Source organism: Eptesicus fuscus, chromosome 3 (assembly GCF_027574615.1).
Source record: "Eptesicus fuscus isolate TK198812 chromosome 3, DD_ASM_mEF_20220401, whole genome shotgun sequence".
In the NCBI taxonomy this organism is placed as follows: Eukaryota; Metazoa; Chordata; class Mammalia; order Chiroptera; family Vespertilionidae; genus Eptesicus; species Eptesicus fuscus.
Window position 1 is genome coordinate 71,130,622 of NC_072475.1, and position 136,969 is coordinate 71,267,590.

At 41.2% G+C, this 136,969-nt stretch overlaps 1 protein-coding gene and 1 pseudogene across 1 annotated transcript; one reads left to right on the forward strand and one right to left on the reverse strand.

Annotated features, from left to right (window-relative positions):
- The first annotated feature begins 9,071 nt into the window (after window positions 1-9,071).
- IFT57 (intraflagellar transport 57) lies at window positions 9,072-82,784 on the forward strand. The gene is made up of 11 exons (XM_008146585.3): window positions 9,072-9,394; window positions 11,896-12,058; window positions 12,916-13,034; window positions 18,135-18,225; window positions 27,133-27,201; window positions 45,368-45,490; window positions 73,674-73,745; window positions 77,228-77,359; window positions 78,887-78,949; window positions 81,458-81,524; window positions 82,589-82,784. The coding sequence occupies exons 1-11, from the start codon at window positions 9,183-9,185 to the stop codon at window positions 82,765-82,767; spliced, it is 1,290 nt and encodes a 429-aa protein (XP_008144807.1). The 5' UTR covers window positions 9,072-9,182; the 3' UTR covers window positions 82,768-82,784.
- An 8,026-nt stretch (window positions 82,785-90,810) lies between these two features.
- On the reverse strand, window positions 90,811-94,267 carry LOC114233408 (receptor-type tyrosine-protein phosphatase zeta-like; annotated as a pseudogene).
- Between the last annotated feature and the right edge of the window lie 42,702 nt (window positions 94,268-136,969).

Genomic DNA, 136,969 nt, shown 5'->3' on the forward strand with positions numbered 1-136,969 from the left:
TTCAAAGACCCTATAGTTGATTTTGAATTCAAAATTTTGCATTTATTCTTATTAAAAAGGACCCCCCCCCCATCGCATAAGCCTCAGGTCCCCCAAAGCCTGGATCTGTCCCTGGAGGCCTGTATAGCAGGATAGAAAATTTGGATGTTTTCCCAAAATGGGGTTCCATGTATGAATGTCAGATAAGTCGATGACGTGTCCACATTTGCATTTTAGAAAGATTACTCTGGGAACAACGTAGACAAAAGTATAAAAGGGGACCAGATCTGCAGGGAAAACTGTAAGGAAGCTGTCATTGTATTTCAAGCAAGAATAAAGGCCATTTTCATTTTATTTCATAAAAGGACTTGGTAGTTTCCTTTGAAAGAGCAAGATCTTCTGGGGCAGTTCTAATTTTACTTACAAAAGCTTCAGCCTACCATTTCAGAAGTATTATTCTTCCTCCAAGAAGCTGAGGAGATTCAAATCTTTTGCAGTGCAACAATTTGTCCTTGCCTTCAGAAAATAAAATATGGAGTTTTCATACTCAATAGTGCTAAGTTACTAGCATAAGAAAAATAGCAAGAATTTCTGTTTAAAAATTGACTGTCAGATTGAAAATGGAAAAGTTTTTCAGAGATATTTTTAACCCAATAAGAGATTCAAGTAGAGTATATGCTATATCCCTAAGGTAAATTCAGTATTACAACACGTATTCTAAGAATACATATTTTAACAATAAATAAACTTAGAGTTCATCTGGAGGAACAATTATATGATAACAAAGAAGATTGAGAGGATTAGAGAGATGGCTTATTCTACCAGAGTAAATCTTATTTTAAAGCCACACAAACAAAAACAATTTAACAGGCATGAGTATAAGGAAAGAGATGAATGTTCAAAGTTTAAAGTCTGGAAATGGACCAAATAAGTATAAGCATTTCACATCAATAGGAAAAGAACGGGCTGGTAGATGGTTAGTCATTTTTTCACAGCACCATGGGGTGAAAGGAAAACCATTAATTCCTAGTCTCTGGGGGAACAGTGAGGAAGATCTTTCCTTCTTCCTCGGGGCTTAGACCACCACACAGTCTACGTTCCAACAATAGTCTACTCTTCCTCAGAAAGTAACTATGACAAATCCACACTATGCCTTGGGGCACTGGGGAGAAGGAAGAAAAGTTTTACACAGAGTTTATGAGTATTCCTTTGAACTCTAAAGCTAACATTTTAAAAAATGTATACAAGGCATATAGATCAAGCACAAAGACTTACTGAAAATGATAAGCTGTTAAAAGGTAATAAAAATAATGTTTAGGCTATGCTCTTGATTTAGGGCTATTTTAGGTTGAGTCCTTTGTAATGAACTTAAACACATTCCAATTTGAATTCTTAGCAGATGGGCCCTAGATACATATTCTTCTTCAGATTCGGGAAATATCTGACTATATATGCAGACCCCTTGCGAATGATCCTAGGCAGAAAGTTAGCTTAGGCTTCCTGCACACTAAAAAAGCTAAAGGGCATCAGCCCCCACATTAGATACAAAGGAGAGAAGCCATCATCTTCACTCTGAAGCTTGGCTCTCCAGGTAAGAGATCTACCTTAATAATGTGTGATGCCCCTCACTAATTCTTCCTACCCCTTCAGAGCCCAGGAGAAACACGGGACTCGAGAAAGAGAAGGTATAATAGACTATGGGGATACAGAAGAGGCCCAACCAACTGGGGGAGGGTAGGAAGAAAAGTATGGAGAGCCTTCCTACAAAACATATGTATATCCCGCATTAGAGTCTGAGGTATTTAAGCACAGACACCAGGCTCACAAGTCTTTGTAGCACCAGGCCTGAGAATACTGCCTAACACATTATATGGACTCAAATATTTGCTGTGCAAAAAACTAGAAAATACTCTCTGTGGTTGTCAAAAGCAAAACACCAATCTCTGGATCTAATAGCTTGGGCTTTCACATTGACACTTTCAGAAAGAAAAAAAGTTTTCTCATTGTCAAAATCTCACTAGATGCAAACAAAGGCAGAATGGGTTCCTTGTTCTATTCATGAAGCAAAATATGTAGGTATGGAGTATGAAAGCATCTCTACTAAATAGTGGGAATAAAAATAAGGCATTTGGATTTAATGTTTTATTACCATGTAATAGTCTGGGCAACAAGTTCCAAAGCCTCACGACAAGGTTCCAATAAACATTTGGGAAACAGGCCATCAGAAAGCCTGGTGTACTGCGCACTGAGATGCAGAATTATATCATAAAAGTGGAGCATCTAGCAGATTTGGCTTTTATTAGGCTCAAGCCCCATTAAGAAATCTTTTTCTTATAACATTTATTGTTTAGTTTCCATCTTGAATCTAATTTTTCCTTGGGGGAAAAATGCCATCCCAGACTGTAAAATAAATTGAATTTTTGTAATCTAGCCCTTGAAGAATAAACCCATTTCTATTTAATCTTCAAAACTCTGACAAATAAGATCAATTCTTTTTGTTAGTACCAAATATTTATCAAACCAAAGTGTTACTAACATATATGATGGAATAGAACTCTTATCAAGAAATTAGACGAAATGTTTCAATGTTTGCAGTTACTTATCTGCTATTTCCCCATAAGACACTGTACTGTAACTGATCAATGGTTTATACTTTTACCAACCTTTCTTTCTTTCTTTCTTTCTTTCTTTCTTTCTTTCTTTCTTTCTTCTTTCTTTCTTTCTTTCTTTCTTTCTTTCGTGCTTTCTTGCTTTCTTTTTTTTTTTTTTTTTAGCTTAGTTTATGGCCATCTTCATTATTCCAGTACACATCCCACATAATGAAACTCAGAAGTGTAGCAGTTTAATGTCAAATATTGTAGTAAAACAGCTGGTGTCTACCTAGATCCGCTTTTACCAGGCTGATGTACCAGTTCCCCAGTTGCTATAAGTACTGGCTGCTCAGTATTCACAGCTGTATCCATCTCCAAAAAATTATCTGGGGCCAACAGAAGCAACCTCACCCAGAGGTGCCTGATGCAGCCCACAGCCAATGACTGAGTGGGATGGGACATCAATGCCCCAGAGACCATCTCATGGTGCCCATTACTAAGATCTGTTGAATTCCCTTCCTAATATCTACCATTTTTTCACCATTCTAATTGCTACCTCCTAGTTAAGGAGCTATCACCTAACTTCAAATTGCCTTCTGAATCAGTTTTCACCTTACTATCTAGTCCTTTCTCTACAATACTGCCAGAACACGCTAAGATGAGAATTTAATAATCTTCTAACTTCAAACCCTACACACACACACACACACACACACACACACACGCACGCGCGCACACACACACACACACACACACACACACACACACTTGAAACCTTTCAATAACCATCCTGAATCATTTGCTAGAGGCAGTAAGCTAAACTCAGTTCACACATGCACTTTGCTTCTCTACTCTCCCCTCAAAAATGAGGCCGTGAAGCAAAGCAAAGCCTTGAAATATATACAGTATAATTAGATAGCATTCATCTCCCATGAGAGCCAGTTAGCTGAAGCAGTTAACTGCAATTTTAGTGGAGTTAGAAGACTTTGATTAGTAGAGAAGAGCTACAAAACAAAGTAAACCCAGGAGAATGGGTTACAAAACCACGTCCCTTTCTAATTTAGGAGGTTTGTTACAGCAAATTAGGGCTTAGTGAGTCCCTTTGATATTTCCAGCAAAAATCTCTTCTACCTCTGGCCCAGGAATCTCTTGGTATACTGGATGGCAAACTTCACAGGCTCAGGTTGGAATGATGAATAGTTCCAGGTGGGTGACTACATTTTAATCCTGGAAAATTGCAACACTAAGTACAGTAATGATAAAGCCAAACCCATGGTAGTAATAATTATGTTAAATAATAATTTGTGCATATTTAATACTTAAGTATCTAATTTTTGAAAACTTGGCTTATTAGACTAACTTCTGATTCTAATTTATAATATGTAACTGAATAACTAATTTAGACAGATTTGGTTTTACATTCATATCTATGTTTACAAACAGTATTTGAATACTTAATAGATCTTATTTCTTTCTCTTCCTACTTTAAAAAAAATACAAACTTTTAGCTTCAGGAGATTTAATTATCCGGAATGGTTTGTCAACAATATTAAAACAAATATAGTAAGTTTATGAACAGTTTTAAACCTCTACAGGAATTTAACTTGTAAATTCCCATGTTCCCTTAAACTTGACTCTAACAAACTTACAACATTTACAAATTGAATACGATTTTAATATAAAAAGAAAAGTGAAGAACAAGGCTTCTCAATTTTGAACTTCAGTGTATTAATAAATCAAATATCTTTAACAACTAAAGTAGCCTCTGAAATAATATTTTCTGTGTAGAAAGGTCACTCTCAAGAATATTAGCATCTTATCTGACATGCAAATCTAGGTTCAGATCCTTATAAAATCATAACATATGACAACATTGGCCTAATTCTTGCATGGCAGAAATGTTGCCTCTTTGAAATGGTGCATTAATTTGCTAGGTCACCATAGTCATTCCTTCCTCCCCAGCTACCACTTTGTCCCTCAGTCACCCATTTATCTTTACATTCCTGGTCTTTATAAAGGCATTTGCATTTCAACTCAGGCATCTAAAGCAGTGATTCTCTACCAAGGGTGATATGTCCTCCAGGGGCCAGTTGGCAATGTCTGAAGATATTTTGGGTTGTTACAACTATGGATGGGTGCTGCTGGCATCTAGTGGGTAAAGGCCAGGAATGCTGTTAAACATCCTACAATGCACAGAACAGGCTCTAACAATAGAAAATTATCCAGTCTAAAATGTCAATAGTGCTAAGGCTGAGCAATGCTCACCTAGAAAAACTTCTAAAATCCTGTGTATCCTGGAGACTAATCCACTGACATTATATGGGTCACAAATGGACTTTTTTCTTCACTTTTTATGAGGGGGAATATAAGACAATTTGGGGGCGGGGGGAGGCTAGCAATCTGAATCTATGCCAGTAACCAGTATTCTGACACACATTCTTGCTAGCATAATTAAGCCCCATTCTTGTATGTAAAGCTTGTCCAGACTTGCAGAACCTGTTTCCCAGAATACTCCATTTACAGAGGCCATAAACCATGAACCATATACAACCCCCGGAGTGTGTTGGCAGTGCTTGTGTCAGTCAGGCCAGGCTTTTGGGTGTAATCTCACTTCCCCCATCTCAACCCATGGGGGGCTGCAAAGCCTACAAAAAGTTTGGAAGTCTGGTCCATATTTGGGGGACAAAGAAACTAAGGAGATAAAAGGAAAGCTTCCTCCATATTCATCATTCAGGCTTTGGAGAATGACTCCCCTGAGTCACTGCACTAGTGCATCTGCAAATAAAGAGTTTTACCTGAGTCTTCCGAGTACCCTTTGTGTGTTTTCCAGTCGCCGGGTAATTTCTGCAACATTTATAGAGTCTTCTTTTGTATTTAAGTTCTTAAATTTTGATGAGTTTCTCTGTTCTTTAAAATTTGTTCTTTCTTTTCTTCAAGAAATCCTTCCCTACGTTTAGGTTTAAGATACTCTACTTTGTTTCCATCTACACATCCTACCAGTATTTCACATTTATGTCTTTATTCCATCTGGAATTTGTGTGCTGGCATTTAGAGATATAATTTGGTTTCCACATGAATAGTCTATAGCTTCAATAGCATTTATTGAGTAGTTCATCTTTCTTTACTAATTGATAACACTAACTTTGTTGTATACTGTATTTTAAAATAAACTTTCACCTATTTCCAGGCTATTTTCTACTTATTCCTGTGATGTCATTTTAAATTACACTTTTATTAGAAAACTTATTAGCATCATAATTCCTTCCTCATGCTTCTTTAAATTTACTTTTATGCACAAATTTCAGTATCAGCCCTCTTGGAATTTTAGTTGAAATTGTACTGAGTTTATAGATTGGATAAATATAACTGATTTTTCTCACTCATGAACATTGTATCCTTATTTGGATTTTTCCATGACTTTCAGGAAAGTTTAACAATTTCTCCCTAATGATGACAGACTTATTTCTGGGTGCTATATTTGGTTTGTTTTTGTGTTTCTAGGGGCTTTTCTTTAATTTGGGTCTCATATATGGCACACTTGCTGAGGTATCTTAAGAGCTTGTCTATAGATTCTCTTGGATTTTTACTTAATTTTATCACCTATGATAGTTGCTTCTGTAATACTTACTACTAATTTTTGTCTCAGTGTACGGGCTCTGATGTCTAGCTCCGTTTCAAAGAGTGCATGCCTTTGCCTTGTGGCTTTACAAGGCACTGCTTCTATGCTTCACATTTAAATATGGCTTTTTTCTTTCTATATTATTGGCAAATACTTTTTATTAGGTTAAGGAAGTTTTATTCAATTCGTGGTTTTCTAAGTTTTTAACATACCGACTGAATGGTATACTAAGTCATTTGTAACAAAAAGCAGCTTTGTTTGTTAGCCTGCCCAGTCTCCTCGGAGGACTTGTTCTTATGTTTGGAGACGCAACTGGAAAGCCTTCCTCCATCATTGAACCTGCTTCCTTTTCCTCCTCAGCTTTGCTCAGCATCTCTCAGGGAAAGCCCTTTACCTCAAATCACCTTTGATTGGGATGCTGTTCAGTTTTCAGAGATTAGCCCAATCACAGAAAGATCTTAAGGGCCTTAAAAATTACCTCCAATTATTTCACAGACAGTTTACAAGAGATAAAAATCAAAATCAGAAGCCAGGCTATAATTGTGGTCAACACACAGAGCAAGGGATAAAGCTCTCTCAAGAGTCTTAAAAAGAAGTGTGAAATTCCATTCTCTTCAAGCTCTTATCTATCTCCTTAGTCAACAAATGAGCTCATCCTGCAAAAATACTAACAAATGTACCCTAACGCTTCCAAGTGGCTGAGACAGACTGAAGAGAATTTGGGTGTGCATTCTTACACTTTTGAAGAAAACTTATTTCCATCAGGGAAAAGGCCTCTTAAAGTGTTAACTATTGTGGACTTATGAACAAAGATTAAGAAAAAGTAATCCCTGGGGCCTTATAAAAATAAAATGACATTTCAGTGTTCTTTCTGTGTGAAACACAGTGCTGAACAGCTGGCTTTTCCTTCATTATTTCTGTGCCACAGCGACTGGGGGGTGGGCACTTTATATTTTAGTCTTTTTCTTCTTCTTTACAGCAATTAAGGGGGAAAATAGTTCTTCAGACTGCTTTCAAGACACGTTACATCACTAGTGTACCTGGGAAAGAAATGGCTAGGTTGTGGGAGAGTTGTCCCTTCCCTCCACCGCCCAAGAGAAAGTACATATGTTGTTGGAGGGTTTCTCTCAGCCAAAAGACAATGCTTGACTATTTCATCCTGAGTGCTTTATATAATTTCTGAAATGTCAGAACGTCTTATGTAGGCAGCATCTCTCTGTGTGTAACCAATTAACCTGTCAAGTCCAACACCTTTTTGAGAGTCATTTTAAAGCATGATTTAGAACTTGAATCTTTTTCGATCCTAAAAAGTTATACATCATCTTGTACTCTGAAAGTTATACAGGCATGCCACAACGTGGGGGTTGGAGTGGGGATGTACGGGGAAGAAACACTGTTCTAAGGAGGCAAAGAAAAAGACCAATTCGGCGACAGGGTAAAGTCAAATGCAATTTCCCCACTCATCTTTATTAAAAGCAGCTGGTTAATGACTTGTAGTAGGCAAACAAACAATGTCATTTATTTAAAAAGTAATTCTCAATGGCCTTCCCCTTTTGGTTGTTTTCTACACAAATTAGTTATTTTACATATTTCCTTTCTTTCATAAATAGAAAGGTATTTGCCTTTCTGATTTTTCACTTTGATACCTTTATTAGTATCAGAAACAAGGTAGGTCTAGACTGATATTAAAAATGAAAAGTGCTCATCTGCCCATTTTTCTAACAAAATCCAAAAGATATTACAGATAAATTTCAAACTTAGGCTACGTCCAAAACTGTGACTCTTCTATATTCCCTAGTAGCAGATATAAGAGATCAGAGATCCCTCAAAAACCACATTATAAACACAAACACATGCTCAACTTCTTGCCATAAGTTTTCTTCTCCCAGGAAACCTCCAAGTATCTACTACTTACCTCACTTTGTATGTAGCTGTTAGGAAAACTTCTTCATACACAGGATTTCTTTGAGAACTATAAAGCTGTGGTTAGATTTGTCCCCTATCTTGTATTTTCTAGGTAAATAGCTGCAAAGTACAGTAATAATACTGTCTTTAGCCACATTTAGAGCTATAGCGCAGGGAAATACATTCAAGATTATCTCCTCTATTTTAACAAGGAACACCAAAACGTTATACTGCATTGTAATGGGCTTGAAACACATTAGGAGCAGAAGGATGTGAGTTTAGAACTCTTGTTTCTGAGGTAGAACAAATCCTTCCCAATCGCTCCTTTTTTGCTCATCCTCTGCCATTCTTTCCCCCCCATCGCCTCCCAACCAACAACCCCTTTCCTAGCCCTGGAGTAACTAGCAGGGGATGATAATACTTTCAGTCCTGTAATAGACTGTTAAATCAAACACAGCATTCCCTAGTGAAATACTAAGTTTAAGGGGGGGCGGGGGGGAGACCCTCCTTTGGAAAGTTGCTGTGTGGTAAAGGGAAGCATCAGGATATCGACTATCTTTACAACTGTGAAAACTTTCAACTTTGAGAAGAAAAAGAAAACAGAAAACAGTGCGCTGGAACAGCCTTCAATACTGCTGGTCTTCCTTGTTCTTTAATCTTTTAAGCTGCTACTAGTTGACTCAGCTGCCCGCTCAGCTGCCCTTGGTCACCACTAGGTCTAACCAGCCTCAAGCCAACTAAGGGCCAGCGGACCCTCCTCCACTGTCCAGCAGCAGCAGGAGGCGGCGAGGCACAACGTGGGTTGCTGGACGCCACGCCCCCACGAGGGGCGGGGCTGCCTCCGAGCCACTTCCTCCGCAGAAGCAGGGGAAGGGGCGGGCCTTACGTGACGTCATCCAGAAAGCCCGCTCTGGTTGGAGAAAATTTAGAAGCGATCTGGGCGGGAAGGAGGCGGAGTCCAGTTTCCCTGGGGGCGGGTTGCTTGGCGGTCGCCTAGTAACCGGTCGCGGCAGTCCTGGCCGCTGCAGCGCAGGCCGCGCAAGTCTGTGTGCCGGAGCCCGCGCTGGGCTCTTTCGGTCTGTGGTGCGATGGCGGCCGCCGCGGCAGTGGTCACGCCGTCGGGTTTAGAGGATGCGGTGTCTCGGTCCCATGGCGAAGGGGCTGGGGAGGCGGTCGTGGAGCGGGGACCCGGCGCGGCCTACCACATGTTCGTGGTGATGGAGGACCTGGTGGAGAAGCTGAAGTTGCTCCGCTATGAGGAGGAACTCCTCCGGAAGAACAACCTGAAGCCCCCATCCAGGTGGGTGCCCTCGTAACCTGGCACCTGGGTGCCGCCCGGGAAGGTGCCTCCCTCCGGCCTTTTGGGGAGCGCCTAGCGCGGGTTAGCAAGCACTTGCCTCCATCTTCCTGTCCTGGAAGGAGCACTTCACCCCAAACTTGGTGACGGAGGGCCGCCGTGGAGCCCAAGGAGTTTTGACTTGCTTTTTAGTAGAAAGAATAAAGTTTTGAAACAGCAGAAAGGATTGGGAGACAGCTTGCCTGGTCTTTAAAGCACAAACGCACCTCCACAAAATAACAAACTTTTGTTTTCTTCTGGTTATAACAGTAGTAAAATACATTGTAGAGAACGCAGGAAAAAAAAAAACACAAGAAAATTTGTGGAAAAATATCAAAATCACCCATAATCTCATTCCCAGAGAGGACTGCCGTTACCGTTTTAGATCTCTCTCTAGTTTTTATTTTCCTCTGGAAGAACCTGCCCCTACAGCTGGTAACCATGGGCACCCAGGACCTTGCTGAGCACTTTATGGGCAGTGGAGTGAACTTGTTGACTAATTGTGGCGGTCTACAGGACGGCTGCCTCTGCAGTAACAGTACTCTCAGAAACTGAGGAGTGGAAAGACACATGAAATGGCAACGGCTGGAATTGTCTCTTTATCCTAGAACCTGAAGTTCTGTCGTTCTGGTGCCCTTGGTTGCTGAGGAAAATGGGCAGCTAGCACCTTCTCCTCCCATCAGTGTAGCTTAGCGATTGACAGATAAATCAGTTTTATCTTCACATTAATACATGCTTACATTTGTTTGTATAATAGACACTTTAGGTTAAAATCTGTAGTACTTTCTCTTAAAGGCCATAGGGAGGGTCAAATAGTTTCCCTTAACAGTTTTGATCTCATTCCCTGCTCTCTTTCCATAACTTGAATTATAAGATGTGCAGGCTTTAGGTAAACTGTCCATATTGCTAAGTCTGTCCATAATAGAAGAAAGGTTAGAGGGAGAGGTAGTATTGTTTGATCCATGATAGAAATTGTAGAATTGGGAGTTATTACTTAAATGAATTGATCTGGATAATATAAACAATCAACATTTTATGTTAAATATGCATATTTTCCGGAGTATGTTTTTTAAACTAAGGTTCTGTTGATAGAACCTCTGTGCTATTTCCTCAGGAGTGCCCTGTGATACTTTGAATCATGGATTTGCATGGAGATATCTTAGTTTAATGATTCTCAACATGTGGTCTTCAGGGCAGCAGCAGCAGCATCACCTGGGAATTTATTAGAAATGCAATCCCACAGGCCCCTTCCGGGGTCTCCTGTATCAGAAATTCTAGGGATGGCACCTATAAGTCTGTGTTTTGACAAATCTTCCAAGTGATTCTGAGCGTGCTAAAGTTTAAGAACCACAGCCATAGGTCTACAGAATGTGTCAGAATCCATTTCTCTTTTCTGGGATTATCAGTCAATAAGGAAAAGATGAGTTGTTACCAGTAGTTGCTTCAAAAGGATTGTAAACGTATACCTGCCAAGGCTCCCTGGGGTTACCTGCACAGATTTTATGACCTTTATTTCTTCACAACTTTCTGTTATCTTCCAGGACATTTATACTTATCCTGCAGGGAAAAAAAATGGGAAACATGAAGTAGACTTCTGATTCTTAGGAAAAATAGCTATAAATACAATGAGAAACATAATAGTAATAGCTACACATACAAAAGCAAAATAAGGTCTTTAATTAAACTGAATTGAATATTGTTGCTAGCAAATTTTATTCCTAACATGTTTAGGTATAAATCATTTTGATCCTCATAATACTGTTTTTAGTTGGCTAGATGATGTGGCAAAAGTCAACAAATGTTCTTAGATTGGGGATGTGATATTCAGTTGGTCTTCATCCTGGCTATATCTTAGATCTACCTAGGAAGGTTTTGAAGTATACAAATATTGGGGCTTCACTCCCAGAAGTCTTGATTTAATTCATGAGAAAATAACTGTTTGGTCAGGTAGCAATAATTTGAGGAGTTTCTTGGATGATTCAAATATGTAACCAAGATGAGAACAACTGTTGAATGGACCTGATAGAGTAGAAACAGTAAGTAAAGTTACCAGTGACATTGTAAAAAATGTAAAAATGCATAGTGAATAATCATTAAGGTCTTGTTTTAAAATTCTGAGATTCTCTTAATTTCAAATTACCATTTTCAGTAAGTACTCATTAATTATTCCTGACATAAATTATTTTGGCAAACGTTCTATATGCTATGTTTTATAACATGCCCTGCATTTTCTGGTGTAAGGTATTTGATCTAATATTTTTTTTGTACAGTAGTTATTGCCCTAATCCTGTTGATTAAAAACTTCAATGTGAGTACTGTGGATTCCCAGAAACTTCAGAGTGTCTTTTGATTTTAAAGCCATTTGAAAAAAAAAAAAGTCTTTTGGCAATTTTGGACTCCACTCTTTTAGTTATTATAGATTTTGCAACATTTCATATTCCACCCACCCCTCTTGTTTTGAACAGACACTATTTTGCACTGCCTACCAACCCTGGTGAACAGTTCTACATGTTTTGCACTCTTGCTGCTTGGTTGATTAACAAAGCAGGACGCCACTTTGAGCAGCCTCAGGAATATGATGACCCTAATGCAACAATATCTAACATATTATCTGAGCTTCGATCATTTGTAAGTGTAAACAACTCTCTTCTTTCTGCATGCTCTCAAGTTATGAATTTTAATGTTGATAATTCAACAACATAAATGCTAGCCTTTTAGATGAACTCTCTGTGAAAAACTGTCTATCTATACACGCACATTTATATGCATACATAAATCCATACATATAACATTATATCTGGATTTATTTTCTGGTAAAACCTAAGAATAGTTGATATTATCACATTAATGCCACTTCTAAAAATGCTCAGCGTATACCCTTTATAGCCCAATGTAATAATATTTTTCTTAATCTTGATAAGTCTCAGAGATAAATTTGTGGATACTTAATTCTCCTTAAAAATGATTTAAAAAACTACAACTAGGAGGCTGAAACACTATTTTGAAAGAGAACTTTGATTTAATAGACCATGATATCAGTTGTACTTCCATTTCTGACTTTTCCTGGGTACTCTTCATTTCTAATTTTTCTGGGGATGGGCAATAAGAATTTTTGTCAAGCATGTTATGTGTTTTTGACAAGTGAATCACTCTGCCCTTCATATGGCTGTTTGATGATAGGATATCACGCTAGTAGTTTTACTAGTTTTTACCCTAACAATATCAATGATTTGTTCTGCCGTCATGAGGTCTTATTGCCTTTTAACTTGATACTTTTGACAATAAAAAGTCTTCATTTTTCTTTAGTGTTTTATGCATCAATGGCTATAGAGATGGATTTTTAAGAAACAATATAATTACAGTTATTTTAATCATATTTGTAAAATAGAGAAATGATTAATTTATTCAGCAGTACTTTGCTTAAAATATTTTGACATTTGCAATATAAATAACAACTAATATCCTGTTTATCTTTTGTATTTCAGGGGAGATCTGCAGATTTTCCTCCTTCAAAATTAAAGTCTGGTTATGGAGAACATGTATGCTATGTTCTTGACTGTTTAGCTGAAGAAGCATTAAAATATATTGGTTTCACCTGGAAAAGGTAAAAATTAACCAACTTGGCAATCGTAGTTTTATGTGTATAGCTTTTTCCTATAAGGGTACATAGTTATTTTATAGAACAGATAAGAAGTATTTACTCTTAATATTTCTAAACTGAAAATGCCACGGGTGATTAGAAAAATCAGTATAGACAAAAATTGGAATATCTGGTGTCTTCAAAGCCAATTCTGATATTATGGCATCCCTCCCCTGTTCAAATATACAGTATAATTATTAAAGGTTTAACTGTTAACTGTTTATCTTTGTCAATTTAGGAGTTTTTTTTTAATCCTCACCTAAGGGTATATTTTTTATTGATTTGAGAGAGAGAGGGAAAAATATCAATGTGAGAGGGGAACATTAATAGGTTGCCTCCCATACTAGCCCTGTCTGGGGATCAAACCCCCAACCTAGGTATGTGTCTCGACCAGGAATCGAACCTGCAACCTTCTGGTGTATGGGATGATACTCGAACCAGCTGAACCACCCACTTAGGACAATTTAGGAAATTTTTTAGAAGTCATTTGCATATATTTATTTCTATAACTAAACATGGTATATGCATGCAGATAACTGATAGCTGCAGATTTAAGAAAAAAAAATGGAAATCAATATAGTACTTTAAATGGGATTTTTTTTTTACCTTTGCTTAAAGTGACTAGGCAAGAATAATACTGAAGAAGCCAACTGATACTCTTCTTAGACATTGTTCATTGCTTCTTTCTGTGACCTGACAATATTTTGTTTATATATCTATTAGAGGCCCGGTGCATGAAATTCGTGCATGGGGGGGGGGAGCGGTGTCCCTCAGCCCAGCCTGCACCCTCTCCAATCTGGGACATCCCTCTCACAATCCAGGACTGCTGGCTCCCAACCGCTCGCTTGCCTGCCTGCCTGATTACCCCTAACCGCTTCTGCCTGCCAGCCTGATCACCCACTAACCACTCCTCTGCCAGCCTGATTGATGCCTAACTGCTCCCCTGCTGGCCCGATTGCCCCTAAGTGCCCTCCCCTGCTGGCCTGGTTGCCCCTAACTGTCCTCCCCTGCACGCCTGGTTGCCCCAAACTGCCCTCCCCTGCTGGCCCAGTAACCCCTAACTGCCCTCCTCTGCAGGCATGGTCCTCCCCCATCTGCCCTGCCCTGCAGGCCTGGGTCCCCCCCAACTGCCCTCCCTTGCAGGCCTGGGTCCCCCAAACTGTCCTCTCTTGAAGGCCCGGTCACTCCTAACTGCCCTCCCCTGCAGGCCTGATCGCCCCTAATTGCCCTCCCTTGCAGGCCTGGTCCCTCCCCTGCTGGCCTGATCGCCCACAACTGCCCTCCCCTGCCAGCCATCTTGTGGCAGCCATTTTGTGTCCACATGGGGGTGGCCATCTTTGACCATGTGGGAGCGGCCATCTTGTGTGTTGGAGTGACTATCAATTTGCATATTATTCTTTTATTAGATAGGATTATTGTAGTTATCAGATAGTATTAAAGTCAATTGTTTATAGGTTTGGCTTTATTGCTAGAAATGATTATATATTCATGTGTACTCTATGGCTGGTAGCATAGCACTTGGTATATTATAGATGCTCAATAAATGGATGAAAAAATAAAATATTCTGAAACTGTCAATTTATATAGTTGTAACTAGTAAATATAAATTTATTCTGATGAAGATTGAGATTATTGATAGGTAGAGATTATGGGAGGCATTACTCAGGTAAAACATGAGCAAGCAGTGATTTTGATTAGAATTAACTTCTGCATAAAGGTGTATATTTTGTTTCCTGTTAATAGTTTAATGTGTTTTCAATTACATTCTTTTGGGTAGATAATCTATCCCATTAATAGATACTTTTAAAAACTTACTCAACTTGGGTTATCATCTGGTTGAAGCATATGAAATTACTGATACTCATTTATTTTGAACTAAAAAGTGGCTGTTTCAATTCTCAACCCAAACATTTCCACATAGTACAACATAATGAATGACTACATGATCCACATTACTTTTTTTGCATTCTCACCCAAGGATATGTTTCCATTGATTTTTAGAGAGAGAGAGAGGAAGGGAGGGAGCGAAAGAGAGAGAGAAACATTGATATGAAAGATAAACATCAATTGGTTACTTCTTTTATGTGCCTCAACTAGGGATCGAACTTACAACCTAGGTATATGCCCTGACTGGATATCAAACCTGCAACCTTTTGGTGTACAGGACGATGCTCCAACCAATTGAGCACCTAGCCAGGGCCACATTACTTCTTTATTAGAATCCAAGAAGTTGTAAGTTGTCTTGCTCCATTTAACATTTAAAAAATTATTAAATCTATTGCTCAATGTATTCTAAATTCAACAGAAGCTATTGATTTCTCATCCACCATTCAATTTTGTACTTCCTTTGCTTTTGGGCTTATCTTATTCATGGCCATGTATTGTGATTTGGAATATATATGTGCATATATATATATATATATATATATATATATATATATGAAAGAAAAAGGGGAAATATTGAAGATAGGAAGTAGAGAATATATTAGCTATGTAATATGTAAATTACATAGAATTTACATATTTATAGGTGATTATTTTATGTATCTAAATATACCAAAATGAATCCTACAAGAATATTGCTTATGAGATTTCTATAAAAAATAGGAAATTTATTTTTTAGAAGATTGATTTGGTTTTCAGTAGTTTCCTTTCTTAATATTAAATATTGATTTTTATATTTTGTTAACCTGTTCAGGTATGAACTTATTTTAAAATAAGTTTCCAGTATTTTTAATGTGGTAAATACATGTTGTTAATCTTGATGGAGAAATAATTGTCCAATACTTAGTGTTAGGAGCACTGATTAGATTTTGGAAATAAGAATAAAGCTGGAGCCCTAGCTGGTTTGGCTCAGTGGATAGAGTGTTGGCTTATGGACTGAAGGGTCCCGGGTTCAATTCCAGTCAAGGGCACATCCCAGGTTGTGGGCTCAATCCCCAGTAGGGGGCGAGCAGGAGGCAGCTGATCAATGATTCTCCCTCATCATTGATGTTTCTAACTCTCTCTCCCTCTCCCTTCCTCTCTGAAATCAATAAAAAAATATATTTTAAAAAAAGAATAAAGGTGGAGCTCTTCTTATTCTACAGAAATAAATTTCAGATTGATCAAAGATGTAAATATGAAAAATGAAACTATAAATGGTAGTATTAAAAGACCAAAGGGTTGTGGCATGTGTTGTGTGATTTTAAAGCTAGGATCCATGCACAAAAAGGTTGCAAAGTCAATGTAATAAGAATTGTAACAGTTGTAAATAGCCAAGATTATCGTATACTGGAGGCCTGGTGCATGAAAATTCATGCACGGGATGGTGGGGGGGTTCCCTCAGCTTGGCCTGCTCCCTCTCACAGTCTGGGAGCCCTCAGGGGTGGGAGGTGACCCAGCAATCAGGGGAAGGCAACACCCCCATCATACCTCTTCTGTTGCCATTGCTGGCAGCGCAAGCCTTGGCTGGCCCTGGTTACCTGAGCCTCAGGCGGCCCTGAGCGGCTGGGCAGCTGACATCTGAGGCTTGCCTGTGCCTTGGGCTAGCCCTAGGTGGCTGGGCAGCTGACATCCGAGGCTTGCCTGCGCCTCGGGCCTGCCCTGGGCGGCTGGGGTCTGAGGGTGGGTCTGGCCGCACTGTGCGCCTGCCACCCCCCTTCAGTGGGGCTGAAAGGACTGGGGGACTCCCGCAGGGCTGAGGCCACTGGGCACCACCATCTTGTGGCTATGGGCGCCACCATCTTTGTGGTGGTGTGACAGTCAATTTGCATAGTCCCTCTTTATTAGATAGGATACTAAAATGTAATATGCAAATTGACCCTAATGGAAGAATGATCCAGAACAGCCCGTCACTATGACGTGCACTGAACACCAGGGGGCAGATGCTCATCGCAGGAGCTGCCCCCTGATGGTCAGTGCGCTCCCACAGGGGGAGCACCGCTCAGCCATAAGCTGGGCTGACGGCTGCAAGCACAGAGGTGGTGGCGGGAGCCTCTCCTGCCTCCTCTGCAGTGCTAAGGATGTCTGACTGTGGCCTACTCCCCTCAGGCCAAAACTGTAGTCTGACATCCCCTGAGGGCTCCCAGGCTGCCAGAGGGATGTCTGACTGCCAGCTTAGGCCCAATCTCCCGGGGAGTGGGCCTAAGTCGGAAGGTGGACATCCCCCAAGGGGTCCCAGACTGTGAAAGGGCGCAGGCCAGGCTGAGGGAACCCCCCCCCCACCCCCGAGTGCACAAATTTTCATGCACTGGGCCTCTAGTATATAATAAACTAGGAAAACATTTTTAATACAGGTTAGGCTATGCATTAATTTTCTTCATATATAAAAGATCAAAGGACATAATAGGCCTTTCCCTGAAAAAGAAACACATATAATCAATTAAAACATTAAAAGGTATTCAACCACTTCAATGTAAAAAAATACAATTAAAGTAAAAATGAGATATTTCACTTAAATGATTGGCAAATGTTAAAGTTTGTTTACCATATTGGTGAACATATGGAAATCGAGTCACTGTTGTTGGAAGTGCAACATTGTAGCAATAGATTTTGGCAATATTTAACAAAACAATAAAATGTACAAAGTTGTTGATCCAGCCATTCTACTTGTACAATTTATTCTAATGAAATATACAATGAAAAATATACAATGATGACCTTTGCAATATTATTTAGTTAGGAAACTGGAAACAAAATCAATGTTCAGCCATAGGTTGTTAGTTAAATTAATATTATGGTACTGCTGTTAAGTGGAATACATGCAGAGAGAGGGAAAGATATATGTATAGGTACTTACATGTAAATGTAGTAAATGAAGAAAGTACATTGGGTAACAGTATGCATGGTATTAGCCTATTTGTGTAAATTTATTCTTTAAATTTGGAAATAAGTATTTTGCTTCTTTACACAGAAAGTTTCAGGAAGAATACATGAATCATTTAACAGTGATTATGTAAGTGGGGTGGAAAAGGACAAAATCTGTTGTAGAGGAGATTCCTAATATTTACATTGTATATACCTTTTTGTCTTGCTGGAGTGTTTGTTTTCAATGCTCAACTCATATTAGCTTTATTATTTTAGACCAACATACCCAGTGGAAGAATTAGAAGAAGAAACTGTTCCAGAAGATGATGCAGAATTAACATTAAATAAAATGGATGAAGAATTTGTGGTATGAGTGTTACTGAACTTATTGTTCATTTTCACCTTTGAATTCTTTTTCCTTCTTTTAATTCTCCCAGGTTTCCATTTTCTGACATATTTTATTTCATTTTTTCTAGAGACAAGAAGCTTATACAGTACCATGTTCAGTTGTTGAGATGTTTGCTTAAGTTAATGCTCATGTTCTCTAGTGATTGAGATCTGGATTTTAACAGAGTTTCTTAAATTATAGACAGGAAATAGTAGACCCCTAGTTATATGAGCAAACACTTTATTAACAAGTGTTCATGATCTCTAATAGGTCATAAATAATAAACAATTTAAAACAGAACAATAGAATTTAAGATTAATACATTCTTCTTAATAAGAACACCATTTATTTCTTAGAAACTCCATTATGCTTCTAAAATAAGGATAAATACTAATATTAGAACTTTAAAATTTTAAATGCAGGAACTTTAAAAAATACTCATAAATATCAACATTATTTAAATTGTTGGCAGCATCTGGGCTTTTTTCCAGTCAACATCCTATCCATAGTGTGAAGCTAAATGATCAAGTCTTTACAACAGACTAGACTAGTAAAATGATAGAAGCAAAGGGCTCTTAGAATCAGAGTTGGATTAACCCTGGTTTTTAGGAAGTATAGATATGATATAAAATTAAAATGCCCGTGTATTTTACTCTCATAAACCAGTTGAATTTTCCAGGTGATTGTAAAAATCTATATGTATAAAAGCCTAAGCGACTGAACGACTGGTCAACTGGTCGCTATGATGCGCACTGACCACCAGGGGGCAGATGCTCAACATAGAAGCTGCCCCCTGGTGGTCAGTGCGTTCCCACAGCCAACCTCCTGCAGTCCCTCCCTGCAGCTGGCCAACCTCCCGTGATCCCTCCCCTTGGTGACCCGGCCTGATGAACCTGATGGGGGCCACCAGCCAACCTCCTGCGCCCCCTACCCCGACCAACCTCCCATGGCCCCAATCGGCCTCAATTGCCGGTGAGGCTAAAGGACTCCACTCATGCACAAATTCATGCATCGGGCCTCTAGTTAATATATAATAAGTATATTTTATATTTAAGCTTAAAGTAATTTATTTAGCTAGTATATGATACAAAGATATTAGTTACTGCATTGTTTTATAACAAGTGCTGGAAATTACTATAAAAGAACTTAGGTTATATCTAAATAGTAGAATATAATGTCTCCATGAAAATTTTTTTTAAAATATATTTTTATGGATTTTAGAGAGAGAGGGAGAGAGAGATAAAAACATCAATGATGAGAGAGAATCATTGGTCAACTGCTTCCTGCACGCCCCACTGGAAGTCGAACAGTGACCTCCTGGTTCATAGGTTGAAGCTCAACCACTGAGCCACACTGGCTGGGCTAAAATTTTAACACTTGTTTATAAGAAGTGCAAACTTCTAGTTACAAAATAAGTTATAAGGATATATTGTACAGCATAGGGAATCCTATCTAATAAAAGGGTAATATGCAAATTGACCATCACTCCAACATACAGGATGACTGCCCCCATGTGGTCAAAGATGGCCATCCCCATGTGGACACAAGATGGCCGCCACAAGATGGCCAGCAGGAGAGGGCAGTTGTGGGTGATCAGGCCAGCAGGGGAGGGAAGTTGGGGGGGACCCAGGCCTGCAGGGAAGGCAGTTGGGGGCAACCAGCCCTGCAGGGGAGGAAAGTTAGGGGTGACTGGGCCAGCAGGGGAGGGCAGTTGGGGGCGATCAGGCCAGCAGGGGAGGGCAGTTGGGAGGGACCCAGGCCTGCAGGGAGAGCAGTTGAGGGGGACAAGGCCTGCAGGGAGTGCAGTTGGTGGGGACCAGGCCTGCAGGGGAGGGCAGTTGGGGGTGAGCAGGCCTGCAGTGGAGGGCAGTTGGGGGCAACCAGGCTTGCAGGGGACAGCAGTTAGGGGCAATTGGGCTGGCAGGGGAGGGCAGTAAGGGGCGACCAGGCCAGCAGGGGAGGGCAGTTAGGGGCGACTAGGCCTGCAGGGGAGGGTAGTAAGGGGCAACCAGGACAGCAGGGGAGGGCAGTTAGGGGCGACCAGGCCTGCAGGGGAGGGCAGTTAGGGGCAACCAGGCCTGCAGGGAAGGACAGTTAGGGGTAACCAGGCCTGCAGGGGAGGGTAGTTGGGGGTGACCAGGTTGGTAGGGGAGGGCAGTTAGCAGCGACCAGGCTTGCAAGGAAGGGAAGTTTGGGGTGACCGGGCCAGCAGGGGAGGGCAGTTGGGGGCAACCATGCCTGCAGAGGAGGGCAGTTAGGGGTGACAAGGCTGGCAGGGGAGGGAAGTTAGGGGCAATCGGGCCGGTAGGGGAGCAATTACGTGTTGATCAGGCTGGCAGGGGAGTGGTTAGTGGGTGATCAGGCTGTCAGGCAGAAGAAGTTAGGAGCAATCAGCCAGGCAGGCAGGTGAGCGTTTGGGAGCCAGCAGTCCTGGATTGTGAGAGGGATGTCCAACTGCCTGTTTAGGCCCGATCCCACCGGGACATCCCTCTAGGTGTCCCAGATAGGAGAGGGTGCAGGCTGGGCTGAGGGACAAACCCCCCCATGCACGAATTTCTTGCACCGGGCCTCTAGTCCTATATAATAAAAGGGTAATATGCAAATTGACACTAATGGTGGAACAACTGGGAACGACCAGTTGCTATGACATGCACCGACCACCAGGGGGCAGATGTTCAATGCAGGAGCTGCCCCCTGGTGGTCAATGCACTTCCACAGGGGGAGCACTGCTCAGCCAGAAGCTGGCTCTTGGCTGGCCCACGCAGCAGCGGTGGCAGGAGCCTCTCCAGCCTCCATGACAGTGCTAAAGATGTCTGACTAATGGCTAAAATTTTAGCCATTGGACAACCCCCAAGGGCTCCTCGGCTGCCAGAGGGATGTCTGCCTGCCAGCTTAGGCCCAATCCCCTGTGGAGCGGGCCTAAGCTGGCAGGTGGACATCCCCTGAGGGGTCCTGGACTGCGAGAGGGTGCAGGCCGGGCTGAGGGACCCCCCCCTGAGTGCACAAATTTTTGTGTACTGGGCCTCTAGTATAGTTAATGGTATCATAAGTATGTATAGTGACAGATGATTCCTAGACTTACTAAGGTGATCTCCTCCTAAGGTATGTATATGTTAAATCACTATGTTGTACACCTGAAACTAGTATAATATTGTATCTATATATATAAAAGCCCAGTGAATGGAACAGTGGAACGACCAGAATGACCAGAATGACCGATGGCTATGAAGCGCACTGCGGCAGCCAACCAGCCTGATCTGGGCCTAATTGTCTCCACCCCTGGTGGGCCTGGTCCCCGATTGGCCCCCAACTGCCTGAGGCCCCTCCCCCTGGCCAGCCTCAGCCCTTCCCCCTGGCCAGTCCTGCCCCCGATAGGCTCCCAACACCCCGATTGGGGGCGGGGCTGGCTGGCCAACCACCCACTGCCCTTCCCCCTGTCGGCCTGGCCTGATGGGCCCCCATTGGGGCAGGCCGGTGGGATCTCACCCATGCACGAATTCGTGCACTGGGCCTCTAGTGTCAACTGTAAAACCACTAGGTACATATAGTCAAATTGCTGGGTTTAAAAGTCATGTGAAATGAAATACTTCTTCACTGTGTGACTATTTCACAAGCTGAATATACATTTTAAAATAAATAAATACTATTGAACTGAAAAAAATTTGTTTACAAAGAATTGTTACTTACATGTGCATGATATTACAATATACATAAACTCAGCTATGAAAAATGTGCAAATAAAGAAAAATAATATCAATAGGTTAACATTAGTTATATATGAGTAGCAGTATTATGAGTAATTTTATTTTCTATGTTTTGTATTTTCAGAATATTTAACATGTTTTATAGAAGGAAAAAGACCATTGTAAAACTAACCAATTTAAAAGATTATTTTTTCACAAGAATTCTTATATTTTAAAAGTTAAGGTAAAAATATATTCATTCATTCTACATGTGTTTATTGAGCACCTGTTGTGTGGCAGGCACTGGGCGAGACCCTAGTTGTACTGCATGTACAAAAGCTCTGAGGCAGGAAGGAATTTTGCCTGATCAAGGAACTAAGAAAACTTGTGGCCAGATCTCCTGAATGAGGGGTGTGAGAAGGGTGGCTTAAGATGAACTGGGGAGATAGGCCAAGTCCTTATCATTTGAGGCATTTTTACGAGTTTAGACTTTATTCTTTCTGTAAAAGATCTTTTTATTCAGATTTAGAAAAGTTTTAAGACTTCACATATTCCCAGTTGTTCACTTCACTTATTTTACTCAGGTATATTTCTCATCTTGTTTCTTTTCTTTTTAATCTTTATTGTTGGAAATATTACATATGTCCTCCTTTTTCCCCATTGAGCTCTTCTAGCTCATCCTGACCCCCATTATCTTGTCTTCTTAATAACTGTTTATTAGTTACTAGCTTATTGACAGATACCTGGTCCTAGTGCATCAACATTTAGCTTTAAAGACATATAACTTGAAACTACTATAAATGTTCAGAAAAAAAGTACAAAAACATACTCATCAGTCCTGGCCAGGGGGCTTACTTAGTTGGACCATCATCCATATACCAGGAGGTTGCAGGTTTGATTGCTGGTCAAGGTACATACTTTGGTTTCTGTTGGATCCCTGGTTGGGATGCATGCAGGAGGCAACCAATCAATGTGGATGTTTCTCTCTCACATTGATGTTTCTCTCTCTCATTCTCCCCCTTCCTCTCTCTAAAATCAGTAATAATGATAAAAAAATATTTTTGGGTGAGGATTAAAACAAACTAACAAAATGTACTCATCCAAAAGATAAATCCCCGGGGGCAGAAATAATTTTGTGGTTTTGTTTTCATCTCTAATTTATTGTATCTGATCAAGGAACTAAGTATCTGATGCATAATAGGTGTTCATTAAATATTTGACCACAAAATCATCTGTCAGCACATTGCTGTGTAACTTTAAAAAATGATAGGTAATTTTTTTCTGAGAACCCTTGAAAGTTCAAATTAGGCATGTAAATTAGAGAAACAAACTAGAAAGCAGCCCATCATGTATTTCTTCCCAACTGTGAGGTAAAGAACTTCTATAGTCGTAAGTCCAAACTCAAGGCTTTCCTCAAAGGGTTGCCTCTGAAGCTATTAGTTCTCTTAGTCATGTCTCTTGAAGTTATTTTTCTTTCCTTTCTTCTGTACTGTCATTATATTACTTTAAGGGGTCCTCTTACCTCTCCCATTCCTCTGGCTAAGGATAACTACATCATCACTAAAAAGCCTGTAGGCCCTGGCTGATATGGTTCAGTTGTCCTGTGCACCCAAGGGTCTCGGGTTTGATTCCCGGTCAGGGCACATACCCAGGTTGTGAATTCAATCCCAGGTCAGGGTGTGTATGGGAGGCAACCAATCAATGCTTCTCTTTATCCCTTCCTCTCTCTCTAAAATTAATGAAAAATATATTCTTAGGTGAGAATTACAAAAAAAAGAAAAAAAAAAAAAAAGAAGGCATTTAGGTGGTTAGATGTTAATTCATTTTGTTTCCAGAGTTTGTGGGGTGGCTCAAGGATGGATGATAAAGATAATTTGTGACAGAATAAAGTCCTGCTATAATCATCTACTAGTAGAAACTAGAAACCTTTAGTTTTAGCCTGTCCAAATCATGATAGGACACATTGATAACTGTAAAGAACAAAGTAAGTATTGGTCACAACAGAATATTCTCACCTGCTATGTATAATCATATCCTTCGTAACTGGCAGTAAGAGAATTAGGAGGGTGCATATTAGGCAAAGAAATGATAAGAAATGGTGAGTGCCTTCTAAATTATGGAGATTAGAATCCTCAGTTTATTTTAAAGCTATGTTTTCTATTTATATTCGAACTAGAGGCCTGGTGCACGAAATTCGTGCATGGGAAGGGGGTGTCCCTCAGCCTGGCCTGCACCCTCTCTAATCTGGGACCCCTTGGGGGATGTCAGACTGCCACTTTAGAGGAGAATCAATTCCTGTGGGATTGGGCCTAAACTGGCAGTCGGACAACCCTCTTGCAATCCAGGACTGCTGGCTCCTAACCGATCGCCTGCCTGCCGGCCTGATCCCCCTAACTGCTCTCCCCCGTTGAGCTGATCCCCCTAACTGCTCTCCCCTGCCGACCTGATCCCCCTAACTGCTCTCCCCTGCTGGCCTGATCACCCCTAACTGCCTCTGCCTTGGCCCTGCCACCATGGCTTTGTCTGGAAGGACATCTGGTCTAATTAGCATATTACCCTTTTATTAGTATAGATTCCTTTTGAATGCTCCCTTAATAATATTTAGTAACTTGAGTCCTTTCCCTAGTACCTACTATTAAAGATTTTTTACCTATTAGTGCTCAATTCTGTAAAATTCAACAAGTATTTATTGATTGCCTATGTAAACTGTACTGATTAGGTTATTGCAAAAACATAAACTTGTCTCATCTCCCATGGGCGTTGAGTCATTGGCATTTCAATCATTTACTCTCCTTGTTAAGAAGACCATCATTAGTGCAAACACAGAACAGACTGAGCTGCTTTTCAAAAGTGTGCATCTGCATATATGCTGAGGATTTAAGATGTAAACAGATCCGTTTTATCTACACCTCCATGCCCCACTGCCCCCTCCCTAAAAAAGTAAATGTCACTTGAGTGTATGGAAACTTTATTTACATTGTTTTATATTTTACTAAAAGCTTTCCAGTTCCCCAAAGATTAGCAGAGTTCTCACATCTACCTTTAGTGGTCCCGCCCCCAGAGATTCTGAGCAGATCGAGGATGGAGCCTTAGAATTTGCATTCTTTTTTTTAAAAAATATATTTTATTGATTTTTTACAGAGAGGAAGGGAGAAGGATAGAGAGTTAGAAATATCGATGAGAGAGAAACATCGATCAGCTGCCTCCTGCACACCCCCTACTGGGGATGTGCCCGCAACCAAGGTACATGCCCTTGACGGGGAATCGAACCTGGGACCCTTCAGTCCGCAGGCCAATGCTCTATCCACTGAGCCAAACCCGTTAGGGCAGAATTTGCATTCTTACAAGCTCCCATGTCATATTGACGCTGCTGGTCTCAGAACCACCTTTTGAGAACCACTGTTTTACAAACTTTTAAATTCTTGCAGATAAGGATTATCTTTGAAATCTTCCACTGCTGCTTTTGTATAACTGCATGTGGAAGTGCCCACTGAACAACACCCACTATTTTTTTTCTTTATAAGACTTGAGGACCAAGCTTCATTGGCTTTATTACCATGCTAGAGGCCTGTTGCACGAAGAGATTCGAGCAATAGGCCTTTCTTCCCTTGGCTTCCAGCAACAGCACCTGGGACCCAGGCCTTCGCTCCGGCTGGAGTCTTCCGCCTTCGTCTTCGCTGCAGACTCCGGCTGGAGTCTGCTATCTTCGCTGCAGACTCTGGCTGGAGTCTGCCATCTTCGTCTTTGCTGCAGACTTCGGAGTCTGCAGTCTTCATCTTAGCTGTGGCCAGAATGCCGCTCCTGTAGATCCCTTCGCCGCCCGCCCTCCCTCTCATAGCAGGCATCCTGCCCTGCCTGGCCACTCAGCGCCTGGAGCAGCTGGGCAGCTGCCATCTTTGTCCTTCTAATTTGCATATTCCCCCCTGATTGGCTGGTGGGCATAGCGGAGGTATGGTCAATTTACATGTTTGTCTATTATTAGGTAAGATCCTTAAGTTTGGGATATTCTTGTTAAATTTCTTTCATCCAGTATGTCACTTGTCACCACAAAGACATTTGAAGAGAAAAGGGAGTTAATGTTTTGTCCTTATACATGCTTATAGAACCTGCTCAGATTCTGTATTTACTGTATATTGGGGAAAGGATTACCTCTCAAAGGGTCACTTCTGACCCCACCTTCCATAGCAATTGGCCCAGGGATGAGGACCAGCTTGGAATCTACCTGAACTATCCTTTTAGATCAGGGTGGGGAACCTTTTTTCTGCCAAGGGCCATTTGGATATTTATAACATTATTCACGGGCCATACAAATTATCGACTTAAAAATTAGCCTTCTATATTTGGTCAAACATTTAATTAACTCACCCTTAATACTTTGGCAGAGCCAGATCAAATGACTTCTCAGGCCTTATATGGCCCTGGGAACAGACATTCCCCATCCCTGTTTTAGATAGTTAATATCTAAGACATAAAGTTAGTATCTTAAATAAATATATATTTCATTATCATTAAATAGATTTAATATTTAATATCTTTAAATAGATTTAGGGGCCATGGGCCAGGCAGTACAATACTGGTGACTTAACTAATTAACTGATTAAACCTGAGTATGTAAGAGATATCAAAAACATTCATTAATGTGATTGGTCCCTGGAGTAGATAATAATATTTTGTCTGTCAACCTGTCATTTTTGTCTATTTTAGTCATGTTACTCAAAATTTCCATTAACTTTTTCCACTATCTGTTTCAGATATGCTATTTGGGACTTTTTCTTGTTCTGTTCTAATGCATATTTATCTCTAGTTCTATGGTAATGGCACCCTTCCTTTTTTTTTGCTTCGTTCAATGACTTTAAAAAAAAAGGCCTATTTTATTTATTTTTTAAAAATTTATCTTTATTGAAATTATTACAGATGTGTTCCCTTCCTCCCCCCTCCCCTCGCCATTAACCCCTCTCTACCCCACTCCAATCCCTCCCCAGGCCTTTACTGCACTATTTTCTGCCCATTTCAAATGGCATCGCCAAAACCTCAAAAAACAGATGAGCTGCTAATAACTTTACACACATTACTAGGCTTTTAAATACCCTTTCCTGAATTAGTCTATATATAGGGTTTAATATGTATGTGAAAGTTGGAAATACTTTTTAAAATGGTAACTTTATTATTATTAACTTTTAAAACTCTTTTTTTTTTTCCTAAGGAAGAAGAGACAGATAATGAAGAAAACTTTATTGATCTCAATGTTTTAAAAGCTCAGACCTATCGCTTGGTAAGTTGCATGGTATATACACAGGACCAACAAGCAATGTGTATTCTTTTTCTGCTGGAACAAGTAGAAACCATTGTTGGCCATTGTTTAGTGCAGGAGTCTGGAACCTTTTTTCTTCTAAGGGCCATTTGGATATTTATAACATCATTTGAGGGCCATACAAAATTATCAACTTAAAAATTAGCCTGCTATATTTGATCAAACATTTAATTAGTTCACCACTCATGACTTGGCAGCGCCAGACCAAATGATTTCTCAGGCCTTATATAATCCTCGGGCCGGCTTTCCTCACCCCTTCTTTAGCGTGTCATTTGAAAAGTAGATCTGAAAATTATTATTCTATATATAAAATGCAATAGCAAATATAAAAATCCAGCGGTGCAAGTAGGGCCAGAAGCCTGCTGTCTATACTATGGAAAAGCAACACAGCACTTCTCTGTACACTGAAAATAATTTATTTGCCTTCTGTCATTTTTTATTATGGAAACATATGTTATTTGATATCAAGTTCTTTTTCTTAGTAATGGACCTGTGTTGAAGTGTTGAATTAGCTTGATAATAGGAAAATGACAATTAAATGGTAATTCTTTGAAATGAAATGGATTATATTAAGATTGGTATATAGATACATAGACATTGCTGTAAGTCAGTTTTAGCTCTATTTCAATTAGGAAGTAAATCCAGTCTATAAAAGAGAACCTACTGAATGAGATATTTCACAAGTTAATATGGGATTTTTGTATTTTCCTATATGTATATTATATTTAAACTAGTGCCCTGGTGCATGGATTTGTGCACATTGAAAGGATATTATTAGTAAGTAGAAGGTGGCTGGTGGGGTGGGACTGAGTGAGACAGGCTGGACACGCCCTGGAGCCAACCTCCTGCTATCCTTCCCTGGCCAGCTGCACCTGGGGCAGCGCTGCGGCTGGAAGGGCGTCTGTGGAGTGAGCGGGGGTCCCTTGGCCTGGCCTGTGGGGTTCAGGCTGAAACTGGCTCTCTGACATCCCCGAAGGGGTCCCGGATTGCGAGAGGGTGGTTCTTGGGTGATGCACCCCCCGGAATTGAGCTCCTTCCTCTCTGGTTCTGGGGTGCATCACCTGAGAACTGCAGCTGCTAAGTCACTGCAGCTCAGCAGTTCCTGCGTTGAGCGTCTGCCCCCTAGTGGTCATTGCATGTCATAGCTACTGGTTGGACAGTCGCAAAGCCTTTGATATATATAGACTAGTGGCCCGGTGCATGAAATTCATGCATGGGGGGCGGTGACCCTCAGCCCGTCCTGCACCCTCTCCAATCTGGGACCCCTCGAAGGATGTCCTACTGCTGGTTTACAGGGATTGGGCCTAAACCGGCAGTCGGACATCCCTCTCGCAATCCGGGACTGCTGGCTCCTAACCGCTCACCTACTTGCCTGCCTGATTGCCCCTAACCACTTTGCCTGCAGGCCTGCTTGCCCCCAACTGCCCCCTGCCGCCGGCCTGCTCACCCCCAAATGCCCGCCCCCACCAGCCTGATCACCCCTAACTGCCTCCTGTGCCAGCATGCTTGCCCCCAACTGGCCCCCCTCCTGGTCTGCTCACCCCCAATGTTCCCCCACCACTGGCCTGATCACCCACAACTGCTGTCCCATCCTGGCCTGATCACCCACAACTGCCTTCTCCTCTTGGCCTTTAATCTCCTCTACCTCGGCCCCACCACCATGACTTTGTCCAGAAGAATGTCCAGAAGGTCTCCTGGAAGGTCTCCCAGTCTAATTAGCATATTACCCTTTTATTAGTATAGATAGAGGCTTGGTGCACGGGTGGGGGCCGGCTGGTTTGCCCTGAAGGATGTCCCGGATCAGGGTGGGGGTTCCCTTGGGGTGTGAGGCAGCCTGGGCGAGGGGCCTGTGGTGGTTTGCAGGCTGGCCATGCCCCCATGGGGTGAGGGTTCCCGCTGAGGGCTGTTATCAAGCTGGCTACACCCCCCAGTGGGGACCCTCACCCCATGGGGGTGTGGCCAGCCTGGGTAGGGGCTGAGGGCCTCCTTGAGCAGAGGGCAGGGTGGGCTGGAGCCTGGGTCGCCCCCGGCAACCCAGGCCCCCAGCCCTTCCTTGAGCAGAGACCAGGGCACGCAGGAAGCTTGGCTTCCTCCATTGCTGGGGACAACCCAAGCCTCCTGCTCACTCCAGCTCCATGGCCGCTGCCATCTTTGTTGGGTTAATTTGCATACTCACTCCTGATTGGCTGGTGGGTGTAGCGGAGGGATGGTCAATTTGCATGTTTCTCTTTTATTAGTGTAGATGGTGTGTGTGTGTGTTCTGCCCAGCTTGAGATATAACATAGCATAAGGATATAACTAACTTGCATGAGCCTGTGAGTTTACTCTAATATTTTTAATACTAGGTGTCTGACCTTGCGCAGATTTCCAAATTGACTGTGCCTATCTTTCTTATCTATAAAATGAGGATTAAAATATTACCTTTTTTATAGGGGTTTTAAAGATTAAAAGAATTACTTCGTGTAAAGTATTTATTATGATGTCTGGCACATAAAAAATGCTGAATAAGTGTTGGCAAAAACCAAAATCACATCTTCCCCTCCCCCTCTCTGAAAACAGGGATAGCTATCATTTTTATATTCTCTACTAGAGGCCTGGTGCATGAAATTTGTACACGGGGGTATGTGTGTCCCTCAGCCCAGCCTGCACCTTTTCCAATCTGCTGCCATTTTTGGGGGGATTTATTTATCTTCTATAATTGAAACTTTGTAGCCTTGAGTGGAGTCCACTGCTGGCCAGGGTGTGCGGGAAGCTTGGCTTCCTCCATTGCCGAGGAAACCCAAGCCTCCTGCTCACTCTGTGGCCGCAGTCATCTTGGTTGGGTTAATTTGCTTACTTGCTCCTGATTGGCTGGTGGGCGTGTCTTACAGGTGTAGCAGAAGTACGGTCAATTTGCATATTACTCTTTTATTAGATAGGCTAGTGTAACACAAAAGATACTGAATAAATAATTCCTAAATGAATGAATATATTTTTATTACTCGATTCAAAATTATATCAAAATAATATGTTAACATTGAAATCTAAACAAAGAAGCTCCAGTTGTAACAATACATTTGCAGATCACTTTATAGTTTTCAAATTACTTCAAAACACTTAACTTTTACTGACCTTGTGAGGTAATTGGGTGTTGTTATCTCCATTTTACAGATACAAAAACTGAAATTTATAACCTTAAGACAATTCATCTTTTAAAAAGCTAAGTTTGAACTAATTTTCTTCAAACTCTCAAATCTAGTTTTTTTCCCTTTGCTTCTTAGCAAGTGTTCAACAGGGTAGGTATGGTTTGATTTCTGCCTTAAGCAAGGACACAGTGGTGCTTGGCATTCCTGTGTGTGTTGAAGATGATGATGACAAAGTTCTCTTAAAGTATAAGGAAGAAAACAAAAGTAGAGATGCAAACACAGTTATTCTCAAAAAGGAACTGTCATTTGTGCTATTCATTTATATTGATGATGTAATTGGAGGCCTGTAAAGGCTATCCTGGGATTCCCTCTGGACCAAGTGGTTTTGAGTATTGGGAGAACAGTAATTTAATTTGCCTCTACCACTACTCAAAGTCACTAGTGGTCCTGATTTCGAATTTTCACCTCAATTAAACTGTATAAGGAAGGGGTTTCCCCCTACCTATATCTTTACAAATTATCAAAGTATTAGGTCCTTTGGATAAAGATTATGTAATAAAGATTTATTGGGGTTTTTTTTTTGTTTTTTTTTAGAGAGAGAGGGAAAGAGATAGAAACATTAATTGGCTGCCTCCTGCACACCCTCTACTATGGATAGAACCCACAACCCGGGCATGTGCTCTGACCTGAAATCGAACTTGTGACTCTTGGTTCATGGATCGAAACTCAACCACTGTATAACACCTGCCAGCCTAATGTATAACCTTTTGAATTAAGACTGTGTATGGTTGCATTTTCACAAGAGGAAGAAGTTTGACCAGGTGTTTGTGAATGGTCAGCCATGAAGTACTAATGAGGCAGAAAACCTTTCATATTTTAAAAAATCTGGCAAGCTTATGATATTGCCCATAATGCCATCTGCCTGAGACAGCTGTGTCTGACCACAGCTTATGATGTCTCAGGCTGTTCTTTCTCTGAGACAGATCTGCTGGACAGATTAGTAATATAGAGCTAAGATTTTATGTTTCATGCAGCAGGTGGACTTACAATGCAGAAATGTTATTTTAGTAAAACTGAATGTGATGAATTCTTCACTAGAATAGGAATGATGTATACTCTCTAGGAAACTGATGTACTAAGTGTATATGTGACTGTGCCAGCCAAGCGATGTGTGGATTACTGCAATCCCTCTCCACCTGTGGCTATGAAACAATAGATGCTTCTGCAGTCATTCTCTATCCCCTCACCCTGCTTTATTTTTCTACACAGACCCTGGCATTGTATTACTTTCTGATTTGTTTATTGTCTATTTAAACCACTAGAATGCAAACTCCTCTAGAGTGGCAGCCTTTTTTCACCTGTGCCTGTTGTGTAGAAAGTGCTCAGTATTGAAAAATGTTGAATGAATACATATATGCACAAATGCTATTTTATATTTAGAATTTTACAGGCAAGATATATTTTGATCTTCATGGAGAAAACAACTTCTCAACACTAATTGCTTCTCCTATGCACCATGTAGGATAATGCAGGGGAAATCTAGTTATATTTCTTTCTTTTTTTTTTCCCCTTTCTTTCATTAAAATTTAGAACCCGAAAAGTATGTCCTTAAGTATCATGATAATTCCAGAAAATGGGTATACACAAGCATTTTCCTGAGAGTTGTGGTAAATGGAGCAAGAGAGAATGTAATGAAAAAGACATATGTTGCACATTGTGGCCTCTGGAATTGGACACTGAGACGGAGTTTGGGGTGCATGACGTTTACTGTAAAAGGAAGTGGGAAGAAAGCAGGGTTGGGCCAAGGGAGAAGTGTAATTGATTCAGGCCTGACATAGCCTTGGCCAGTGTAGTGAGGAGCACTGGAGAAAGTGTTGCCTGCTTGGCTCGGTGGCTGGAGGCAGGCTGCCCAGGGGAGGACATAGCTCCAGGTAAGGTGGCTCTCTGCAGGTAAGGCAGAGCCTGAGGAGCTGACAGTGGGAAGCTCTTTGCTGGCCACCTTCCCTGCAGCTGAGCAGCAAGTTCTTCCTTGAAAGGTGACCTGGTGATCCATCTTCCTGACTTCTGAAACATATTTGAAGCCTGTAACTGCTAATGTGAGGAATTTGTAAAGAGACAGTGTGTGGCCATTGACTAAACTTTGAAATGTCTTTCTAATTGGATCTGGACACAGCAGTAGTGTTTCATGAACATTGAAACTGTGCTAAGAAAATAGTTCCTCCTATGGAACTGAATGCTTATAGTGATTAAATTGGTTTGTTTTGGAAGCAGGTGGTTTTCAGAACATTTATTTATTTTAAAAGTTAAAAAAAATACAGGGTGGGGCAAAAGTAAGTTTACAGTTGTCCTTATGGAAAATAATACAATAATCAATAAATAATAATACAAGAATAAACTGTGTTTTGTGTTCTCACAACTGTAAACCTACTTTTGCCCCACCCTATGTATTTAAAACCATTCTTATTGGGTGGTTTTCCCCTCTAATTCTCTTATCCCAATTATGGTTTTGCCAAATATAATTATCAAGAAGATAACTCCTACAATTAGTGAGGGATTGTTTTATCTTCCAAAATTTCATTGGCAGGTTAGTTATTTTAATTTTGATATAGCTTTTCTTAGAAGGAAAAAAATATTATGGATGGATATTAGGCTTTAAGACTAGCCCAGAAAGTTTTATTCGCTCTTTCCCTCTGATTCCTGGATGTTTTTGAAATCTGTATTTAGCCAAAGCCTCCCTCAGTGATCATGGGGAGGACACTGGCTCGGTATTGAAGCTCTGACAGTTGGGCAGGGCCTGTGATGGTTAGGGGTGCGGTAGAATGTTCAGAGACATGAAGGGTGGGGGCAGGGAAGGGAGGCTCTGGTGTTAGGGGGTGTCCTGGTCATTTCTGTTTCTTACTTGAGTATGTGTACTGGAAACTGCCTGCATGTTTGGCAACGATGATGTAATTATGAGTGGTCTTTGTAGCTCCCCTCCATTCTGAAGCTCAATAGAATCACAGCAACAGTGTTCTGGCAGCTTCACACAGATGTGTCATTCTCCTCCCCCAGTGAAGGATGGGAGGAAAGCTGCATGCTCTCTGAATTCTATTTTTAAATGCCCATCACTTCATTTCAAAACATTTTTTTAAACATGCCATAGATACCATTCTTCCTTGAGATGCTAAATTTGAGGTTTTAGAAACCAACTCCTGAGTTAGACAGCATAAAACCAACTATCTGAAAAGGTTTAAGCACAATTGGTTTTTAATTACTTAGCAAAAAATGCATTGTACCGAGAATGAGAGAATATTTAGCTTAAAAAGCAAAGCTGTGAGGAAGTGAAAATCTAGGCTTAGAATAAAAAATGTCATCGTAGCAAGTCTGCAACATTGTAATCAAAAAGAGGAAGAAAATGGATCTACTTTGCTTAATATCTTAAATACTTTAAATTTTCTTCATTTTACATATTATTTACAATTCTCGACAAAATGTCCTTTCTGAGTAATATAGGGGGAAAATACTGTCCTACAATATAACTTGCCCCATAAGTTAGCACTGGTTCGGGCTCCTGTTTGAGGAAAATGTTTTTTTCTTCTTCTTTCCTAAAGAAGTTGAATGTTAGTCCTACTGTGAGAAATCTATTATTTCCCAGGGGAAACAATGAAAACATGACATGTTTAAGTGTGATGGAACACAGTATGACTGAGTAGGTGCTTTTGTTTCTCTGGTAACTAACCTGCACCAACTCATCAGTTGTACATCTGGAGGTGAATAGGAAATGTAGGTTAGAGGGAAAAACCTGTATTCACTGCTCAGGAGGCTCAAACAGCAGCTCTCGCTGGGTGTAAAAGAGAGTTTTGCTTGATCTTTAGTGTAATTTTTAAACCTACACTTGAAATAAGAAAGATCCTTATTTTCATCCTGGTTTTATTGCGAGTCTATCCAGAAGTAGGGCAAGGACTTTTCAAGGTTCCTTCCAAATAAGTGTCCATAACTTCAAGGTTTGTAGATTCTATGGCTGAAATAGTAGTCACAGATGAAATCCTGACTGCATAACTTTAGCCACATGACTGGAGTAAATTAACCTCTCTATGATTCTGCTTGCTTATCTATAAAATGGGACAGGATTATTCCCAGTGTTGTTTAGAGATTACCGTAATAACTTGTGGACAGCACCTACGATGGGGCTGGCATAGATTTTGCCCTTGATGCATTTCTTATTTTGTGTAACTTTCTCCTTTCCTGGAGATTGGGATTAGTTACTGACATTCTTATTGCTATAGAAGAATAAAAAGAGCCACATTCTCTCAATACTAGCCAGTTTCTAGATTGCCATGAGTATTTTGTGTTAGAAGCTTACATAAGATGTAAATTTACCAAGAAGTTTGATTTGTTGTAAATTAGGAAGCCCTGGTGATATCATGATTTTATTTTCATAATCTGTGACATGGATTATTATTGAAGGCCCACTAGACTAAATTTGCTGTCACATAAGGTCTCCCCTATAGAAGTAAATAAGGGGAATTTGAAGAAAAGTGATATAATGATTTTCCCCAGCAATTATTTGAGTGTTGTCATTTTATAAATAGACTAGAGGCCCAGTGCATGAAATTCGTGCACGGGGGTGTGTGTCCCTCAGCCAAGCCTGCACCCTCTCCAATCTGGGACCCCTCGAAGGATGTCCGACTGCCCGTTTAGGCCTAAACTCACAATCCAGGATTGCTGGCTCTCAATTGCTCGCTTGCCTGCCTTCCTGATTGCCCCTAACTGCTTCTGCCTGCCAGCCTGATCACCCCCTGTCCACTCCCCTGCCAGCCTGATGCCTAACTGCTCCCCTTCCAGCCTGACTTGCCCCTAACTGCGCTCCCCTGCAGGACCGGTCGCTCCCAACTCCCCTCCTTTGCCAGCCTGGTCACCCCTAACTGCCCTCCCCTGCAGGCTTGATTGCCCCCAACTGCCCTCCCTTGCAGGCCTGGTCCCTCCCTACTGCCCTCCCCTGCTGGCCATCTTGTGGTGGCCATCTTGTGCCCACATGGGGGCAGCCATCTTATGTGTTGGAGTGACAGTCAATTTGCATATCACTCTTTTATTAAATAGGATAGAGGCCTGGTGTATGGGTGGGAGCCGGCTGGTTTGCCCTGAAGGGTGTCCTGGATCAGGGTGGGGGTTCCCTTGTGGTGTGGGGCAGCCTGGGTGAGGAGCCTGTGGTGGTTTGCAGGCTGTCCACGCCCCCCAGTGACCCAAGTGGAGGGCCTGGTATCTGGGATTTATTTATCTTCTATAATTAAAACTTTGTAGCCTTGAGCGGAGGCCAGGGCCGGCCAGGAAGCTTGGCTTCCTCCATTGCCGGGGGCAACCCAAGCCTCTTGCTCTCTCCAGCTCCGTGGCTGCCGCGATTTTTGTTGGGATTTATTTATCTTCTATAATTGAAACTTTGTAGCCTTGAGCGGAGGCCAGGGCCGGCCAGAGCGGGCAGGAAGCTTGGCTTCGTTCCTTGCCAGGGATACCCAAGCTACCTGCTCGCTCCGTGGCCGCAGCCATCTTGGTTGGGTTAATTTGCATACTCACTCCTGATGGCTGGTCGGCGTGGCTTGTGGGTGTAGCGGAGGTACGGTCAATTTGCATACGTCTCTTTTATTATTGTAGATAGGTTATATTTTCAAAATCAACATTGATAGCAGATATTTATTATGTAACTCACATTTTATATGGGCACCTAGAGTATGTGTTTTTGTTTTTTTTCAGTCCTCTATAAACCTATAATCTTTAAACCCACACACACCCATCACCATTCACCCCTACCTGTATTAGTGCTTTGAATGTGTGACTCATGATTCATTTTCATCCAGGAGTTGTAGCCACTAAGACCTATGGATGCTGCCTTTGAAATATCTCTCATATCCATCCCTTCAGCTATCTTTCAAAGTCAGGTACTCTTCTTCTCTGAATTATGTAACAGTAGTGTCCTAAATGGTCTTTAGTCTTTATCCTTTAATCCTACGCTCCCACCCCACCCCCTTTATTGAAAATATATTTTACCATACTCCTCTGTCTTACCAAAACTTGACTTTTACCAGGGCATTCTGATTTCAGTAACTTCTGATTGTTTTTAATGCCTACAGGTTCATTTATATAGATTATAAACCAATAAATTTGGGGTCTGGCTTTCAAGATTCTTTGCAATTGAATAACTGTCCACATAGCCAACCTTATTTTTTTCCACTGGAATAATTGTATTACAGGTAAACAGATCCTCTCATAGGTTTCCAAACACCTCATGAACACATCTGTTCCCATCCATCCCATCCTATCCTTCCTCCTTTGTCTCTTACATAAAACTAGAGGCCCGGTGCACAAAATTCGTGCACTGGGAGGGGTGATGTCCCTCAGCCCAGCCTGCATCCTCTGCAATCTAGGACCCCTCGGGGGATGTCAAACTGCCGGTTTAGGCCCGAACCCTGGGATCGGGCCTAAACCGGCAGTAGGACATCTCTTTCACAATCTGGGACTGCTAGCTCCCAACCTCTTGCCTGCCTGATTGCCCCTAACCTCTTCTGCCTGCTAGCCTGATCACCCCCAAACATTCCCCTGCCAGACTGATCGATGCCTAACTGCTCCCCTGCAGGCCCGATCTCCCCCAACTGCCCTCCCCTGCCGACCTGGTTACCCCTAACTGCCCTCCTCTTCTGGCCTGGTCACTCCTAACTGCCCTCCCCTGCTGGCCTAGTTATCCCCAACTGCCCTCCCTTGCAGGCCTGGTCTCCCCCAACTGCCCTCCCCTGCCGGCCATCTTGAGGTGGCCATCTTGTGACCACATGGGGGCGGCCATCTTGTGCAAGGGCATGGTGGTCAATTTGCATATTACATCTTTATTATATAGAATGTCTTGACATTATCTCTGTACCCGATTCATACTAGTAAATGTTCAGGTTTAGCTCAAATTCTGCCTCTTACATAACATCTTACTTTATCACCCCAATTCCATTTAATTCTATGACCCATAAATCTTCATAAGACATCACTAGAATGTTTTTTATGAGAATTTTTATCATTTTATTTCCTGTCCTTAGAATAGAACAGTACTTGGGTTATAGTAGGGACTAAACAAAGATCTCTTGCATAAAAAAAGGCATTGCACCTCCCTTATGAGTCTTTGCCTCCCCTCTGGCTTAGAGGACAATGTTCACATTCCTGAGCCTTGCTTCTAAGGTTTTTCACATGGTATTCAACTTTTTTTGCTCTGCAATATTTACCTTGCTAAGCCCCTAGTCTCTCTCCTCATTGTGATCTTCACAAGCCATGTTTATACCTATTTTGGCTTATGATGCTTTTTTAAAAAATATATATTTTATTGATTTTCTACAGAGAGGAAGGGAGAGGGATAGAGAGCTAGAAACATCGATGAGAGAGAAACATCGACCAGCTGCCTCCTGCACACCCCCTACCGGGGATGTGCCCACAACCAATGTACATGCCCTTGACTGGAATCGAACCTGGGACCTTTCAGTCCGCAGATCAACGCTCTGTCTACTGAGCCAAACCGGTTTCAGCTGATGCTTTCTTGATTATAAACACTTGGCTTGTCTCTTTTCTACCTATCGTTCCATACATCTTTGTGAGGTTACAGTGAAACCTCATGTTGCCATTACAATACACTTCTGTCTCTTACTCAGATACCTATAGCATTTACCACCTGTGCCCTCTAATTTTTGGAAGTTAATCAAACTTATAATTTTACCTGCTCTTATTGAAAAAAAAGCACAAAGAAAAATTTGAAAATTTCCACAAATCTTAGCATCCAGATATGAACATTATATTCCTTTATGCATAATTGCTCTGAGATTATGTAAGATGCTATTATTTGGTGAATCTGATGAAGGATATATGGGAATTTTTTGTTCTGTTAGTGTAATTTTTTTCTAAGTCTGAAAAAACATTATACACAGAAATAGATTAATGAAATAATGCAGAGTTCATAAAATAATCCAAATGTACAGTGATATTAATACATGAAACAATGCAAATCATTGTGGAAAACTGAACTATTCCATTAAATGGTTATAGGATAACAAGCTATCTATGTAGGAAAAAAGGTGGACTCTTCCCTCATATCTTCCACACAAATAAACCCCCATAGATCAACAAATTAAAAAATGATGAACAAAAACAAAAACATGAGTGACAAGTGTTATATTCATGAGTTGAAATGAGCATGATTAAGCATGGCAAGAAAACCAAAAACCATGAAAGACAACTGGTAAATCTGAATTACATAAAAATTAAAAACTTATATATAGAGGGGTGTGTTGGAGTGGGGAACACCATAAAGTAAATGACAAGAGATAAACTAGGGGAATATAGTTGTAACCTGGCAAAGGATTGATAGGCATATAGAAGATTTTTCAGCATCTGTGCTCTAGAGTAACATAGCCTATGCCCTGACAGTAGGCTCGCTTTACTCATTTGCAAAAATGGGAATAAGACTCCCTTGATTCATGGTGTTATTATTGGGCACCTAACCCATATGTGAAAGAAAGTACCATGCTTGGCATATAAAAAGAATAACTGCCTTAATATATTGGAGGTGTGCTATGTATTAGGTACTGTGCAAGCCTTTTACATGCTTCATCTACCTTAACCCACACATCAATCCTTCCAATGAGGACGATACTAGTATCATCCCCATTTTACAGACAAGAACCCTGAGATTTAGAAAGGTTAAGTAACTTGACCAATAGCAAATAAGTGATGGAGGTGGGATTTGAGCAGAGATGGAACCCATCCTTCTACCATTTACACCACCCTGTGGTGATTCTCAGTTCAACTTAATCCCCTCTTCCTTGAGTCTTGGGACTACATATTTAATCTTGACAGTTAGTTGGACTTTCATGTCCCTTTCAGAAGGTATATTAATTGAGCTCTTCAAAGGTATTTGGGCATTGGCATATCCATGAAGTTGCCATTTTAAAGAAAACAAATTTTATAGAATTAAGGCCATAAATAATTAAGCTTATTTTGCATAATCTACAACACCAAGATAATGTCTATAGGAGTTTCTCCATACATAATTCTTAGGGTAGTTTATTTTGGTTTTATTTTGAGGAAAGTAAAAATTCAGAGATGATTTCACCTTACCACTGAGTGTACATTAAAGTAGCTAAAGTAGTAACAAAGTTAGGTGTTTGATAAGTTAAAGAGAAATAATATTGGAAGTTAAATTCTCATTCAAAAGTAATTTCAGATTTCTTATTGGAAAATTAAATTGATTTTGTTTGAACTTGGGGAGCTTTCTTTTTATTTTATTTATAGGAGCATAATTTATTCAAATCTTAGTTCACATTATAAGTCAGGATAAGTTTTTTTTTATAGCCTTAAAATTGAACTTAAAAGACCTTTATGAACTTAATATATTCACAGACAGAAGCTATCATCTATTACTTTTGATAGATAATAGCCAGGGTTTAACTTAGTTATTCAGAACAAATGTGAAATACTTTTTGTATGGTATTAAACATTTTTCTTCATAGTAATGTTATTAAATCATATAAAACCTACTTTGGAAAGATAATAGTGAATCACAGTCATGAGTTATGCTGCTTTAATCATGAAGAATAATTAACTTGTAGGGACGTGAAAGGAGTTCACTCTCTGCCTTAACTATGGTTTGCTAAAATCATGGGATTTTGAGGGAACACTGTTCTTGATTGAAAGAACTGTGGTTTATCCCTCTATCTAGCTTTTCTAGATTGTCTTTTATCGATAGATGCTAAAGAAAGAGGGACACTAGATACCCTTAGGAGAAATCCTGTTTAATTTATGGTAATATCATATATACTATATTTACTTCTTAGCTTCTTGGCCACCTATCCTATCTTTAACAAAGCATGAAATTAGGAAGAATGAAAAAAAAAAAAAGCCTTTGAGTAACCAAAATAAGTATATATAACCACTTCCATTTTTTAAAATTTCTATGAAGAGTCCCAACTTGCTCGAGCTCTCACTTTTCGCCCTCTCCCCCTGTATTCTTTCTTTACCTAAATTCTAACAATCCTGGATATTAGGTTTTCAAACCCACAGCTGTTTAGGAGAAGGAAGAGCTACTCCAGGCAATCAAGGAAATATCCAAAGGTGATCCCTTGGCATCTTGATAACAAGAGAAGCTATTGGAATGCTTTAAAAATAGACAAGAATGCAAAAAGTTGTGGCTATCTGTTATCATTTAGCCTAGGATCAGTCATATCCAGTATCCAGTCTGACAGTGGTGCCTCATCCTCCTAAGAGATAGGGATGGGCTTGGTAATTGAAGACTCAAGCATCTCCATTTACTCTTGCTTCATTACTAGTTTAGTCCTGGGATCTTCTGGTCCTCCCTTCATCTCCCATTTTCACCTGGAAGTCTGTGAATTCTGTTTCTGTCCTGGCCCTTGTGATCTAGGTTCTGCTGGCCCCACCTGAACTTGTGATTTCTCTGTAATTTCCGACTTGGGATCTTCATTTCCAAGGAAATGTCTTCTTAAGGATGCAGGAGCCTTGAGCTTCACTCTTGGGTTCACCCATGCAGCCATATACACTGAGTGGCCAGATTATTATGATCTCTGAACACATAATAATCTGGCCACTCAGTGTATATCCGCCTTCCTATATATTAAAAGGCTAATATGCAAATTGTCCCCTTGACCAGGAGTTCCACCAGCAGGTAGGCCGGCCAACCGCCCATGTCCCCTCCCCCTGGCCAGGCTGGCCAGACCCCACTCATGCACGAATTCATACACTGAATTCACACACTGGGCCTGTATTTTTTTTTTTTTTTTTTGCTGAGTGGCCAGATTATTATGTGTTCAGAGATCATAATAATCTGGCCACTTAGTGTATATTCCCTTTACTAACAGGTTGTTTCTCAATCAGTGATCAAGGAAAGTGTTGTAGGGTATTCATAATTAGACAAGTTTTGGAAATACTTTCATTTATATATGCATACACACACAGAGAACATAGTATTTCTTTAGATGCTTAATCATCCCATTAATATTACCTGGGAAAAGAGGAGATTACTTTACTGGAAAGGATTCTGAACAGGCCAGTAACACTGCATGCTTGATTCTGGAACATGCCCCACTATTGCAGTCCATGGTTGTTATGGGATGGTTTACACTCTTGTCTTTAATTCTTCCTTTGGCAGTATTAGAGTCAGTTCTCATCAGTTTCTTTTTCTTAGGACCAATTTTTACCCCCATTAACTAGCCTCAGACTCTTCCTAATAGGCTGTAAACTCTCTGCAGGCCTGGATTAAATCCTTTTATCTTTCCACACTGAGCACAGTGCCTGGATTCTCACCTTGCATGTTATGGGAGCTTAACAAATGGCTTATTGGTAAATTAATTAATTATAAATGAGACTTCTGGATAGCCTGTGTATTATTGAGCTTCTAATTGTTTCTTCAGCAGCATTAACTGGAAAACGCAATTTCCCCAGAGCTATTCTTTATCTTAGTTAATGTTATTTCAGAGAGGGACTGTGTCATGATGATATAAAATTTTGATTAAATGGAAACAGCAGTTTATTTCTCTTTTACTAATAGCTTCACATAAAATACCATTTGTTAAATGGAGAAACAATTGGAAAGGAAAGGTTTTCCCAAAGTACATATTATAACCAAGGCATGGTATATGGCTTTAAAATGATTTATACTTTGTGTGTAGGGCTTGCTCAGTTAATGTATCCACTTATCAGGCACTAGGAAATTTTGAGTGAGGAATGAGGTTATGAAATAGATGTGTAACATGGAAGTAGAAAGAGGCTATATAGTTTGAATCAGTTAATGCTGCTCCATCAAGCTTAATGTTCTCTTTTTTGACTTTTCTTCTCTTAGTAACTGGGCTATTTCCCCCAGCGTGTTAACTGTGGCCTAGGAGTGAAGAAAACTGCTACATCAAAACATGTTAGAACATTGGGAATAGGAGATAGCAAATCATTGCTTAAGGGACCAGATAATAAGCTAAAAAGGGTAAATGCAACTTACTAAAGGGCCCCATATAAAAACAAAGAACTTATACACAGGGATATCTTAATGGAGAGTTTGATCTCCATGTACCCTACTCTTAGATTATGAGTCAGATTCATTCAGGGTCACTGCTAACCCATTTGCATTTGTGAAAATTAGGGAAATGTGCCCTTCCTTGAGTAAAATTTTTGAGTATGTTATGCCAACTTGAACAATTCTATGTTCAAGCCTGAAGAAAATGAGATTGTGGAGGGGTACCCTCTCTGGCCTAGTTTGGGGATTCTGGACTCCACTTTCCTGTAAGGAATGAAAGAAGGAGAGGTGTGAATGAGGGCATGGGGTTGGAAGCATTGGCTCAGGGATTTAATCAGTAATAACCAACTTCAATTCACCTGAAGAGTGGCTCCATAAATCAAACCTATTTTTTTCTTTTCTTTTTTTAAGACCTGCAATCAATTTTTAGAGAAGATGGGAGAGGGAGAGAGAGAAACATCAATGTGAGAGCAGAACATACCATAGATGGGCTGCCTCCTGCACACCCCTTACTGGGGATCAAGCCTAAAACTTGGGCATGTGCCCAGACTGGGAATTGAACCAACAGCCTTTTGCCCAACCAACTGAGCCACACCAGCCAGGACAAATAAAACTTATTTTTAAATCAGTGCCTAGAATATCTACATCCTGTTAAGAATCATACAAAACTGCTGCTCAGAGGATATGCCCCTTTGGCTTAGCCTGGCTCTGTTGGATTGAGACATGGGGGTCCATAATCCTGGAAGGAGCAAACCTGTGTGTATACCACACACCTGCACCAAATGTCAGGCTCCATGCCACTAGCAGTGCATACATCCTCCCACCCCACCCCCACCCCCATAAATCTACCCTGTTTGCTATAGAAAATGAGCCAGTGAAAATTCAGCTTCCTAGAGCTGGGAACAAGTAATGGGATGTGCCATTAAGTTGCAATTACCTGGCTCCTCAAAGTATATTCATGCTCAAGGGTGTCAATGTGGAGTTACATGACTAAGACCTTTCGCCATGGCTCTACGTTTCAACTGGGAGACCCAGCATCTCTTCTTCTGCCATCACATATATTCTCAAATAACTTCACACATGTCTACTTAGTGAACACTGTCGCCCCTTCCCAGCTGTGGTGCTCTTATGCTACCCTGGATTCAATTTATATATAGGTGCACATAGCATTCTATTAAGTAATCAAAATAATACAACGTTTCTGTATTTAAAGGAGCACTGAAATGTTTACAGTAGAATATTGAACATTTTTTATTTAGAGTTTCCACATTCTACTTTTCTTAAATCAATCTTCTATTTTTTATTCTTCTGGTTGTTTAAATAGAATAACAATAAATTCAGACCACATATTGTAAAATGTAAAAGCATATATTAGTTATCCATCTTTTAATTGTGTGGTTAGACTATATAGCTCCCTGAATTTCTGAACTAAAAGTAATATATGTCCCTTTGAAGGCTCTGAGTCTATTTAGAACCTGCTAATCTGCGCTTGGAGGTAGAAGAGAGAGACTTTCTTGTGTCAGCAGTGCCCTGGAGACTTAATTGGGAATGAGTTCAAAGCCCCTGAAGACCTCAGGCTCCCACTAAAATATAAATTCCAATATAAGGTTATTCTTGTACTTATTTTTAGACTAGATTAGAAAGATTAGTCTAATGAGCTTTCATTTGAGAAGTGTGTTAGTGACTAACATCGGGAATGTAATTTCACCATGAGGTTGTTGGTATAGTATATATAGCCTTTTATTTTTAAATTTTGTATTATGGTATATTTCAAACATATACCAAATTAGAGAGAATATGATAATGAACTCCTATGCAACATTACCCAGTTTCAATGGCTAACATTTTGTCAATTGTGCTTCCTTTAAAGCACCCCCTCCTTTATTTGCCCTATAATTTTAAAGTTAAATTTCAGACATCTTGTCAATTTACCTGGAATATTTCAACTTTTATCTCTAGTTTATAAGGCCTTTTTAAAAACAACCACCATGACGTTATCACATCTATAAAAGTAATAGTTCCTTAATATTGTCTAATACTCTTCCACATTCAGATTTCCCTGATTGTCTCAACAACGTCTTTTTACAGATTGCTTGTTCAAATTAGAATCTATGTAAGTTTTATACACTGTACTTGGCTGCTTATGTCTCTTGGGTTTCTTTTCTTTTATATTAATAAGTTTTCATATATTTCCTTACATTTTTTTGTAATTTATTGAGGGAGCTTAAATGGAAAACTTGCTACTAAAACTAATGCATTAGGCTTTATCTTGAAATCATTAATTTATACATTTTTACTTTTTCAGATTTCTACACACTAGGTGCTGAAATTTGAAGGGCTGAGAAAATGGGGAGCAGGGGGAGAAATATTTTCTTTTTTATTCAAAAACAGGCATGAATTGATTTTCTTACTCAGCAGCAGAAACCAAGTGCAGAAATATGGCCCCACCCTATTATAGTCAAATAGGTCTGTATTAAATCACATTTGTAAGCTACATTATAGTTTGACCTAACCAGAATATTACTTTAATTCTGAATCCAAAGTCTATAAATAATAAGCCCTTTGCCTCTGGGATCTGATCTTTTTTGTCTTTCAGATTTGGTGTTGTATTGTCAGTAAGACAATGTTTTCTTATCAAACATGTGTTTGTATCTCCTCTACTGTTACCAATTAACATACCTGCATGGCTTATCCATTTGAAATTATTTCCCATTGAGTTCACTCTGATATCTCAAAAACATTGTCCTTTGTAAAAATAATTGAATCATATATTTTCATCTTTTAAAAAATATTTATTTTGCTATTCTACCAAGTTGTTGCATTATTTTCTTTGAACATGGATTAGGACAGAAAAGAATTTCTTCTGTCACTGTAATTTTAACACTACCATGCTTGATATAAATTGTGTAGTCCTGCTAAAATGCCTCAAAATTTTACCACTTCTTTTTATAAACTCTCAAATCTTGTGATATCTTTCTTTTCTTAGGATTTGAACGAGTCTGCCAAACAAGAAGATATTTTAGAATCTACAACAGATGCTGCAGAATGGAGTCTAGAAGTGGAACGTGTACTACCACAACTGAAAGTCACGATTAGGACTGACAATAAGGTATAGAAGAGAGAACACATTTTGTTCAAATAGAATTTTATAAGGCAATTTCAGGATCAGGTGTGCTCCCATGATAACAGAGATTTAAGAAGGGTGTTAGGGTTCAGTTTCCAGTGTTTTGTCTTACTAAAGATTTAATAAATTGCCGTTGAATGAATAAAAAATAATGTAATAAGTCTTTAAAATGATTTGGAAAACATCATGTTTCCCTGGTATTGAAAGTTATTTTCTCAATATATTTTGATATATGTTTTTTTGCAATCCTATTTTATTTATGTGAATAGTGAATGAAATTGAAATTCCATGACTATATACCAACTGAATAGAGTTAGAAGATGATTAAGAACTCTGTTGAAAGACAAAATAGAAGGCATCCTAGAAGCTGCCTTACATTTTCTGTTAACTACATGTAATTATAAGTTAAATATTAAAATAATCAAAAATCATATGCAATACTAGTAAGATGTGGGAATTAAGCCACATGAACTGGCCCATTAATGAAGTTTCTGCTTACTTTTTACAGTTCACAAGTAAGAACTTCAGAACAAGCTAATAGCTGACTAGACAATACTATTCTCAGTTGTACTCTAGTACAGTAATCTTTACAAAAGGGGCTAGAGAGACATCTAGGTAAAGAAATGAAAGAATGTTCATCCTTGGAGGCTGGAGATGAGTCCCAGCATTATGCAGTAAGACTCTAGGGAAGGGTGTCACTCTGAAAATGAGGTCCTGTGTCTATCCCCAAAGTAGAAACCTACAAAGATTGCAGTTTTCAGGGTGCCCTGGAAGCTAATTCATTCTTAGACTGACTGGGTTTGGGCTTGTAGAACTGTATCCTAGAGAAAGTAAGAAGTAGACTGGACTACTAGGGCAGTCATAGAACAGGATAAGGATGGATAGCAGAGGTATAACTAGACTGTGAACAGCTGTGGAACAAACTTTATTTTAAAAGAGGTGGACAAGTCTCATAGCCTGTTTGCCATATATTTATTCAGTCATTATGGAGGACAGCTATTATTTAACTGCATTGGGGGTGAATTAATTTTTTTACATATCTCTTACCTATAAGTACACATTAATAAGAATTTCTTCACTGATTATATCTCTGCTGAAAGTTATAATTTGCAAAAAAATGTATTTTTTACCTAAAAAATCCAGTTTCTGATTCTCTCATTTTGTCAGGACAAAGTCTCTCCATAAAATTAAAAACCACTGTTATTGTGAATCTAGTTAGAATGACATGTTAAAATAATTGTGTGGTTGGGAACTCTCAAGTACACCTTAATCCCACAAGGAACAAGTTTAATTTGTTTACTTTCAAGCTAAGTAAACTCTTGAAATCAAACATCTGATTTAGAACCTAATAGGTTTTTTAAGTAACACTGTTATTGATTTCTACATAATAGAAGTAACTGAATAAAGAAAGAGTGTAAGTGTAATTGCCAGCACGCACATTTTTACAAAACTAAGTGTAGGTCAGGTTCTGTTACAAACCAATATATACTATAGTCATCAAAATCATGGATTATTAAAGAATCAATGTTCTGCTTTGGGGGAGAATTAACCAGTTGAAAGTTGGACTCTTAGTCTCATGCCACACGTTATCAGCCTTAATCTTATGAGGACATATGGTGCCAGATTAATTATACAACCAGACTTTATAGGCAACATTCCAAAATGTCAGATAAAGTTTTGGGTATTTTTTAGTATTTTTTAGAATATGTTAATATCACTTTGAATTTTTGTGGTAAAACATACTGATCTAAAGTCATATAGTATTGCTTTTTCAGAATTCTCTAGATCATTTGATCTTTGTGTCCAGTATTTCACAAACTTATTTTTGCTAAGTATTTCAGATGTAGCAAATGGGAAATACAGTTTTAGGGTCAATTCTTTATTCAGCTTCTTTAAGAAAAATAAAATTATACATTGAATTGAGAAAATAAGGTACTACTGAAGAGAGAAATATTTTTTATGTCTCAGAAATAAAAATAATCTGCTTACATATAAGGTTTCTCACGGAGTCATTACACTCATTCTTCAGAGGTTGACCCCAGCATCATGGTATATCCCATTCTTCCTCAACTCTTCACTCTACCAAAACCAAACTCTCTCCTTTATTTTGGCCAAAACAATAACCTTTCACTCAAAACAGGTTGTTTTGGGACATACAGAGATTTCAATTTTGTGTTTGAGGGAAAAAAGAAATAATTTTCAGATCTCTATGTTTTACTAATCACTGTTAGATTAATTTTGAAGGAGCATAGATATGTCAGAGATAAGTAATAAAGGACCTTCATTATTTAAATCCATTATAAATTTCTTTTAAATGACCTCATGTTAGTAGTAAATAAGTCCCATATTTATTTGTCACTAAATCAAATGTTTGTTTTGCTTTTTTTTCTCTCAAGTTCAGTTTATTCCTTATATGTTTCCTAGCAGAGAATTGCAGAAAAGCAAATCTCCTTTTCTGTGGGTTGTGTGTGTGTGTGTGTGTGTGTGTGTGTGTGTTGCATATTATACTGTGTATGATTTGATGAGATCCTATGATATATCAATATTTTATTTTGTATATTCTCTATACGGTTGCAGTAAGGTTTTTATTGTGGGCCAGATTGTCCCTGTTTCTGGCACCACTTGTTACTGTTTCCAGTTCTCAAAGAATATAAACAAATTTTAATATTAGCTTAAACAAATTGCAATTAGGAAAATAAATATCCTGCCAAAAATACAAATAGTATGTTCCGAAATGGAGATAAAAGATTTTTGTCATATGCTAGCTTGAATGGACTATATTAGTAGTTCTTTTTTTAGAGTTGCTTATAGGGAATACTCCTGGTGATTACTTCTAGAGTAATTATACATTCAGGGACCAACTCAGATCTGCCCCAACTAGGAATAATGTGGCTAAAGCTACAGTGAGAAGTTTTCGTGAGAGTCAATAAATTTAGCCAAATCCTACTCATTCCACTCTAGTTAGTACCTCAGTTATCACCAAGTGAGTAAGGCTCAAGAATTAATGCCTTAGAAGGGCAGTCTGAGGACAACTAGAGTAGATGTTGGTACCACCTAATAAAAATCATCTATAAGAATTGTTGCTACACTGTGATCCTGTATTGTGTACTTTTGTTCTTTCCTTCCTTATTTTTTACTGTTTATTTCTCTTACCCTTTTCTACTGTGTTTTTTATCTTTTGTATTGTTCTTTGCTAAAACAAATAGTGCTCACAAGTGTTACATAACTACTCTGGTGAAATTTGAAACTAAGAGCAAACATCTGTGATTATTATCAGATTTAAATCTGTAACTAGTCAAGAATTATTTTAATCTCTGAGTCTTTTTAAAATACATTTTTGTGCCCAGATATCGTGGTTAGGTTCCTAGTCAGGGCACATGCCTGAGTTGCAGACTCAATTCCCAGTAGGGGGTGTGCAGGAAGCAGCTAATCAATGATTCTATCTCATCTTTGATGTTTCTATTAGTCTCTCCTTCCCCCTTCCTCTCTCTGAAATCAATAAAAACATATTAAAATTATTTTAAAATATACTTTTTGTTTTTAATTATAGAAATAACTAGAGGCCTGGTGCACGAAATTTGTGCACGACAGGGGTGTGTCCCTCAGTCCAGCCTGCACCCTCTCCAATCTGGGACCCCCTCAAGGGATGTCCGACTGCCTGTTTAGGCCCGATCCCACTGAGATCGGGCCTAAACGGGCAGTATGACATCCCTCTCACAATCCAGGACTGCTGGCTCCCAACCACTCACCTGCCTGCCTGCCTGATTGCCCCTAACCGCTTCTGCCTGTGAGCCTGATCATCCCCTAGCCACTCCCCTGCCAGCCTGCTCAACACCTAACTGCTCCCCTGCTAGCCCGATTGCCCTGAACTGCCCTTTCTTGCCAGCCTGGTCACCCCCAACTGCCCTCCCCTGCAGGCCTGGTCCCCCCAACTACCCTCCCCTGCAGCCCTGGTGCCCCTCAACTTCCCTCCCCTGCAGGCCTGGTCCCCCCCAACTGCCCTCCCCTGCAGGCCTTGTCCCTCCCAACTGCCCTCCCCTGCTGGCCTGGTCGCCTCTAACTGCTCTCCCCTGCCAACCTGATCGATGCCTAACTGCTCCCCTGCCAGCCCAATTGCCCCTAACTGCCCTCCCCGGCTGGCCTGGTCACTCCCAACTGCCCTCCCCTGCAGGCCTGATCCCCCCCAACTGCCCTCCCATCCAGGCCTGGTCGCCCCCAACTGCCCTCCCTTGCAGGCCTGGTTGCCCCCAACTGCCCTCCCCTGCAGGCCTGGTCCCCCCCAACTGCCCTCCCCTGCCAGCCATCTTGTGGTGGCCATCTTGTGTCCACATGGGGACAGCCATTTTGTGTGTTGGAGTGATGGTCAATATGCATATTACCTCTTTATTATATAGGATATGAAAGCATTATTTCAAAGGAAGAGGAGCCAGTCAGTATGCTGTGAATTAGAAGGTAGCAATCACACATTTAGTCCAACTATCAATTTCTAATTTATTCAGCCAAAGTTTTAGAAACTTAGTGGAAATGTGGTAGCCATAAAGACCCAGAAAAGATGTAGTATATCTCACACACCTTCCCTTAGCACCCAGAATTTATATTTACACACATACTAGTTGTGTGACCCAGGGCAAGCTATGATACCTCTCTGTTCTCCTTTCCCCATTTATAAAATGGAACTAATTATATTACTTACCTCACAGAATTGTTGTGAATTACCAAGAACAATGTCTGACAATAGTTAATACCTAATCAATGTTAATTATTGTTATGTTACAATATTGTTACAATAATATTGCTTTCTATCATTGCCCTCTTATATTCAGTGCCTATATCAGTATTCAGGAAGAATTCACAAATTTTCTTCCTCAAATTTTGCTTCCATCCCTTAAGGGAATATTTATAAATATCAGCCTTATATTCTTACATGTAGATATAATCAAATTCATGTTAATATCACTTTGGTCAATCTTCCTAGTTCTTTCTAGGATTAAAAATACATATAATACGATGATAATAATAGTAATAACTGACATTTACTGAGTGGTCACTGTGTGCCAAGGGCTCTTCTTAGCACTTCACATACATTAACTCATTTGATCCTTTCCACTGCCCTTTGAGATGCAGATACCGTCTACTACAGATAAAGAAACTGAAACACAGAGAAGTAATTTCCTTTTGGTACTTGAACCTACAACCCAGGCTCTTCCCTATTTGGTTAGTAACAATATAGCATACTGGTTAAAAGCACAAATTCTGAGTTCAGTTTGCTTGAGTACAAATTCTGGCTCTAATTCTTATTAACTGTTGGACTCAACCACTCTGTGCCTCAGTTTCCTAATCTATAAAGTGGAGTTCATTATAAAACTTACCTCAAAGGATGAAAGGAATTAACATATCTAAAGGACTTAGAATGATGCCAGAAGACTTAAAATATTTTAACCACTATTTCTGTGTGCTTTTATCTATATAGTTGAAATTATACCTCGTTTTTGTGACATGATGTAACATCATGGGCATTTCCACACATCCTTAAAAATTATAAACCATAGTTTTAGATGCTGTCTGTAGTGCTGAAAGGTTACTATTAATCTCCAGCTGAGTACCAGGTGGCAAAGATGGCTTGGTCAACCTCAGCAGGTTGGTGTCAGAACAGGAAGTCCAGGGTCTGGGTACAGGAATGACAGGGTAGAGTCATGGTAGAATATGGGCAAGCATAAGGACCATAAGATCTGAGAACACATACCAAAGGCAAGAAATGGAATCTGCCGATGTGTCTTTTTAGAGAAACAAGTGGTTGTTGAAGGTAGAAGTCCATTTGAAAGGCAAAACATGAGAGCAGGAAGCAGAAATGAAAATTAAAATAAAATTAGATTTAGAAATCTCGTGTAATTACTCATTGCTGCAAGAATTTACGGTCAGATCTGCCTGTAGGTTGTAGCTGCTGTTACCTTTTCAACCATGTGAAATACTCTTCTCCAGCGTATTTTATGACAGTTATTGAAGGGTAATATTTTCCTACATGATTGAAATATTCTTTATAATAGTATTATTTTTTTTAACTCTTAAGTGAATCATTGCATTTGGCAGAGACTCAAAGGCAGACAGAAAAACTTAGAGGGCAGGGGAGGGGGTGGGGAGGAGGGAAGAGGAAGCTTTAGATATGTTCAGATGGCTGGAAATTTGTAAGCAGGCTATCTAGAGGCAGGACCTCCAATGTGATTGGTTAGGGGAGGATATTTGGCTTTGTCTGGTTGGTTTTACACTGGAAGTGGGGGTAGGGGAAAGCTGGCAGCTATTAAGTCTTGACCATTTGGGGCTGATTGCTACCGACTTTGGCTTCCAGGATTAGTTGCTGCAGATTGTGGGTCAGAATTCTGTTTTGAATAATGGTCTGGCTGTTGTGTGTTGTCCATTTGTATACAGTCATGTGCCTCACAAAGATGTTTTAGTAAATGACGAACTTATATAAGATGGTGGTCCCATAAAATTACAATGGAGCTAAAAAATTTCTATCGCCCGGTGACCTTGTAGCTGACATTAATAGAGAGTAATGTTCACGATGCATTACTTGTTTACAAGCAAATATATGATGAAAAGAAAAAACAAAGCAAATGACCATGGACATATTTCTGAAAAGAGTGACACCTCCTTGAAGAAGAGCCTCCGGTATGTCCTTCAGGAGGTTTTCCAGAAAAGCACTGTTATAAGAGATGATAGCTCCATGTGTGTTACTGCCCCTGAAGACCTTACAGTGGGATAAGATGGGAAGGTGGGAGACAGTGATACTGATGGTCCTGACCTTGTGTAGAGGCCTAGGCTAATGTGTGTGTTTGTGTTTTAGTTTTTAACAAAAAAGTTTAAAAAGAAAAAAAAGAAAAGAAAAAACTTATAGAATAAGAATTTTTATTTAAAAATTTTGTATAGCTATACTGTGTGTTTCTGTTTTAAGCTGTATTATTTCAAGAGTTGGAAAGTTAGCCGAAACCGGTTTGGCTCAGTAGATAGAGCGTCGGCCTGCGGACTGAAAGGTCCCAGGTTCGATTCCGGTCAAGGGCATGTACCTTGGTTGCGGGCACATCCCCGGTAGGGGTTGTGCAGGAGGTAGCTGGTCGATGTTTCTCTCTCATCGATGTTTCTAACTCTCTATCCCTCTCCCTTCCTCTCTGTAAAATAAATAAATAAATAAATAAATAAATAAATAAATAAATAAAAAAAAAATTGGAAAGTTAAAAATTTTAAAAGTTTATTAAGTAAAAAGTTATAGTAAGCTAAGGTTAATTATTATAAAGAAAAATATTGTTTTTTATCTTTATTGTTCAAAATATTACAGATGTCTCCTTTGTGTTTTTCCCCATTGCCCCCCTCCAGCCCACACCTGCCCCTCCCCTGCCTTCACCACATTATTGTCTGTAGTGTAGCCTAATTGTACAGTATTTATAAAATTTGCTGTAAAACAGTATGCTATGCTACATCAGCAGCAGCCTCATACATGTTGCTCTTGATTTAATCTCATGTTGTCTTGTAAATTTAGTGTAACCTAAGCTTACAGTATTCATAAAGTCTACAGTAGTGTATAGTAATGTCCTAGGCCCGTGGTGGGCAAACTGCGGCTCACGAGCCACATGAGGCTCTTTGGTCCCTTGAGTATGGCTTTTCCATAAAATACCACGGCCTGGGCGAGTTTATTTTGAAGAAGTGGCGTTAGAAGAAGTTTAAGTTTAAAAAATTTGGCTCTCAAAAGAAATTTCAATCGCTGTACTGTTGATATTTGGCTCTGTTGACTAATGAGTTTGCCGACCACTGTCCTAGGCCTTCTCGCTCACCACTCCAGTCCTGCAGGCTCCATTTATAAGTGCCCTGTAGAGATATATAATTTTTTATCTTTTTTACCATATTTTTGCTGTACCTTTTCAATGTTTAGATACACAAATACCATTGTGTTACAGTTGCCTACAATATTCAGTACAGTAATATGCTGTGTAGGCGTATAGCCTAGGAGCAATAGGACTGTACTGGATAGCCTAGGCATGTAGTAGGCTATACCATCTAGGCTTGTGTAAGTGTACTCTATGATGTTCACACAATGATGAAATCCCCTAACAACACATTTCTCAGAATGGATCTCTGGCATTAAGCACATCAAGACTATATATTCAGTCTCTCAACTTCATGCATTAAACCAAGGGAAAGTGGCTGCTTAAAATAATCAATCTTATTAGTCTTTATCAGGAGAATGAATTTTTTCAAGTCCAGGATTTTTACCATAATATAAACCAAGTAAACATTAATATACAGTATATTTCTCTTCCCCAGAAATAAGAGCAGAAAGTGTGAAATCAGTTTTCAACTAAACCTTACATAGATCTCTTTCTTCAATTATACAGTATTTAGTCTTAAAGATTGTATAATGATTTAATATTAGGTATTTAATGCAATGAACAAATGTCCTATCATGCTTTAATGCCCTATGGATATTGTAATTAAAATTTTGATTAATGAGGCTTAGATTTTTTTCAAATTATAATCAAATGTTTCCTGCTTTGTTGTTTTAAAAGACAGTTGGCTAGGTACCTCCTTCATTTCACCAAAAAGTCTCTAGTCATTATGTAAATCTTTAGCTACATTACAGGGGATTTAAATTGAGATATTTTTTTTAAGGCTTTGGCAGTACCAAAGCATGTGTTTCTAATTATTTCAAGCCTTTGATTCACCAAACAGCCTTTTTTTTTTTTTGTTGTTACATCCTTACCTGTTCTTCAGTGTCTGACTTTTTCAGGGTACAGTTGTAAAAAAAACCTTAAACTTTAAATTTCAACTCTAAGCAATTGGATTTTGTTTTAACATAAATAAACTGTACAGGTAGTGCCTTGGGTGATTCACAGCAAGAAACCTTTTGGGAAGAGTCATTGTGCTAAGGAAAAATCATTGCAATAGTCTTGAGCCTTTGGGCTCTCTAGTCACTTTGAGAGCTAAAACCTAGGAGGGAGGAGCAGGCCTTCTTTAATCAGCAGATGGAATTCCATTTGAATGAACCTGGAGGGACCACAGGATTGCTGTATTAGATCTAAGTCTCTTCAAATTAGAAGCCAAATCCTGCAGAAATATACAATGGTAGGCTTTCTCTTTTTACTATTGTAGACAAATCTGTATCTGGAAGAAATAGAAGATATTTTTCTTATTCCAAAACACTGAAGAGAGTAACTTGCTTTGACCTTCTCCCATCACTGCATTTGGATGCAGTGTAAGAAGAGTGATAATAAAATTTAGCTTTCTTAATATTTCTGACCTGAAATGATTTATAAATTGTTACAGTTTGAGCATAAAGAGTATTTCTTTAGATTTGTGCTCTGGTTTTTGAGTAGGCTCTATTGATAGGATTCTTGTATCCATGAGCAAAAGATATAATATATTGTGTGGGCTAGGATACAGGAATACATTATATATATATATATATATATATATATATATATATATATATATTATTACAATGAGATTCTGTTATATGGATAATGGAGAAACTACATTTATCATTCTTACAGATTTTCTAATAGACCTTTCATTGAAAAATATGACATACTTTTTAAAGTAAGGCACCACATTTAAAAAAACACAACAGCTTTTACAATTACCAGTAACAAATGTAAATACAGGTGGTAATACGTTGGTCTCCATGAGGCTCCATACAAGAGTAATAGCTCCAATTACTGTCATAAATGTTTGTAATTATATCTATTGCTGCCTGGCAATAAATGCTTTTTAATATAGTAAGGCCATAAATGTACCTGCTGCTGTTGTTTAAACAAAATACAATTTTCAGCAAATTTATCCTTGAAACACCTGCTATAATCAAAAAGAGGTGAATGCTATCAAAATAAACTGCCTAAATTAACTAGACACACATACATTTTTAGAGCAGCCTGCATGATTACTCAACTGCTACATCGTCTCAGAGAATGAGGGGAAATAGTCACTGATGGACTTATGCAAGCAAGCTTTCTTTAAAGGAGACTACAAAATAAAATACTGTTTTGGATTTTTGGATTTTTAAAATATGGTGTCATTTTGTTGACTTCAAGTTGTATTCACAAGTTCAGCTGTTGTTTTTCTCTTTCCTTTGTAGCATGTGGGTCAAGGACAAATATCAGAGTTGTAGGGAAAAATACTGTGCTTAAAAATTATACACATAAAAATACTGCAAATGGGTGCAGAAAAACCCAGCCATCCTTATGTAATTGGAAAGGGTTTTTAGCTGCTGCTGTCACAGTCTTGTTGAACATTCAGGATATTCTGTATTTAAAGGTAGTTGATGATGCCTTCCTTGTTATTTACCCTCCTGTGATAAATGTTGCAACTGGATCAGGGAAAGGTTTCATTTATCACAGTGGAAATAGAACAAGTGTTTGTGCTTCAGAGATTACTATTAGCTCTAACTGAAAGAACATCAGTGGTAGCAGATTTTAAGAAAATAACCAATAAAGACTGCATGCTACATAAATACTGCAGAGGGGAGTTACTAATGCCTCATAGATATACCTCAAATAGACATTTGTGATTAAGAGCAGTGAATTAATACATATTGATTATAATTAAAATTTCTATACTGCCTAAATATTTCATTATTGCAAAGTATAATTTAATGTTTCCTTTAAATTACTTAATATAAAATATGAATTGAAGCAGAAACCATTTATCATTGGGCCGCCCTATAAAATATACTTTTTAATTGGCTTGATTCATTTTCTTAATCAACGATACTAGAGTAGTTCTCACTATCACTGTGTTTTATTACAAATTTCTTATACGGTGTCCCAAAATAATTATGCACACTTTGAATAATTATGAATTCCAGTGGGTTAAATCTGAAAAGAAAGAAACATCCAACTGAGCTATCAAAAATGTATGTGTATACATATATATTTGGACACCCTGTATTTGGACAAATTTTGCTCCCATAGTTTTTATCCCATTATATTTGTTAACTTATGCCAAGGTAAAACTTAGGTTTCTTGGTTCTTCATATATGCAGATGACTTTTATATTTTAAGTCTTTTGTTTGTTTTTTGAGTATCAGTATAAAATCAAAGTTTTGATTAGTAGATTCTTGAAATTGAGAGGAACTGTCAAGGTTGTTCCTTCTGTAATTGGACAACCAAGGGGTCCCGGCTGCCTGTCACTACTTGAGCCAATTAAGTGGAGACAGAATTGAATCATATATGAGCAGGCAGTATGGGAGAGCAGCAGATCATGCACAAAAATCTGCTCTGACCCCCTTTATCAGTTGGCTGGTTATATACAAAGGAGAAGATACTTACATGCAGCTGCAAACTGCAAGTGTAACATGGAAAGGGAGGGTAGAGTCTGCAGTCTGGCCTTCAGGAGCTCAAAGTCCGATAACAAGGTGGCTAATCTTCTATGATGTTACAAACTGCTGAGCCCATTCCTGAGATCGAAGAATGGTCAGTATTTTTGAAGAAGAAAAAAAACCTCCCAGAGGGGGGTCAGGGTCTTGGCACAGAAACCAAATCAAAGCATATCCTGTCCTTGGTCTATTCTTAAAATGTATTTCTTTTCTACATAATGGATCCATCAAGGCATCTTATCATTTTACATCCTGTTTCATCTTCCTGTTTCCCAGGGTCTGTAAGAAAACTTATTATTTATAGTTAGTAATGTGAATAATTATTAGACAACTGTGACTCTATTCTCATTACATGCCCTGCCCTTCCCCACTATCACTTCCAACTGTCCGCCATGGTTAATCACCATCCTGTGAAATAGTTACATTCTGACTTGTGCCTGCATTCTCAGAAGGAAGGTCCCATTCACTCTCTGCCTTGCCAGATCTGTTCTCTGGGCATGTGACTCCTAAAGTCTGGAAAGCCTCACTCAGAAGATTTGTGGTCATATAAAAAGGGTGTGTATGGAATAAGCATGAATAATAAGTCTGAGTCTACATACAAAAACACTTTAGTAACAGATGGTAAATTAGAAATGGATTTAACTAACAGGGTACTTTACTTAGAGATTATGAATCTCCAGTTTCAGGTCAATTACAGGCAGATGTGAGAATACCAGTGATTGTTATGATAGCCTTTGCTTGTAACTCTGTGCACACTGTCTTATTTTCCTCTACAACCAGAGGAATATCTGGAAAGCAGGAACTTTCCTGAGGAAACATGTATTTGCAGCAATCATGATTCCTACCCCTCCCCCCCCAACAAATACACACATACAACATACACCACACAAACATACTCAACTCTTCTTAAGTCCTATGTTTAGCTCTTTGAACATTATAAAGAAAAATCATGCTTTCACATCACAAGTGTATGCTACAGAAGTATTTAAGCTTCTGGCAATGAAAGAAAAATGTCTCATTTAAAAATTCAGAAAGCCACAATCTGTAATTATCTCACAACCTGATGGGCATTTTTCATTAAGAAAGTAATTCAATATCATGAAAAACTTATTTAATTTAATGGACAATCTCTTTTTCTCTTTCTCTCTCACACACATACATACAAATGTAGAAATGTGAGCAGTGATGAAGCTGAAAATTAATAGAACAAGAAGAGATTGCAAAACTGTACAAAGTGGCAAAAAGGGAATACAAATAATGTTCTGTTACTAGGAAAGGGAGTGTTCTCCATGGAGGAGGGAAATATATGCACTACTTATATCTTTGCAGAAAGCAGGATCTGTCTCAGAAATATTTGCCGTGATGAACTTAGACATACAGTACTTCCTCTATCAAGCTATCTTCTCTGCCTCTTTCACTTAACCTGATTTCCTGCCATCAGATTTCTGAAGAATTTTATCATTGACCATGTCTGGGGTATTAAACATGTCACAGGAACAACAATATTCCACATTGAAATCTTGAGAGTGATCACTTCCAGACTGCAGCGTACACTTGGCCTTACCTCTCTATCACTGCAGCTACAGTCATAATTTTAATCACTGGTAGAAACATATGAGCTGTCCAGATACCCTTATAAGCAAGTACTTGCTGCCCAGCTGTAGAGAGTATAGTTAGTAGACAATCTTCAGCTGTCTGTGCCTACAGTGGCAGAGAGTTGCCTAACCCAAGGTCATGCCCTTTCAGAGTACCCTGCATCTGGACTTGCATGAACTAAAGTTTGGGACTTATTATAAACTAGAGGCCCGGTGCACAATTCTGTGCACCAGTGGGGTCCCTCGGCCTGGTCTGTGGGATTGGGCCGAAACCAGCTCTCCAACATTGCCTGTGGGGTTCTGGATTGCGAGAGGGCACAGGCCAGGCCGAGGGACCCCACCGGTGCACAATCAGTGCCGGGGAGGGATGCGGGAAGTTGGCCAGCCAGGGAGGGACTGTGGGAGGGCATGTCTGGCCTGTCTCTCAGTCCTGATCAGCTGGACCCCAGCAGCAAGCTCACCTACCAGTCAGAGCATCTTATCCCTGGTGCTCAGTGCACGTTTAGAAAGTGGTTGAGCGGTCTTAGCATATCATTAGCATATTATGCTTTGATTGGTTGACCGGCCAACTGGACGACTGGACACTTAGCATATTAGGCTTTTATTATATAGAATAACTAGAGGCCTGGTGCACGAAATTGTGCATGGTTGGTGATTGGGGCTGGCCACCAGGAATGGGGGAGGGGCCTCAGGAGGTTCTGATGGGGGCGATTTGGGCTGGCTAGTGGGGGCGGGTAGGGGCCATGGAGGTTGGCTGGCAGCCGGGGGGAGGGGCTGCAGGAGGATGACTGGCCACAGGGAGGGACTGCGGGAATTTGGCTGTGGGAGCACACTGACTACCAGGGGGCAGCTCCTCCATTGAGCATCTACCCCCTGGTGGTGAGTGCGTGTCATAGTGACCGGTCGACTGGTCATTCTGGTCATTCAGTCATAATGGTCACTTAGGATTTTATATATACAGATACTGCTTTGAAAATTCTTGGACATATCTCTTGGTAAACATGTACACTACATTTCTACTAAAATTTCTACCAGAAGTTGAATTTCTAAGTCATAGTGTATGTGTATTCATATTCATATTCAGCTTCAGCAGACTCTGCCAAATAGTTTTTGCAAGTGGATATACAAATTTATTCTCCCAGCAGTGTATGAAAGTTCCATTTATTCCACATCTTTATCAACATTCAGCATTGTTTTGGTCTTTTTTATTTTGTCATCACAGTAGATATGTTGTGATGTCTCCTTGTCATTTTAATTTACATTTCCTGATGTTCATATCCCATATGCTTATTTGGTATTTGGATATCCTCTGTGGTCTTTTGTTATTGGATTGTCTGCTTTTTCTTTTGACTTATAGAAGTTCTTTATATATTCTGGGTATGAGTCCTTTGTCTGATATATGTATTGCAAATATCTACTCTTAGGTTCCCTTTTCACTTTTATTGGTGTATTTTGATAAACAGTGGCTAAACTTTAATACTATACTCAAAATGATCATTTGGGGGGAGGGTATTATAGCTTGTATTTATGATTTAGTTAAGAACCTTTATTCCAGTGCTAGGAAGATATCCTCCTATATTTTCTTATTTTTTTTAAAAAAATATTTTTATTTCAGAGAGGAAGGGAGAGGGGAGAGAGAGATAGAAACATCAATGATGATAGAGAACAATTGATCGGCTGCCTCCTGCATGCTCCACACTGGGGAAGGAGCCCACAAACCGTGACCTCCTGGTTTATTGGTTGACACACAACTACTGAGCCATGCTGGCTGGGCCTGTGTTTTCTTCTTGAATCTTTATTGTTTTACCTTTTGCATTGATTTCTGCATCTAGCACTGATTCTTGTGTATGGTGTGAGGTAGAACTTAAGATTTATTTGATTTTCATATGTATGTCCAATTTACCCAGTTTACAGAAAAGTGAAGTGTACTACTTTGTCATAAAAAAGAAGCATCTATCTGGGGATCTATATCTGGACACTGTTTTATTACTTTGGTCTATTTGTTGTTTATTATTTTGGTCTACTTGATGCTATTAAATATGGTATCTTTTTAGATTTTATTTCTGTTTATTTGTGGCTGGTAGATAAAAATGCAATTCTCTGTGCATATGTGTGTGTATGGTATACATATACATCTCCAGCAAACTTGCTAAATTCATTTATTCATTCTACAATAGGCTTATAGATTATTTTGCATTTATGTATGTATAATTATACTAGGGGCCCAGTGCATGAATTCATGCACCTTGAAAGGAACTGTGGGCCGGGAGGCAGCACTGGGCACAGGGGCAGCCCTGCTGATGGAGCAGAGTGATTGGGGCAGGTACTAACAGCGGGTGCGAGCGGCAGCTTTGGCGCCTGCTGCAAGTGCAAGTGGGACCGTCGCCAGCAGCGGGTGCAAGAGGCTGCTGCTGGCCCCAATCGCCCCTCAGGAGCAGGGGGAGGTGGGGAAGCCCTGAGGGGCGATTGGGGCCGGCAGCTGCCACTCACACCCGCTGACAGTGCCGAGCGATTGGGGCCAGTGTTTTGTGCCAGCAGCAGGTGCGAGTGCCAGGTGGGACTGCGGCACGTGGAGCAAAGAATTTTCAATAACCACCAGAGGCTTGCCCCTATGACAGTGACCGGTGACCCTTCTTAGTCTGGCATCCCCACTCACCTGCTTCACCATCCCGCCTCGGCCTATGCCCGCCATGTTCCGCGCTCTGCTGCCAACGCCAGCCATGTTCTGTGCGCACCCTCTGGTGGTCAGTGCACGTCATAGCGACCGGTTGTTCGGTTGTTCCACCATTTGGTCTATTTGCATTTTAGCCTTTTATTATATAGGATCATCTGCAGATAAATCATGTCAATTTTATTTATTTATTTACAAGTTTTTCTCCCTTTTTCTCTTATTTATTTTATCTTACCTGATTGATTGGCTAAGAATTCTATATTGGAAATAGTGGTATTAGCAGGGGGAGAGCTTTCAATATTACAATATTATCATTATAATGATGTTAGGTTTGTGACTTTTATAAATATCCTTTAATAGACTACAGAACTTCCGTTTTGTTTCTAGTTTGCTAAGAGTTATTATGAATGGATATTAAGTTTTTCAAATGACTTTTTCTTAACCTATTGAGATGATCATATGATTTATCTCCTTTTTTCTCTCTCTTGTTATGGTGAATTATGTTGATTGATTTTTGAGTAACCTTGCATTTTGAATAAATGCACCTTAATCATGATATAGTATCATTTTGATATATTACTGGATTTGATTTGCTGGTATTTTGTTGAGGACTTTTATACTTATGCTTATAAAAGATATTGATCTGTAATTTTTCTCGTTGTTTTTTTTAAGGTGTCTTTGTCAGGTTTCAGTGTAATGCTATGCAAGCCTCATAAAACAAGTTGGCAATTGCTTCCCCTTCCCCCTTTTTTTGTTTTCTGATAGAGTTTGTATAGTTTGTTATTTCTTTCTTAAATATTTGGGAAAATGCACTGATGAAGTCATCTGAGTCTAGATATTTCTTTGTGAGAAAATTTTAAACTACAAATTTATCCTAAAAGTGCTTTAAATTCATTGTTTCATTATACAGTTTATACTTAAATATATTATTGTAAAAATTCATACATTACAGGTAAAACTAAAGTCTCCTTTAACCATTACCTCTTCCAAATTTTTAGTTATACTTTACTACATTCATCAGGGAAATGATACGTTATGATATAGCAGACTTGGGCTCTACCACACATTTGCCTATTTGAGCCTGGGCAATCTACTGAAAAGTAGCCATGCCTCAATTTTCTCATCTTAGTAGTGTTTTTAAGAGATTTATATGTGATGGTGTATGGATAGTGCTTCTTAGCATAGTGCCTGACACACACTAAGCATTCTTTGAATATTAACATTGAAGTTGTTATTATTAGACTTTAAAAGATCTCAGAGTAGATGTGTCTATTGGGGGACTACTCTGTACCTAAGCCAATAGAAACAGACAACCAAGGGTTCTGGGCTGCCTGTCACTATTTGAGCCAATTAAGCAGTGGCAGGGTTGAATCATACATGAGTGTTTATCCCAATAATGCAGCAGTATGAGGAGAGCAGTTAGTCACCCACAAAAATCTGCACTCACCCCCCTCACCAGTTGGAGAAGATAGCTACATGCAGCTGGGAGCTGCAAGTGTAACATGGAAAGGGAAGGTAGAATCTGCAGTCTGGCCTTCAGGAGCTCAAAGTCCGATAACAAGGTGGCTAATCTTCTATGATGTTACAAACTGCTGAGCCCATTCCTGGGACTGGAGAATGGTAAGTTTCTTGAGAAAAACTCCCAGAGAGGGTCAGGGTTTTGGCACAGCAGTCAAATCAAAGCGTGTCTTGTCCTTGGTCTGTTCGCAAAATGTATTTCTTTTCTGAGAAATGGGCCCATCAAGGCATCTTATCTTTTTACAGCCTTGTTTCATCCTCCAGTTTCCCAGGATCTGTAAGAAAACTTCTTATCTATAGTTAGTAAGGTGAATAATTATTAGACAACTGTGACTCTATTCTCATTACATGCCCTGCCCTTCCCTACTATCACTAGGAACTAAGAAAAGTTTCTGGTAGCCAAAATAGATATTACAAAAAACAATGTAGTAAAGTGCATGCATTTTATTTATGGGAGAGCATTCCCCCTGTAAATCCTTCTCTGGAGCTTACATGTACTTGTTTTAGAGATTACTCTAACAATGTAGCTACCCGGATTCTTCGTCCACAGAAGATTAGAAGCAACAAATCTCTATAGCATCTAGGCTTTAGCAAAACAGCTAAGCTAAGAAACATTTATTTAATGTGCAAACTTGAATTGGGAGTTGTCAGAGTTTCTTGTGTCTCTCACTGAAATTGGGTGACAAAGGAAGGAAAGAAAAGTGGCAGTTGTGTAATGGAAAAATCTGTAAGTGAGAGAAAGGATGTTTGGTTTCCTATTTATTTTGTGATTGACACTGTAAAAATCACACAATCTCAGTTTGCTACCCAATCTGTGAAATGGAGGTGCAGGGTTTTCTCCCCAGAGTGATCTTGAGAATCCCTGGAGAAAGTGAATTCAGAGTTGAAACAGGCCTAATGACAAAAACGGGGTTAAGTATTTTAAATGGAGAAAGCCCATAAAAGCCTTTGTATATATTTTATATTCACTAAAATCCTATCTAATAAAAGAGAAAAATGCAAATTGACCATACCTTTGCTATGCCCACAAGCCACGCCCACCAGCCAATCAGGACGAGTATGCAAATTAACCCAACCAAGATGGCGGTTAATTTGCATATCCAGGCCAGAGTGAAGACTGAAGACAGCATAGAAAGAAGCCAAGCGCTGCAGAAGGGAGCAAAGCTGCACAGAAGCAAGCAAGCAGGGTGGGGGAGAAGGGAGGGAAGCAGGCGGGCCGGGGGAGAAGGGAGGGAAGCAGGCGGGGCGGCGACCACAGCAGGAAGCCCTATTGCAGGAATCTTCCTGCAATGGGCCTCTAGTAAGACTATAAAAATGGAACATTGAATTAAGATTTCATCAGTAATTATTCATAACAGAATTGAGAAAGAAGCAGTAAGAATAGAGGAGAAAGGTAGAGTAGATGGCAGAAGTAACATTTCTGTGATGTAAGCAATCAGAGCCCTAGGGTGCTGCTCTTGGGAGCTGGAGCAGAAGGGGCCAGTTTACTATGGCTTGGACTGCTCCTAAGCTAGGAAGAAGCATCCCAGTACACACGAAGGAACTATTTTTCTACCAAGAGTCCTTTCGCACTCTGCCTCTCCACCCATAACGAGGCTCAAACTGGGGTGAAAAATACAGACAGCTTGACATTTTAAAAGTTGTAAATTAGTGAAACTTCTACAGAGAATAAGTTCCATTTGCCATCCCTACCTCATGTTTCAGTCTCTCTTTCCCTGCAGAGTCTTGAGTTGGTGCTTTAAACAAAGAAGCAAAATGTCTGCATATGCAAAGGAAATTACTCAGGTGTTATTCTGTTAAAGTAAAACCCAGAGACCATATAGTCCTGCCAGTCACCTTAACAGCTGCAAGTAGATGTCACACATATTGATTTTATGGTATGCTGTGAATCACCATCTGCAGATACATCATCACAATTCTCCTGTTTCTGGAAAAGAGAGATTTATAATTTGGTGCTAAAGAATTAGGAGTGGGGAAGGGCTTGTGGTGATGTTGCCTTTGCTACCTACCTCCCAAGTGACAGAGAGAATTATACATAACATTTTGCATGAAAGGATTTTGGAAAATAAAAAGTCTGAAGAAAGGATATTCTGTGTTATTACTAGTCTTCTCATTTCCATAGAGAGGTGAAAAACTCAATTTCAATAGAAAGGAAAAATGATGCTTAATGAACACACTTAGAGCACTTTGGAATAGGTGACCAGTAAGCTCCAGTGACCAGTGGGGTCTCACTTGATATATAACAAAAAGGAATGTTTGGTTTACCTTAGATACTGTTTGATAATTCATTTTCGTACAAAGAACAACAGCATGTAATATGTGGAAAATGCACTGGTTTGGGAGTGCTTTCCATTTCCCAGACACGAAACTTTGGAAAGGTCATTAACCTATCTGATTCTTGGCTTTCCTACTATAAAATTTGTGTACATGTTCAGTTTTTTGTATCACAAACAAACTCAAAATTGTAGTGGTTTATTTATTTTTATTTTTAAAAATATATTTTTATTGATTTCAGAGCAGAAGAGAGGGGGATAGAGAGAGAGAAACATCAGTGATGAGAGAGAATCATTGATCCAGCTGCATGCCCCACACGGGGTCTCGAGCCCACAACCTGGAAATATGCCCTGACTGGGAATCAAACTATGACCTCCTAGTTCATAGGTCAGTGCTCAACCACTGACCCATGCTGGCTGGGCCTTTATTTTTACTTAAGATACATGTCTGCTGATGTGTGGTTCAGCTGCAGTTCTACTCCAACTGTGTTCCCTATTTCTTATTCCCAGACCCAGACTGAAAGGATAACCCTTATATGGGACATGCCTGGTATCATGGCAGGAGAGCTGGTGGATGCCTCTTATAGCTTTTGCATAGTCCTGGCATAGGCCATGTTCTATGCCACCATCAATCCATGATGAAAGAGAATCACATGGCTAAGGACAGCATTAGTGGAGTAGGGAAAAACACTCCTCCCACAACCAGTCAGAAAATCACATAATCCTCTTAGAGAGGAGGGTAGAGGTGAAAAAGAAGCATATTATTGACAGGACAGACACACAGACCAATGGAACAGGAGTGAGAACCCAGAAATAAACCCACATATAATAAGGCAAATAATTTTTGACAAGTGCCAAAAAACATACAATGGAGAAAAGAAAGCCTCTTCAATAAATGGTGCTGGGAAAATTGGAAAGCCACATGCAAAAGAATGAAACTAGATTGCTATTTGTACCATACACAAAAATTAACTCAAAATGGATCAAAGGCCTAAAGGTAAGACCTGAAACAATAAAATACATAGAAGAAATAATGGTTACCAAATTTGGACCCTAGTCTTAGAGAGAATTTTATGAATTTGACCTCAAAGGCAAAGGGAATAAAAGCAAAAATTAATAAATAGGACTATATCAAACTAAAAAGCTTCTGCACTGCAAAAGAGACTATCATCAAAACAAAAAGGCAACCAATAGAATGGGAAAAGATATTTGCAAACAACACCTTTTAAGTGTCCAAAATATGAAGTGTCCAAAATATATGAAGTGTCATACAATTCAAGAGCAAACACAAACAATCCAATTAAAATGGACAGAGGACCTGTACTACAGATACATATATATATATATATATATATATATATATATATATAATGGAATAATACTGCCATTTGCAACAACATGGATGGAACTTGAAAATATCATGCTAAATGAAATAAGTCAGACAGAAAAAGTCCAGAACCATGCGATTTCACTCATCCTACCTAATAATAGACAAATATGCAAATTGACCATACCTCCGACACACCCACAAGCCACGCCCACCATCCAATCAGAGCGAGTATGTAAATTAACCCAACCAAGATGGCTACAGCCACAGAGAGCAGGGTCTCCTAGGTAACAGAGGAAGCCAAGCTTTCCGACTGCCCTTGCCAGGCCTAAGCCTCCACTCAAGCTACAAAGTTTCAATTATAGAAGGTAAACAAATTCAAACAGAAATGGCGGCAGAACAGAGCTTGAGAGAGCAGGCCAGGGTTGCTGGCGGCAACAGGGGAAGCAAAGCTTTCTGCACACCCTGGCCAGGCCCACCGGCTTAAGGCTACAAAGTTTCAATTATAACCCCAACAGAAATGGCTGCCAGCCGCGGAGGGAGCCCCAGACTTGGCTCCGCTCCAGGCTACAAAGTTTCAATTGTAGAAGGAAAATAAATTCCAGATACCAGGGCCTCCGCTTGCGTTGCCAGGGGGCGTGGCCGGCCTGCAAACCACCACAGGCCTCTCAGGCCGCCCCACGCCTCAAGGGAACCCCACCCTGATCAGGGACACCCTTCAGGGCAAACCATCTGGCCCCCACCCCTGTACCAGGCCTCTATCCTATCTAATAAAAGAGTAATATGCAGATTGATCATCACTGCAACACACAATATAGCTGCCCCCCATGTGGTCAAAGATCCTGCCCCCATGTGACACAAGATGGCCAGCAGGAGAGGGCAGTTGGGAGACACCCGGCCTGCAAGGGAGAGCAGTTGAGAAGGACCAGGCCTGCAAGGGAGGGCAGTTGGAGGTGATCAACCCTGCAGGATAGGGCAGTTAGGGGTGACCAGGCCAGCAGAGGAGGGAAGTTGGGGGCAAACAGGGTGGCAGCAGAGTGGTTAGGGGGTGATCAGGCTGGTAGGCAGAAGCGGTTAGGGGCAATCAGGAAGGCAGGCAGGTAAGCAGTTGGGAGCCAGTGGTCCTGGATTGTGAGAGGGATGTCCTGGATTGTGAGAGCCAGTAGTCCTGGATTGCCCACCGGGATCGGGCCTAAACGGGCAGTCGGACATCCCTCTGGGGGTCCCAGATTGGAGAGGGTACAGGCTGGGCTGAGGGACAACCCCCCTCCATGCACGAATTTCGTGCACCAGGCCTCTAGTCCTATTATATAAAAACCCTGGGTTCGTCACATCCACAATGACCAGGAGGCTCGACCAACCGAAAGTCCTGCAGTCAGCGCAGGGTTGCTGTGGCGACCCAGCGCTGACTGCTACGGCTGCAGGCACGGTGTCCCAGCACTGACTGCTGAGAGGGCTGCAAATCAGGCCTGGAGAGAGGCCTAAAGAGAGAAGCAGGTTCTGATCCGTAGCTTCTATGGCAGCTGTTGATTAGCACTTGCCTCTCTCTTTCGCCCCTGGTCAGCAGCCGCACCTCCATTTCTTTCCAGGCCTCCATGGGGCTGCTGCTCAGCCCCACCTTTCTGATCAGGCCCCGTTGATAGGCCCAGAGATGCTGACTTGCATAGAAACCGACCAATCAGAACCAAATTGGCTGGCAGAGGAGGGCACTTGGGGGCAAGATCAGGCTTGCAGGGAAGGGCAGTTGGGGGTGATCAGGCAGGCAGATGCAGTTAGGGACAATCAGGCCAGCAGGGGAGAGCAGTTGGGGGTGATATCAGGCCAGCAGGGAAGGGCTGTTGGGGGCAAGATCAGGTTGGCAGGAGAGAGCAGTTGGGGGTGACTAGGCCTGCAGGGGAGGGCAGTTGAGGGCCATCAGTCGGGCAGGGGAGGGCAGTTGAGGGCCATCAGTCCGGCAGGGGAGGGCAGTTGGGGGGGATCAGGCTTGCAGGGGGGGCAGTTGGAGGTGGCCAGGCCAGCAGGGGAGGGCAGTTGGAGACGATCAGGCCAGCAGGGGAGGGCAGTTGGGAGCCATCAGGCCAGCAGGGGAGTGCAGTTGGGGGAGAGATCAGGCCAGCAGGGGAGGGCAATTGGGGGTGAGATCAGGCCGGCAGGGGAGGGCAGTTGGGGGCGACCAGGCCATCAGGGGAGGGCAGTTGGGGATGATCGGGCCAGCAGGGGAGCAGTTAGGTGTTAATCAGGCCGGCATGGGAGTGGTTAAGGGGTGATCAGGCTGGCAGCCAGAAGTGGTTAGGGGCAATCAGGCAGGCAGGCAGGTGAGCGGTTAAGAGCCAGCAGTCCCAGATTGTGAGAGGGATGTCTGACTGCCAGTTTAGGCCAGATCCCTGTAAGATTGGGCCTAACCTGGCAGTCCCCTGAGCAGTCCCAGATTGGAGAGGGTGCAGGCTGGGCTGAGGGACAACACCCCCAGTGCATGAATTTCATGCACTGGGCCTCTAGTGTGGTATATAAAACTGAAAGTAACAAACAATACTAACAAAAACTCATAAGTATAGCATTATGGTGGTTACCGGTGGGAAAGGGGAGTGAGGAGGTGGTTGAAAAGATTAAAGAGAGTCAAATATATGGTGACAGGAGACTTGACTTTGGGTGGTAAACACACAATGTAATATACAGATGATCTATCATAGAATTGTACATTTGAAACTTATATAATTTTATTAACTATTGTCATCCCAATAAATTTAAAATAAATTTTAGAAAGAAAAGCAAAAAAAAAAAAAAAAAGAAGGGATGCATATACCTACTTAATGATTCAAACCTTTGTGGTTATCAAATAAAGGAAGATTTATGAAAGTGTGTTGTAACCTAGTGGATTCTCTACTAATGTGAGATTATCATTGTTGAACAGTTTCTTTTTACTATTACTTATTTGGGGGATCAATTCCTTACATATCATTAAACCCCATCACTTCTTCATTCTCACCACAAACCTTTATAAAGTTTTTAACCATTTCAATGGTAGTTTTTTTTTAAAGCTGTGTATTTTGCCTTTTTACATTCATGTTTTTAAAATGTGACAAATATAGCCCTATCTGGTTCGGCTCTGTGGATAGAGCATCAGCTTGCAGACTGAAGGGTCCCAGGTTCACTTCTGGTCAAGGGCACATAGGGCTCCATCCCCAGTAGGGGTGTGCAGGAAGCAGCCTATCAATGATTCTCTCTCATAATTGATGTTTCTCTCTCTCTCTTCCTCTCCTTTCCTCTCTGAAATCAATAAAAATATATTTTAAAAATAAAATGTTACAAGTATAATTATTTATATTTTCCACTATAACTATATTAAACCTCTTTCAAGAACTTCTTGGATATCCAGAAGGTTACTGATTTTTTTCCCCTTCTAATTAAAGTGATAAAGTTCTCGTGTAGGAAATGTGGAAAATTTTGGAAAAATAAAGAAGAAATTTAAAACAACAATATTCAACTATCTATCTTAATACACACATTTGTATAGACATACAAATACTAATTTTTACCAAATTGGCCACCTAATAAATATATTCTTTTGGGAATGTTTTTCCACTTTACTATATGCTGGTAGCATGTGTTTTTGTAGATTATTAAATATATTTTTTGAAAACATGAATTTTACATTTTAATATACAATACATACATAATTATGAAGTCCAACACTAAAGCAAGCATTCATACATGCACTACACTACCCAACCTGAGAATTAGGCAATTGCAACACCCTGGAAGTCACCTGTGTGCTTCTCTGCTGCTGCCCCTTCCCACCCATGGGGACCCCTGGCCTCAAGGTTGTATATTATCAATCGCTTTTGTGTGTGTGTGTGTGTGTGTGTGTGTGTGTGTGTGTGTGTATGTGTGTGTGTTCACATATATATCTCCAAACAGTATATTACTATAGCTTGGTTTAGAGCTTTATACAAATGATATTATACTGCATTATACTTAGCAGTGAAATGAGTATTACAAAATAGTTTAAACTGTCCTCTACTGTTAGGTATTTAGAGATTTTTCTGCTTTTTTATCTTTACAAAGAAGTTGTTCATTAATCTGTGTGTATATACCCAATTATTTTCGTTGGAATAATTTCTAGAAATGAAATTGCTGGGTTAAAGTGTCAACACTTTTAAGGATTTTTTATAACCGTACATCAGAAAATATGTCCATGTTGAAGATTTTAATAAAACAATTCAAACCTACCTGGCTGATAATTATAACAGTACATCCTAAATAGCTTTCCATTTTAAATGGCAACAAGAAACACAAATGTCCCAGTGGCTTATCAAGTTAAATATCCAAAACAAACTTCCTCAGTATGTCTGACTCCCTGAAATATTTTCTGTTCTGTCACAGTGCGATATTACTATCCTCTTAGTTCCTAAGGCTAGAAACCTTAAAGACACCTTCTCTCTACTTCCCACCTCCACTTCAGCCACCCGACACTTCCCCTCAGTCAGTTCTCAAGTCCTGCTAGTTCTGTCTCTACACTGTTCCTCAAATCCATCCCTTCCCTTCCATTCTTACAAGCATTGCTCTGATTCAAACCCTGCTAATCTATCATGTGGACCATTATGCAGCCTCTTAACTGGCCTCCAACCTGTCTTTAGTCTCATGCCTCTCTAATATGTCCTTTATGCTGTTACTTTCTGTCTTGTCTTTAAAACTGATACCCAAAATCTCTGATAGCTCTCCATTATCTAATCTAATAATAGACAAATATGCAAATTGACCGCACCTTCGCTATACCTAAGCCACACCCACCAGCCAAGCCACGCCCACCAACCAATCAGGATGAGTATGCAAATTACCCCAACAAAGATGGCGGCTAATTTGCATATCAAGACAGTGTCCAAAGAAGCCAAGAGCTGCAGAAGGGAGTAAAGCTTCGAAGAAGCAAGCAAGCTGGGGGGGAGGAGAAGGGCGGGGCGGAGGCGGGGCTGGGGGCGAAGGGAAACGCGGGTGGGCTGGAGGAGAAGGCGGGGCCGGCGACAAGGGCGGAGCGGAGGCGGGGCCGGGGGCGAAGGGAAACGCAGGCGGGCTGGAGGAGAAGGCGGGGTGGGTGACAAGGGCGGAGCAGAGGCGGGGCCGGGGGCGAAGGGAAACGCAGGCGGGCTGGAGGAGAAGGCGGGGTGGGTGACAAGGGAGGAACGAAGGCGGGGCAGGGGAGAAGGGAAACGCGGGCGGGCTGGAGGAGAAGGCGGGGCGGGCGACAAGGGCAGAGTGGAGGCGGGGCCGGGGGCGAAGGGAAACGTGGGCAGGCTGGAGGAGAAGGTGAGGCGGGTGACAAGGGAGGAACTGAGGCGGGGTAGAGTGCAGCAGGAAATCCTATTGCAGGATTTTAACTGCAACGGGAAAGCTAGTCCACATGATAAAATCCATACTCCTTAGTTAAAGCCCTTGATCTAATTTAACCTCTCTTCAGCTTTGTGTCCTTGAGATTTACCCTCCCCACCTGACCCCATCCCAAGAACTTTGTGTTTTATATTCTAGCCAGCCTGGCCTACTTGCTCCCTATATATTTTCCTATTTTCTCCTTGTACTTGTTTCTTCCTCAACCTACAATACTCCTCTTCTATCCTCCCTGTTGAAATGCTTCTCATGCTTCAAGGTTCCACTGAAATGCCAGCTTCTCCATGGAGTTTAACGTCAATGTAAGTTATCCTAGTTATACATAGATGAGTCAGGCATGCTTGTGTCTCTTGAAGTACTTTGAATGTCAAATTGTGAAAACAATATTTTATTTGCTGGATAGAAAATGCTGGGTAGAAAAAGCAGAGCACCAACTATTTTAAACACATCACTTACAATAAATAAAAGAACTAAAGTGTGTGTGTGTGTGTGTGTGTGTTGTGTGTGTGTGTGTGTTTATATGTACATGTGGACAGATACAGAGACTGATAGGAATACTTGAGCTACAATTCTTTTTGGAATCAGGCAGGATGAGTACTTTAAAAATTAATTATATAATTAAACTCATCAGGTTTATTTTATCTGTGAAGATGATTGCTTGGACTTGAACAGATGTCCATTTTGAGACTTAACCCCCATTTGGTCCAGCTGCAGCCTCTTCCCTGTTCCAGTGTTGACTGCTGAGTTGGAGGGGCCTGTTCCTTGCCAGATCTATCTAGTCAAAGTGACAGGCGGTGGACAGTCCCTTGAAGTGTAAAAGGAAAATACTGCACTAGATGACTGTTAAATGGATGGTAGATGATCTTTCAGGTCCTTTCCAGCTCTCATATTCTGAGATACCTTTTGATCATGAGACAGAAAAATGCTTAAGGACAAAGAAAAATACTGATTTGGTCTCTGTTCTAGCACCTTCAGTGATGTCAAGTAGCCAATTGTTCCTTTTATTAACTCTGAACTGCCAAAATGTACTGTGTGGGGATTTAGTACATTTGGCTCTGGACCCAAGTGTACCACTATCTTTGTGGCCTGGGCGTGCCGCTTTCTGTCATCGGGCCTCCATTTGCTTATCTGAGAAGTGATAAAGGTGAGACTAGATGCTCTGTGAGGTTCCTTGCAGCTTTCCTATAATTTTATAATTGGTATGTCTAATGTGCCCAAGGATTTTTTACCCTATAAGTACTTCCCCATATTTCAAAGTTAAGATGTTAGTAGAATGGAACTAGTCACAAAATATTTTTCTCTTCACAAAATACTGTAGATAGCAAAGCGGAGTGGGTATGGGTGATAGAGGAGTATCTTGGTTCCATCACTTCTACTTACCATAATATTTGTTCTCTTATAGTGGGTATTTCTCAAGTCTTAAAATTATTACCAGTGGTAAGGTAAACCAAAAATTTTGAAGATACCTTGTAGGAAATTAAGATTTTGGAGTAGGTTTCAAATATGCACACTAATTCAGATCAGTCTAGTAATAGTACAAAATATCTCAAAATATATGAACTCTAAAAATCATTATAAACTTCCTTTCTTAAGAGAGACTACAAAGTCTTACTGAAGAAGAGGGCCCCATTTTATTTCCAAGGGACAAGCTAATATTTGATATATGAGACTTGATTCCAGCATTAATTCTAGCAAACATAATTGTTACTGCTTAAACAAGTATTTCTTTTCTAGTAATTAGATTTCTTTTTCATTTTGATGGATAGTCATAAATATTAACCACCAACAGTGCAGGAATAATTTATATTCAAATTGTCAGACATCACTCTGTGAACACATAAAATAATTTACATTTACTTAGAACCTTTTATCTTAAAGTGCTCTACACGTATTTCTTTATAATCTGATTGCAATCTATATATAGGACTCCCACCTGAAATAAGGCAGCAACCAAAGTAATTAAAATGAAGTATACAACTTCAAAAAATATGTAGACAAAAGAAAGAAATGTTTTTCATTTGTTCCTATATGCTCTTATGCCTATAGGATTGGAGAATCCATGTTGACCAAATGCACCAGCACAAAAGTGGAATTGAGTCTGCTCTAAAGGAGACCAAGGTATGTGAATATACATTGACTCTTCTGTGGAACACCTATTAAGGGAGAACATGAAAGAAAAAAGACACAAATCTTGCCCTTGAGGAGCTTACTTATTTGAATGTATTATATTATATTTCCACAGCCCTAAACACTTAAACCAACTGAAGAAAGGTAACTTTATATAAAAGTGGTATAATATATATTATTACATATATTAGATATGTAGTTAATATATATCTATACTAATAAAAGAGTAATATGCTAATTAGATCGGGAGACCTTCCGGACGTCCTTCCAGACAAAGCCATGGTGGTAGGGCCGAGGCAGAGGCGGTTAGGGGTGATCAGGCTGGCAGGGGGGTGGCAGTTGGGGTTGAGCAGGCCAGCAGGGGGAGGGCAGTTGGGAGTGATCAGGCTGGCAGGGGTGCAGTTGGGGGCAATCAGGCTGGCAGGGGGGCACTGTTGAGGGCAAGCAGGATGGCAGGGGGGTAGTTGGGGGTGAGTAGGCTGGCGAGAGAGGTCAGTTGGGGGCAAGCAGGCCAGCAGGGGGGAGCAGTTGGAGGCTATTAGGCTGGCAGGGGGGCAGTTGGGGGCAATCAGGCCAGTGGGGGGGGCAGTTGGGCATGATCAAGCTGGTGGAGGGGCAGTTATGGGCAAGAAGGCTGGCAGAGGGGTAAGTTGTGGGCGAGCAGGCTGGCGAGGGGGGGATTTGGGGGCGAGTGGGCCAGCTGGGGGGGGCAGTTGGGGGCAATCTGGCTGGCAGGGGGCAGTTGGGAGCAATCAGGCCGGCAGGGGGGGAAGTTGGGAGCGAGCGGGCTGGTGGGGGGGCAGTTGGGGGAGACAGGCCAGCAGGGGGGGACAGTGGGGGGTGATCAGGCCAGTGGGGGGGCAGTTGTGGGTGAGCAGGCCAGTGTGGGGGTAGTTGGGGGCGAGCAGGCCAGCTGGGGGAACAGTTGGGGGTGATCAGGCTGATGGGGGTTCAGTTAGGGGCAAGCTGGCCGGCAGGGGGCATTTGGGAGCAATCAGCCCGGCAGGGAGGGACAGTGTGGGGGGGTGATCAGGCTGGCAGGGGGAGCAGTTAAGGGTGATCAGGCCAGAAGGGGGTGGCAGTTGGGGGTGATCAGGCCAGCAGGCAGAGTGGTTAGGAGTGATCAGGCAGGCAGGCAGGTAGGTGAGCAGTAGGAGCCAATGGTCCTGGATTGCAAGAGGGATGTCCAACTGCCAGTTTAGGGTCGGACATCCCCTGAGGGGTCCCAGATTGAAGAGGGTGCAGGCCGAGCTGAGGGACACCTTTCCTCCCCCCCCCCCCTTGTGCACAAATTTCGTGCACCGGGCCACTAGTATGTTAATTATATATACATATATACATATATACGTATATACGTATATATGTATATATAATTAATATATATAGTATATATATTAGTAATCCAATATAATAAAGAGTTAATATGGCTGTCCCCATGTGGTCACAAGATGGCCAGAAAGGGAGGGCAGTTGTGGACTATCAGGCCAGCAGGGGAGGGCATTTAGGGGTGACCAGGCCTGCAGGGAAGGGCAATTGGGGGCCGCCAGGCCAGCAGGGGAGGGCAGTTGGGGGAGACCAGGCCGGCAGGGGAGGGCAGTTGGGGGCGACCGGGCTGACAGGGGAGGGAAGTTGGGGGCGATCGGGCCAGCAGGGGAGGGCATTTGGGGGCGACCGGGCTGACAGGGGAGCAGTTTGGCATTGATCAGGCTGGCATGGAGTGGTTAGGGGGTGATCAGACTGCTAAGCAAAAGCAGTTAGGGGCAATCAGGCAGGCGAGTGGTTAGGAGCCAGCAGTGCTGGATTGTGAGAGAGATGTCCGACTGCCAGTTTCCGATCCCTGTGGGATTGGGCCTAAACCGGCAGTCGGACATCCCCCAAGGGGTCCCAGATTGGAGAGGGTGCAGGCTGCACTGAGGGACACACCCCAGTGCACAAATTTCGTGTACCCGGCCTCTAGTATGTATCTGTATATATAATCTGTATATATAAAAGGCTAATATACAAAGTGTCCCTGTAGGAGTTCCAATGGGAGATCAGGAGTTCTATCGCTCACTATGATGTGCGCTGACCACCAGGGGGCAGTGCAGAATGAAGGAAGGCCCCAGCCAGCAGCCAGGGAAGGGAGGCCCCAGCCAGTAGCCTGCAGCTAAGGAATGGAGGCCCTGCCTGGCACCTGACAGCTGGGGAAGGGAGGCCCTGGCTGGCAGCCAGAAGGAAGGCCCCAGCCAGCAGCCGGAAGGCCCTAATCGGCCCTGATTGCCGGCCAGGTCTAGGGATCTGCCTGTGCACGAATTTCGTGCACTGGTCCTCTAGCATAATAATGAAAGTGTAATATGCTAAATAGATTGGAGGTCCTTCCTTCTGGACAAATCTGCGGCAGACGGGCTGAGGCAGAGGCTGCAGAGGTCCCTGGCCACGGCAGCAGGTGGAAGATGTGGGCTGAGGCCTAAGCCGTCAGTCGGACATCCACCGAGGGCTCCTGGACTGTGAGAGGGCACAGGCCAGGCTGAAGGACCCCCAGCCGAGTGCACGTATTTCATGCACTGGGCCTCTAGTGTGTGTGTGTGTGTGTGTGTGTGTGTGTTGTGTGTGTGTGTTGTGTACACACACTAATAAAAGAAAAGATGCAAATTGACCATACCCTTGTGACACCCACCAGCCAATCAGGAGTGGGTATGCAAATTAACCCAACAAAAATGGCGGGTTAATTTGCATACACAGTCACTGAGTGGCCAGGGGCAGGTGTTGTGCACCAACCCAGGCTATTCCGCACCGACAGGCCTCTGGGCAGTGTAGGAAGGCAGAAAGGTGGCTCTGGGCCGGAGTGAAGGCAGTTCCGGCAGCCAGGGGAAGGAAGGCCCATTCTTGCACGAATCTTTGTGCATCAGGCCTCTATTATATATATATGTAATCAGAGAGAAACATTTCATCATTCTTCCCTCTCTGAATCCCAAGGAATAACAGAGTGCCAGGCCAGTCAAGCCTAGAATCCATAGCTTCCCCAGGCTTGCTGCCCTTCCAGAAATAAGGACTTTTAGAGTATACCACAAAGAAGCAAAATTTGAATGAGAATTTGTGGGTCTCAGAATAGAGCTATGTTTAATGATCTACTTCCAACTGGACTATTCCAACCTTGTTTGAATTGTGCTAGAAGAAAGTCATGTTATTCCCTTACCTACTTGTATTATGAACTTCACATAAAGCAAATTTCACTCACATCTATTCTAGATATGCATTGAAATGAATAAATTGACTAACACTGCCAGGTGCCATTTTATTTTAATATTCTGAAAATTGACTATATTTCTCACTGCAGACTTCTTTTGTTATTAAAAATTTCAAACTGTCTTCTTTATCACAAGTGGTTGAGGATTTGTGGGATGGATTGAGGGAAATTTAATCCATTTTAAACTTTTTTATTTTTGAAAAATATGTGAAATTTTTTATCTACTAAAGTCACATGGGATTTCTAGGGATTTTTGGACAAACTCCATAATGAAATTGGAAGGACTCTGGAGAAGATCGGCAGCCGAGAAAAGTACATCAATAGTCAGCTTGAGCACTTGGTTCAAGAATATCGTGCAGCTCAAGCTCAGCTGAGTGAGGTAACTTAAGAATGATATCCAATTAATAACCCTAATCCTTAAGCTTGACACAGCACTTTTCGTTGGAAAATTGTGAAATGTATTTCACAAACATCAATGCAGTATGTCCATGCTTAACATTGTTGACAGCTTCTTGGAAACTGCAATTTTAAGCAAAATGATGTGTAAAAAAAAACAATTTTTTAGAACTGTGCCGTAGAACTTAACTCTTATTTCTATCAATTAGCTTAGGGTAAAATTGGTTAAGACCACAGTTTCCAAGAACCTATCGATGGACAACATTAAGTGAGGACTTACTGTATACTGATTCTCTGCCCACTTTAGGAAGCAAGTGAGGCAATAAAACTTGTCATTTCCATATTACATGTGTTAGAAATGATCTCCTAGAAGTCTTTAAAGAATTTCTTCATTTGATTTAAATAAATGAAGGCATATATTTTGGAGAATATGACAGAACAGGAACAGGCTATCAGGACACCTAGTTTTGATTCTCTCTGCTATTAATTTACCATATGAGTGGGAGGATGAAGAATAGTATACATTTACATATGTCAGAGGGGAAAGACATTCTTGCCATAATGACTTACAACCATGTAATAAGCATTATGAAAGCAAGACACGTTCAAAGACAAGCAGTTTAATTAATGAAATGAGCAAATTTTTTAATCCTTTCAAAGTTTTAGAATTTCAACCAAAAAATAAAGCCTTCAGCCTTTGAGAGCAGCAGTTATTGTCCCAGAAGTGGGGATCTAAAGGCTTTCCTTTGAGATTTATGCCCCCTCCTTCCTGATGTTGAAGAATAATAGTAAGAACCACTTGCAAATGTCAGTTGAAGGCATATATTTTTTCTTTCAGCAGACAAGGTTAAGGGAGAAAAATATGAAAATAAACTTAACATACTTCTGTACTTTCAGAAGTTCTCAAAGACCAAGCAGAAAGTAATCTTTACCTTTTTATTGTTATTTGTTTATTTCTTCAGATACACATCTATTCATGGATACTTTTACTTTTAAAATGCTGTAAAAGTCTGACTAAAGCCACCATGTATCTCTCAAACTTTGCTATTAAATAATTGATTGTTAAATTAGCTCCCCCAAACATATTGCATCCTGTCATACTGTTTGTTAATCCTTATTAATTGCTGATCCTGATGCTCTATTATGATTGATTTTTTAAAACTGGTTTCCTCTACATAGCACACAAATTAGATCGACCAAGAGCCTCTCTCCTAAACTGTAAAATAATGGCTGAGGACAGTTTTTATTGTGAACCATGCCCGTACCAGTTACACAGACAATATGTGAAGGTTAAAGTAGTTTATCATTTTATAGTGCTTTATTTAAATACATGGTGCCTATTAAGGACATAAAATAACTACAGTTAAATGTCACTTCCACAAATGTGTTCACAAATGAGGGGAGGGTTGTCACAAAATGATATGCAGAAATAGCAAACACCAGGAGGTCATATTTAAGTAATCTGTTTCTGTGGTGAATTTGTCATTAAACAAAATGTTTTCTCTCTCAGGCAAGGGAGCGATACCAGCAAGGAAATGGCGGAGTGACTGAGAGGACCAGACTGCTGTCTGAGGTACATGCTGTGTGCTCTTGCAGACTCCTCACCTATCACACGAGCCAGCTGTTCAGAGCCCTGATGCTTTAATACTGCTACACCTTGCGTTGTTTCAATAATTATTTCTGTGGCTTTGAATTTTTCTTTAGGAGAAAATTTCTAATTTTTTTTAATCAATGAATCAATTATGTATACATATCCTACTTGTTTCCATAAACTGCCTGAAGTTCTATTAAATTGAACATAAAACCTGATGATAATATTAGCAAATTTATAACCTTCCTTAACTTTCTTAAACATAATGATTATACTAGATATATAGAAGAGTAGGTAGAGCATTGGCTTAAATATCTATAACAGCTTTTAATGTTAGTCTGCGAGATCCAAGATTTGTTTTCAGTGATCATTGATAATGTGTATGTGATACTGAGTATTTCTCTCTCTACAAATTGGGAGTGGCATGGAACCCTTGCCTTCTGAGAACTCTTGGGGAAAAAATAGTATATTTATTTTCATCATCTTGAAAGAGAACTAAAACCTAATATCTATTCCCATTTTTTCACTGAAGAGCTGAGAGAGAAAAAAAATACCTTTAATAAGGTCAATAGCCAATGTGGGACTAAAATCCAGGATTATCTTTTATTACAATCCAGTATAATTATCACAAAATTTTCTATATAATACAATTAAGCTTCTTGTATAGACATTATTTGAGAAGTAAATGGTGATTTTAAAATATAAAAAATATCACTTTGAAAATATTTATACTTTAATCCTGTGGAGCTTCTAGGCAAATTAAATATTATATAGAAATGAAGTGCTCACTGAGGTTGAGTAAATTAACACTTGAAGGGAGTCCAGGGAGTCATTCAGTTCTTTCAGAGTGGATAGTTATCCTCAGGTGTAACATTTCAGGTGCTGGAAAAAATTAATTTGCTTTACTTGGATGATTACCTTCTTCCCAAGGAAGTTTTTATTCACTGATATGATAAAAAAATAAAGCCCACTAAGTTATAATAATTATGCTTAGTTCTAGATTATATAAAATTTTTCATTTTTTTCACGATGGTATTTCCTACCTATATCAATGCTATTTTGGATGTTTGTTAATAATAGTTGTATAATTTTGAGGATGTAGTTGTATAATTTTGAGTATTATGTGAAGTACAGATAAGAACCAATATGATAGCAGAGTATGTCTCTTGGAGTTCATGGTTTGGATAGAGCAGATAGAATATTTTTATACATAGCCATATGGTATACACATTATTTTTAGTGTGCTATAGAGATAAAGGTGGCATATTCTCTTATAAAACTGTAATGTTAAGGAAGATATCTCATAAACCTTTAGAAACCCAAAATCTTTTTAGACTACTTATGCTATTTTAATTAATAACTGATTATTAGAGACTGGCAGGGTAGATGCTATGAGATAACTACACTGAATGGCCAGATTATTATGATCTCTGAATGCATAATAATCTGGCCACTCAGTATATATATATTGGAGGCCCGGTGCATGAATTTGTGCATAGGTTGGGTCCGGCCAGCCTGGCCAGGGGGAGGAGACATGGGAGGTTAGCCGGCCTGCCTGCTGGTTGAACTCCTGGTCGATGGGACAATTTGCATATTAGCCTTTTATTATATAGGATATACACTGAGTGGCCAGATTATTATGCATTCAGAGATCATAATAATCTGGCCACTCAGTGTATAAGGTTTGAGACAACAGTTTAGTTTTTATTATTCTACTAGAGGCCCGGTGCATGAAAATTCATGCACTGGAAGGGGGGGTGCCTCAGCCTGGCCTGCCCCCTCTCACAGTCTGGGACCCCTCAGGGGCAGGAGGTGACACGGCAATCAGGGGAAGGCGATGCCCCCATCACACCACTGCTGTTGACACTGCCCGGCAGCACAAGCCTCGGCCAGCCCTGGTTACCTGAGCCTTGGGCGGCCCTGGGTGGCAGGGCAGCTGCCATCCGAGGCTTGCCTGTGCCTTGGGCCAGCCCTTGGTGGCTGAGGGGCTGAGGGGACTGGGGGACTCTGGAGGCAGGAGTGCGGAGCAGCTGGGCCCACCTGGGGGCAGGCCCGGCCTTGCCGCGCACCTGCCACCCCGGAGGGGCTGAGGGGACTGGGTGCCACCATCTTGTGGCTGTGGGCACCGACATCTTTGAGGGCGTGACAGTCAATTAGCATATTCCCTCCTATTGGCTGTGGATGCCACCATCTTTTGTGATGGCATGAGAGTCAATTAGCATATTCCCTCTTTATTAGATAGGATCATGTTACCACCTGCGGAAGTTACTGAGGAAGTAATTTCGTGTACTTAACGTTAGGAGCACTCTCAGAAGATAAAAAGCTTTGTATGGCTGCATACTTTATCTTATTCAAATTATATCCAGAATACTCCTAATATCTCTATAGTCTTTATGTGTATATTATTTCTAAGTTTTTTAATGCAGCCTTTAAACATTTTGAAAGTTTACTAAAATTCATTGCTCATAAAAAAATTTTTTTCAATGAAAGGTTACCGAAGAACTAGAAAAAGTAAAGCAAGAAATGGAAGAAAAAGGTAGCAGTATGACTGATGGTGGTAAGTACACACTCATTTTAAGAAGAAAATGAGCAAGAGAAGATGGTAATAATAAGTAGGGCATCTGCTTTTTAAAATGAATGTGTTAGGGAGAGGGATATGGTGCCAAAATGATGTCTGATAGTATACTGTTTTCCTTATAAATCAGCTGAGAAGAGCCATTTTAACTATATGTAGGGTTTTTTCCATTCAAATGAAGTGGGAAATATTTATGCACTTTGTTGTGTCAATTTAAAAAAAAAATATTTTGGTCTGTTTTCATCAAATGAGCTTCATTATCCCATTTTATGTACAAAAGAGCACTAAGTGTATGCCCAAATGACACACAGGCAGTGATCTGATGACCTCTGGGTTTTTTTCCTCTTCCCCTATAGACCTGACTGGACAGAGGTCAAATAGAGAAGAATTAATAATCCTTCAGTAATCATCCTCCATCATGAGCTAGTTATTTTGACCTGGCCCAGTAGTGATTGCCTAAGGCCCTTCTATGCTCTAGAAAGATTTTCTAGTGATACTAGAGGCCCGATGCATGAAATTCATGCAAGAGGCTCGGCCCTCGCAGCCCCAGCTTCGTCCAGAAGGTGATCCGGATGGTCGTTCTGCTGTTCGATCTAATTAACATATTAGCTCTTTATTATATAGGATATACTGAGCCATCTTTCAAAAAGGGATACATAGGGGTTTTGCAGTATGGTTGAATGAACCCATTATATCTCAAAGATAATTCTTTCTTTTCCTTTTCTTCCACTGTAACCATTTCCTTTCAGACATATGTACCAATCCATAAAAATATTGAAGACATCCCTAAACCACCTGGTTAGCAACTCTTTCCATAGAAAAGACAGGAAGTTCAGCCTTAGTACTTCAAATCCTGTATCATTTCCCATCCTATAAATCTCAGGTGGTTAAAATGCCACAGCAAAATGGTGTGAATGTCAGTAAGTTGCTGGCTGTTTTTAACCCTATTTTTGGCTTAAGACAAAGTGGGGGAAGTGTTATACAACTCTGTAATATGATGCTACTCCAAATAAATATTTTTATTCCATGTTATTTTCATTCTGCAGCTCCTTTGGTAAAGATTAAACAGAGCTTAACAAAGCTGAAGCAGGAAACTGTTCAGATGGACATTAGAATCGGTGTTGTGGAACACACATTACTCCAATCACAGCTGAAGGAGAAATCGAACATGACTAGGGACATGCATGCAACAATCATTCCAGAATCTGCAATGGGTTCTTATTAAAACATATTAGTATGGTGTTTTTTGTGTGCTTCTGATTAGTTGGTTTTTTATATCAAATCATATTACATGTTGCATATTTCAAAACACAATTATAACTCTTAAAGCATGTTCGATGAGTATTTTTATATACACACACATATTGTATTATGGTGATTATGGATGGTTAAAGCCTTAAAATTAATATAGTATTTAATAAAGTAATGAAAAATTATCACTTTCAAAGCAGCTTTAATTAATCATTAAATATGTTAAAATCCCCACTTGTTGCTTCGTTCTTTTTCTTGTTCCTGTGTAAGCCGGTGTATGTGACCCATGCTTTCTGTAGCTCTGTTGCTGCTCTCACTACATGGACCTTCGGCACAGCCTGACCAACTTTAGGCCGGTCACCTCTGCGGAGATCACAAGTGCGTCTGCACCCAGAGGCAGCTAACAGCCCAGACTTATGTTGCATCAGCTTTATGGTTACTTGAAATTACTTAAGAAAAAACTTCAATGTCCTTATTAACATTTGCCAGGAGATAGCCCACATTTATTTATTTAGAAAGTTCTGGTGGTAAATTTTGATAAGAATACTATGTATAGAACAACAAAAATAATAAAATCCCTTTCTCATCCTTTATCCTAGTGTTTTCTACCTCAAATTTTTTTTAGCCTTTACTTTCTAGACATATACTCTTAACACTTTTTCTTTCCTTCAAACTCTAGTTTAAATTTGATAAAAGAAAATTTATGTATAAGTTCTGTTAGTCAAGAGGGTGGCATTCAATACAATGGCAAATAATCTGGTTTATTTACTGTATAAGGAAGAAGGGGAATCCATCATGTGACAATAGGCAGTTTGAGAGAGTCCAAACTTTTCCCCTTTCTTTGTGGTTATTGGGAGGGGCGTAGTAAAATGGAACTTAACTTTGGTCTCACAAGCAAACATTGATTCCCCTAGAGTTTATTTGCATAGGTATTGTCATAGCTAAGCAGTTTTTTGATGAATTCAGTCAATGTAGAGGACCCTTCTAGATAAATCAGAGCTCTCCATAAAATGTATGTTTGCTCAGAAGCAAATTGCGTTGTTCATTTAATGCAAACACACAGTAATCTAGGCACTCTTCCAGTGAGTAGTGTGAGCAGCCCATTTTTACTTCCTTCTCTGAAATAATCCAGTTTACTTGGTTTGCTCTGGGGGCCCTCTCTCTGTTCCCAGAGAACACTGTGAATACCTCTAATGTAGAACTTACTGTACTACATTAGAATTATTTTTTTCTTTTGCCCTCTCTTCTAGATTAATATGCTTGAGTATAGGGAGAAAGTCTTTTTCACTCCCATATTTGTAGCCAAGTACCTAGCAGATAGAGTGTGTGTTGGTAAGTGGATGGGTTATGCTGTTCCAGAGTATCTCATAGCTCCTATTCTACAGCCTGGCAAGTGTAATGACTATGAGCTTGAAACAGTTTCAAAAGAGTAATTATAAATGATAGGTTTTTCCCTGTGGTGGTAGGTTGGAATTGGAAACATTAATATGAACTCATGTTTTTTTTATACATATAGGTTAATAGAAATAACTAGAAATTCATGTACACATATATAAATATATTTACTTTTGTCCTCTGAGGGCCTAGAAGCAGTGACAGCCCAGTAACAATGAGAATACCTAGCGTTCAGATCTTGTTTTCTAAATTTTCTACTTAGAAAAAGGAGGGTGGCCGAAACCGGTTTGGCTCAGTGGATAGAGCGTCGGTCTGCGGACTGAAAGGTCCCAGGTTCGATTCTGGTCAAGGGCATGTACATTGGTTGCGGGCCCATCCCCGGTAGGGGGTGTACAAGAGGCAGCTGGTCGATGTTTCTCTCTCATCGATGTTTCTAGCTCTCTGTCCCTCTCCTTTCCTCTCTGTGAAAAATCAATAAAATATATTTTAAAAAAAAGGAGGGTGCTTCTTAGAAAATTACGGATCCCTAGCCTGGGGCAGAGAAAGGACAAAATGAGCCTCAGATATCTTGCTCTGTTAAAAACTAAGGTAATGCTCAAGGAATGATGGGAAAACAATCTAAAAAAAATTAAGATTGAGGTATATTCCACCATCCAATCTGGGATAATTAAGCATGAAAGTAAAGGATTACAGTAATGAATTCCAACCCATAGAATAACACAAGAAACTATGTGTCTATACAGATAGAAATAAATGAATCAAAGGGAGAAGAGAAGAATCTTAAAATAAAAAGACAGCTAATGTAAGAGGAATACTATAATTAGAAATCATCATCTGACAACTACTATAGTAATAATTGTTTTGAGCAAGAATCATCAATGGATACTAAAACTAGTAGATAAAAGTTTAATGGAAAGCTAAATATCTACATTGTCTCAGAGTAAATTGTACACTTTAAAGTAGAAAATCCTGGCAGACACCACTTTAACTTAGTGATCAAAAGTTAATATCACTAGTAGTGAACAAATAGGCATCACGTGTCTCGTGAAAAGGGTACACACTTGTGTAGTTACTGCTGAAAGTGCATAACTTGAATCCCATCATGGGGAAGCATCAGATGAATCCAGTGGAGGGACACTGTAGGAAATGGCCTGTATTCTTAGAAAATGATAATAAGATCATAAAAAAATACAGAAACTCTCTCAAATTAGAGGAGACTAAAGAGACATTATTAGATGTCCTGTGTGAGGAAAAAAAATTATTTTTGCTGTTATAAAGGACATTCTTGAGACAACAGGTAAAATTAGAATAAGGTCTATAGATTAATAGATTTAATAGTGTGAAATCAGTGTTAATTTTTTGTGTTTGTACTGTAGTCATGTAAGAAAATATTTGGAAACAAAGTAGAATTGTGTCAGCAGTTTACTCCCAAGAGGTTCAGGGAAAAATACTGTGTGTGTGTGTGTGTGTGTGTGTGTGTGTGTGTGTATGTGTGTGTGTTTAACACATGTATATAGAGAAATGGAGAATGATAAAGAAAATGTGGTGAATTGTTAATGTTTTGGGAATCTGGAGGAAGAATATATAGAAATCCATGCACATGTAAATAATTTTTTAAAATATGTATTTGTTGATTTCAGAGAGAGGAAGGGATAGGGCGAGAGAGAAACATCAATGGGAGAGAGAATAATTGATGAGAGAGAATAATTGATCAGCTGCCTCCTGCATGCCCCCCTACCAGGGAGCTAGCCTGCAATCTGGACATGTGCCCTGCCCGAGAATTGGACCATGACCTCCTAGTTCATGGATTGATGCTCAACCATTGAGCAACACTGGCCGGGCTCCATTGCACATTTTAAAATAATTTTTTGTAAGTCTGAAATTATTTCAAAATGTAAAAAACAATGGTTCTTAGAAAGTATATACTTTATACAGAAGTTAGTCTCCCTCTGACTCAAATAATCAACTTGTTGAAGTAATATGACTTTTTGAATAAAATTATATAGCCCATTTAATACATCTTAAACATACAATTTTATAATCATTGATTCATTGATTATAAAACCAAGTAGAAACAATTTTTTGACAATTCTAAGGAAGTTTTTTTCCCTACTGCCCTTTAATTTATCTATGTCAGCATTTACCATGACTTTACACAAAAGCAAAAGTTTCTATAACCAGCAAATTTGAAAAATGCTGTACAAGTTTCATTTTCTTCATGTCTTCCTGCCTATATTGTGAATCTGCAAGCAGCAAATGTAGTTCCATTATATTTTTACAAATAGGTAACCAGAGACTCCTAACAATGGAGAATGCAGATTTAGATAAATAAGTGTGTAAAATCAGTATACAAATCTGAGATTATTTTCCAACCTTTTATTAGAACCAGCGGACCTACTTAGGAAGATAAGAGACACATGACACACTGATTCATAACCCGCCTTGGTTAACAAACAGGCGGTAATCCTTGAATGGTTGGGAAACTTTGTACAGAACCTAGGATTTCATGGCCAACTGTTTTTCTTCTTAAAACACTTCTATGCCAGCTCAAAAAATTGTGTGTGTTTTTTTCCCTCAAAGGCAGTCTTTATTATGACAATGCAGTTAAATGTAGTTAGAATGCACTGCCCTATTTTGAGGTCAGCTAGCATTGTCATAGCTATATATTTTTGAAAAGCTAATGTGACCAACAACCAAGTCATAAATCCTTAATTTTTATATTTAAAAAGAAGGAATGGCATTTTAAAGGGTAAAAAGCAAACTTGGATTCACTAGATTATTGGTGTTTTTTTACAAGCTTTTTTTTTTTTTTACAGGAGAGAGAAGAGCAAGAACCATGCTCATCTTAATGTCTCCTAAGTTACATATCTCAAGCATCAGCTTTCCATAATGTGTGCTTTTAATACAGCTTTGGAGAGTTCAAATCTGTGATTCGCCGACTCACCATCAGGGCCTTATTTCAGGGTCCCCTTAGGCCCCTCCATGTCTTGCTCTTACACTGCTAAGTATACTACAAGGACTCCTCCAGTTGACAATCAGATCATACCCTACAGCCTACCAACTGCTCCTTCGCATCCTCAACTTGAGAAATTGTCCCACAGGCTTAAAGATCCATACATAGCCCTTTCTCTATGGGTCAGTGTAGTTAACTAGTTAGTGGAAAGCATTCTCTAGGCTAGCAACTTCTGAAGTTCCTAACTCTGGTTGGGCATCAAAATCAAGTAGGAAAATTTTTTTTTTTAACAACACCCAATTTCCCAGCACTCTTCCCCCTCAATTTTTATTAAAGAGATTCTGAGTGGGACTAGGGGGTGATGTCAGAAATTTTAAAAAGCTCCTCTGGTGATTGCTCCAGCTAATCTAAGAATTCCTTTGAGGACCTACCCCTCTAGAAATTTTCTCTGGTTATAAGTACACAGACATAGCATCTTAGATCTGAAAAGTTCTTTAAAGAGGATCTAAACTAGTGTTACTTAAAGTGTGGCCCATAGACTGTCTTAACAGCCCCACCTGGGGCGATTTTTAATAAATTCCCTAGATTATTTAATACATGCCAGAGTTTGAGACATGCTAATATTAACAACTGATACACACACAAAATCAATAGAAATTGCCCCAAAAGGTTAGCTGGGCTGCTTACTTACAAACCAAAGTTACAAACCGCATGGTTCTCTGTAGTTCTCAGTGAAGTTTATAGCAGTTCTGTGGGAATTTCATGTCCACAACACCTGTCATCCACTTTGTCCCATCTGCATCCCAAAGCAGTATGACACAGTCATGTTTCCAGTCAGGTCCAATGTCTATTTTCCCCCCACCCCCTGTATAAAGGCTTTTGCATAGAATAGTGCATGGGGAGTCCAGACACCTTGATTCCTCCCAAATCTGCTAGGAACTTTCTGCATGACTTTTAGGACAGCACTTATCCTCAGTGTCAAGATTTTTCTCCTGCAAAGTTAGGAAAAGACTAGAATATTTTGAATGCTTCCAGTCCCAAAATTGTGTGATTTAAATTTTTAGAAGGCTCTCCACAGTTTGTAATAACTTCAATGGAGTACCAGTTCCTAATTGCTGGTTGTCAGAGATTCAGAAACTTTGAGAGCAGTTAAACTGTTGGTAGCTTAAAACCAGCCCACAATGGGAATATTTACACCATGAAAATAGGAAACCACTAAGAATTAGGGTTTTAAAAAAAAAGCAAAAACAAAACAGAGAGCTGGTTTACCTGCATATGTATTATAATGTATTAGAGACCAGAACTAAATGTACTAAATATATAGTGGAATGTTCCACCATAGTTTATGGTAGATTATTATGGTACTAACTGAATTACATCAGATTTCCAAATTGTTCTCAAAATCGTTAAGTCTCCATTAAGCTACTCAGTGTGTCTCATGTGCGTCCCCTGCACCATTTTATTGATGTTACTCGACTGTCTTCCCAACTAAACCCAGTTCCTTTTAGTGCTTCTCAAATCAATAGACTAAAGCAGCCCAAGCATCTTCCTACACGATAGATTCAAAGGTCATGCTTGTACGACTGAAAAAATGTGGAATGCACAGCTAGTTCAATTACTTGACTATAAAAAAACAACTAATTCAGTTCACTGCATCATTGATCCATTTAATTGTATAGCAGCTTCCTATTGATAATAGGAAATGTCCCTGAGCCAGCCATGCTGAAACAGAAACTGGCTAGTTTTCCACAGCCATAAATTTCAATAAGGATTCTACATAATATGCAGGGACTAAAAATCACAGCCAGAGTTTATTTGATTTTTTTAAAATTTCACTGACCTATTTCCCCTGCATGTGACCCAATTTCTCTTATGCTTCCTGGACTTTGTCGTTAAATGTTAGCCTATACTTATGTTCATGCCTGGATGTTTTATTTCACATAGAGATTGTGATAAACTTTAAACCATCTATTCATTTGGTTTTTGGAAACCACTCAGCAACCTGTGAGCTTTACAAAAGGTGCCGCTGAATCAGAAGTGGTACCTTCAGTAATTTTTCTGACCTCTGGGTTTAGGAAGGTGCTATAAATTAGTACACCTTTGTAGGACAAATACAAAAATTTGATCGATAACGACTATATTTTGAGCACAGTATTAAGTACTGAGGGAAACAAATATGAGTAAGATATAATCACCCTTCCCTCCAGGAGTTCACAGTCTAATGGGAAAGATACATGGTGTAAATAAAAGGTTATAATGGTAAGCTTCATAATGGAGAACAAGCAGTGTTTTTGAGCTTGGTGAAGAAATAATTCTGACTTGGATAAAACAGAAGAATTTATACATGGATGAGTAAGATTCCAGTAGCAAAAATAAAAATAAAAATAAATGGGAAAGGCCATTCTAGACAGAGGAAAAGGAAACAGGACACAAACCCAGTCATGGGGAAGGGTGTGCAGGGGTCCAGTGGTCAAGAGAAAGTGTTATGGAGTGTAGTTGTTTTTATGGCAACATTTATATTTACTTTTGCAATGCCTTGGGTAAACCAAACAATGTTGGGTAAAGTGTTATTTCCATAAAAGCATCCTCTTTCAAAAAAAAAAAAGTATTTCTGTTTCCCATAAGAGTTTAAATTACATGCTAAAACAGAGTTAATCACTGAGACAACATGAAACAATATCAGGAGACTTATAGAGCAAGACCAGACAATGAGCTATATCATTAAACTAAACAATTACACAGAACTAGAAACTGACTCATTAGTAACATATAAAAATCTACAATTATTAAATTAAATTTGGTCCATGGAGACACTAGAGCAGTATTTACAGTAAATATCAGGTTATGTCCTACTTTAGGTGAATGCTGCAGTTGTAAAATGCTGGATATCACAGGGAACAGCATTTTCTTTACAGTCTCCTGTATTAAAAGTTATGTTTCCAGCAAACCTGGTGATTGCTACAAACACAGCTGAAAACTTGACACTAAAAACAAACTTGTTTTCTGTTCTTGGGAATTCCTAATCCCTATAAATTGAAAATTTCTGTTAAAATCAGTACAAAAAAATATCCCTCATAATTCCATTCTTAGAAATACTGTAAATTCAATCATTTTGGTTTAAAAACAATAAGTGAATTACAATAAGTAAATTACAATAAGTTTTGCAAAAAGGCACACATTGTTAATGACATAAGTTTGGCAGCAGAATCCCATATCCTGAAAGTTACTGTCAGGCGGTGGAGGGAAAAACAATACATAAACACCGAACTGATTTTCCAGTCTAATCTTGGAAAGAGGAAGCAAGGCTCAGGTATGGACTTGCCTCTCTCTCTGCGTTAAGCTGAAGACTCTAAGCTCTCTGCTGTGCTTCCATCTGGCCATGCTGCGCCATTGCTGTCCAGAAGGTGGATGGGATCTCTTCCTGCCTGGTGCTCTCAAGGCCACAGAGAAGCTGATGCTGCTCGATGTCAGCAAAGACTCCTGGCCTCATCCAGTTCATCATCTTGCTACCTGGTAAACATCCATGGAATTTTCTTTTACTAGTTGGTGCATATGGGTTGTCAGAGCAAAGAAAGTTCCTGCTGTCACTCCTCCATGGTCATCGTGAACAATCGTGGGCCCGTCCCTGCCGCAGCTTCTTCTTTGATAATACTTAGAAGTTCAAAAGTTTTACCTCATGGGGCTCTCTGGGTTTGGACACTGAAAAGGCCTCACTTCAAGTACATAATTATCCACAATACAGGAGGCATTGATGTGGTCAGGCCCAGCCAGGAATGAAATGCCCACCCTTGCTCTTTCCACAGGGATGATGGAAGAGGTTCTGTCACTGCTTTAAACCTGTAGGACAGTCACTCTGCTGTGTGTTTGACCCAGGAGCTCAAGTTGTTTCTCTAGCTTTGTTTAGTCTGTGGGTCCAGGAATGAGGAAGCATTAACATAGGCGTGAATGTGACCGTCTGGCACCTCAGTCTCTTTACTAAGTATGGCCTCAACCAGTGCATCATGAATGAAGACATACTGTTTTTCAGTTTGCACCAAATAGTTTATTTGCAAATAAATATGTTTTTAAAAGGCAAATATGTTGACAGTGCCTTTGTGTTGAATTTGCTGCAACATACCGTCGAGCACTGTGTGTGTGCCTGTTCTTCCCACTCCAGCACTGCAGTGGACAACAGCAGGCCCCGCCGCGTGGAGCATGGTGCGTGGCATGGGACGCCTTTCTCATGGAGGTCAGCACTGGCCGAGAGTACTCTGGCACTCTCATGTAGGCCATGCGTGTAGTGGTACCGTGTAACCATGCACCAAATGGGTCTTCCTTCCTGGGAGCCCTTTTTTATCTTTGTGTTTCTTAGAGCAAAATTCCTCGCAGTATAATAGGCAAGCATTTGAACACTCTACTGAGTGACAGGAAGCTCCCATACTCTTCACTACCATTGGCAGACCAGTAATGGTCACATTCTCCTTCCTTTCTCCTTTCTCACAAGATTTGTGATCATGGCAATGACTTCCACATTGTGCTCCCATACTATTCTCCAGAACTTCAGCTGTGGATTTCAGTGTTCCTTGGCAGCAATATAAGCTTTAAGCCTGTTGTAACTATCAACATTCTTTCTTTTTTTAAAAGAAAAAATATTTCTTTATCGATTTCAGAGAGGAAGGAAGAGGGAGAGAGAGATAGAAACATCAATGATGAGAGAGAATCATTGATTGGCTGTCTCCTGCATGCTCCCCACTGGGGATTGAGCCCACAACCCAGGCATGTGCCCTTGGCCAGAATTGAACCCGGAACCCTTCAGTCTGCAGGCCGACGCTCTATCCACTGGGCCAAACTGGCTAGGGCTCAACATGATTTCATTGCTGTAATCAGTCAGTTTGCTATCATTTTCAGCAAGTTGTGCAAGCTTAACCTTACCATGATCATCTGGTAAAACTCTTTCAGTGTCACAAATTCTTCATGTAAGTCACTACTTGCATGTAAGTCTACAACATGCTTTGGAAAGTGCTTTATTGGAATTGCTCCAATATTATCTGAAATTGGAAAGGTAAGTGTGGAGGTGTGGATATTACTCAAAGGGAACTACTGTCCTCTAAATAAAAGTATGCAGCCTGGGAGCATTTCCCTTAGCTCCCGTGGAGGGAGCGCAGAGTGAACTAGAGTCACATGAGGAGAATCTGGGGTTGGTGGCTCTGAGGAGAGAGCTGAAGGGACAGCTGCCAGGATCCCTGTGCTGAGTCACTTTCCCATACTGCAGATGTCATCTTTCTCAGGTAAAACATGAAGTATTTTGAATGCAAGAATAGAGTCAAGCAGGAAGAGTGGTAATTCAAATATGCACAAAACAATAAAATATAACAATAGGCCTGAATGCAGTAGAACACAGTTAAGGAAACATGAATTTACTGAGAGGAAAGGGTATTTCAACTAGGTCTTCTAGAACTTTGCAAAAATGGGAAAGAGGACAAACAACATTCTAAGAAGAGGGACTAACATGAGCAAAGGCATAAAGACAATGGTAATGATCATTATCACTGTGTGTGCCAGGCACTGTGCTAAGCATTCTTTCTATATTATCACACTTTATTTTGCATCTAGTGGAAAGATATCATTTCCATTTTACAAATATGAAACTGAGATCCAGAAGAGCTAAGTAACATGCCCAAGGCCATAAGTAGACTCAGGATTTAAGCTCATTGTACCAAAAACCTTCAATATGAGAAAAGTAAAGATATATGATGTAATAACACAACAATAAATCAAGTTATAATGTAATGTATACATAATCATTTAAAAAATTGTAAAATCCCTTTATTGAGTAATTACTATTTTGCAAGAAAGTTAATATATGTATTAAATCATCACAACAGCTTGAAGAAAAAAATTGACCAAGGTCATCAGTTAGTGGCAAAGCTAGAAATTCTTGTCACACAGAAAGGACAGAGGAAGCTGGGGAAGGGAGGAAGAGAGAACGACATTCATGACTTTCCAGAGAGGTATCAGTAGAAAGAAGGCAAGGAAGTTTTGGTAACTATGAATGACATCTACATGATTTTAAGCCTGCTGCCATTCACCCTTCTTACTTAATTCACATAGAGAAGGAATGAGATTCAAGGTCTAGAGAAAGACCATATTTAATTTAAACTGCTGAATTGGAAACATGTTCAAAACATCCATGTGGATACACTCAAATAGCCACAAATACTGGCAGTCAAGATTTGATATGGGATATTTTGTAATGAAGATAGTGGAGGAACCTGACTAGAAACTAAAATAGAATATAAGAAAATGGACCAAGCTTCTATTTCCTTATTGGATGAAGCAAAAATGACAAAAACACAGTCTGCCTAGGGATGTCATGATTTAGTCCAACTTGGAATCAGGACGTAGCAATCCTGGAGTTCCAGTCCAGGGGCTGCTGGCCAGAGATCAGAGCAGAGTTGATATGATACCACATGCTAGGCTAGGTAATGATGCCAAGTCGTGCAGAATGGCAGTAACATCTGATCTTCCCAGGAAATAGGATGTAGGTAGAGATACTGAATGGGATCCCACCTGCAGTGACCATACCTTAAAAGGGATCCAAAATCCAGGGCACAAGAAAACTACATGGCCCTGACAAAAAGCGCCCCTCCCCGTTTTTTGTCAGATTTCTGATCTCTTGGTTTAGGCAAATTTTACTTAGTCCCAATTTCATTGGAATTCTGAAATGGACTGAAGTGACTCTGGCCCAACACATAGCCATTGGCCATAAGCAGTGCAGCTCCACTCATTTATGTGTACAGGTGGCAAGCTGGGAGCCGGCCAGGCTGGCATGGTTCTGGAATGTAGGACAGAATTGGACTAGAGATAGGAGCCATCTACGAGGAGGTTGTACCTCAAGCCTGCAGTTGGTAAGATCATTCGGAAACAGAGACTGGGAAAGGACCAAGGATTGGAAATGCTTACCCTTAAAGACCAGGAAGAGAAAGGAAAGAAAGAAGGATTAATCAGACAAGTTAAAGGCAAGTGAGAAGAATGTAGCTTCCAATCTTCCTTTCTCTTCATTTTTCCTTCATTTCCCATGTAAAACTTTTATTTTCTACTTTGATCTGTAATTGGAAAACACCTTCAAAAAGAAAACTCACTGCATTGTAACAGGGTGATAATGGTTCCTCCCTCTGAGGATGTTGTGTGTTAAATGGGATAATGTATGACTGCATCCGCTGGGTGCTCCACATATGTTGATTCTCAGCACCACTGGCTGCTGGCCACCCTCCCCCTCCCCTGGCTCCTAAGTCCTTTGAGTTCAACAACAAAATAGAAACTGCTGTGATTAAATTAGGTATGGCCAATTTTTACAGACAAGCTTCACGGTGAAAGAAAAAGAAAGAACCAAGCTTTTGGTTTTCAACGTGTATTGAAAAGGTGTTCTTTGGCTACCCCTTGTCATGGATGAGAAAACTGAAATAATCAACTGAAGAAAAGTACCTACTCCAAAGTCGTAGTTGTAGTCTGTACCCTGGCAGACTGTTTCTTGTCAGTTGCTTAGCATTTGGACAATTTCAGGGATTTGAAAGAAGCAAGATAATGAATCATGTGGTAGTGCTTATCCTTCCAATGCTGGAGCAAACCAGTTCCCCGGAATCACCTTATTGGTGGTCTATTGCTTAGCTATTACATTTCAGCACTGCCATTATACATGTGCAAAAATGATGAATGGTGGGCTGTTACCTTTTCCCTTATTATAAAGAAATAGATTGCCCTGACCGGTTTGGCTCAGTGGATAGAGCGTCGGCCTATGGACTGAGAGGTCCCAGGTTCGATTCTGGTCAAGGGCATGTACCTTGGTTGCGGGAACAGCCCCAGTGGGAGGTGTGCAGGAGGCAGCTGATAGATGTTTCTCTCCCATTGATGTTTCTAGCTCTCTATCCCTCCCCCTTCCTCTCTGTAAAAAAATCAATAAAATACATTTTTTAAAAAAGAAAATAAAAAAAGAAAGAAATAGGTGGGTACAATGTGATCAAGTGAGATTTACTCCAGGTACAATATCCACAAATCAATAAATATGATACACCACATAAACAAAATGAATGATAAAAACCATATTATTATATAAATAGATGTAGAAAAAACATCTGATACAACCAAGGACCCATTTGTTATAAAACTCTCAACACAGTGTGAATAGAGGGCACATACCTCAATGTAATAAAGGCCATATATGACAAACCAACAGCCAATATCATACTCAATGAGCAGAAACCAAAAGTGTTTCCTTAAGACTGGGAACAAGACAGAGATGTCTGCTTTCATCACTCTTATTCAACATACTACAGGAAGTCCTAGCCACAGCAATCAGACAACAAGAAGAAATAAAATGTATCCAAATTGGAAAGGAAGATGTAAAACTGTCATTTGCAGATGACAATATTATATATAAAGAAACATAAAGAGTCCATAAAAAAACTACTGAAACTGATAAATGAATTCAGTAAGGTAGCAGGATGCAAAATAAATATACAGAAATCAGTTACATTTCTATATACCAATAATGAACTATCGAAAAGGGAAGCTTTAAAAAAATCACATTCACAAGTGCTTCAAAAAAATCAAATACCTAGGAATACATTTAACCAAGCATATAAAAGACCTATAACCCAGAAAAGTATAAAACACTGAAGAATGACATTGAAGAAGATACAAGTAAGTGGAAGCATACACCCTTTTCATATATAGGAAGAATTAATATCATTAAAATGTGTGTTCTACCCAAAGCAATCCATAGATTCAACACAATTCCTACCAAGATACCAATCATATTTTTCACAGAAATAGAACAAATATTCCAAAAATGTATATGACATCACAAAAGACCCAAATAGCAACAGTGCTCTTGAGGAAGAAGAACAAGGTTGGAAGAATCATGCTACATATGAGACCATAGTAATCAAACAGAATGGTCCTGGCATAAAAGCAGACACATAGATCAATGAAATAGAATACAGAACCCAGAAATAAACCCACAAATTTATAGTCAATTAATATTTGACAAAGGTAATAAGAACATACAATGGATTAAAGACCGGCTATTCAATAAATGGTGTTGGAAATATTGGGCAGGTACATACAAAAACAATGAAACTAGACCACCTTCTTATACCTTCTTTACATAAGATTATGCTCAAAATGGATTAAAGACTTAAATGTTATACTTAAAACCATAAAAATCCTGGAAGAAAACATAGACAGTAAAATCTTGGACATTTCTTGTAACAATTTTTTTTTCTGATATACTTCCAAGGGAAACAAAAGAAAAATAAACAAATAGGACTGCATCAAACTAAAAAGTTTTTTCACAGTGAAGGAAACAACCAAGAGAATCAAAAGACAGCCCACTTAATGGGAGAACATATTTGCCAATGATACATCTGATAAGGGATTAAATCCAATATTTATAAAAACCTTATAAAACTCAACACCAAGAAAACATACAATCCAATTAAAAAATGGGCAAAGGACCTGAATAAACACTTTTCCAAAGATGCTCAGCATCACTAATCATCAGAGAAATGCAGATTAAAAACACAATGAGATATCACATCAAACTTGTCAGAATAGCTATCATCAATAAATCAACAAACAAGTATTGGTGAGGATGTGGAGAAAGGGGCACTCTTGTTTATGGGAATGCAGATTGGTGCAGCCACTATGGAAAACAGTATGAAGCTTCCTCAAAAAATTAAAAATGGAACTGCCTTATGACCCAGCAATTACACTTTGGAAATATATTCATAGAAACCCAAAACACTAATTCAAAAGAATATATGCACCCCTATGTTCATTGCAGTGTTACTTATAATAACCAAGATCTGGAAGCAGTCCAAGTGCCCATCAGTAGATGAGTAGAGAAAAAGGCAGTGATATATTTATACAATGAAATAGTAATTAGCCATAAAAAAGAAGGAAATCTCACCCTTTGCTACAGCATGGATGGACCTAGAGAGCATTATGCTAAGTAAGATTCTGTAAACCAGTCAAAGAACAAATACCATATGATTTCACTCATATGTAGAATCTAATGAACAAAATGAACTAACAGGCAAACTAGAGACAGACTCATAGATAGAGAGTAGGCTGACAGCTGTCAGGGAGAGGTTTTGTTTGTGTGTGTGAGTGGGGAAATTGAGCAAAAAAGAGAAAGAAAATCATGGACAGGGACAACAGTGTGGTGGTTGCTGGGAGGAGGCAGGGATGAGAGGAGGTGGAGGAGGCTAGAGGGATGATAAATAGTGTTGGATGAAGACTTAACTTGGGGTGGTAAACACACAAAAAAGTGTACAGATATGTTGTAGAATTGTGCACCTGAAACCTATATAAATTTCTTAACCAGTGTCACCCCAATAAATTTAATAAAAAGGAAAAAAGAGAAAGAGACCCCAAAAAGCTGCCTTATCCTTTCCACTAAGGATATAATAAGAAACCTGCTACTTGAAAGAGAGCCCTCATCTGACCATGTTGGCACTCTCATCTTGGAATTGCAGATTCCAGAACTGTGAGAAATACAATTCTCTTGTTTATAAGCTAAAAAGAAAAGAAAAGAAGGAAAGAAGGAAGGAAGGAAGGAAGGAAGGAAGGAAGGAAGGAAGGAAGGAAGGAAGGAAGGGAGAGAGAAGCCCATATTTATGATTATAACTCATATAGTTTATCTTAGAAACTCACACAGATTTCAAAGTCTAGTTCTATTGTCTATACGTTAACTCCTTTATGGAGGGGAGCATGATCTTTAACAAACAAAATGGGGAATCTAAAACAAACAGTTCCAAAGTAGTCTTCCTAAACTGCCCGTCCCTAGGAAATTGATAGATGTTTAAGTCATGGCCCAGAAGCCTCTCTGCCCCCACTTTGGAGGTCAGACTGAGCTCCAGAAAGATATATCATGATAGTGTTGCCACTTTGCTATGTTATAATTTTCTCCTGCTCCTGCCTGGTGCCAACCTTTCCTCTCAACCTGAAGTCCAAGGACCCCCAGGGAGAATTTGTCGCACATAATGATATGTACATGTATATGTGAGTGTGTGTATAGACACACCAACACTCAAAAATGAGAGGAATCCTATATAATAAAAGCCTAGGTGGCGTCACACCCTCATGCAACATCATCACAAGATGGCTGCCACAAGATGGCCACCATAAGATGGCCGCATGCACAGTGGAATAGGGGCCTGGCAGCTGCTCCATGTGGTGAGGCCTGGGGGTCCAGTGGCTCCACATGGCTCAGAGGAGGCAGGTTTTGGCAGAGGAGGTGAGTCGTGGCAGGGGAGGGCAGTTGTGGGTGATCAAGCCAGCATGGGAGGGCAGTTGGGGGCAATCAGGCCAGCCAGGGAGTAGTTAGGTGTCAATCAGGCTGGCAGGGGAGTGGTTAGGGGACGATCAGGCTGGCAGGCAGAAGTGGTTAGGGGCAATCAGGCAGGCACACACGCAGGCGAGCAGTTAGGAGCCAGTGGTCCTGGATTGTGAGAGGGATGTCCCACTGCTGGTTGATCGGGCCTAAACCAGCAGTCGGACATACCCTAAGGGGTCCCAGATTGGAGAGGGTGCAGGCCAGGTTGAGGGACAACCCCCCTCCCGTGCACAAATTTCATGCACCAGGCCTCTAGTTTTACATAAAATGAAAATTTAAACCTCAACTTAGAATCAGAAAATGCCACCACACAAAGCCTAATCCCCCATCTTGACAGTCAGATCCAGTGGAGTATGCTCTCCCTTGTGCTTCAGTCCCCACACTCCTGGTTGTATTCCTGAAATGAGGCCATCAGTAGCTGTTCTAAGTGCTAACTATGATGACACTGGAGTATAAGAATACTTATCTTGGCTGCTTCACTCTTTTGCATTACCTGCTTGGCCCAGTAGATATTTAAGAAGAGACTGGTGAATTCTTGCTGCCTGCCAGACTCTAATCACCACTACAAGTACCAGCACCTCCAGTAACCACTGGCTGTCCACTTTCAGGGGGAAAAAGAAATCAACAGGTTTATTTCCTCTCCATGAGTGTCCAGAGCTCTTGAATAGAATCTGTTCCAGACTCCTAATGCCACCTAAAGGCCACGGGGCAGTTCCCAGGGCTGAAACACAAGCTGGCAGGATGGTGAGTTTGGCATTGGGGCCCTTTGACACATACTAGCTCTTCCAACTACCCTGTAGGACAGTTCAATGTGAGCCTCCTGAAAAGAAGATTTTTGTTGTTGTTTTTATTGAAATACTAAAGGCCTGGTGCAGGAATTTGTGCACGGGTGGGGTCCCTCAGCCTGGCTGGCAATTGGGTCAATCTGGGCCTATCAGGGCCGATCAAGGCCGATTTGGGTTGGCCAGCCAGGGGAGGGACTGTGAGAGGTTGGCCAGCCATGGGAGGTTGGCTGTGGGAGTGTACCGACCACCAGAGGGCAGCTCCTGCATTGAGCGTCTGCCTCCTGGTGGTCAGTGTGTCATCATAGCAACTGGTCAACTGGTCATAACGGTCACTTAGGCTTTTATATATATAGGTTTATGTTTATATCTTATACCCATATATGCATATTATAATATATCCATAAGCATATTTGACACATGTATAGGCCTATATGACTTTGAAATATCACAGTGGGAAATTTAGATCTGTTATTGATCTACTAGGGGCCCAGCGTGTGAAATCACAGGAGACCCAGCGCGCCACGGGACCCAGGGTCAAGTCCAGCCGGCACTGTGGGACCCAGCATCAAGTCCCACCGGCAATGCGGGATGTAGTGTCAAGTCACCTCCTGGTGACCGGTCTTTGGTCATTATGACATTACAACCACTGGATTTTTATTATATAGACTAGAGGCCCAGTGCACTAAATTCATGCAAGAAGGGGGTTCCTCAGCCTGGACTGCATTCTCTCCAATCTGGGACCCCTTGGGAGATGTCCGACTGCTGGTTTGGGATCTGGCCTAAACCGGCAGTTGGACATCCCTCTCGCAATTCGGAATGACTGGCTCCTAACCACTTACCTTCTTGCCTGCCTGACTGCCCCTAACCCCTCTGCCTGCCAGCTTGATTGCCCCTACCTTTCCCCCCTGCTGGCCTGATCGCCCCTATCTTCCCCCCCTGCTGGCCTGATTGCTCCTACCCTTCCCCCCTTCCTGCCTGATTGCCCCTAACTTCTCTGCCTGCCAGCCTGATCTCACCCCCAACTGCCCTCCCCTGCCGGCCTGATCACCCCTAACTGCCACTGCCTCAGCCCCCACCACCATGGCTTTGTCTGGAAGGAAGTCAGACATCTGAAAGATGGCTGGTTGACCCAGTCTAATTAGCATATTACCCTTTTATTAGTATAGATATATTATATAGTATAGGATTGCTTAAATGGGGGAGAAAAGCCTTTTTCAGCAGGAGGAATTGCTCTTTGCAGCCCAAAATACATAATCCCCATATCTGGACTGATAGCCAGCCATATGCACTATACTGCCAAACCAGTCATTAAAAAATTGAATCACCTTCTTACACCTTACACCAAACAGCTGTTGCCCTTAAAACCCCTCCTCAGCCCCCACCTTAGGTTCTGCCTTCGCAGTTCACCCAGATTTGGTTCTGATTGGTCAGTTTCTATGCCAGTCAGCATCTCTGGGCCTATCTACAGGCCTGATCATAGAGGCAGGGCTGATCAGCAGCTACCCCAGGCTGCTGGTGAGCTGCTGAACTGCTGACCTCTGGGAGAGAGAGAGAGGCTTGGCTGCTGGTGAGGCTGGGAGAGAGAAGCAGGAACACTCTGGCCTCACCAGCAGCTTCTGCACTGCTGATCAGCCCCGCCTCTCTCTCTCTCTGAGAGGTCAGCAGTTCAGCCCGCTCGCGTGCTGCATGCGCAGCCTGATGATTGGTCAAGCATCCGGTCGTTGTAGATATTACGACCCTGGCTCTTTATATATATAGACTAGAGGCCCAGTGCACGAAACTTGGGTGTGTATGTGTGTCCCACAGCCCAGCCTGCACCCTCTCCAATCTGGGACCCTCGAGGGATGTTCAACTGCCTCGATCCTGGTGGGATTGGGCCTAAACGGGCAGTCAGACATTCCTCTCACAATCCAGGACTGCTGGCTCCCAACCACTTGCCTGCTTGCCTGCCTGATTGCCCCTAACTGCTTCTGCCTGCCAGCCTGATCACCCCCTAACCACTCCCCTGCTAGCCTGATCAACGCTGAACTGCTCCCCTGCCAGCCCAATTGCCTCCAACTGCCCTCCTCTGCCAGCCTGGTCACCCCTAACTGCCCTCCCCTGCTGGTCTGGTCATCACCAACAACCCTCCCCTGCTGACCTGATCGCTCACAACTGCCCTCCCCTGCTGACCATCTTGTGGCAGCCATCTTGTGTTCACATGGGGGTGGCCATCTTTGACCACACGCAGACGGCCATCTTGTGTGTTGGAGTGATGGTTGATTTGCATATTACTATTTTATTAGATAGGATAGTTCAGCTGAGACAGGGAAGTCCTGGCCTAGGGTATGTGGGCCTGTTTCCTGATATCTCCATTTTCTTTACAATTTGAGAAAGTACCCTGTATTGACATTAATGATCATATTAATCTTTAATGGGCCTTATTCTACTGAACATGTTTGTACATACATTCTCACTGCACTTTCCCATTCATCCACAGAGGTGATGGGGTAGAAATCATTACTCTGTACAGTGAAAGAGAAGCTGGGGCTCAGGGAAAGTGAGCTGCTGGAGGGCATCAGGTAGGTGGGGTCGAGTCAGAAAAGCCCACCTCCTGGCTGGCAGCCCAGGGCTCTTTCTGAGGCTGACACCTCCATCAGAATCCAGTTAACATTTAAAACATATCTGTGACTGGATAAACTGTCCACGGTTCTAGGCATTTAGTGCATAGAAAGATAAAGCAGAATATTAAACAGACATGCACTGTACTGGAAGTTCCCAGGCATTGTATTGGAGTAAGAAGCTTAGAGCAGTTGTCAAGGTACTTTATAATGAAAAATGGTCATGGTTGGAATGTGCTCCTTTATCTCACTAATTCTATAACTTCTTTTTTTATCAAGAACCTCAGACCTGAAGAGCTCAAACTGCATTTTGAAGCTTATCTCATTAAAATGCACCACCACAACCTCAAAGGGTGTAGGGCATGTATCATTATCTGCAGGTTTCAGATGGAAATATGGCAGTGGGAGGAAGCCTGGCCATGTATGTCTGGGTTAAGGATTCAGAGCCTGTTTCCTTTTAGCACCATCATCCATGTCTGATTCGGTTTTGCCCTCGCTTGTAAGAAACAACACTGAGATAAACCAACTGGGATGCTGTCATTTCAGCCTGATGTCCCCCGTGTCACCGTCTGACCAAAATAATAAGATCAAAGCCCTAAGGCTATAATGAAAATGAAAAGCTATGATGATAGGCAAAGAAGCCATTATGAATTGGCCTGAGCACTCAAATGTCCTTAGAAAAATATGAAAAAACACAGATGTGAATATTAAACAGTAATTATTAAAACCAGCTTAGATCCAAGCAGTGGTCACACAAGAGCTGGAATTTTAAATTTGATTCCAGTGTGATCTTTTGGCATGACCTTGGGCACCCATGTGTCAATTTTATGGCTTCCAACACGGCCTAATGTTTCTCATTCTGCAAATCTCTCTGCATTTTTTAAAGCAGGCCGAAGAACTGCCATTGGTAACCCTAGTGACCACTACACGAGCATGAGCCCTGGCCAAGTTGGAGTGTTGGCTGGTTTGTTGGAGGGCTGTCCCTTACACAAAAGAGTTGCGAGTTTGATTCCCAGTCAGGACACAGACCTCGGCTGCAGGTTGGATCCTTGGTCTGGGCGAACATGGGAAACCACCAATCTCTCTCTCTCTCTCTCTCTCTCTCTCTCTCTCTCTCTCTCTCTCTCAATGAAAACACATCCTTTGGTGAGGATAAAAAAAAAAAAAAAGAACACGAGAAACGTCATCGTGGACACAGACAATAGTGTGGTGAAGGCCTGGGAGGGGCAGGTGCTGAGTGGAGGGGTCAATGGGAAATAAGGGGAGACATCTGTAATACTTTCAACAATGAAGATAAATTTAAAAAAAAAGAAATGTCATGCTGGGAAATCTAATCAAGAATTCTGTCATCTAATCAAGAATTCTGTCATAATCTGAGACATGTGGGAGAAGACATGGCTTCTTAAAAACTGGTGTTACACTTCTGAGAACTTACCCTATAGATACAAAAAACTCGCAAGGTTATTCACTGCAGTAATGTTTGTAATAGCAAACATTTGGGAACAAGCTAAGTGGCCATTAGTAAGAGATTGGTTGAATAAATTATGGTACATCCATACAATGGAATAGAACTCAAATTGAAAAAAAAAAAGGTGAAGGGCTTTAGATATCAATAAAGAAAGTTTCAAGGGAACTGTGAAATACATAAAGTGAGATGCATTTAAATGAGTGTGTATGGAATGCTACTATTTGTTTTACAGTTGTGGGGTTGAATATATTCAATTACTTAATATACAGGGTGTCCCAAAAACATGTATACACACTTTAATAGCTAATAGCTCAATTGATATTTTTATTTTCAGCAACACTAAGCTTTGAACGAAGGAAATTTATCCTAAAATTATATGGGAAGTTTGAAAGTGCAGTTGAAGTACAAACACTGCCTTTATAATTATTCAAAGTGTGCATACATTTTTTGTCCCCCCAAAATGTATACATCGTTTAACAGCTGATAACTCAATTTTCACTCCTTTTCAGGTTTAACTGATTTGAAATAATGGGTGAAGCTAGACTAAGCTTTGAACAACAACAACAACAAAAATCTATCCAGCAGATTTTTTTATGTGATACATAAAAGATAAAGTTCACAGTTTAAAATCGACAACAGTTAATGAACTAGGGCACATAAATATAGAACAAAATGATTCTTGATGTTTGTGATTCCATTGCTTCAAATTATCAGCAAGGCCTGGACCAGAACAGTCATCAGTTTGAAACAGGCATTGACAAAACAATGATTAATTTCTGTAGATTCTTTAAAATTTTGAAAATGATCTGTATGTTAATAAACACTAACTTTATAATCATTCAATGTGTGTATATATATATTTATTGAACACTTTCTATGCCTGAGGCACTTTTCCAGGTGCTGAGGATATGTAGCTAACTAAACTCCCTGCATTCCTACATGCTTGAATAGGCACTTGTAAAAATACGGGAGAAAGATACACAGGAAATCCACAACAGCGATTACCTGTTTGGAGAGATAAGGACTGGGCAGACATGGGACAGATGCAAGACAGCAAGTTTTCACTGTGTGGCCTTTCATATTTTCTAAATATTTATATCAAATAAAATATAAATTTAAAAAGAACAGGAAAATCTTAAATGCCTTTCCTTATTAGTCTGATAGATTTTTGCTTACTAATTTATCCAAACCTGTCTTCAACCTCTTTACCTACTTAGCCAAAGGATTATACTCTATAACACAACCTCTTCATATACTTACATACTTGTGGAATGTAAATGAAATACCATCCTTTTTGTTTATCCTATAGGCATTTCACTCATGGTTGCAAAACTCCACTTTCATCTAATATTCTGATATTAAATGAATATATTTATGTTTATTGTCCTCAAACCATTCATTAATCTATAAGCATTAATGAAGTCTCCCCATTATCTTTGCCTTTTCTCACTGAAGTTCTCATTTTTGCTAATAAATTTCTTTTTTCATTCTGTTACTGGCATAAACCAGCTTCTTTGCTTGTAATTAAGGTAATTAAGACTCCAGTTCTTTCCCTACTAGAATCACCAGCCACCAGCCTCTCCACTCCCATGACTAGTTTTCACCTTTATTTTTATCCATGAACTCCTTTCCCCTCAAGAAACATCAAAAAATGATCATTTTGGAACACTTCCTTTTTCCAAAATTTCTGCCTAACAGTAAATTCATCTCTTCTTGTCCCTCTCCTCCCTCTAATTCCCAATCTTCCATGGATGACTCTGTGCTGTGCACTCATTGTTGAGTTCTGTGTTCCATCCCAGCTCCTAGTCCTACCAATCAATGTGCTTTCTGTCCCTTTTCTCTCACCCGTGCCTCTAACTGCTGAACTAAAAGATGCTTCTTCTCTTTGATCACCCTCAGCCCTTCTGCAGTGTTTGAAACAGTTTTAAAACATTCATAACTGTCCCAGGTCATAGGCTCTTACATTAAAAGTGTCTTTGTGTGCTTGTTGAACTCCAGCATCCTTGGCCTCTTACAGAGACACCTCTGCAGGGTCCCATGGACCCCCTCTCTCCAGCTTGGGGATAGTACTGCATCCCCTGCAGCAGCTGTTGTCATGCTCTGCCCATGTCCCCTGGGGTCCCTTTCTAGGGTGACCAGCTGTTAAGTTTGTCCTAAGACTGAAGGGCTTTGCAGGATGTAGAATTTTCCGTTTTAAACATGAATAGTCCCTGGCAAATTGGAATTAATTAGTTACCCTAACTTGACTATTTCACCCGTACTGCTTCTCTGTGCACCCTCACTCCCAAATTTCAGCACTTGTGTCTCCTGTTGGAGGGCTGCTGCTAACATCCGCTGCACCTGCTTTCCCAGAGAGCCAGAGGTGACTGGGAGATGACGTCTCCCTTGGAAGTCTTCACCAATGACTGGAGGTTAAGGGAGTATAGGCTCCGCCGTGTCTATGACCCTGATGGGGACAATGCTGAGTTATGACTTGCACTGTATCCAGATCTCCTTTCAGGATTAGGTCACACTTACCCTCCATGGGACTTTGCTTGGTGCCACATCCTTACTTGGTTGTCTTCCCCATGCCACTTGTTTTTACTGGGAACATAATCTGCTAAGTCACTTTCTAACCTCCAAGTCTGCTTGTGGGGATCATAAATTGCTCTAGTTATCCATTGCGGTGTAGAAAACAACCCCCAGACATAGTAGTTAAAACAACCATTTTATTATTTCTCACAATCTGGTGGGTTGGCTGGGCTCAGTTAGGTGGGTGGTTCTTCTGTTCCTTGTGATGACAACTAGGGCTGTGGTAACCTGGGGGCTTTGCTGGACTGTGAATGCTGGACCTTCCTTAGCTTGCAGCTGCATCACTGAACTCTCTGTCTGCCCCTGTCACCACAGGGCGTTCTGTGTGCTGCTGTTTGTTCACATGGTCTTCTCTAAGGACACCAATCATTGGCTTTAGGCTCCACTAATCTAGCATAACATCAGTTTAACTTGATTACATCTGCAAAGACCCTGTTTCCAAATAAGATCTCATTTGCAGGTTCCTGTTGGACACAGGATCCCTCCATCAGAGTAGTAGGACTTCTTGCAGGCAGCCCAAAGTTCCCAGAAACACAAAAATAGAAGCTTCCAGGCCTTCTTAAGACTTACCAAGTACTCACAATAAGTCTAGCACTGTTTTAAATACCAAGGTTATAGCGGAGAACAAGACAGGTACCTGTCACATACAACTTCCACTACAGTAGAGAGAATATCATTGACCATTTCTCTTGCTTAGAATTCTGAATTAACACACTGTGGTAGTGTGGGAAGAATATTGAACTCCATCTGACACCTGGACTCCAGCTGAGCTTTGGGTTCCAGACAGAATAGACAGACCATAATATAGCCTATCTCCTGGCTTAATCGCATAATGTCCCTGGGCCGCCATTTCCTCATCTACATAATAGATGTGAATCAGACGATCTCAGGGCCTTCCGACTGAGGTCTCCACCATTTACACAACTGCTTTCCTATATTTGAACAACTTTCATCTCCTTCATAAGGTCTTTAGAAATAGTGAATGCTTTGGGGATGAACAAGGAAGGGATGAGATCTTACAGGGGGGAAGAAAGAGACTGAGATTCCTGGATAGTTGAAAACTGCCTCTCCTGCCCCACAAAATGCGTTCCATATCTGTGTACTCTTTCTTTTAAATTGTGACACTTCACTAAATTATTAATACACATCTGCTCAAATTCTGGCTACCATCTCAACTGACCCATTTGGCAAGAGGGATCTGGGCTAATGCCATGTGATTTTTCACCATTGCTATCTCCAGCATGCACCTGTTATAGAGAACTCCAGGTGGTAGGCAACAGATGTTCCTGAGATTCACAAAGAAAAACAGGTAACTACTCTTCTAGGCTTCTTAGCATAAAAACACAATGATACCCATTAGTATACTTTAATGAAAGGTACCAGAGGGTCAGCCCATGTGGTGGCATTTGTGTATCTTGTTCAAAGCAAGTCAATAGAGCCGAGAATGTAAGTGTGTGTGTGTGTGTGTGTGTGTGTGTGTGTGTGTGTGTGTGTGTTTAGAATAAGTGTTAACATTCCTCTGAATAAAAGGTGTCTCTATGCCAGTGTTTTTTTTCAAAGTGTAATACAAGAACTACTAGTACATGCTTCAAAATGACTTAGGCTCCATATTAAAAAGCATATTTCTGCACCCATTTTGGAGATTCAGAATTAATAGTCCTGGGACTTAATCATTTCCCCAAAATGACAGAAAATAATGAATCCTACTGGCATCTCATCAAGCAACTCCCAGCTCTTTCTTCTAGGCAGTTCAGACTCCAGATCAGATATTTGCAAATTCCCCTCCTGGCAGTGACCATAAATTAGATCAGCCATCCGCATCACAACCACTACCCCATCACCTCCATCTACTACCATGCCCAGCACCGACTCCTATTAAAGCTGTCAGAACACAAAACCCAACGGTGAAACAAAAAATAGAGCCTAAAGGGTCACCCCAACCAAGAACCAGCAGGAGGCTCCAACTTGAAGGCAAGGTAGCTGGGAAGTCCAGAAGGTTGGAGATGCATGGAGTGTGGTGAGTGTGGTGGGAAGGGGGACAGCCAGGCGAATATCCCACAGCAGCATGTTCTGGCTACCACACACCACAATGGGGTCAAGTTTCAAGACCCAGGAATGGGTTTTAAGACCAGATTATATTCTTTGGTTATATGCCACTGAAAAAATTAAAATGATTATATATTGAGATATTCAGAATGTGTTAAGAAGCTTATAATAGAAGAGGGAAGTTTTGAGTCAAAAAATGTAACTATCTTCAAATTTAATATGTGACCTATCACTCAACAGACACTTAGTTCTACCATTTAATCTGTTGCATATAAAATTAATTCTGTTGTGTTTTTAGAGTCATTCATCTTAATCATTCAATGAATATTTATCAATATCCCCCAGGAGATACAACATTCAGCAAAAACTGACTCGGTCCCTGCCCTTGTTGAGAATATTTTGTTCCACTGGGCAAGAGAGTCATTGAATAAGTAATCACATAAACAAAAGCATAATTACAAACTGAGCATATGACAGTGAAGTTCACTGTGTCATAAGGTTAGTATATTACAGGAGAACCTGCCACAGTTTTGGGGTGAGGGGTAGGAAAGTATCTCTGAAGACTTGACATGTGATCTGAGAACTAAAGAATGAGTAAAATTTATCTAGACTTGGGCAGAGGTTGAGGGGGGTGGTCAGGGAAGAGAGAGAATTTCAGACAGAGGGAATAGCATGTGCAAAGGCTCTGCATTAGGCTGAAGTTGCCCAAATTTAAGAAGGCACGTGTCCTGAGTACAGAGAGCAAGGAGACAAGATCCATATTGGGCTGGAGCTTCAGGCAGAGGCCAGCCTTTGCAGGCCCTTGCTGGCCATGCTAAGTAGATAACTCTTTGTCTGACAACAATGAGAACCATGAAAGATCTTAGGCAGGGGATGATATGGTCATATTTGCATTTTGAAAAGACCACTTTGACAGCATTGTTGAGAGCAGATGAAAAGGGCCAAGGCTAGATGTGAGGGGTCTAAGGCACTAGATCAGATGAATTACAGCAGGGGCTTGGGTGAAGGTGGAGCTGTGGAGGTGGAGGTAAGAGGATTGCTTTGAAACATTTCAGAGACCACAGTGGCAGTACTTAACAATGGATTGTATCCAGGATTAAAGGAGAGGAGAGGGATTATCAAGGATGATGCCCATGTGTTTGGGTTGTATTGATAAACAGAGGATTGTGGGGAAGTGATGGGGGGGGAACACTTCAGAGGACTGGGTTTGGAGGGGGACATAATTGAATTAATCTTTGAATGTGTTTAGATTGAAGTTGTGTATATTTTGAGACATTCAAATAAAGACCTTGAGTAGGCAACTGAAGTTTGGGAGTCATCAATGTTTTGATGGCAATTGAACTCACAAGTGTGAATGTGATCACCTAGAGATTCCATGTAAACCAATGGCCATATAGAGCAGTGGTTGCAAACAGGGGTCCTGGAGTAAAACTACCTAAATTTCAGCCCAGCTTTGTTACTTCCTAGCTGTGAAATCATGAGGAAATTACTCAAATACTCTAAACAAAAGTTTACTACCTATAAAATAGAGGCAATGATATTCCCCACCTTATAATACTGCTGGGAATAGGAAATGGCATGATGCATTAGGACCCAGGGCTAAGCCTTGAGGAAATCCAACACTTAATGACTGGATAAAGAAGGATGAAGGAACAAGCAAGCTATGGTCTGAAAGTGTTCTGTCCAAACCCACCCACCAGAGAAACCAGGTCAGCATTTGTATCTGGAGCCTGCTAAGGTGGGCTCCAGCTGCAAAGCAAGCCCAGAGTCCTTGAAGGGAGTCCAAAATCAAAAGCTGGACCAAGGAAAAAAGGGAGACAGAGAGTAGGGGACAATAAAGCAGAGTCAAGAACAAGCTGGAAATAGGCTAAAACAGGGGAGAAACCAGGAAGCTAGGGGCTGGGACATAGTTGTTAACTGCAGATTTCCCAGAGCATCCTAATAAAGGTAGGGGAACAGGATGGAAGAAGCCACAGAATTTCATAATATTCTTGAATGATGCCTGCTGCCCAGAATCAACTACCCTAGAAATATTTAAAATTGTTCTATGTATAAACAATGAAAGAACAGAATTTGATAGTCCTTGTAGTTAAAGAGTTTAACAGTATCTTATGTTATATACGTTTAGTCATGACACAGAATAAAATTTTCATACTTACACATTATGTTAATATATTACTTTTAAATATATATATATCTTCTCCAGTATTCTTAGTGTATTGTTTGCAGATGTAACATATCAGACAAGAAATATTTACTTTATCCAAAACACAGTTGATAGCAAAATGTTCACTGATATGATGATAATGGTGATGGTAATCGTGGTGCCATCAATATCATTATCAATGTTTCCAGTGACAATAGGATCTGGTCAAATGTGATATGTGTGTTATGAAAAAAGCACAGGCATCACATGTGTGAAGAGAGAGAGAACAGCATGCAAAGGCAAGAAAACTTAATTAAAAGTAAATTTGGACTGAGACCAAATAAATAGCAATAGATTTTGCATTATTAAAGTATTGATATTGGCTCATATTCCTAGAACCCTGTTCTCATTATTACTATGGCTTCTATTTCTCCCATTAGATTGATGAATTGCTGAAGGAAGCAAAAAGTGAATTTGTCTCAGTAAGTGAAAATCATTCAATTGAGCATGAATTTCTTTGGGTCCAGCCCCAGTACTAAAATAGTCACAGGTTGAATATTAAATGATCTTTAGCCCAGACTATTCTCAGTCAAAGGCAAACATACACTGCTTGTTCAAAGAAAGGAACATTACTTCCTGAAATTTAACAAAGATCTTGGGAAATATTTAAATAGACTAAATCTACCTTTAATTTTTTCCCCTGAGTAGAAATGTTGTTCTGAAAGGTCTCCAGGCTGACATGCTCTGTTTACTTATTGACTGCATGTGCCAACAGTGCCAACTGCATCTTAGTCCCTGGGATCATTTTTGGACCTCGCCTTTTAGCTTCTGTGTGTGTTTTTTTAATTAGGGCATTGTAATGTATTAAAGGCAGGCAGAAACTGAAAAGTACCTGTCTACCTGTCTCTCCACACACACCCATAGGCACACTTCCACAATCAACTCTCATTCCAGGCCTCCACCCCAGTCTTCCTTTTGTTGCCCTTGCTTTCCATTGGAATTTGGGGGCCGGGTAACAATCGCTCATCCAATCATCACTTTCCAATTCCACGCCGTTAAGAACTTGGCAAAAGGAGCAAGCAGAGAGAGAATCAAAGCACAGCATCGGCTTTACCATCAGTCAAGCTGGATTGGATAACCCTGTGCGATCCAAGCACAGTATCAGCTTGATGTCATGGGCCAGAGAGCACAGGGTGCTGTGTTTAATTGTGCTGGAGAAGCTGACCTACTACTTCTGTGCTCCATGTCTGCATCTGGACACCCACTGAACCCTGACAGATTACTCAGCTCCAAGAGCAGAAGCAAGAGCAAGAGACCTTGCTGGGCCCACCGGTGACAAGTAACCACTTGGAGAGTTGAGATGGGCATATATATGCAGCTCTTAGGTGCACTGCGTCTATGAACAAAAGAGCAAAAGAGCAATGGCGTATCAATACTTAACTTTGCCCAGTAAAGGACTGTGGCCAAGTAGTGGCATGCTTTCCCCAGTTTCACCAGTCAGGAAATTCATCTTCCTCTCAAGGTTAAGTGAGAAAGGGCAGGGCTATAGCACTTTTCCCAAGGGGCCACTGACCATTCTAGGTACATATGAGGAAACTATTACATTTCATTATTTCTCCAATGGAAATAATACACTAATTTTTTCCTTTTTGTATCAAGTATTAGTTATAGATGACCCAGAAATCCAAGAATGGAAAGGACTTTATTGGGGTAAAATTTATTCATTTTCACCATTTTGGTGATTATTAACCTCCTTTTTCAACTAAGAAGTGGATATAGTTTGTTGTAAAAGTGTTTTGCTCCATAGACAATAGTGCTGTGATAGAATAGTTAGTCCATGAGTCTGAATAAATGAATAAATCACACACCTGTTAAATTGTGTGCTTCTCATAATGAAGGGCTTGGGCTTGTGATGTGTGTGTGTTTAAAGCAAAATGTGGCTTCTCTCCATTTGCTTCTCTTAACCAACTTCTAATGTAATGTTTTTGTAGCTCCCCTTTTAATGAATCTCAGAGTACCTCATGGTGCTTGTACATATGAATTCCAACTCTATTTATTTTCCTTATCAGTTCTCAGAATTGCAAATAACACTGTGATTTGGCATATGAGCAAATTAAAATATACCAATATCCTGTACCCGTTTATATTATAAGTCAAATGTGGGAAAGTAGGAACAACAGAGTCTAAACTAGTGCCATGGGCCTGCCACTCACCTGGGTAGGTACCCTGTGGAAGGGCATAGGGGTACAGGATCCTGGAGGAAGCCACCAAAGCCTTGAAGCCTCAGGTGCTCTCCAGGCTAGGAATATGGCCACTGTGTCCACCAGCCCAGGACAAAGGGAGAGAGAAAACCATGAAGCTGCTGGGTTTTAAAATGAGTCTTTAGTTGTATCTGGTAGCTTTGAAACTCCTCTTCTAGAGCAGGGAAATGTGCTCCATCATGAATGAGGATATGACATCTTTATCCAAGCTAAATCATAATTACAACAAGGATTTTTATCCCACTTTGTACCTATTATCTCCCAAGATAGGCAAGGGAAAAGGTATAAGCTTTGGAGCCAGACCATTTAGCTTTAAATTCATGATCCACATTCTATTTGTTATTGGCCAACTTATTTAATTTAACTTAAATTTGTTTACTCAGCCAAAAAATGGGCATATAATTATCATAGTGTAGAGCTGTTGAGGGAATTAAATGAGACTGTGTGTGTGTGTGTATGTATGTGTGTGTGTGTGTGTGTGTGTGTAAACATGTAACACATTCAAATTGAAATAGACCTGTAGAAGTTACATACTTTTACTGGATTTGGTCATTTTTTACTTGCTGACTTATTTATTGGTCCTTCTGGACCACATATACTTTGTTGTAACATTAAAAAGAGGCTCTTTAACTTGAAATATCATAAAAACAAAGGAAGATTGAGAGAGAGAGAGAGAGAGAGAGAGAGAGAGAGAGAGAGAGAGAAAAAATAAAAATAAAAAAAGAAAGAGAATTGAAAATGGTGGAAGGCCATATTACTAAGAACTACATACAGTTGATTCAGCCACAGTTGCATCGATAAACTGCATGTTATCAGTGCAGTTCTGATGTAACTTACATTCTGCCTCACTAAGAACTTAAGAAGAGACCCACAGGAAGATGAGTAGAGCAGTCTCGGTCTGGGATAAACTCTCCTTTCCTCCTCGTATGAACTAAGCTGAGCCGTGCCTGCACACACCCAGAAGCTGTGTTCTCTGGTCGACCTCTGTTTTCTCACTCACTTGCTCCAACTTCACTTTCCTCTGAGTAGAACTCTTATCACTGGATTGCTAAGGAGGGTCTTTTACTCTAGTAACTGAGTCGAAATGCTAACCACTATTTATTTGGAAGACTATTGAAATACTTCTTTTTTTATTTTTGTTTCCCTGAAGCCACCTTTCTCTTTCTTATCTGAACATTCTATGTCCTACTGTAGAGCTGAGGAGATTTTACTTTAGTTAATCTTTTCATTCTCTGCTCCTGTTGGTGGAAGAAGTAATTTCTATATTGGTTTTAACTGAACAATGGATTCCCTCACTGAATGAAACATGAATACCATGGCATTTTCTGTATGATTTCTGTAAAGGTTCATGTGGCTGTAGTATGTCATGGCCATACTCCTTAACTTTTGTATCCATGTTGAATACATTTCTAAAGCATTTAAAGTGATATTTCAATCTGTATTTAGCCTTATAAAATAACTAAATAGGAGGCATTAATAAAAGCCATCTGACCTCCAAATACTGCTTTCTTCTCCCTCACCCCATCACTTTTCTATAGCTCCTGAAATTATCAGAATTGCTTATTTATTCTTCAATCCACAAGTATTTATTGAGGTCCTCCAAGTATTCAATCACAGAGCTGGGTAGGGGGAATTAGCACAATGGTATATATATATGTACATATACTAGTAGCCCTGTGCATGAATCTGTGTGCCAGTAGCTCTCTTTGGGGCCTGGCTGCTCTGTGCCCACTGCCCAGAGGCCCTCTGTGGCCGGGGTGGAACACTTGCCTTGTTGCCGTGGGAACAAAGCAAGCATTCCACCAGGCCACTCACGCTACCCGCTCTCAGCGGCTGCCCCCCAAGGACTGGGGGACTCCAGTGAGCCTGAGAGGACTGGGCACCACCACCATCTTTGTGACAGAGTGATGGTTAATTTGCATATTACCCTTTTATTAGATAGGATATATATGTGTGTGTGTGTGTGTGTGTGTGTGTGTGTGTGTATGCTATACACATGCAGAGCTCACAGTCCAACTGGAAGGGGGTATAGGTTTGCAACCTCAGGAGCTTCCTGGGAGAAATTTGAAATTGGCTCCATGCATGGAGGGCAAGTAGAGACCAAAGAAAGAGGCAGACCGCTTCAGATTGTTGGGTGGCAGTTTTAAGAAGCCAGAGAACTTACATATGAGACTTGTTTTGGGTGGCTAAAAGACAAGAAGATTGTAACCACCTACCAGAATCTTATGATTTTATATAGAGATCCTAAAGGTATTCAGTCACATATTTCAGTATTTCATCCACATGGTCCCAACAACACATTGCTCTCTCAGAGCTGTGTCCTTTATGAGGCTCCTTGTGCAGGGAAAATGGATGGAATGTACATTCCAAATATGAGGGGTGAGGAGTGAGCGTGATTGTCCAGGTCCAGCTAGCGGTCAATCAAGGGTCACATCCTGTCGTTGGCCTCCTCCAACAAGGTACAGTTAAACAGGTGTTCACAATAATGGATGCTGCATGCCATAACAGGAAAACTTTCCTGGGAGCCTTACTGGAACTTCTAACTTGTGGGGCAGAGTGAGGCTGGAGGAAGTGGGAATTTAACAACCCCATGGTGCCATTCTTTTGAACTAAGGCATTTATTTTCCCCTGTTAAAATGCAAACCACTTATTTAGAAGAATAACACTTTTAGATCATAAGAACTGTGGTATTAGCACAGGTAAATGCCCCCTTCCTCCCCCCCCCGCCCCCGGCAAACTGGGGCCATTAGGAAATAAATATTAGAATTGCTAAATTTTAGATGGATTGCAAAAGGAAAATGAAGCTCTGGCACTGTTTAAAGAACAGAGAGACACTTCTGTGGACGATTTTGTACCTGCAGAGATTTTGGGTACCCAGGGGTGAGAGTAGGGTTTAGACTCAAGACATTGAAACAAAATGCAGCTACAGCAATAATTTACCCCTACATTACAGTTTTTCCTAAAGCCTACACTACTCTGGAGCTAGTCCTTACAAGTCCCACTCACCAAAGAAAATGCCTCAGCTTGGCTTCTAGATAGCGAAAGGGAAGTGTGAGAGGAAAATTATCTTTACAAAATCTGACATGTCTAAGGTTGTTGTGTGCCAAGGTAAGTTTGGCTGGAAAAATCTATATTGTCTTCCTTACAGGTCATATCTATGACCCTCCTGCTATGTGAATTATTTATGACTGTGCTTCTACATCCAACATAAACATTGGCCGTTTATTATTTCATCACATTATGTAAACATGTGCTGGCACCTATACTTCCTCATTCTTACAGCATTTCAGAAGTGCCAGTAAATGAGTTTCCTGTCTATTAGCTAGAAAAACTCAACTGAACATAACATGGCCACAACATGATTTATATAGGGGCTCCAGATGTAATAAAAATCTCTAACGCTGATCTCAATCTGTGTTCTTTTTTAAAGATTTATCAAGCGATTTACTTCCTTCTATTAAACAAATAATAAGAACTGTTTCATTGTGAAAATGAAGAGAGTTCAGAAGTAATCAGCAACCGAGAGTCTTATTTAGATGCCCCTCCCTGCTGAGAACCAAGATCCCTACCTCTCATCCTCCTCCTGGCTGAGTTCTCTGTGTGTGTGTGTGTGTGCGCGCGCGCGCGCTCGCACATACATGTGTGCACGTGTGCTCATATGTCTGGAACAAGGAGGAAGTAAGCTTAGAGTTCCCACCCTTCTCCCACAAAGATCTGTCCCTGGTGTTTCAACACAGAAGTGTGGAAATGGGGCACGTTTCACGGAAATGATAACAAATCTGAATACCATTTTACAGTTTCACTTTCGCTTTATCCCAACAACACAGAAGAAGGTGGGTTAGTTACAGTCACTCTTCTGCTTACTGACTTTCAACCTGTGGGTGTTCACAGAGGAAAACAGGCTCCCCCATGAGAACACTCTACATGGTCCAGCAGATGATGATGGAACATATGCTGCTGCCCTTTGTACGTTAAAACTGTGCTGTCACTGCATTTTGCTTTGTGCTTATTTTAAGATTTTTTCAAGCATTATTAACCACACTGGGTCCAATAAATCCCAAAGCACTGGGAGTGTTAAAAGTCTTTGTCAACATATACAATTACCGTGGAAACAGAAGATACTTTTAAAACTTTAAAGTGGTGATAAAAAGAGCACTGTTGCTGAAACCAGTTTGGCTCAGTGGATAGAGCGTCGGCCTGTGGACTCAAGGGTCCCAGGTTCGATTCCGGTCAAGGGCATGTGCCTTGGTTGCGGGCACATCCCCAGTCAGGGGGTGTGCAAGAGGCAGCTGATCGAAGTTTCTAACTCTCTATCCCTCTCTCTTCCTCTCTGTAAAAAGTCAATAAAATATATATTAAAAAAAAAAAAGAGGACTGTTTCATGGAATATAGAGTTAATTTTTCAGGAGTAGAAATAATTTTGAAAAACAAAAAGCAAATCATGTAACATACAAAAGGCTGTGCCTGTACCAGCAACAGAATGTAAGAGACACACAACAGAACAATTTTTTAGTGTGCAGCTGGACACATGGTAGGTAGGAGCCTCATGTTAATTCTAGGCATTGGAAATGTTTAAGGGTTAGCAGAGGGGCCCTGCTTCTGAAACTCTAGTCTTTTGACAAAGAGAAAGCCTCTTCCAATCTGGCTCTCATCCACACACAGGTGGGGTGCTGAAAATGGAGACGATTTGCTAAGGAACAGCCCTGGACATCCCCAAGAAGGGCAGTTATCTGCCTCCTCAGACTTCCAGTAGACACAAACAAGGGTGATTTGGGGACAAGAAATCACTCATTTATTAAAAAAATATGTATATTCAATGCCTCCTAGGTGCCCAAAATTATTCTCTCAGCTAGGCATGCCTGGTGTAGGACATGTATGAGCAAGAACACCAGTCTTAGTAAAAAGTTTGAGAAGCTGATTCATGCTCCTATTCCTGGAAAAGCATTTGGGACTGCAAGCTTAGTCATTTTGGACTTTCCAACGAATAGATTCACTCACAACTTGATTGTAAGTAGAGTTTCTTTATTACTATTTTTAGTCTACTGATGAGGAAAGTGAGCTTTGGAGAGGTTAAGAGGTATGCCCCAAGTAGTCAGAGGTGGAATCCAGCTGTTGACTTCAAATCAGTGCTCTCTTCTACTACATCACAATTCCTTAAAATGTGGTCTAACTTATCCAAAAACTGACCAAAAACGGATCCCCCACATTTTCTCCCTTCAGTTCTTGGAAGCAAATGACATTCGATGTCTTAGATTTTCTTTTTTACACATGATGAGGGTTATTTTCTAGTAGCCTACATAGTATCTTACTAAGTATTACTAAACATGGTATTACCATCTAAAATTAACACTTAATTAGAGTTCATCAAGGATCTAATTCTATATTCTGCTAAGAAGATGGAAAAACACCAAAAGATGGTCAACTTTGGCATGTGACCTACTTAAAGACATGCAATTTGGAACTTGTGTAAATTTTAGTAAATAGACTGTACAATTTGATCATTATCATGAGTGGGCTGGAGATTTCAACTTATGCCACTCTTCTCTTTAATTATAACTAATTTTTAAATTAATTTTTTAATTCTCACTTTAGTCTGTGGTGAGTTGTTGGGTTAATCCTATAGTGAATAGTAATGTATCAACAGTATTTTGGCTCAAAATTATCTGATGACTATATTTTAAGACATAGGTCCTTTGAAGCTTAAATTAAGCATTTATTTATATATTTTTTGCTAAAGCACGTACATGCAGAATCCACCTTCACCCAGCAAAGGTACTTACACAGAGACACTTCTTTTTAAAAAAAAAATTGATTTTAGAGAGGGAGGAAGGAAGAGGAGAGAGAGAGAGAGAGAGAGAGAGAGAGAGAGAGAGAGAGAGAGAGAAACATCAATGTGAGAGAAAAACATAAATTGGTTGCCTCCATACCCACCCTGACAGGAAATTGAACCTGTGATCTTTAGGTGCATCAGATGATGCTCCAACCAACTGGCCAAGGCGAGACACTTTTTTTTTTATCAAGTAACTTTTTAATTGAAAAGTGGGAAGAGAAGAGTGAACAGAGTATTTTCCACCTCTGCTCAAAAACATCTGAGAGTCGCTTTAACCTCTAGAATATGATTACTACCGTCCTTTACATGTAAGTGCCATTCACGCATGGTTAGCTAAGAGCTGCTCCCAGTCCTTTCTGCCTTGCTGCCTCCCACTGTAGAGGCTGGAAGCAAAATACCTGTTTTCCCCATTTTTCTTGAAGTTAGAGACAAATGCGGTCCTGTCGGGACTGTGAAAAGTAAAGGGAAGTCTTCTTGGGGAGAGGACTTAAAGAGCTGTTCTTTTTGGATAAATAGGGACACTCCCACTTTAAAATTCTTCTGACATTGAAGGCAATGCCTGGAACAACAGCCATTCTATAACTGTGAGGAAAGTAGCAACAGGATCACGGGATGCATTGTTAAAACCCTGAACCTCTGCGGACAGTTGCCTGAAAAAATAAAACCCTATTTGATGAGGTCAGTGAGGGTTGAGTTTTTTGTTAAGATCCAAAAGCATTTTCACTTGTGAACACACAATATGATGTATTATAGAACTGTACACCTGGTTAATATAATTGTATTAACCAATGTCACCCCAATAAATGCAATAAAATTACCGATAGATAAATAAATAAATAAATAAATAAATAAATAAATAAATAAATTTTAAAAAAAGCGTTTTCACCCTGGCCAGTATGGTTCAGTTGGTTGGGTGCTGCCATGCACTGAAAGGTTGCCAGTTGGATTCCCAGTCAGGGCACATGCCCAGGTTGTGGGCTCAAGCCCCAGTAGGTGGTGTACAGGAGGCAACCTATCAATGTTTAACTCTCACATCAATGTTTCTCTCTCTCTCTCTCCCTCTCCTTTCCTCTCTCTCTCTCTAAAAATCAATAAGAGAGAATATTAAAAAAATAAATAAGAAAGCATATTCACTAATACTAATGTATGGGAAAGTAAGGATTTAGGCACTGACTTTTATGTGTAGTTCTTATTTATAACTAGTAGCCCTGCACACAAATCCGTGCTCCAGTAGCTCTCTGCGGGGCCTGACCACTCTGCACCCACTGCTCAGAGGCTCTCTGCGGCTCAGAGGCCCATCCACGGCCGAGCACGGGACACTTGCCTCATCACTGGGGTGACGACCAAGTGTTCCGTGCCTCGGCCTGGCCAGAGGCTCATCTGCAGCTGGGAAATGCAAACAACTTCCGTCCCTGCTCTCAGGAACTCTGATAAAGGGCTTCCTTCCTCTTTCTTGGCCGGCTTTAACCCCTGTGCCTCCACCACCAGCCCCTCCTGTCACACTGTCCTCCATACCTTCCACCCTCTGGCCGCCCGGACTTGACCTTGCCTGTGTCCCAGCCTGGCCAGAGGCTCATTGGTGGCCGGGCACGGAACGCTTGCCTGGTCACCTCGGCGATGAAGCAAGCATTCCGCCAGGCCACTCACGCTGCCCGCTCTCAACGGCCGTCCCCCTGGGACTGGGGGACTCCGGCGGGGCTGAGAGTGGGGACCCATCTTGTGGCTATGGGTGCCTGCCATCTTTGTGATGGAGTGATGGTTAATTTGCATATTACCCTTTTATTAGATAGGATATTGTGGGGGGTGGGGAGTGTTCCAGATTCAAACAGACTTATACATTTTAAAAAATTTGAAACATAACTCCCTAAGTGCTAAACAAGTTCAAGTGTTCATTTTTGTTAGATCTCTCTCAACTCCATGCTTTTGCCAGCACTACACTCTCATTTGTGCACACACACCTGCTCAGAGACCTATATTTACCCCTATTACCTAGTGCTGGCATGATAAATTGGTTTCATCTCAGGCGCCAACATTGACAGATTGGCAGTGGCTGTCTGGATCGCCATGCTGAGAATAATTTTGAGGCAGGCAACACAACTGGTGAGGAAGAGTGTTGTGATCAATCGGTCACGTTCGCCCTGAATGTGAAAAACGGGAGTGGCAGCACCTGTGTTTTTGTGACCTTTTCCAGTGTATCAGATTTTAATTACTCAACTGACTGCCATCCCTTCTCTTCTCTCAACCATGTTGGTAGGAATTTTGTATTTTCAGATTGGGATATTTACTCTTTATACTGGCTAGAGGATACTAACTAGAAAGTCAGGGTATGCTAAATAAAACAACATCCAGCTAGGGTACTTAGGTTGGAATTGTAGAGAAAACAGTATGTCTGAGAAAAATTTAATCTATGCTGTGCTAGCCATGGGGTGCACCACTTGCTTCTCCCTTCAGAAAAGAGTTTGCCATTCAGCTGCAAGAAGAGCAGTTAGCTGACAGCGTCCAGCTGCTGTGCCTGCAGAACTCAACTCAACTCTCAAGCCAAAGCCAGGTGCTTGCTAGGCAGACCCAGACACTGACTGAGCATGGTGGGGAGTCACAGCCTGGCCACTTCCATCCAGTGCAGGGCTCCACTATAGATGATCTTTGCTCTGGGACTCCCATTGCTGTATTGGTTACAACCTCATCAGATCTGCATCATGGTCTGAGGCACTCCCAGCTGGATTCTGCTTTTCCACCTGTCCTTTGACAAATGCCAGATCAGCATCCCTGCCCCAACCTGCTCCCTCTCCCTTAATGTCTCACAGGTGGTAGTTCTCCTCTTCACATACTCCTCACTCCATCAGAGTGTCCGCTTCCTGTGGGACCCAAACTGCTACCCATAATGATACGGTACAAGGATAGAATAAAAATGTTATTTTTATTTCCCTTCCTCTTCTCTTCCTTCCCCCCCCTCCCCTCTCTTTTACTAACAGAATGTGTAAGTAATTGATTCGTCACTGTATATGTTTAACCTTACATTCTGGCTAAGATTTTGTAGCAGTTCCCCATTGACCAGACAAGGACAAAGAGACTTTTAACCCAGCCTGAACTTACAGCCTGGCCACCAGAAATGTGGAGGCTGATCGATCCGGTCTCAGGAACACTGGGACGACACACAGCAGATCACCACTTGACAGGTTTCAGAACACTGACCATCCTGTTCCTGGCACCAGTAATGAAGACATTCATCAAGACCCAAGACCCCACAGGGACTCAAATTCCAGGAAGGACTGCAAATCAGCTGAATCCCCCTTTTGAACTCCCTACCCACATTCCTTTTCCCTGATTCTCCTAAATAAGCTTTGTCCTAACAAGCTTAAGGGGAAGGTGGATGTTAGGATTTTTACCATCACCTTCCCAGCTTTCTAGCACCTGATGTTAAACCCACACTTATAATCCTATCTCTGTTTCTGCTTTTAATCTGGGTAGCACAAGCACCGGACTTGTTGACCTCCGGTTTCAGATATGGCTGCCTATATTTACAAAGTATTCACACTATATGTACAACATTTCGAAAGAGGCAAAGTGCCATATTGACTTGGGCATCAGAGAGCCTGGATTAAAATCCCAGGCACTTACCATCACGTGCCATTGAACTAGTGCCCTCATGTTTAAAGACGATGCTAATGATGATACTTGATGGGACAGTGTGTGGATTAAATGAGATAATAGCCATGAAATTTATTTCTAAACCATTAAGCACTGCATAATTTTTAAGTGTCACTATTATTATTCCAAGTAATATTAAATACCAAGTACCTGCTGATCAATTAACATTCTTTTATAAATCTCCATCACCCCCTTACCAGAATACAGGTGCTGACCTAGGAAATGAGGTTGGCAAAGTCCCTGCTCTAGTGAAGCTTACAGTTTCTAAATTAACTAAGTGAATGAGCTTCACTTTTAAAACATTCAGTTAGCAGCACTTCGCTCACAGGGGAGGCCATTTCTCTGGCTCCCTTCAACTCTAATAGCAGTTTGGTCTTGTCCCAGGTTTTGCCTTTTGTTGATCTTTCGTGCCGAACTGCCTTTCTTTTCGTTTCAGCATCATGATGCTGTGAATCCGGCAGGGGACTAACAGACTAGAGTGATAGCTTCTCCCTCCACCCATGGCTCAGCTGGCCCAGCCACTTGCCTTATACACTTGCTATTTTTCTCTCCTTTCTGAACCTACCCTTTTTCTCTTCTTTCTGAACATACCCTTTTCCTAAACATTTCCTACCTCTCGACCTCTCTGCTCCATTTCTCTTTTTGTCATTTTGCGTTTCCCCTTTCCCTGTCACCCTCAGTGGGAGAGGCTCTCTCTGTTTCTTCCCATAGCCTTGCTGTCTGGCAGAAAAGAACACACTTCCTGGCAGAGATAACAGGAAGACACACCTCTCAGGAAACAAAACCATTGCTTCTCACACTTTCTGGGGCCTTGTGGCCATAGGCATCAGCATGTGTCTCTCAGAGGTTTCTTCACTTTAAATTGACTCAGGCCTCCACCAGGCAGAGAGGGGTGCAGCCATCATTACTGCTGTGGTCAGGGCCAGCTGGTCAGCATGTTTTGAGAGGCTGGCTGGAATTGGCTCTGTGAAATGCCCAATGGCATAAAAGCAGAACTCTCTGGTCCAGTCCAAAAGAGAAATATTTCACCATATTCTACACCCATAATTTTTAATGGATTTTCTTATTTATTACCCTAATGTCTAGAAGACTATCAAGAGATCTACTGTTAGAAATAAATATGTGCATGTATAAATATACACTGAGTGGCCAGATTATTATGATCTATGAACATATAATAATCTGGCCACTCAGTGTATGTGTGTGTGTGTGGGGGGGGGATATATATATATATATATATATATATATATACATATATATATATACACACACATACATATACATATATATTAGAGGCCCAGTGCATGAAATTCGTGCACAGGTGTGTGTGTGTGTGTGTGTGTGTGTGTCCCTCAGACCAGCCTGCACCCTCTCCAATCTGGGACCCCTCGAGAGATGTCTGACTGCCCGCTTAGGCCTGATCCCAGTCGAGGGATGTCCGACTGCCCGTTTAGGCCCCTAAACGGGCAGTCGGACATCCCTCTCACAATCCAGGACTGCTGGCTCCCAACCACTCGCCTGCCTGGGTGCCTGATTGCCCCTAACCGCTTCTGCCTGCCAGCCTGATCATCCCCTAACCACTCCCCTGCCAGCCTGATTGATGCCTAACTGCTCCCCTGCTGGCCCGATTGTCCCTAACTGCCCTCCCCTGCCAGCCTGATCTCCCACAACTGCCCTCCCCTGCAGGCCTGGTTTCCTACAACTGCCGTCCCCTGAAGGCTTGCTTCCCCTCCCCCCAACTGCCGTCCCCTGAAGGCTTGCTTCCCCTCCCCCCAACTGCCCTCCCCTGCAGGCCTGATTGCCCCCAATGGCCCTCCCCTGCAGGCCTGGTCTGCCCCAAACTGCCCTCCCCTGCTGGCCTGGTCTCCCCCACTGCCCTCCTCTGCCAGCCGTCTTGTGGCAGCCATCTTGTGTCCACATGGGAGCAGCCATCTTTGACCACATGGGGGCAACCATCTTGTGTGTTGGAGTGATGGTCAATTTGCATATTACTCTTTTATTAGATAGGATTAGAGGCCCGGTGCATGAATTCGTGCATAGGTGGGGTCCGGCCAGCCTGGCCAGGGGATGGGGACATGGGCGGTTGGCCGGCCTGCCTGCTGGTCGAACTCCTGGTCGAGGGGACAATTTGCATATTAGCTTTTTATTATATAGGATATACACTGAGTGGCCAGATTATTATGCGTTCAGAAATCATAATAATCTGGCCACTCAGTGTATATACATACACAAATATATATATATGTACCTGCACACACATAGTTGTATGTCTGAAACAAGGTTCACAAAATACATGTGGCACTCAATTTTTTAATATTTCTTTTTAATCTTATCTATAATAACTTTTCTTAAATGCTGGTGATGACCTGGGGCTTGTTATCCTAGGTCATGACCAGCATTACCCTTGTGTATGTATGTGCCATTTCTATTCAATGTGGTGAATCTTATGGATCCTCTCTTGGCGTGATGTTTTTAAATGAATAAAACAAAATTACCCCCCCCCCCCACAAAATTCACAGGATTACAGTTCTATGTTTTTAAATGCATAGGGTTATATTGAAATACAGTCCTACCCCTGGGCCTCTGAGGGGAGGGGAGGTGTGTACATGGACCCCAGGTTAAGAACCCTGCATGACCACACTGATTTCACAGCCAACTGCTGAGCCACAACCTACAGTTTGAAAAATGTGGCCATAGACAAAGCCTCAGCATATTTTGTAGTAATTAAATATTTCAGATGCTTATTATCCTGTCATGGTTTATTGCTCTCTTTCCCCTCCCTTTCTCTGTGCTTTCCCTTCCAGTCACACACGCCCAGGCACTCCACCCTCCCATCTCATCCTCCCACACACATGCAGATCTGAGGTCAGATATTTGAAATGAGAGGGGGCACCAGACCACTGGGCCCAGTCTCTCCTACCCCCCCAGTGCCCTGACTACCGCTGCCTCCTAGCCCCTCTGGCTTCTGCCTCAGAACGATCTCAATGGCTCATTATCTCAGCAGGCCAGCGTTCACAGTTGTAGCTTTCTTCCTTTGCTTCCTGGCATTGTCATCCAAAAGCCCTAGAATAACGGTGGAGGCTGGTGGTGAAACAGCCCAGGGCCCTCAACCTTTATTTTCCTGCTTCAGCGAAACTTCCCTGACAAGTGTCTCCTTTTGATAGGCAGAGGCTCGCATCTCAGCACAAGCCAGTTGCTCTGTGTCACTCCCAGCCTGCAGCTGAAGCCCTAACTTGGCTCAGGGTGACTGTGCCCGAACACACTGTGTCCCCAACACAGAGCAGTGCAGGGAGGGGGCTCTGGAAAAAAAAAAAAACACACACACATATAGTGATTGCCACACTGAATTATGCAGGTGCTTTTTCCACTGGCTTGCTACTGCGGTTTTTCATAGAAACATGCACACGCCCATGAACAAAAACAAAATAGGAAACGAAGGAGGAAGAAGAGCCTGCATTCACTTCTTTGTTCTGACAAATTTCTGACATGAGAACAAGTCAAAATTATCCTAATGAACATCTTCACTAAACCCAATACTCATAATTTCAAAAATAGATTTTCTGGGTTTTACCCTAATATCTAGTAGCCAATAGACTAGTGACCATAACTTTTTTTTTTTACCATGCTCTACAATTAGAAATGCAAACATATAAAATAAGGCATCACAAGTATTCAATCTCACTGATTTCATGCAGATAGGAGGACCCTGGGGCCCTGAGAGGGGATGGGACTTGCCCAAGGCCACCCAGCAGGAAGGAGCAGGTCGGGCCCAAATTTTATCCTCTAGTTCAGAGGTTTCCATGGTGCATCCTGCTAAGAAGGTTTCCATTATAAAGTCCACACCATGAAAATTAATTTTTATTTACTTATGCTTTACCACCTTTCCCCCAGACAAGCATTTAAAAGTTGAAAGTTCACAAAGGCATCATAAAATTACCTAGAAGAATTAAAAAAGTATTTAATGACAATATTTCACAATCTCTGTTTTTCTTGAAGATAACTTATTCCTCAGATAAAATTAAATTTCCTCCCACTAGCCCCCATGTTCTTTGAATTATGTTCTTTTAAAATAATCTGAAATAGTTCTTTCTTTCTGTACATTAATTACCTTACAGTGCTCCCTTTTTTAGCAAATAAAAGTCCAAAACGGATTTTAATCTCCATTTTAAATCCCTTACTTCTGCCCTGGCTGGTTTGGCTCAGTGGTGAGAGCATCGGCCCACAGACTGAAGGGTCCAGGGTTTGATTCTGGTTAAGGGCCCGTACCTCGGTTGCAGGCTCCATCTCTGGGCATGTGAGGGAGGCAACCAATCAATGTTTCTCTTTCTCTGTCTCTTTCCCTCCCTTCCATTCTGTAAATCAATGGGGAAAAAAATATCCTCCGGTGAGGATTAAAACACACACACACAAAACCCCCCACAAATAAACCCTTAGTTCTTCTCCCTTATCATAATTCACTTTTATCCTGTTTAATAATTTTACCATTAATTATTTTCTCCACTTCCAAATGGTTTGCTATTGTGTATGTCATAGTTTTCTTCTTGATGAAAAAACTCTTCTTTCACACAATAGTGCCATTGCTTTTATTATTCTTCCTGTCACTGAGGGGGGAAAAGATCAAGAACTAGACAATAAGACTTTTATTTGCAGTCACTGCAGAGCAGTCCTGAAGGTCACCACAAGCCTCAGCCATTGTGTATGTTCATCTTGGACACATCATCTGAGATGCAGAGGCTGGCAGCTATCTTCAAGAGCACAATGTCTAATCCCTTCATGTCACAGAAGAAGAAACTGAGGCAGCCTCGGCCACAGGGCTGGTTAGTGGCAGATCCAGAACCCAGCCTCAGGCCTCTGGCTCCCAGTGCACTTGCTGTCTTTTCCACTGCCTGGTATGTGCCAGGAACGCCTCCTGAATTCCATGAGGATTGCAGTCCATCTGTGTTAATCACAGCAGTATGGAGGAAAGGGAATGTAGTGACTCCTTGCTCAACAACATGAATTTGCATAATAATTTGCCTCATCCAACCAGTGTGGCTTAGTGATTGAGCATCTACCAATGAACCAAAAGGTCACTGGTTCGATTCTGGACAGGGCGCATGCCCTGGTTGCAGGCTTGATCCCCAGTAGGGGGTGGGCAGGAGGCAGCCGATTGATGTTTCTATCTCTCTATCCCTCTCCCTTCCTCTTTCTCTGAAATCAATGAAAACATATTTTAAAATAATAATAATTTCCTAACCTTGTTGGTTAGTTTCAAGTTGCTCCAACTCCAACTTCCAGTCTATTTTCAGAAGTTCTTTCATGTATCAGAGTTCAGAAGCTGTCTGTGCATGGCCTTGCATTGGCCAGAAGATGGGCTTTGCTTCAAACCTGGACAAGTTATTACCCACCCTCTGCCTCAGTTTTCCCATATGTAAAATAAGGATACTGATAGCACCTGCTCACACTGCCATTGTTGAGGATTAACTGAGGTGAGGTATGGGAAGGGCTTGACAGTTGTAATAACTCAATAAATATTAAAGACTAGAGGCCAAGTGCACAAAATTTGTGCATGGGTGTGGTCCCTAGGCCTGGCTGGCGATCAAAGCACAAGCATCTGGCATGGAAGAGCAGGTCACAGCTGACCTCTGGGCCCCGGGCAGCACCTGGTCCCTCAGGCCCCTGAGCATCTTCCCCTCCCATGGGGAGATGTGGTGAGCATGGCCAGATGCTGTGGGCCAGGGTGCAGTGTGGGCCTCTGGGCTGCCCAGTGGCTCCACATGGAAGCCTGGCAGGCAGCACGCTCTCTCCCGTCCAGCCTCAAAGACCGGCTTCTGTGGGAACCCATGGGGAGCCCAACCAGCCCCTGTGGTCCTGGTGGCCACGACCCAGATCACCCAGAAGAGGATATGTGGGTGCAGAGGGGGCTCCTCATGGGTGCCCAGAACCTGAGCATGGGGGCTACCCCGGCACATGAGCCCTGGGGTCCCAGCGGAGGGTAGCAGGGGAGTGAGAGTGAGCTCAGCGGACACCTCGCATTCTCACCGCACCTCCATCCCCATCACCTCCAGATAGCTGGCAAGGTGAGATTGGGCCTAAAATGGCAGTCGGACATCCCTCTCATAATCTGGGACTGCTGGCTCCTAACCGCTTGCCTGTCTGACAGCCTGATCACCCCCTACTGCTCCCCTGCTGGCCTGATTGCCCCCAACTGCCCTCCCCTGCAGGCCTGATTGCCCCTAATTGTCCTCCCCTGCTGGCCATCTTGTGGTGGCCATCTTGTGATGACGCGAGGGTGAGACACGACCTAGGCTTTTATTAGTATAGATATGTATAGCCCATGGATATGGGCAATAAGATAGTGAAGACCTGGGGCCTGGGAAGAGGGGGGAAAGAAGTGGGTATGAGAGACATCTCTAATACTATCAACAATAAAAATATATTTTTAAAAATCTATAAAGAAATGTAAGGGGAATTAGTGCAACTGCAGCCACTGCCATGCAGCACAGTGGAAATCACCTGCTGTGATTTGGGAAAAAGAGCACCCGATCCAGCTCTGCCACGAACGAGCTCTGCGGCCGGCGAGAAGCAGGGCACCTCTCTGGGCCCCAGTTGTTTAGTCAGCAATCTAATTCTCATCCCTGACTGGGAGAGAGCGCCTTCTGAGGAGTACAACTTCAGGGACCCCAAACCAGTCCAAGAAACCCCACCTCCAGCCAGAAGGTGAACATCTGCCAAGAGTTACTGTCATCTCTGGAGTGAAGAAGCTGGTGCCTTGGTCCACCTCCACAAGAGAAACAATTGCTGGCCATCACTCTGAAACACCCTGTCCCCACGGCAACCCAGGAACAATTCCATCCTTGCCTTCGCAGGAGCCACCTGCCTTCGCTCCAGCCAGAGAAGAGAGCAAATGAACAATGAATGTCATAGCAATTAGTTTTGGCAATTAGGCAGGCAATTAGGTCTGCAGCATGTGGAATGGGAGAAGAAAGTAAATCAGTGCTGAGAGGTGACAGGGAAATATGATTAGGACATCAGATTCCAGTGACACCCGGGTGGCAAGGCCGGCATCAGGTCCCAGCCTCCCCTTTCCCATCACTGCCCTGACCAAGGCGGCCTTTGAGAACAGTTTGTTGAAGGGAAGGGGCTTTCAGCCCACTGTGCTAGTTTCTTTCTCAGGGTCACCTCACATCTCCGGGGTGCACTCCAGGCGACATTCTCACCAGGAATTCTGCTTACAATGTGGAACAAATGGACCAGAAGTTTCCTGGTTGAGCGTCTACCAATTAACCATTTCCTCTTAGCTGAGAGTAAGTTCGGGTTATTTTTGTTTGTGTTTTTGTTTGTTTTATAACTTTGGTAGTTTGTCTCTAGGAACAAATTAGCTCCACGTTTGGCTTGGTCTAGAGCAGTGGTTCTCAACCTTTCTAATGCCGCGACCCTTTAATACAGTTCCTCATGTTGTGGTGACCCCCAACCATAAAATTATTTTTCGTTGCTACTTCATAACTGTAATTTTGCTACTGTTATGAATCGTAATGTAAATATCTGTGTTTTCCGATGGTCTTAGGCGACCCACAGGTTGAGAACCGCTGCTGTAGACCCTAAGACCATCGGAAAACACAGATATTTACATTACGATTCATAACAGTAGCAAAATTACAGTTATGAAGTAGCAACGAAAATAATGTTATGGTTGGGGGTCACCACAACATGAGGAACTGTATTAAAGGGTCAAGGCACTAGAAAGGTTGAGAACCACTGGTCTAGAGGGAGATATTATGAAATTGCATTATATGGTGTAGGAGAGTTTTAAATTACAGATCTGGGCTTGGATTCCAGCGCTGCTCCTTGCCAGGCTCTGAGCATTGGTTCCTTCAGCGCCCAGATGGGCGTAATCCAGGGCTGCCAGGGAGCAGCTCTTCTCCAGAGACAGGGTCACTTCACATTTGGGGGTGGGGGACACATTTATATTAAAATTACTTGTCTTATGTGAAATTTAAATTTAACAGGGCATTCTCTAGTTTATTTGCTATATGTGTTGACGCTCGATAATGATAACAGCACCTACCTCAGAGATTTTACTGTGAGATTAAAGTTAACCCTGGATTAAAGTCCCTCAGCGTCCCCAGGAAGCAAGTGGAGGCACAGCTGAGGTTCTTTTTCACTTGCCTCTGCAGCTATCATATGGAAGGTTAGGCTTGTACTGAGCCATTAGCACAGAGCAAGCCGATAGTGGCAGGTTTTTACTCCACCCAAGGAAAGTCCTTTGTGGCCTCAGGCAACAGCTGGAGCCCAGGCCCAGATGCCTTGAAGAGAAGAGCCAAGCAGAAGAGGAGTGGCTGGCCATGACCCTAGGTAGGTCCCTGACAACCCTGAGCTTCTGAACTAGTATTTCCAGCTGCTTTTCTCATGATTAAGAACTGAGAACAGCCCTAACTAGTTTGGCTCAGTGGATGGAGCATAGGCCTGGGGACTCAAAGGTCCTAGGTTTGATTCCGGTCAAGGGTATGTACCTTGGTTGCGGGCACATCCCCCCAAGTAGGAGGTGTGCAGGAGGCAGCTGATTGATGTTTCTCTCTCATCGAAGTTTCTAACTCTCTCTCCCTCTTCCTTCCTGCCTGTAAAAAATCAATAAAATATATTTTAAAAAAGAAAGAACTGAGAACAGCTTATTAGGAGACAGAGGTGGTGAAACCGGGAGTGAATAAACCTCCAGAACAACAGCAGTTTGTGTAACAGGCAATGGTTCCTGGAAAAATCAGGGATGGGATTCAGTGGTAGGTTACACCCTTCACATTACTCAATTGGTGTTCTGTGACCCACCACATCAACGGCATCTTTAGATTTCATGAGGTATGAAGCTTACACAATTATGGGAGACCTTTTTTAATAAAAAGAGTGCAGATTTACAAACATAAAACTAGGCATGACCATGAATATTTACTTAGAATGAGAAAATAGATCATGACAAGTTAGAGAAGTGCTGGAGAATTAGTCCCTTTCCTCTGAGATTGCTTCAAGTGATTTACTAGAAATGCTGACATAGGAATGTTTCAGAGTATAACTGGGCTCCTCTCTCCACCTGGAATGAGCTACAACTCTGAGCTATCAGGCACCCACAGGGCTGGTGCAAGGGAAGGACCTGCAGCTCACCCATTAGTACTTCCATGGGGTATCTTCTCCTGATCCTAATTACATACTTTATAACTATGCTTATTACACAACAATATTGTAAGAGTGTTCATGGAAAACTGAAAAAAATGGGGAGGATTCTCATAATCCTACCATTTTAACCATGTTTCCATTTTCCATATTCCATTTCTGATCTGTCCTCATACCAGTATATGCATAATTTATGTACTAAAACCATGGTATAGATATAACTTGATATTCTTTTTCACTTAACATGCTATTACTTCCCTATTGTGCTTTGTTGTCTTAACATGATATTTTAGGACTACAGAGTAATCCACTATCCCAGCATTGTTAAAATTTGTGTTATAGAAATGAGAATTTTGAAGGTGGGAACAGAATTTTAGCCTGACTATGGAAAATTCTAACTTCCAATTTTTGTTTTTAAGGAACAGAGACCTTAGCATTGCAATTCACAGAAGCATAAATAATCAGTCAATTTAAATTACAAAATCATTCAAACCATTCATTAGGTATGGGTAGTTAAAGAAACTGTCAGCAGGTTGGATTTTCACTTTACAACTTATTTCTTCAGTGAAGCAATAGAAATTCCAGGGTGAATGACCCTTCTCATGAGGTCACTGACTAGATTAAACAGAGATTGCCACATGACTGGGTGCTACAGTGGACATTTTTTTCCTAAAGAGTATTTCCTGATGGAGAATATTCCTACTGGAGTCACACTGTGCCCATTCTATAGCAATATTTTAATTATGCCAATTAGAATACAAATTATTCCATAAAACACTGTGAGAACCCCCTCAAACTTTAGAACAAAACATTTCAATAGTGCTCAGTAGTTTTGCCTTCCTGGGGTGGAAATTAGGAGTCGATTATAATATGATTCATAACTTCATGGAACAGTTGCTGTGGGTGGACTCCTGTCACTCACATCCCCCTTTACTCCCATGGCTACACCTCCTTACCTTTTACTTTCTCAACCCCTCAGTGGGGCGCAACAGCCAAACCACCCTGCAGAAGGTTGACTTTTTAAAACTCCAGTGTAAAAAAATTCAGGTGGTAAAGACGTGGCAAAAGAATCAAAAGTTCCTTTCTGAACTCTTTGAGTGTCGTATCAGGTGTCAAATTCAGGTTTCAAACATCTTTTCTGTGGTTTGGAACTGTCTCCACAGCCCATCCAGTTCATAAGTAAAGGTGATTGCAGCTCATCACAATCACTTACAGCATTATACCAAAATGGGCATAGGCTTCCCAAATTATGGCTAAGTCATTTTAAGATGAACCTTCACATTAATCAACATGACTCACTTTATTTCGAGGTTCCTAATATATCAACGGTTGTTGCAAGGGCCCCCATGAGATTTTGCATCTGCATTCCTCATGTTCCCATAGTAAAGGCAGGATGGGCATCAGAGGGCATCTGAGTGAGGCCAGGTCTCTAGTTTAGCTGAAGGAGCCTTGGATTTTATGATGTGAAAATGTCGGGGCTTAGACCCTCCCCACACCTCAACCTATAACACCCCCCGCCCCCAGACTTTATGGTTTTGGTGCCTTGTCATGATAAATAAGAGTGGGTGGTAACTGCAAAGAACTGATTTCATAGAGTCTCCTAAGGCATTAATCTTCCTTCTGCATCAGTGGCTCACCCTAATGTCACAGGGATAGTGATGATCAAAGGCTTTCTGTCTGGAAAAGACAAAAATGTGTACTTTTTTTTTTTTAATTTTATAAAAGCCAACATCTATGTGAACCAAAAACAGGGAATGACATTCTGACCAGCCAATTTTCTCACTGAAGCTTTTGTAAAATGAAATTTTCTTTGCTTCCTATTTTTATGCTGTCTTCTAGTGTTGCTGGCATGGGTAACAATCACACTTGGCGCTTCTGCCGTGCTTTTCATCCAAAGATTTCAAAGTGCTCCACAACAGGATTCCATCCTCACGGCAGGGCAGCGGGGAAGGTCAGCTCTATTATGCCTAGTGAGCAGATGGGATGCCGGGAGGTGACATGACTTATATGCATGCCCTGCAAAGCTGCAGAACCAGGGTGTTGCCCAAGCTTCCTAGTTCCTAATGCAGTCTGCTGCTCACTTGTCCAGGCTGATGTGGCCTCTTCTTTGAAGAGCTGAGCGTTAGGCTCAGCAGGACACACTATGCATAGCTTGTTAAGTGCTTTACTGGAAAGCCACCATGCCAGGGTGACTGACCTCAAGGAGAAACTGCAAGCCCAAATCAAAACAGGTTCGATTTGTTTTTGAGAATTGCTTTTCAGTCTTTGAGAACTTGGACAAATAAGCCTCAAAAGTTAGTGTGAATCTCCTAAGTGAAAAATGACTACCAGATTTTAATACTTGAGAATATCAAAGTATTGGCAAGGAAGGCTAGCAACAAAACTCTTATACTCTTCAATTGGGGATGTAATTAGTACAACCACTCAGGAAAACAATTTAGCAATAGCTTGTAAAATTGAACATGCACAAGTAGTTCAACCCAGTAATTCTATTCCCACATATTTTATGTATGTAAATATTCACATCCTATCTAATAAAAGGGTAATATGCAAATTGACCATCACTCCAACACACAGGATGGCCGCCCCCATGTGGACACAAGATGGCCAGCAGGAGAGGGCAGTTGGGAGGGACCAGGCCTGCAGGGGAGGGCAGTTGGGGGGACCAGGCCAGCAGGGGAAGGCAGTTGGCGGGGACCAGGCATGCAAGGGAGGGCAGTTAGGAGTGACCAGGCCAGCAGGGGAGGGCAATTAGGGGCTTCCAGGATGTCAAGGGAGGGCAGTTAGGGGTGACCAGGCCAGTAGGGGAGTGATTAGGGCATGATCAGGCTGGAGGGCAGAAGCAGTTAAGGGCAATCAGGCAGGCAGGCAGGCAGGTGAGCAGTTGGGAGCCAGCTGTCCTGGATTGTGAGAGGGCAGTCGGACATTCCTCAAGGGGTCCCAGATTGTAGAGGGTGCAGGCTGGGCTGAGAGGCACATACACCCCCCCACCCCCATAGACGAATTTCATCACTGGGCCTCTAGTCTATATATATAAAACCCTAATATGCAAATAGACCAAAGAGTGGAACAACCGAATAACCAAACAACCAATCACTATGATGTGCACTGACCACCAAGGGGTGTGCGTGAAACATGGCAGGTGTCAGCAGCAGGCAGCAGTGTGTGGAACATGGCAGGTGTTGGCCATGGTGGGATGATAGAGCTGATGAGTGGGGGTGCCAGTCTCTGTCATTGGAGCAAGCCTCTGGTGGTTACTGAAAAATTCTTTGTTCCTGTGCTTCGCAGTTCCGCCCGGCGCTTGCACCTGCTGCTGGCGCCAGCCCCACTCACACCCGCTGCTGGTTCCAGAGCTGCCACTTGCACCTGCTACTGGTGCCCAGGGCTGGCCCTGATCATTTGGCACCATCAGCAGGTGTGAGCGGTGCCTGCTGCCCCCACCCCCGTGGACGAATGGGCTTCTTCACCTCCCTCTGCTCCTGAGGGGCAATCAGGGCTGGCAGCCGCCTCTCGCACCTGCTGCTGGTGACGGTCCCACTCGCACCCACAACCAGCGTCAGCCCTGCTCCCACCCACTGCTGGAGCTGGCCCCAATAGCTCCGCAGTATCAGCAGGTGCGAGTGGGGCCGGCGCCATCAGCACATGGGAATGGTGGTGGTGGGAGTGAGGCTGCCAGCAGACAGGGGACCAGGGGCTACAGCAGGAAGAGCCGGGCAGGGGTGCGGAGGATGGGCCAAGACCCGTTCCTGTGCCCACTGCAGCCTCACAGCCCACAGTTCCTTTCAAGGTGCACGAGTTTGTGCACTGGGCCCCTAGTGTGTGTGTGTGTGTGTGTGTGTGTGTGTGTGTGTGTGTGTGTGTGTAGTGGGAGGAGTGGGAATAGCACTATGCTGTCCTGGGCTCGGGCTCCTCCCTGGCTGCCTGATGCTTTGTGCACTACTACATCCCTCAGGAAACTCGCAGTCTGACATCCCCTGAGGGGTCCCAGATTGCAAGAGGGTGCAGGCCAGGCTGAGGGACCCCACTGGTGCATGAATCCATGCACCAGGCCTCTAGTGTGTGTGTGTACACACACATACACACACACACACATTCATTAAATGAAATATTATCTGGGGTGAAAATGAATGAGTTATATCTTCACATAAAATATGGCTAGATCTTATATATTGTACTTAATGAAAAAAAGCAAGGCTGAAAAGATGAGATAAAAGATGAATCTATTTTTGTAAAGCTCAAAAATATAAAAAAATGAAACATATGCTCAGAGGCACAAACATATACATGATAACACTGTTTTTTAAAAAAGCAAGGGAACGATAATGGCAAAAGCAGGATGGTAGCTATATCTTGAGAAGGCAGGGATCTGAGGCTGGGGATGCATCAGTCAGGGTTCTGCAGAGAAACAAAACCCATGACATATGTGTAGGAAGAGATTTATTGTAAGGAACTGGCTCATGCGATTGTGGAGGCTGAGAAGTCCTGTGACCTGCCATCTGCAAGCTGCAGACCCAGAAGGCCCAGAGGACTGTGTAATTCAGTCCTAAAACCGGGGAGCCAATGGCATAAACCCCAGTGCCAGGGCAGGAGAAGACCAATGTGCCAGCTCAAGTAGGCAGGCAGGAAGCAAAAGGGGTGAATTTTTCTTTCTTCTGCCTTTGTATTGTATTCGGCCCTTCAACACATTGGATGATGCCCACCCACAGTGAGGAGGGCAGTCTACTTTAATGAGTCCACCAGTTCAAATGCTAATCTCATCCAGAAACACCTTCACAGACACACTCAGAAATATTGTTCACTCTGGGCCCCCAGGGTGGCACACAAAATTAGCCATTGCAGGGAGGAACACAGAGGACTTGGTATGTTTCAGTTCTTGGGTTGGGTGGTGATTTTGTTTTATCTTTTTTTTTTTTCATAGTGGTATGCATATTATTTTCAAATAGTACAGAATCATTTTAAGTCTGACAAGCTATGATAAAAAAAAAGACTTTTAAAGGTAAGTATAGGCCTCCACCAGGAGTTGTGTGTGTGTGCACAGTTTAACATACTGTATAAAGATGATAAATATCTAAGATTTTTAAGTCAGTATTTTTTTAAGAGTCAGTATTTTTAAAACATGTATACAACAATAGATCACAAAAAGTATTCGAAGATAAGAAAACTTATTTTGAAACAAAGTTTGACATAAAAATTATTATAGTTTGTAAAGAGTGCATGTAAATTGAGGAGATATTAAAATGAAATATGAAAGCTGGGAAAATATATGAACAAAATTTACAGGAGAGTTCAAATGAGAAAGTGAGGAAAGAGGTTTAAACTTCATAAGTAAACAAAGAACTGTAGATTATTTAGGATTTTTTTAAAAACTACACTTAAAAAAACACACACCTATACCATTGGTGAAGATTGAAAAAATACTCAGCGCCAACAGGAGTTCAGTGGGGCAGGCATAAACACTGCTGATGCACAACTTATTCCAGAGGCATTTTGGAGATAAGTTACAGTAGCTCTAACTAAGCCCACAACTTTTCTCCCAATAAAGTCCTGGAAAGCTTTCCAAAAGAAATAACTAGAAACCAAAGATGTTCACAGCAACATTATCCTTAAAAGTGAAAATTAGCCTAAATGCAGAACAACATGGGAACGGTTAAGTAAAGTATCTTCAATGAAAGTTATGCAACCATTAGCTATGCTGTTTTCAAAAAGAATGTATTGAAATGGGAGAATGCTCATGCTACGTGAAAATCAGGATACAGAATTGTCTGTACGGCACCATTTTAGTTGTAAACTACATGTATACATGTGTACACAGAAATGCTCACGGAAGGCATCAGAAGGCTTAATTAGAGATCTCTGCATTATGAATTCCTGTGTGGTTTTTAGTTTCTCCTTCATTTCCTTCTGTTGTTTCTACTTTGGGGTAATGATGACATAGAAATATTTTTTGAGATAATA

What these genes read in the sequence shown, in the direction of transcription:
- IFT57 (XM_008146585.3), top strand. Translation starts at nt 9,183, where the DNA reads ATGGCGGCCGCCGCGGCAGTGGTCACGCCGTCGGGTTTAGAGGATGCG. An exon ending in CTGCTCTAAAGGAGACCAAG is followed by an intron (nt 73,746 to 77,227) that starts GTATGTGAATAT and finishes TGGGATTTCTAG; the next exon opens with GGATTTTTGGACAAACTCCA. An exon ending in TAGCAGTATGACTGATGGTG is followed by an intron (nt 81,525 to 82,588) that starts GTAAGTACACAC and finishes TTCATTCTGCAG; the next exon opens with CTCCTTTGGTAAAGATTAAA.